Raw genomic sequence first — 144179 nt, 5'->3', positions numbered from 1 at the left:
AAATGGAAGGACCAGTAAGACTGCAGTGGTAGGTACAGATGTTGATCATAGAAATCAATGTTTTTTTGCATTATAACAATGTTTAACTAATGGGCTTGAAATTATAGCTAAGGAAGCTGTCACAGTAACTCATTGGTTTCTAAAGAGGTAAGAAGAATGAATATGAAATAGAGGACTAACTAGATAATTCAAAGTAATACAGGAGAAATTTCGGAAGAAAAGCTAATAGTGCTGCAATAATCGAAGACAAATACCCAGACCTGAAGAAACATGTAAGCCTGTAGATGAGGAAGAAGACAGCATTCATGGGAGGTAAAATTACAACCCCATATCCAGATACTTTGTGGGTGAGTTTTAAAATAGCAGTTGAAAATCTTTTAAAACCAGCAAAAAAGAAAAATCAGATCAATTATAGACTACTGAAGAGCAAGCAGGACAGTGATAATGTGTCAGCAGCAGAAACAGCTAAGACACAATAAAAGAGTATTTTCAAAATTCTAATCAGTTACTGGCAGAATATTGCACATGTGTGGAAAAACTGCCAAACTGAAGGGACTTTCTTTACCTGACAAAGGTGTGAGAAGTATCTTCTCTGTGCTTCCTTCAGGATCTAGGATTCTTAGACAATTACTGTTCTAGCAGCCCTAGCCTGTGGAGTGTAAAGAGAAAAGAAACAGGGTATAAGGAATTGGGAAGAGAGGGGGCCCACTGTCATTATTCAGAAATGAGACAATTGTTGATACAGAAAAGTCACAAAAGTTACATGTTATGATAAAGGTGGTCACAAGAGATGAACTCCTAAAGTTTTTAGAAAGTATCTAAAGAAGACATCATTCACAATAATGATAATAAATCATCAATGGGCAATGATAACAAAGGCCTTTGTGGAGATGATAATATGGTTAAAGACTTAAAAACTTTACAAATAGACCTTACAACATAAAAAAATACTACCAAGAATTTTAAGATTCCATCTAAAGGGGAGGACAATGTGCAAAGTTACTAGATAGCAAAGGATGAAAAGCATAAATAGCATCGATAGCCAAATTATATAAGAAATGCCACTCATGTACCGAATAATTACATAAAGCATTCTTACGCAAAAGACACACTCATTACTGGTCCTATAAATTGTTTCAGTGAGCTTTAACCGACACCTTGACACAACCTAGAGTCATCTGAAAAGGGATTTTGGATCAAGGGATTGTCCAGGTTAGAGTGGTCTTTGGACATGTCTGTGGGGGATTATCTTGATTGGTGATTGTTGTGGGATGGCTCAGTGCCCACTATGGGTGATGCCATCCCTAGGACTGCATAAGGAGGATAGCTGAGCAAGCCTATAAGCAATGTTCCTCCACCATTTCTACTTCAAGCTCCTGTTTTGAGTTCTTGCCTTTGCTTCCCTCTATGGTGGACTGTAACTTGTAAGATGAAATGGACCCTATCCTCCTTTAAATTGCTTTTGGCCAAAGTGTTTTAATACAGCTACAGAAAAGAAAACTGCAACAAAAATGAAAAATAATAAAGTTAAATGTCACAGGGGATGAGCCAGTGTAAAACAGCTACTGCTGGGTGTTAGTGACACCAAGAGAAGCAGAGGCACAAGGCATGTATAGCAGCAAGGACAAGCCTTTAGAACAGTCCAGAGAGATAATTCAGCAAGAATGATTCTTCATGTGGAAGATGGGAATGCATGCACAGCAATTGTCTGTGTCTTATAAGAACACACAAGAATCTAGAATCACACATTAAACAGTCAAAGTGGTTGTGAATGTCCTGATTAGCATTGTGGTGTGGATATGAGAAGTTTCCCCAAAGCACATGTGAAGAAGACTTCATTCCCCAAGTAACAGCCCTTACTTGGAGAGGCACCGTCAGATGGCGATGGAATCTTGACCCCACAACTAACAGACTGCAGGGGAGTCAGTACCTGGTGGGCTATTGGGAAGTGATAGAGTTAGAGCTTAGCTGGAAGACCTGAGTCCTTGGGAACATGTCTTAAGTTGTGCCTTGTCCATAGCATCTGGTTCTCCTCCTCCTCTTCCATCTCCTCCTCTTCCTCCTTCTCTCTCTCTCTCTCTCTCTCTCTCTCTCTCTCTCTCTCTCTCTCTGTGTGTTTACAGTTTGTGTATGTGCATGTTTATTTGCATGTGTAAGTTTATGTGTATATTTGTGTGTATATGTTTTGTCTTTGTGTGTATACATATGTGTTTGTGTTTTTATGTGAGTGCACATATATGTTTTATATGTATGCAAGTATGTGTATGCATACATGCATGTTTATATGTGTTTGTGTATTTTTTCCTTCATCTACTAGTAGGAACCTTAAGCGTAATGTTGAATAAAAGTAGTGAGAACTGACATCTTTGCCTTGTTTCAAAAATTTTTCTAATATATAAGATATATTCAGTTTCTGTAGGTGCTTTTTCTTGTGTTGAGAAAAATCTCTTCTTTCTATTTTGATGAGAATTACATTTTGAATGCTGTGTGGATTTTGTCAAATGCTTTTTTTTCTGTGTCTAGTGACCATATGACTTTTAAATTTTTTTAAAGTTTCCTCATAAAACACAACTTACACTGATTTTCAAATGTTAAGCCAATCTTACATTCCTGGAACAATATACATGGGGTCATGATGTATTATCTTTCTTATTTGTTATTTGTTGCATTTAGTGAATTTTTTTTTAGAATTTTTACATGTATGCTTGTGAGGGACACTGGTTTATAACTTAATTTCAAGGTGGTATTTTATTTTACTTTAGTATCATAATTACATTGCCTTCATGGAATTCAAGTGGAGAATATTGCCATCTCTTCATTTTTCTGCAAAGACATTGTTATAATATTTCTTCTTTAAGTTTTAATGGAAATCACCAATAAAGTTGTAAGAGCTTGAGCCCTTCATTCTCCTTCAATTTTGATTCCTTTTCTTTGCCTCATTCTTTTTTTCTCTTCTTCTTTCCTTGGGAGAAATTTTAACAATGTCTGGCAGACATGAGAGTCCCCAGAGTTCCAGAGTTCTCTGTGTAGTTCCCTCTGCATCAGTGGTCTAGCCCATCACTATAGGAACCTTGCTCTCTGTTGACTTGTAGCTCTTCTAGACTTGTAGGCTCTACTCCATGCATATCCTAGAAACTCCCAAGCAGAGAGCTCAACCAACTGCCACCTCACTGTTTCCCATCTCTCTGAGGTTATTATTCTTTATTACTTGTTGTTTACTGGTTTGGACATTGTTAAAGAATTTTGTTTGTCTCCTATGGAGGAAAATAAACCTAACCATTGTTGTTCTTTCTTGATTAGAAGTAGACATTCTTATGTAATAATATTAATTTAAAAACAATTTTTATTTATGAGATTAAAATATAATTACATAATTCCTCTCTCCCCTTCCCTTCCTCCAAACCTTTCCACATGTTTCCAAACTCTTTCAAATTCATGATTCCTTTTTATTAATTATTATTACTTTATTTATTATTATTATTTATTATTATAGTAATAATATATGTATACATATATCCTAAATATAACCTACTCAGTCTGTACAATATCACTTTTATGTAAATCCTCAGGGCTAACATTTTTCCTATTGGTGAGCTCTTCCTTGGAGAAGAACTTTCTTTCTCCCCCTCTCAGCATCCCTCAGTTGCCTGTATTTTTTTGTGGAGGATTGAGACTTCATGGGCTTTCCCCCATCTGCTTTGGCATACCTATTGGTGTCATCCTTGCTTAATTTTAAACATGTGCTTTAATAAAAAAACAGTATTAGAGACAAGTTAGCATAAAAACTAAAGAAGTTATTTTCCCAAAAATATCAAGTGTAGTATGTCAAGTCATGCTAGCATCTGACTTCTGTCACCAAAATAAATAAAAATTTAAAATCGTAAGCAACAAATAAAAATATTGAATCTCACAAACCACTGAGACATGATATAAGAACTTGTGTGAGGATGCAATGATTATCATGAAGACTATGAGGGAACTTGCACAAATCTATCATAAAACCTAACACAGAACATCCTCGGAATTTAGCACATGATTTATCAAAGAAGAAATTTTCAGGAAAAGGCTCTCAATTTCTCAGTGATCTGGGAAATGCTAATTAGCACAACTGTCTGTAATTCAGGGAGCATCTAGGACACCTGGGGTAATGACAGTTTAATCTCTCCTCTACTACAAACCCAAGTTCAGTGACAAACATGAGACAAAGCTATATATGATATTGAAGGTGCAATATATTATGTGTTTTAAGTTAGCTTGAACTTCCCCAGGCCAGTGCCATTTACTGATGGTTGCCCACTTCAAAGTTCTTTACAAAACTCAGAATACTTATGAACCAATATTGTCATGACTTTTAAGTCCCTCCAAATTCCCTTTAGAACAATGGAACAGCCCAGCTTTTTACTCAGAAATTTTATATCTACCTAAATAATAGCTTTAGTTTTGACCCTTTGATTATGGTCTAATGTCTGAACATTTAATTTGTATGACTGTCTAAATAAAAAGTGGATTTTAACAAAACTCCATTTTTTCTTAATTCATAGTTTAGTTTAAAAATTAACAATTAGATGGCAGGCTAACTCAGCTGGTAAAGTGCCTTCTGTGCAAGCATGAGGACCTAATTCTGTCCCAGAACCCACGAAAAGGCGAATATCCCGGCACATAGTTAACCTAGTGCTGGAATGCAGAGAAAGGCAGACCCCTGGGGTTACTGACTACCCTCCTAGCCAAGCCGTTGGTGAACGTTCTCAGTGAAAGACCCTGCCTCAACGAACAAGGTGGAGAGCTCCCAAACAATAACATAGGAGGTTGATTTCTGGCATGCAACTGTTTGTGTACTCCTGTGAACCCACACCTGCATTCACATGCACTGGTCCACACATGAGCACACAGGCATAATGCCTATACACACATGGCTAACACTTACAGCTAATACATTTCAGTTGTAAGGATGGTTTTCAAATTCAGCAAGAGATTTCATGTAAGAACTAAAATTTGCACTTCTAATAAAGCTAGACTTCACAGTTTACACTCTGTTTCACTGCTTTAAATATTAAACACAAATAAATACTCAAGTGGTCACATTGGATAACAGAACTGAAAAAACTCAAATTCTCTTTCTTTGCTTTCTCTGCCACTGTGCTATCCTTGTTTATTTCAAAGCTGCTGTTTAAACATGGAGTACTCAGTGCCGTGGGGATGTGGTCAGCACAGAAGGCAGAGCAAACATTCAGGCCCTGGTAAGCTTGCTTTTGAAATGAAGGTAGGTAACTGAATCAATGTGTGTTCAGGATTGATTGTGTAACTGGGCGCTCTCCAATTTAACTTTCATGTAAAATATAATTGTGTTTTTAAAACTTGTTTTTGAAGTGCCGTATATTGAGTCTAGAGCCTTGGGCATGCTAAGTAAGTGCCATACCACTGAGCTATATACCAGCCCTGGGTGTTGTCTGTTTGATGACAAGTCTGTGCTAATTTAAAGCTTCTATAAAGCACTATGAATTTGAACAATAACTGTCAATAAGTAGATTTCCTAACCTGGAGAAGAGGTTGGACATAGTTGTCCATTGCAAAACTCCCAAAGCTAGTGGCTTTAGAGTTTGTGGAGACCAGGAGTCAGGTAAACAGCTTGTCTGAGAAGGGCAGTTCTACAGACAAAATGAGCAAGCACCATAGGGCCAGCAGGCCAGCAGGCCATGAAGAACAGCAGCTGTTGACATGGTGGGAGGGGCAGCTCTGCACAGAGAGCTGGACTGTAATCAGTGCATCTGAAAATCCACTTAGGCGTCTGGTTAAATGACATCTCCAGATGAGGGAGACCAGCATTCTATTCCGAGGGACACATGTTTTAAGTGGATTAAGAAGGGAAATTATTTTAAATGTAGGAAGGTATATAATTAACCCCAAGACCCTGGCGGCAGTAAGATATCACTGAGAGAAGAACTAAAAGAGATTCAGAGCACATTAGGCATATGGTTGAATAAACAGAGCAGCCCGTCTCCATGGCAGTATTGTTCTGCAAATAAATGTCAGTCTAGGGGCCACAAAGCATTGTGAGCCTGTACCCACAGCCAGCTGTGTTCATTCAGATGAGGGCTTAATATAAGGACTGCTCATATGTACATGCACTGGAAATGACCATCTCTTGATTTAGGGTATTTGGATATAATGTTTCCTTTCCATTCAGATCCTTGAAACAGATGTCGGAGCAAGCATCATAAAAACACTGGAGGTGACCCTGAGGTCCCTAACATTAGAATGTGGAACGCAGGCCACTGTGAAGGGGAATTCTTCTTGGGAGAGAACAATACAAGAAAACTTAAAGGTTGGATCAAAGTGAGAGATAGTGGAAGAGCATGGGGATGAGCCCTAGAGAAGAGGAAGGGCATCAGGGAACAGCTGGAGACATGGATCCAGGAGTGTACACACCAGTGAGTTCAGCAAATCCTCCTGAGATCAAGTCCCAGGGCTGAGAGGCAGCTGGCTAAGGCAAAGAATACAGAATGGCCAATAGAGGGTGGAGGAGGGGCAGACAGGCAGGAGCTGAGCTGGGCCTAGGGGTGGGCTGCTGCTTCTGTTAATTGTCGTTATGGACCTTCTGACATTATCTTTCATCCTGGTGCTTCTCATATCTATTTATCTAATAAAACAGGCAGGGACTTTTATTGATTTTTGTCCCGATTATATCCTTAACACCTAATGGAGCGGTGCTTCGCATTTGTTGAATGGATAAATTAACAAATACTGTGGTTAATATGCTATCACTCAGCTGGGTGCCACTGGCCTAGTGGTGGATCAAAGGTCAGAGCTGTGATTACAAAGTCCTTGAACTCAAGTTCCTTGTGCATTCATAGGCATTTGGTTGAGAACCTTCACAAAGGCAGATAGGCACTGGGTTGAGTCCGGTCTGGGGGTAATAGGTCAGCATACCTGGCTTGCTTCTCTTCCTTCTCCAGACAGCCTCATTGTGAAAATGTGGTCTGGTCACAAACCCATGAAATAGCCTCAGGGGACAGATTTTGTGAAGAGATAAATCACTGGATGGTCCTGGGGACCTCCAGAACAGAACTCATCCAGTTTGCTTGTCTATAATCTATTTGTTAGCAGCTTTGTTCTCAAAAGTAACATTGTAGAAAAGAAGGAAACATTTCCTCCAGTGCACATGCCTCCTTTTCACCTTCAGGTAGCAGTGGACTTGGCTAGGACCAGGACCTGCTTTGAGATAAGCAATTACACCAGGTCATTTGAGATAAAATGAGACTGCAATAAATTACAGGAGGCATATTTAACTAAAATCTTAAAAAAAAAATCCCAAAGAAAAGCTCAGATGTCTACTTTGCATGTCAATGTGACTACTTTGCTGTTTTACTTTATTGGCATTTTCTGAACCAATAGATGATGTTCACGAAAAGAATGTCAGAATCAAAGCAGCACTGAGTTTAAACAACAGTGGGAAGGCTCTGTGAACACCCTATAGTTAAAATGAGGAGAGTGAAAGCTAGACACAGTGGTGAGCTTGGGAAGCTGAGAAGGGATGAGAATTCCAGACCAACCTGGGCTACATGCAAGGCCCTATTCCAAAATAAAACAAAAAGAGGATAGATGGAGCTATTAAATCATATAATACTTTTTGGAATGGAGATCAACTGTCCCAAGTCGAAGTACATGGCTCTGGACTTGGCATAATGAAGGGGCTTAATAAATAAACAAAGGCTAGTTGTCAAGGAGACAGTGTGTGCTCTACACTAACCCTGGATATATGGACACACTGTATTATTCCCAAACTAGGGCTGACTGCATCCAGCCTGGTTCAGAGAACCATGTGACATGGCTTGAGGGAGGAGGTGACTCCAGACAGGCTCTTCCAAGACCATTAGTCAGTGACTGCCCAGCATGAAGACTCGGCTCTCTAGACCATTGAACTTTTCTGAATTTTGAATAACTCCCCAACATAAAAAGTACTGGAGGGGTAAAGAGGAAAGTTGTGGGAAAGGAGAATAAATGAGGGAGACAAGAAAAGCATCTTTGAAATCACAATAAACAGGCACGAGATTCAAAGAGGAAAATTTCTACACAAAACCAAAAGCATGATATGAATTGACTGTGTCTTGTTTTCTTTCTTGTTCAATCGAAAAGTTGATCAGATCACTGCTTCTGTCTGATCAAAAACAAGATGTACACCAGAGAAAAATGAATAGCCTGCTGGTGAGTGATATGTTTTTAAATGGGAGTTTGATTTTGATTTGTTTGCCTTATTATGCTTCAAGGGGAACTTCCACATCCTCTACACAATGTCCAGCACTCCTCTCTGCTATCCGCATGTGATTAATATTTGAGGTCAGAGTCTGGCCTGTAGAAGTCTCACCCAGCTTCACATTAGCATTTCAAGACTTCAAGGCAAAAGAATACTCATGTGAACACAGGAATTATATCTCTACATGAGTCCTATAAGAATAGGGGTAGCAGAAGGAGGAAGATTGATGTTGTAACCTCAAAGTCAAGGGAATTCAAGACAAAGCCCCAAAGGGCTGTGAGGAATCAACAGAAACACAAGACACAAGACAGCCTGCCCCTTCTTCCCTTCCCTCAGGATGGTAAAACATCGTGTTTAGCACAGGCAATCTGGTGAAAATTATGCTGGAATAAGATTATTCCAGCTGATTCTTTCTAAACATACTCCACACAGGAGTCTTGTCCACCCAGGTCAGACTTGCCCAGAGAGTATCAGATCACTGGACACAGACACTTGAAAATGGAGACAGTTTTGCAGCCTCATAATTCAGGATATTGGCAAGAATAGGTACCGATTTCCCCCTTCTCTTTCAGAAAAGCAGTCCCTTTTAAACAAAGCCTCTATTAATCAGAAGTTCAGATCACACATAGCAATCAATTGAGGCTGTTTAGGGCATTTACAGTAATTGATCTGAGACAAGTTCCTCACAAGTGCAGTGCACTATCCATACACATGTACTTTTCAAAGAATTCAAAAGCCATTAGGATGTTCTCGACTCCTGTCTGATAGTCTGAGGGCCATTGACTGGATAGGATCATCAGGGATGAGCAGGGTAGCAGCAGGGGGCATCTTGATTAGATGGAAGGCAGCCTATCTAAAGGAGAGCTCTGTGAATCTTGGAGAGGAGGGTGGAGAAGGCTCAGCCAACTTTGTCCTTGTAATTATGAAAGTTTCCACAAAGTGCCAGCTATTTCACATACAGTGATTATTTCATCCTAGTACTCACACAACCAAGTACAGATTTTAATATGCTTTACTCTGAGATTGGGAAATCAAAGTAAGTGCTTTTCCCAAGGGAGAAGCATAAGTGCCAGAATTGAGATTCTCTGAGTCCCCAAACAGTATGTCCTCAAGCTCCAGGTCCCATTGCCCTGCATCTAGATTTTAGGGAATGTCCATTTTGAAGTTGAAGGCATGTGGGACAATATCTTTGGTCATATCTAGCTGTGGCCTTTAAGCTTTCTTTCTTTTTTGTTTTTTAAAAAGGGTATGAGTGTCTTTGTGCTTTTGTTGGAGGAAAGGGTCCATTAAAAAGCTGACAGAAGCTCCTTGAAAGCCAAAATCAGAGCAATGAGGAGATTGGGAAGAGGAAAGCAGTAAAAACAGTGATTACCAAAGGAAGTATCAGAGAGAAATACTACCTGGAGGGCATTATGTTCTGTGAACTCAGGGAGAAGCTATGCTGGAGGTTCAGTCACCCTATTCAGGATATCTTGGGCCAATCACATGCCCCTGCTACTGTCCCCACTATGGCTCCCTAGCTAAGAGCCATGTTTGAACTTCCTGGCTCTGCTCTAAAGTCCAGAACTAAGGTCCTGGCATCAGTCTTCACTTTGCTGCTGTCAGTTCATTTGGCTGGAAATGAGTGCATCCAGTAACCTCCTCCATTACCATACAGGGCATGGGAAACAGATCCAAATTCTGGGCATTTGATATCAGAGCCCAATACGCATCCTCCAGTATGAGAACCCTCAGGAGGTGCTGAGTTAACTGTCACAAGACTGACTCCAGGGTACCAAGCTGAATTTCACTGTCTACTTCTGCCTCAGTCTTTGAAAGATCACCAATGAAAAGCAAGCATGGAGCCAAAAATAGACCAGAGACTAAAATTTCAAACTAAGAAACTTTTAGAGAAAACGGGAGAAAAATCTTTGTAACCTTGGGCTAAGCAAAGATTCCTTAGATACAACATCAAAAGCATGACCTATGAAAGAAAACATTGACAAACTAGAATTCAAAAAAAAAAATTGAAAACTGTTCAACAGACACTGTCAACAAGATGAAAAGACAAGCCGCAAAGCAGAGAAAATATTTATAAAACACAAAGGATTTGTATCCAGAATGTATAAAACCCTTGAAACTCAATAATAACAGGACAAACTACTCAATAAACAATGGATAAATATTTTTAAAGACATTAGGATAGATGCCAGTTAAAAACCACAACTAAGATCTCACCAGACAAGTGTTGTAACAATTTGAGTTTACAAAAGAGAAAACAGAGTACCTGACCGTGTGTGGGAGGCAGGGGACCTACCTAGCACCCAGTGCGGGCACACACTGCTGGTAAAGTTATTTCAGAAAGCAGTTTTATAATTCTGATAACATTAAGCATATGTTCCCCATATGACCCAGCAACTCCATTCTTGGATACTTACCTATGGAAAATGAAAGTCTGTTTTAGCAGAAAAACTTGTATGCAAATATTTACTGCATCTATACACACTGACACCCCAAACTTGAAGCCACAAAGCATGTTTTGATAGAAGAATAGACATATACTGGCACATGCATACAGAGGTACTGTTTAGCAGTGAAGAGGAACAGATCAGTAAAAGAATCCAATGTAAATACTTTCCAATTCTAATTATAAAAATATTAGTTTATATAAGCTATGAATAATAGTTTGCAAAATTACAGCAGATTTATAGGCCCAGGTGAGGGTAGGAATTGACTGCAAAGGAATATGCCAAAATTCTTGTTGTAAGATTTCTGTGTCTTCCTATAGAAGTAGATATATATGACCCTATGCCTCTGTGAAACTACAGACCTGTAAAGCAAAAGAAAAATGTTTCTCCATGAAAATAAGGAGAAGGATGAAACCCCTCTCCTTTCCACTGCCCTTGTGGAATGTACTTTTGATTATATTTCTTCCATGTTTTCTTGCAGGGCTTTCAGGATTAAGTGATTCTTAGTCAAGCATGGCCCTGCTCTCTTGTGGATTTATATGAGGGCATATGATATAGTCTGATCCAAGAGGAGACATCAGAGAAGGACGTAGATGGGTCTATGAAGGGTTGTTCCTGAGAGGGCATAGTCAAGGTCACTGCCCTCTGCACGACTGAATATGTTTCTCTGGGAAAACAGGTTTCCCTTTATCTACAGGCTTTGCATTTTGTCTGGTTGGTTCAGTAATAAACATGTGTGTTGAAAAGAATAATTTCGATATTACACAAAAACATAAACAAAATGAAAGTATCAGGAATTTCTTTTTGCACAAAGGGTGTCCTACAACCCAAATTGGGCTAGGAAGGGCACTAGAGCCGCAAGGGAAGTTCATTTTGTTTTTATTCTAACAGAGATGGTGACTGTATCGAATCCCATTGGTGGAAGGTCAACCTCACAATATGAATTAATTGGTTAGTTCATAGTTGGTACAAAGGAAATGAAGTAAAGGGGGACGGGGTCAGCTGCTCTTGGTCATCAGATTCCTAGAATGCCTTTCTGCAAACAAAATTTTCACTAGGTGGGGTAACTAAAAGATTTGTATTAAAGTTTTACAAAGCAGAGTATATCTAAGGAATATTGGGTCATGGTAGGCTTTGATAGGAATAAGAAATAACAAAACCTCCTTTTCATAAGTTGGAAGCTTTTGTCTGAACAAAGGAGGAGGAAGAATGGAAGGTGGCAGTGACTGGTACTGGGCACAATGCCAGGTGAGGCGCTCTCTGCACAGGAGGGGCCGCTGTTGCAGGTTAGAGCTGGGGACTGTCTTGGTGATCGCTGAACCTACATACCTGCCAAGGCTGAGGCAAGGCTTTTGCTTATCTTATATCCATAGTCTTAACATATCTGAGTTGTCGGTAAAGGATAAATAGGAGCTGCACCTTGATATATCACCTCCTCCATTAATTCTGGTCATGGAGAGAGAGCCATAGGCCACAGTGCCTCCTGATATTTGCTTTATAGGTAGAATTTGGGTTTCAAGACCCATTTGGCCAGAGAGAGATATAAATGCCCATGGGGTATTTAGTCTAATTAATTTTCTATAACTTAAAGTTACTGCCTCTTACTTACCCATTCTCTATGTGAGACAAATGCCACTTCCTTTAGAGCTTTTGACTCTTCTGTTTAAAGGACTCTGCATATCCTTTCCTTTAATTGCTGAGGAAGGGGAGAAAACAGGAAGAGAGGTCTTTATACAGCTGATGGTGAAATGAACCAGGCAAAACAAACATCTCGCAGCTGCTGGGAAGGGTGCAGTTTTCTGGAAGCTGAGGTCTTCAGAGGTCAAAAGAGAAAATGTGCTATTTTTGGAGCTTGACACAAAGGTAGGCTTGGCTACAGAAGGACAGCCCATCACTGGTTTGTCATGAGCTCTGAGGTGCAATATTCGGGTATTCCTGCAAAGTAGCCCATTTGACATTCTTGGAGGAAAGACTTACACTTTCTAAAAGGCAATGTGAGTGGGAAAACTTTAGTTCCTGGATTCAGAAAGATGCAGACAAAAATCTTGGCTTGGTTCTTACATACTGAACCTTATCTGAGGTAGGCATCTTCACTTGTGGGACTGAGATGTCCATAGGATTTATGTCTCTGAACAACACTTTGCCAAGCTCAGCAGCTATTTGCAAATATTTTGTAATACCTAATTGTTTGATTCTGACTACTTATTGAAGTACATTTAGTATAAGGCTGAAAAATTACCTGAGGGATGCAGATCCATATAGCCCACCTGGTTAATCAATGTCTCCTTTGGCCTTTGGGCCTGGATGTATCTGTGTATGTATATTTAGCAAACTGTCAGACAAACAGGTCTGAGTTACCTAAGTATATGTTATCTTCTAACTTATGTTTCCAGCTTGAGTATGAAATAAAAGAAAATGTACACTGTTCTTCCAGTTTCTCAAGCCAGACTCTTTAGAAACTTCTCTAAATGCAAAGTCAAGGCAGAACAAGAAATGGGGTAGGGGGGAAGTATGTGGTCTGATTCCCATTTGAGAAAGCTTGCAGTACTATTAGCTAGTAATTATTATTCAAGACGAAAATTGAAAGAGTATTTCCCTTACAAGTTATATGTATTTTCAAAATATACATAAATAACTCATTAAGTCCTTTGCACCTACCTACTTAATAAGTGGAACTGTTAGGTATTCTCATTTGGCTCACGGGACTATGAAAAAAAACCTATTAAAACATTAATGATGTGAGGAATGGAAAGAGTCTGTGAACCTCTGCCATCAAGTTGAAAAGAAGCTGCAAAATGCCTTTACTGATAGTGTCACTGGCCATGTGCCTGCAAGGGAAGTATGAGCCAGCCAGAGGACCATGGTGCATCAGAGGTGGGAGACCTGTTTCAAAAGATCCAGGTTAAGCCTCCTCACTTTACAAGCACACATTCTAAGTCCTTGAAATGATATCCAATCCCATTTCACTTGTGTCTGGGTTGCAAAAATGAGGAACAAGGAAAAGCAGGTGTATGCGGAGAGGCAGGAACAGAGAAAACAAATCACTAACTCAGCTCAGATTCACAAAAACACACCAGCCCAAGTGGGTGGAGGGCATGGATGAAGTATTCTAGGTGGGCTAAGATGTCAAACACAGAAAGAACTGAAATCTCCACAAGAAAAGGAGAAGGGCAGGTGCAGGAGTCTGGCCGTCTGGCCTGGGAGGAGGGATGTCACTGCTATTCTTCTCCAGCCTCTGGCTCTAAGAGGCTCTTGCCTTGTTTGTTTGCTCCTCAAGGGTAGGCTGGGACATTGGTATCTCCAAAAAAACATCTCTATCTAAATTAAATCTCCCTGTCTCAAAAAAAGCAGGGCTGGGCTCTGCAGTGGGAGTGGTTTTAGCTTTATGTTTCTGCGTGCTTAGCATTAAGACAGCATCCACATCAGTGAACACAAGTAGTGGGACTGTATGAAAAGGAGAGGTGGCTGGGAGGGGACACAGGGAAGAGTTTGTGGCAAGAAAAACAAAGGGTTCAATGCCCTGGGGCAGGTTATACAGGTCAAGGGCAGCAGCTCTGCAATTTACCTAAATGTTAGAAGATGGGCTACCTGTCAGATAATGCAAACTCAATTATGTCTGAAGGGATTCTGGAGGTCAGCTGGGCTCAGGCTGGTTATCTGTTTGCAAGATACAAAGGAATGTGGAGATAAATTGCTAATGAAAGGGAGGCATGCCGAGCTCCACTTGGCTACCCAGAGACCTGTGCAGAGAAGAGGAGTGTTTAAGAAAGAGCAGAGCATGAAGGAAGCAGCCTAGTGTGGTGGACACAGCTGGATAGGGAGTTAGATGCCTTGGCCTGAGTCTTTCTCAGCTGCTAATTAGCTGTGTGACCTCTGGTAACTCACTTTGGTTTTCTAGACATTAGTTCCCCATCTGCCCACACACAGGGCCACTAAGAGACCAGGGTGACACACAAATGGGGCCATTTATCAAGCACTTCCCAAGTGCTGTTTTAAGCACTGTACACGTTTTAGCCCATTTAACCCTCACAGCCCTTACCAAAGGTACAGAGATAAGTATTGTGTGTGATCAGAGGTCCAGATGTGCAGCCTAAGTCTGGTTGGCAGAACCTGTGTCTTTTTCTCTCTAAGGTTAAAGTCAAAGCATAGGATTCTGTATGCCAGACAAAGTTGGGGGACTTAAGTATTGGTAAAGTTCTGATTTAGTGGGAATGGAATGGGACCCAAGCATTTACAGGTTTGATACATACCTGGGTCATTTTATTGTGAGTGGCCCTGTTTGAAAAACAATCAATCTTTACACTTGAGAAGTATCAATTCAATTCCCTTATCAAATCCAATATCAATTCCCTTATAAGGGAAGGTAGAGTGGCTTGTAGAGCAGAAGTGACCAAAGGCAAGTTTGCCAGGAACATCAAGACGTGTGATATCCTGGTTTTCCAGAGGCTGGCCTCAGCCGTCAGCCCTCAGCGGCTACACCTGTTGTCTAAAAATGCAATATCAGGCCACAGGCAGCTTTGTGAATGAATAGGTCTCCTGGGCAGGAAGGTCCTGTTAGGTGAAACCTGCCCACCAAACCACCTTTTGTTAATAACATCATTGCACACATTCACAAAGTTCTAAAATTTTTACTGCAATTAATTTACTCATCTCCTTCCCAACCATTCATAAAATGTGGAGGATTCTGAATATTGTAGACAAGAAAAGTCCCAAGAGGCTGAATGACCCTAGAGTTTGAATATAGTTTATCTTCACAATGACTTGTGTTGAGTGTTGAGTTTTGGCCCCTAGGTAACAGTGTTAAGAGATGTTTGGAACTTTAAGAGTGGTTTGTTCTTTTCTCCCAGTAGCCAATGCTCACTTGTATAGATTAGATTGGACACCTTTCAAGAGACTTGTTATAAAACAAGTCCAGAACCCCCATTCCATCTCTGAATAATGTGATTTTTTTATGCTTACTCACTTCCTGTGTCCACTTTTCCACTGTGAGATAAATTGCCACATGACCCTGATGAGAAATTGAGCTGATGCTGGCAGTGTGCTATTGGATCCTCTGAACTGTGAACTGAATAAGCTTCCTTTCTTTACAAGGTACCCAGCCACAACTGTTTGTTATAGTAACACAAATGACCTAAGGCAAATGTGGACACTTGGAGATCTATATTTGGTTATTTGTGGCATCTGGCTGAATCCTGGTCTTCTTTGATTAAGGTCAGCACTCTTGTATCCCATAGCTTTGTCAAAACCTAAGCATCCTATATGTATGATGGGGCATCTGGCAACTGAAGGAACAGAATGCCAAGAGAAAGCAATCAGAGATCACTGTGGAATGGTCTGGCGGACCCAAGAACAAGAATGCTGTGTGGGGAGACTTGTTTGTGATTCAGAAGCCACATAGGCTGTGCCACCTTCAGGGGTAGCATTTCTTCAGGCTGGTGTGATTCAGATCCTTCCCCTGCTCCCCTGCTCCCCTGCTCCCCTGCTCAAAGGGAAAGTCCAAACCCACCTCTCCTGTTGGGTCCACCTCACGCAGCCCCTCCATTTTCCCTGTCTCTACAGTTTTTCTTCCCTAGAATACTGGCTCCCTGCCATGCACCTCTTCCCTCTCTAGTCACCTCTCAGAGAAACTTACCCATCATGCACCTTTTCTATCTCCCATCACCTCTCAGGAAATCTTTTACCCATTTTGCACTCCTTCCCTCCTCAATCACTCCTCAGGGAATCTCTTACCCACCATGCATTCACTTTCTATTGCAATGATAAAATACCATAACAGGAAACAACTCATAAAAGAAAGAGTTTTTCTTGGCTTATGGTTCCAGAAGGAGAGTTCATAATGGTAGACGAGGCATGGCAGCATGCAGTCAGAGCAGGAAACTGACTGAAAATACTTCCATCTACATGCAAGAAGCAGAGAAAGTGAGATGCAATGAGGTGAGGCCATAACCTCTCAAAGGGCCTCACCCTACCACTACTGGCCAGCAACTTCCTCTAGCAAGCTCCACCACCTAAAGGTTCCACAACCTCCCAAAACAGAACTACCAACTGGACAACAAGTGTTCAACTTACTTGAGCCTGTGGAAACATTTCATATTCAAATCACCATACCCATCATCCTCCTTCTCCAGTCACCTCTTAGGAAATCTCTTACCCATCCTGTAGGTTCTAGTTTATTCTTATCTTCCTTAAGGATTTTCTCCTGCCTGCTTGCATTGTACTTTACTGTGCACATCCTGGGGTTTTTATTTGAAGTACTTACTATTTAATACTTACCTTCTATACTGTATTATAAGTTCCATGGGTGAAATCTGGTACCTGCTTCTTTCATTACTATACTCCAAGTACCAGGGATCAGACCATAATAGGGATTGATTGAAATATCTGTTACACAAATGAACAGACTAATGCAGTCAAGAATAGGTGGTTTGCTTAGAGAGTGACTGGTAGAAATGAGATCTGTGTTCTGGGGACACTAGCCAATATACTACACTCATTCAAGTTCAGTGGATTTTTACTGGCCCTGTGTAGGCAAAGCTAAGCAAGACCTTGTTCCTTAAATAATGCTTATAAATGGAGGAGGTGCAGAGAAAAGCTGGGGACATATGACACTTACTACTGTAAAAAATTAATATGTTTAGTTTTACCAATGTGATAGGTCAGGGTTTGGCATCTTTTGGGCCACTTCAGGACATAAAGGGAAAAGAAAGATGGTTCTTTGAAATGAAAATGAGGTGCTGTGTCCTCCATGGCCAGAGGAAAGTCTCATAGCATTCATAATAATCCAAGTTGTACAAGACTATCCTCTGAGACAAACTGCCATCATCTTCAGGAATCCAGCTAAGCCTACTCCCCAAAGGTCATCACAGCTAGGCTTGATGACTGTTGACATTCTCTCTTAGAAGGAGGGAGTAGGGAGAGTCATGGGCCCCTCACCTGAGTATTCAGCCACTCTCCATACCAGTTGTGTGTATGTAATTCTGCCCCAACTACACATGGCTTTCCTTCGAGGGGCTAGAGAATATAGGTATGGACAGATGAGAAGGGGAGGCCTCATCTACATAACCATGAGGGAGTCATCATCTATACTTGATGCAGATCTTTCAGCATGGCCGCTTTAAGTTCATCCATGCCCCTGCCTGTAACCCTTTATTCATGGCTCTGTAAGTAAACCTAATAGATTCATCGGTTTCCTCCTGTGAAGTCTGACATCTCTACACCTTTGTTTGTAATTGGGATCATAGGAGGATGTAGACATTGTTTATGTTCCCAAGGGAAGGGATTTTAGCCACACTATCATTTAGAGTATTAGGTGAAGGCCATCTATGCTGCCTGGGAACTGGGAGGTGATAATTTTCAAGCCTCATCTGCTTGGGAATTTGGGGTGGTGGGGCTAGAGCAGGCTGGTGTGAGTTCTTAAGAACAGACAGTGCCCAGTTCTTCTGGATTCCATGATCAATGAAACCACACTGGTGGCTCCAGACTGGCTGGTGTAGAAATATTTACACCACTGAAATTGGAATATGTAAATCAGATCTTATATTCCTAAAAAAGACAATTGTTGAGAAGTTAGAGGGACAGTATCTGGCCCATAGATCTGTGCTTTAACCAGCCCTCCAGGAGATCTGATAGCTTCCAGTGTTTCTCCTTAGAACTGAAGGCATCTTCATTTCAGGTCTACACCCATTTCATGAGACTGAGCCTGGATGCTTCCTGGGATTTTGTCCCAGGTTCTGATATAAGTACTGCCATGGGAATGATGCTCCTCTTCTGGAGATCTCAACCCCTACTATTCCTCTTCATGGAAGGAGGAGACCAAGAGTAACAAGTGCTTAGAGAACTGATATTTTGGATCTGACACTTAATGTCCTTAAAAAGAAGTCTGTTTTGAAAACAAAGTTTTCATCTCATGAATTTTAGCTAAAAACAGCCCCATTTTGTCTACAACAAATTGAGACTTTTTTTTCCATAGAATCCAGAGCCACTCTAGATGATAGTGATTTACCGAAATAGCCCAATCCCGATTTGTGCTTCTGTCAGCACAGTTCATATCACACACCTGTGTGCCTCAGAGAATACACTGGTGGGTGGTAATGGGAAAGGAAGAATATCCATAATAAACTAAAGTTTCTCTGAACAGTTACATCTCCTACTACTGTGGGGGTGGCTGGAAGAACTCTATCTTTAAAAAGAAATAATGCTTTACCTGCTCAATCAAGAGTATTAGCCACTGAACCAGGTATATTGGTTAATGAGGCAGGTAGTTCTCCTAACGAGTCTAGCAGATGACCTGCTGAAAACATAGGCAAGACTCAGTCATTCCTCCGGTGTGTACCATATTTTGAAGGTGAGGGTGGAAGCTGGGCCTTCTTTCCAGCCCATCTGAGAATTTCCCATTTGTGTCCTGTGATCAGAAGCAAGTACTTCATGTGTGAGGGGAAGGAGTTTGGACTTTAGCTGACCACCTATGAGAAACTTGCTGCATGTCTGCTGCTTTAAATAGAAAATTGTTGCCAAGACACAGGAAAGGGTGTTAGTGTCACTGACTTTGTGAGACCTGGAACATAGCTGATCTTTGATGAAGCTTAAATATATGGACAGTAGAGATAAATGAATGAATAAGAATAAATGAACATTCCACATGTGTCCAGCCAGTGACCTGTGGGTGGAATGTGCTCAAGCACAAATAAAGTTGCTTAAGGCTTTATGAAAGGTTTTGTGTTGTTTTTTTTTGGGGGGGAGGGGTAGCTTGATTGAGTTGTTGTCAAGTGCTAACTGTAGATGACAAAGCCATCAGATGTTCCCACATGATTTGTGGGTTCACTTGGATTCACATGTCTGACTTGGGTTTTCTGTTAATGCCGACTGTCCTTGCTGTGTTGAAGAGCTACAGAAGTTCATTGCTGACCCCTTTGTGATACCACTAGTGACTTCTTCTAATGTTTACAGTCACTAGTGTTCACCTCTCAGGCTGAGTATTTGAAATACATAAGAATGTGTTTCCCAATTATGCTCCAGCTTGAGAAGGTGGATTTGCCACTCAGCTAGCCATTCAGACCACACTGTCCCTTATAAAGGAGATCCACAGTCTCCCCTACCCTATGGCTAAGGTCAATATATGCCCGAGAAATGCTAGTCTCATGGGAAGCTGGAGCAATATGGACCATCCTGAGCATATGCCCTAAGATACATACCACACTTCCCACAAATGAGCTCATTTAATCCTCTCAACAGTCTTGTGGGTAGTAATTCCTCATCCATTCACAGGGGAGTTTGTGTGTTTGTAGGGAAGGCTGGGTAATTTGCTCAAGACCCTGTAGTTCAATAATGGTAGAATTGAGATTTACACATAGTCTAAACACACATTCTTTTTTACTTTCCAAATTGCTCTTTGGACCATGAAACTTCCAATTATAAAAAGACAAAATAACTAACATACACCTATGTCTTTACATGTGAGACAACAAACTTGTACACAGGTTTAGCTTTGTTAAGCAGCAACACATCAGGATTGTGGTGAGCATGAAACACAGATGCTGCCCAAGTGGTCTAATGAGGCATAAGAGCTTTGCTGGAAATTGGGGCTGACTGCAAGATTATGGGTGTACTTGCTGAGATGCCTGGGGTCCACCCACCAGGTTACTTTCTTCCTCAGCAACTGTAAGCACTTTTCCTCCTTCTGAATCCCGTTGTAATCCCTGCTCCACAGTCAGCATTTATCAAGAGCTCATCACCACTGTACTCTCAGGCTTGTGTACCTGCTCCCTCCCTTTGTTTTGTCTTTATCTTTGTATTAGTTATGAGCTCTTGGTGAGAAGTATATAGCAGGATTTTTTCTTTCTACCCAATATAACAATTTACCTTCTAGGCAAGATACAAGACCTTTCATATTCTTTATAAATATTGACATGGTATATTTAAATGTGTAGTCTTGCTGGTCACTTTCTGTTTGCCATTCTGGTATTTGTTGTCTTTATTCTCTTTTTCTCTGCCTTATTTTGAATTGACTGTCTACTGTATTTCCATTGTATTGCCACTCCTAATTTCTTTTAAATTTAATTTAAATTAAATATTAAATTTTTAAAATGGTATGCCGTTTTTAAACTACTTTTTAAAAAGTTGTTCCTTTGTGGTTTACAACATCTAATTTATCTCAGTCTATCTTAAAATAATATTATGTCACTGCATTTGTCAGGGTTCGCTAGAGGAACAGATCCACTAGAATATATATTAAAAGGGGATTTATTTGATTGGATTATGCCAATATAATTTTAGATGCCTCAGCAGTCCCAGTGAGGTCTAGAGGACTTTTGGATAGCTACTGGTCTTCAGTTTACTTGGAAGCCCGAAGAATCTGGGTTCTGAGCACAGCAAAGGAGTAAAGGGGTATCAGATGTTTTTGTCTGAGTCTAAAGGCTCCAAAAGATCAGTATTCTATTCTAGACAGAAGATAGGAGCAGTTCCCTTCTCCTCCGTGCTCTGAGTCTGTTCAGGTCTTTAATCAACTAGATGAGGGACACTCAGGTTAGAGAAAACAATCTGACTTACTTAGCCTCCTGATTAAAATATTAATCTTACCTCATCAAGAAATAACTTCAAATACATACCAAGAATAAAGTTTGGCCAAATGTCTGGGTGGCCCAGTCGAGTTGACATGTAAAGTTGAACATTATATCCCTCTTCTCTGTCAAGCTTCTGGTGGGGAGATCAGAGCCTACCCAGTCTATAGCTGGGATGGAGAAGGACTGTGATAGTTAAGGAACTATATCAGGGCTTGGTGGCTAAGTTCCTGGAGGACTTCTGCCAAGCCTCCTATTCTTCAGGTTTCAGTTGACTCCAAAGGCCAATTTGCAAGAAGATTCTCACAGCAGCTCTGACATTTCAAACAGTATTCTGCATGCGTACCTGATGAAGGCCAGAGGCAAAAGAGTAAGTCAATTCAGCATCTCTATATTTTCCAGTGCTTCCATAGAGTCTCGATCATAAGTCAAACCTGAGTTTTGACCTTTTTAAGTGTCATTGAGATTTGGGCTGATTCTCCTTGCACATGTGTGTGTGTGTGCTGCCAACCTCACTCCCCTAATTTGTAACGATACAAACCATAATGTGTCTCTTTCTGAATTTGACTTTCTGAGTTTTAGTTCTAGGTTTTCTTTGTGTATGTTTGGCTCTTTGACAGGTTTAAAAATTATGATTTTATAGGTTGTTTTGTTTTACTATGAGTAAAAGCCATCTTCTTGTGAGTGTCTATACTTTACAAAGATGCTGAGGTCAACAATTGTTGTATTAAGTCTCTGAATATTTTAATAATAAAATTATATAAAAAAGTTCAGACCCACTGATTGGGAATTTTATGTTTTTTGGTCTCCTATCCTTTAACTCCTTTACCTATGAGTCTGCTTCCTTCTCAACCTTTCAACAGTGGTTCTGTGATAGATCAACTCATACTAAACATGTGTTGGGACTTATTGTGTGATTTTTCCTGAGGGGACATGAACCAATGTTCATTTACCCAATAGAATACCAGTGATAGTCCAAAGAAACTACTCCACTTACATCTCGGTTAGTGATCAGTGAGCTCATTGGGGCTACTTAAAGTATCATGCATGACTCAGAGGCAGCTCTATTATGAACAGCCCAAGCATGGGTGATGACTCACAAAAGGTGAATTCCTTGAACTTCCTGCCTAACTGTTGGTCAGTTCCACTGGACAGTCTTCCTACTCCAACTATTGTTTCCTATGTTTATAACTTCAGGGAAGGTTCTGTAAATCTTGTGAGGCTTGTACATTCCATTAGCTTCCTGGATCTCTTGAGTCCCTCTGCTCACACCAGTAGGAAATGTTTCAGTTAAAAGTAAACAGCTAAAGAGCAAAACTTTACTAAAGCTTTAAGGGGTCTGTGGGAAGAAAGTCCTGTTTTGAAATTTGTCCCTGTTTGTTCTTCACCACCCCTTCCTTTGTTCCTGTTCCTGTTCTTCATTCTGGTGGGCTGAACTCTTAAAATACTTTTATTTTTCTTCTGACTCTCAGTTCTTAATTTGTACTGTTATAGTGAAAACAGATAGCTGTTACAATTAAAAGGAATTCTAGGATTAAAATAGCAGTGCTGCAAACACTTAGAAAAGTTAGTAAGATAGCTTGCATCTGGGTTTGAGATAGCAAAGCTGACTAGATATGGACAATACTTTGAGAAGACAACAGGGCCTGTCTTGGCACATTCTGATTAGCTCCCACGAGTTCCCTACCCCTTGAGAAACAAAGCACTATTGACTTTTTACATAGTCTTCCATTTAATTACAAAGGCCTCTACCTATTCTTGGGAGGAGACCACCCTAACTACCCCATAGACAGGGATCTTGATAATGATGTAACAGGAAAGCTGTAGCTTTGTCTTAGAGGTGTGGTAGGAGTCACCTCCCCATAGGTGATAAAGACAGGTATCCATGGTGAGCTTCAAGCAAGTCACATAAGTGATAGCAAAGGGAACATGGCTTAATCACTAGTATACCCATTCAAGGTTGACAGCTAGTAGACCCACAAGGTTAAAGGCTAGCATACTTAACTATGTTGAATGGCTGTCAAATCAAGGACAAGAATCTACCAGGTTGAACTCAATCCTCGGGGGAATCTTTGCCCTGGAGGAGATGGGAATGGGTGGTAGGCTGGGGGGAACGCCGGGGTGGGGGGTGGGGGGTGGGGGGTGGGAGGGGGGAGAACAAGGGAATCCATGGCTGATATGTAAAATTAAATTTAATAAATAAATTTAAAAAATGAAAAAAAAAGAAGAGAATGAATAGGGATAACCACGATGTGTGTTCACTCCTCTGCTTTGGCAAGCAGCACAAGATCTTCTCCCAGGTTGGGCTAAGAGGACATGCACAAAGCATGTGTCCCCTCCATTAGCTCAGTCCATGACATTCCTAGAAAATTAACCAAATTCAATTTGAATCATCTTAATCTTTGTCCAGTTCTTGCCACAAGTCCTATACAAGAGCCCCAGAATTATAGCTCAATGGTTTTGACTCTTTTGGGAGTCATACTTGGAAGCCTTTCCCACTTTTCCGTAATAAGCCTGCCTTTGCTTTTTTCACTTCTTTGTCCATGTTGTTATTCCTCATTGACATGAGACAATGAACTATAGAGAGCCCCTACTTGGGGCAGCTTTCATGACCATTGACTATCCAGCATTATAGACCCTTAGGTTAGGCCCACCAGAGCTGAGAGAGGCTCCATCACTCTCAAAGTGTATGCAGACTATTGTCCTGAGGAATACTATAATTCCAAGACAGACATCCTGAGATATTCAATAAAAACTACCATTTGTATATTAGTACTTGCCCTCTTAAGGAATTACCTGCATGTATTGTTGCAACATAATTTCCTTTCACTTGTATTACAAAAGTAACTAATGCAAGTTACTGAGATAGTATGCTATTGAGCTGTATCCTCAGTTCTGTTTCCACTTGAAAGTGACTTTTAGTACCATTTTAATTCTGGGGACTATACAGAAACATAGAAATTGGTCAAGAAAATAAGAAAGTTGAGAGTGAAATAGATATTTGACCAATGGCTTTGTTACATTCCATGATGTTAAAAACATTCCAGAATATTCATTTAATGTTTGTTGTTTTCCATGAAAACTACCACACACTTCCATGAATTATATAGTTCACAAATATTACCTGTGAAATAGATCCTATTATGCACTTAACATTACAAACAAGGAAACCAAGGCTCAGAAAGGCCCCATTACTTGCTCAAAGGTGTTCAGCTCATAATTAGTAGGACACACAGGACAGGTAAGGTCTAAGTCAAGAGGTTTAATGTTCATAATGGCACACAGAGTCAGGCTTTCTTGACATATCCTGTCCCAATTCTCACAACCCTGAAAGGTTGATATTTTAGCTCCTAATTGGATAACTGAGAAAGCTCAGAAGTGATATCTCTGGTTTTCTCTGGTTACATATCCAGTCAATGGAAAGGAGCCATGATAAGACCAATTTTGTATAATTGGTAAGGTTTTGCTCTTTCTGTGAGCCCTGAGCATTCTGGTTGGGTAACATTTATATAATTGGTGGTGATACTGCATAGCAGGGTAAGGACGGGGACAACTGACCACAAAATTGTGCCATGACAGGAAAGGCCAGTGACTCTGGGATGGAATCCAGACCCGTGGCTTCCAATCCCTATAGTTTATATTTTTTTCCTATGGTTCTAGTGCTCAAAATCCCTACAACCATTGCCCCCCAAAGCAATGGTCTCCATCCTTGTCTCAAAGTTAGTGTTTCTCCTTCCCTAGTGATTCTCTCCAAACAGATTGTCAGCTGATAACAGTCTTACACAGTCTTGAAAGGAACAGGAGACCAAGTAGCATGTTTAAAATAAAGTGACCCTGACCCAGACCAGAATCAGAGGCTGAGAGACAGATGTGCCTTGACTGGGGTCAGCAAAACATCTGGTGGACCTGTCCCATTGCTTCACAATTAATCTTGGTGTTGCATCTAAATACACTACGGGATTGAGAAATTGAACAATTTGATTGGACACATTTTGATAGTTTAATTTTCAATAACACATGGTCAGAGCTTGTTCACATAATTACTAAATAGATTAATATGCCAATATCTCTGACCAGCTGGAAGGGAAAGATTTAAGCTCTGAAAGCCTTTGACAGGCCTTTAAATTAAAGTTGATGTTCTGGAGAGAATGGGGGTGCAGGCCTCTAGAGAGTGTAGTCAAATGAGGGTTTATGATCAAGGCCTAGAAATCCCAGATTTTATTACCTTAAAAAGAAAGACTTTGTGAACCAGCTGTATAATCAGTTGCTCTGTAGGGCTCCCACGTCACGATGCTGTGACTACTTTTCCCAGGGCATTGGAAATGCCTAAAGTATGGTTGCATTAGAAGTCATGGGACACCACACAAATGAGCTGACAGTGCCACCCAACATGGTTTGGTAGACAACCGTTTGGCCTTGAGGTATCTTCTACCTAGCTGTTTATGTCAATCTCCTTGTGGTTACCTGCAGGAACAGAGGAAGAAACCTGGAAGTAGAGAGTATCCTCATCTGTCACCTTCAATTATAAACAGCAGCATTCAGGAGCCAGAGCTAATAGTATTTCATTTCCTGGAATGAACAGGGCCAACATTTGTCACCGAGAAGGATCAGGATAAGAACCACAGCAGGCAGAAGGAGAAAGTAAAGCTAGAAGGTATACTTTGCAATGGGACACATGGGTTGAGACCAACAGGGAAAAGCCAGTGAACAATGGTTACCCTAAGTTTTATCACCTATAAAGTAGGATGTTTTAATGACTACATTTAATGATAATTTACTTAGAGAACAAATGAAACCAGTATGTCTCAATAAACATGCAACCAGGGGTAGGTGATGGCTATGGTGGTATTTTATTTGTACTGAAATGTGATTTTAATTGTATGTTAATAAATAAAGTTGCCCGGGGGTCAGGGCTATTAGAGCCATAGCAAGAGTGTGGCAGTGGTGGCACATGCCTTTAATCCCAGCACTTGGTAGGCATAGCTCAGTAAGTCTCTGTGTGTTCAGGGATACAGCCAGCATTGGAGACATACACATTTAAGACCTGGAGGGCTGTACTTACAGGCAGTGATGAAGCAGTCACGTGTTTGGGTTTACAACCAATGAGAAGGCAGAACAGAAAGACTATCTAAAGACAAACACACAGGAAGTAGGTCTCTTTCAGAGAGGTAGGACCACCGCAGGAGGAAGGGTAAGGTTTTAGCTCTGAGCTCTGACCTCTTGGCTTTCTCTTTTACATTGGTTCTGTGTTTCTTATTTAATAAGACAGTTGGTTACATCTACAGATGGCTGTTGGTAAAGTACTTGTTATGTAAGCCCTTGGCCTGAGTTCAGTGCCCAGAACACATGTTAAAAGATAGTGGTCTAAAAAGAACTGTGGATGGGGAGACAGGGAATTCCTGGGGCTCCCAGGCCAACCAGCCTCTTCATCAAGCTCAGGCAGACCAGTGAGGCCCTGTCTTAAAAAAATAACACACACACACACACACACACACACACAAACAAACACACACCAAATCAAGGTAGTACCTGAGGAACAACAGCCAAGGATGACCTCTGGCCACATTTATGCACATACATGTATCTGTATACACACACAAACGTGCACTCAGAAAATGTATAACTAATTAATATTGTCTTAGAAGAGATGTGGGTATTATGTGGGTATTATGGGTTGAGATTAGACAAAAGTAAGTCAATAATGTGGAGGAGGAATGCATTTTAGGGATATGAAGTTGGGTAGTAGGCTTAGATAAGCAGGAAGTCATTTCAAAGAATGAGATTTTGATTTGGGGGAAAGTGTTCAGGAAGTGGGAGTCAGAGATACACACACATATACACACACACACACAGACACATACAGACACACAAACAGAGATAGATTCATACATTTACACACAGAGACACAGACACACAGCCATACACACACACACACACACACACACACACACACACACACACACACACACACAATTAGAGAGAGTGAGGCTAATCAAAGGAGTACCTTCGCCGCCCCACACCTCCCTCCTCCCTCCTGCGGCCCCTGCTCCAGCCTTCCCTTTCTCTTACAGTCTCAGTGCTTCAGAAATCAGAGTGTTGCCAGGGCCATTAATGGTGACTGTTCTGAGGGGGTGATCACGAAGCTTAAACCTGGTATTTTCGATGACTGACAGGTGGAACATTTAGCTGTCTGGGTGGGGATCTGGGAGAGGGCTGATGAAAGTCTGTGCCTGTTCTTCCATTTGTTAATTTAAAGAAAATGTTTTAAGTGAATTTTGTGGTTGGGGAAAAAGGTATGTGATTGGCAGCCCCTGGGGGACTCTCCTTAAAGAGAAGGTACAGAAGTGGGGGCTGTCACTGAAGAGCCACTCATTCCCCACCAAGCCTTTCACTTCTCTACCAGGCACTCCAGCTCTGGGCAGCCTGGTGATAATGGGGAGGGTGGTGCTCCTGTGTCTTCCCAGGAGGTTGGACAGCATGGCTTTCTGTCCCTGGGGGATGATTTATCTCATGGATTCCCACCTACCTAGGAGAGGCCAAAGTTATTTTCTTCTCCTAGCAGGGAACTCAATCTGATTCAACAAATATTTATTGATTTATTGAACACCTACTATGTGTGAGACTGGGAGCCCAGTCAATGGAGGGTCTACATCCACCCCAGGTCATGTGACCTGACCCTCAGAAAATAACATAGTGGGGAGGGAAGGGGGTAGTACCAGGCCTTGAGTCCAGAGTTGAGGGTTTGAATCCCAGCTCTGAAACTTACCACATATACTGTGAGTACCTCACTTACTTACATTTTGAAAACTTTTTATTAGCATATGTTAATTATACACAGTAACAGTTTCAGTATGACATGTTCATACATGTATACAGTTTGATCATATTCACCCCCTTACGTAGCCTCTCTTGCCCCTTTCCCACTCCTTTGACCCTCTTCCTATTCCCTTATATGTTCATTATTTCCTTCATCCTCAGCACCCTTGGGGAATCACGTGTGCTAATAGCGGCTTGGTGGAGATGACACACACTCCACGTGACATTGCTCAGGAAAGGCAGTGCTGTTACTACACACAGCATACCAGCTCACCAGTGTGCTAGCAAACCCAGCCCCCTGGTCAAAGAATGCTCCATCCCCAGAGCCTAGCAGATTTTCAGGTGCTGCCCCTGCTCACAGAGGTGGGTGACCCTGGCTCTGAGGTCCAGCACTGCTGCTCCATGAAATATTCAAGGCGATGGTATCTGTTGACAGTCATTAGCTCTGCCTCACATTCTGCTCGCCACAGAGGAGATTCATTAATATTTATTCATCTTGATTTGCTTTGTTTTTCTCGCTTTTTTTTTTCAAAGCCCATTTCAGGATTTATGGAATAATTTTGTGGAATGTGTAACTCGTGCACTGTGGATTTGGGCAGCTTGAGTCGCCTGCAGCAAAATCCTTCCAGGGATGATAGGGTCAGAGCTATTACACATCCAGCCAGCCTCTGTTTAATAAAAAGCCCGTACAAAGGCTTTTAAAAAAGTCCCTGTGAACCACTGTGCAAGCTCACAGTGGCTGTGAGAACCACCCTGCAAATGTCCAGTAGTCTCATAAGGTTTCTTCCTGGGTGCCAGGGTCCCTGCCTGTCATAGCAGGCCATCCTGTCAGCTTATATACAGCTTGATAAGAGGCCTCCTTGGCTTTGTTTGCTGTCAAGACCAGCCAGCTGGGCAGGTGCAGGCAGAGACTGGCACCAGATTCGGACAGACCGTTTGCTTTTTCTTCTAGCCTACTCAGAATCTAGCAGCTCTGAAACCACAACTGAAGCCTTCTGTGGGGCCAGCATCCTGGAGGCCAGCTTGCCACGTGGTTAAGAATCTTCCCCAGAGCTGCCCACCCCTTTCTTGGCTGAACTGCTCCTTCCCAAGAGCCAGATCTGCTACCCATTATCAAGTGGTACCCTGGCTGACTTCCAACACACTGTGGGTCTCTGGAGGTGAATGGGAAAGAGGATACATCTAGCAACAGGACATGAACCATCATCCAGTTCTTGTTCATCTTTGGGTTCTGGATGTGCTTCAGGCAGCCCAAACCAGGGTGAGGTCAGCAGAAGGAAGGTCAACTTGAGGTCCGATGGTACACACCAAAAGATGCAGTGAGGTTTCTCTAGCACTTATGGGGGCAGGGTATTGCTGACAAAAGTAAAACCTAAAGATATGTGTATCCGACATGTGATTGTTTTTGTTCGTGTTTGTTTTTGTTTTTTTTTGTTGTTGTTGTTTTTTGTTTTGTTTTGTTTTTTTAAGAAGACAGAGTTTCTCTGTGTAACCCTGGCATTCTTGGAACTCCCTTTATAGACCAGGGCTGCCTCTGCTGGGATTAAATGCTTTTATTCTCTATTCTCACATAAGAAAGGGAGACAGCTTACTCTGTGTTTTATTCAGTTTTGTTTGTTTGTTTGAGACAGGTAAATTGACAGGAAGTTTCAGACACAGTGAGACCTCCAGAATACTTGAAGCTTGAGAATGGAAAAAGAGTACAAATGGTCATCAGTCCCAGAAGTTGCAGATATTTGCACTGGGGACTTGGAAACCCAGTACCTTCCTCTGTCATTGGAGGTGAAGGTGAGAAACAAGGTTGGCTGCTGATTGACTCATGTCCACACAAGGTTTGCTTTTTAAAACAGTAGTGTCATTGCACCCTTCTAAAACATGGAAGGTCAGTCCGCAAACCCTTGTCTTGCAAACATGAATTCAATCCCTAGAGCTCACACAAAATATTAAGTTTGGTGAATACTTGAGATCCCAGTACCAGGAAGGCAGGAGGACCCTTGGGGATCACTGGCTAACCTTGCAGAATCAGGGAGTTCCAGATCAGTGACATACCCTGTCTCAAAAAACAAAGTAGATGACAGAGAGATGACCCCTAAGGTTCATTTCTGATCTCTCTGGGCACAGGCATGCTTACACACACACACACACACACACACACACACACACACACACACACACACACACACTATGCATGAGTGAGTGCATATATACATGTACAAAACCCAAAAGGATCTTGAGCCAGATGTGCCTGAAGACACTTCCTGGGAAGGGATCCTCTAACCCAAGGCAGAGATAAGCCCAGAATGAGAACTAGGATTTTCTACCCATCTTGCATTCTTGGGCCTGGCAGGTGGGCATATAGAAGGAATGTCCCAGTTCTGCTTCACAAGCAAGTTTTCATCTAGTTCTAATAAAGAATATTCAGGTCTTTATGTCTGTGGTTCCTTACTCAAGGATCTCACCAAACACAGCTTGACAGTGTCAAACAAAAGCAGCTGCATTTTCAGTGCATGTTTATAGGTGCTTTTCTTGTCACTATTCCCTGAACAATACAGTGCGACAACTACTTCATGGCATTTATGTGGTATTAGGAATTAATAGTAAAGTAGAGATGATTTAGGTGTGTGGGAGGCTGTGTGGAAGCTGCAGGCAAACAATTGCACTGTTTCATATCAGGGACTTGAGCACCTGCATGTTTTTGTATTATTCCAGGTCCCAGAACCAACTTCCTCACAGACACCAAGGGCCAACTGTGTTTCCTATTTGGTGTAAGAGTTCCCATGAAGGATCAGAGGCATGCCACAGGCTTCTTATTGTAAGAGAATTTCATGGCTCATTGAGACTACAAGGCCACCGTCAGTGAAGCAGTGAGCAATGATGGCATCTTATCACATAATACCTGAGTAAGATCTCAAGTGAGATGGGATTAGAGAGAAGCAGACCACAGAGAAGCCTGGAGTGTGCAAAAGATGCTTTGTGCCAGGGCAACGCTTGACTTCAGTCATGCAGGGCTGACCAAGGATGGAGGGAGAGGAGAAGTGTATTTAATTTCTGTCAACACGTTAGGACACTGTAAGGTGAAGATACCCTTTCATTCAATGTAGAATTTCTCAAGCTCACATGCTGATTTTCTCCTTCCTCAGGATGTTTTGCTGTTGTTGTTTGTTTTTTTAATGTATATGAATATTTTAGTGTGCCTTGTACATATGAGCCCTGAGTTCCATCCCAGCACTGCATAAACCATGCATGGTGCTGCAGACCTGTAACCCTAGCACCTAGAGTAGAGGTAGGAAGTTCAAGGTCATCCTTGACTACAAAACAAGTTTAACCTCAGGTGTCATTTCTCGGGGCTTCTATGTCCTCTGAGACTGAGTCTTGCCAATTAGCCTAGATTGGCTAGCCAACAAGTTCTAAAGTCCCTTCTATCTCTGTCTCCAGAGCTGGGATTATAGGCATGGGCTACCATGATAAGCATTTCTTAGGTGGGGCCTTGGGATCAAACTGTGGCCCTCACACTTGTGTGATAAGCACTTTACCAATTAGTCATCTCCCTGGCACCCCCCTCCCCATTCACACATGCACCACTTCTATTTTTTGCAATATCTATTATCAAACTGTAAAGTCATATCAGTTGTTCCCCATTGGCAGCTGATTAGGTGATGACAAGGGTTACATCAAGATGTGACAAGAGAAGACAAAGCAAGGTAAGATGCACCACATCAGTAGCCAAGCCCCTGGACACTAGCAAGTTCTCAACAGGGAGCAGCTGCTCCCCCACCCCGGCTCAAGTGCTTCAGGAAGCTCTGGACTCTGGCTTCAACTTGAACTGGAGGGAAATAGGACCCACTGACATCTCAGTACAGTGAAAGCTGCCATTGACATTTGTCTGGTGGGGGTGGCAAGGTAGGCTAGGTGGAGGACAGGCTGATACTCAAGGCACAGGAAGAAGTTATCAATAGAAGTTGCAGGATCCCTTAAGCCTATGTACCTGACTTTCCAGAGATGAGGCAGGAGAAAGTCAAGGACCAAGTCACAACTGCTTCTCTGCCTCTGCCACTAGACAGCAATTGTGCCCTGTAGTGGCCCAGAAAACATGACTCCTTCTCTGATATGAGGAGTCACATCCTCCAGGGACCGTATTGCGATTCCATAGAAATTGTGCTGTTTCACAGATGTCAGCAAGTCAAATCAGGGCACTGTCAGTGAGTCGTGGATTGTAAAGCACAGGCAAGGTTGTGTATCTTGTCATGGCCCACCACAGCTCCTGGGACCTCACCTTCCTATCTCACTACTCATGTGCCCTCTTGGAATACTGCAGCTCATTCTCCTTATACTTTAACCAGCCACCAAGGCAGAGGGACAGGCAGGCATGTGTCTCTGTACTCTGGGTCTCCCTCCTCCTCTCCCCCTCCTCTCTTCTTCTCTTTGCTTTTATCATACTGACTTTCAAGTCACATTCACTGATTATTTGCTTTTGACTCATTGCTTTGTTGTGTGCTTTGTTTTTATTTGTATACAAAACTATGGCATGTTCACAATATGCTAGAAATTTATGCTATATACTCATCAAATATTAACTCAAGCTTCTCCAGTAAAATGGTTACTAATATTGTTTCCATTTTACAGATCAATACTGAGGCACGGAAAGGCAAAGAAACTTGTTGGCTCTCACTAGGGACTGACAGGGATCCAACTTTGCTGCCAATGCTTGGACCTGTCTTATTTCACACACACTTTATGCTTTGGGCATTACATCAATCACACAACAGGAGTGTTATTATGGTAGAAAAATCGGGGTTTAGAGAAATGGTGACTTGCCCAAGTCACACAGCAGGAAGGGAACACAGCAAATCATAAATTTAAATATAGGTCTATTTCTCATTTTCAAGGACCTGCTCTGACCTTCTGGCTAGTCCTGCATAGAGGAGAAAGGTTGTGCTGAATAGCTGGCCTATGGCAACTGAGGCCCAGACTATCCTTCCAGAGTTGAACTCCACCTTTGGTGCCAGTGAGATGGACAGAGACTGGAGGCACAGAGAGGAGGAAGGCACCTGGAGGCCCTGCAGGGTATGTTTGCTGCTAGCTTCTAAGAATGCCTGTTTAGAGCTGACTGCTGTCCACTCTCTGATGAGAAAGACCTCCCAGGGGGTGGGGGAGACAGTCTGCAGGCCTGCTCCAGGTTTTGAGTTGAACATGTGTGCAAATCTTGGTGCTCTTTTAAATGCAAGTTCTGATGCTGTGGGTCTGAGCCAGGCATTTCTAATGAGCTGGCAGATGATGCCCTGAGGCCAGGTCATGAGACCACACTTACCAGGTCTCCTAGAATTCTACCCTTTGGGTCTTGGGCCTTTTTTTGCATAGATCAGTGGTTGTGCTCCTCAGAAGTCTCCTCTGCAGCCACATGATTGCAGTGGAATTCCAGAGGGTAGGAGGCAGGGGAATGAATAAAGCCACTGGCATTTAGGCTGCTTATTTTCTTTGACACTCCCTCCCCTTTGCTAAAGCCTAAAGGCAAGGCCCTGGCATCCTGCAAGATTGCCAGAGACACTCTCTTCCAAGCCCTCTGGACAAGGTCAAGTCCCTAAGCACCATTTCCATAGCAACACTTTGCAATTTGTCTCTCACCACCAGTTCCCTGTTTGAGCTCACATTAGGTTTATTCTTCAGTAGCCTCATGAACATATGCTCGCCCTCTCTCATGAAAAAGCAGGAGCCCTTTGCTTCTTCATCCTCATCCCTAGAGGGTACCTTGGATGCAGAGTGTACTCCAAACTTACAAGTGAAATTGTGAGTGACACAAGACCTCCTTCACATGTTTACTTCCATGGAGACTCCTTTGGACGGATGTTTGGCAATGGCTTCAAGTGTTAGGTAAACACTTTAAATTTACTTCTTAGCTCAGCAGTTAACTCCAGTGGGCAAAATTTTGGGGGAGAGGATGTAAGAAGGGCTGGCTGAACCATGTTTCTGAGGTGCAGGGAAAAGCTGGGGGGACCTATGAATTAACTTGAGGAGCAGGAGCAGGAATCTGAAGCTTGTAGCCAGGAAGGACTCCTTGGCTGTAGCTGACTCTCCCTCAGCTTCTCGCAGGTCATGTGTCAAGCTTAGCAACTTCAGAAATGTGCTGCTCCCACACCTCTTTTACTCTAAGCCTGTGATCTCAGATTCCCAACAGCATTTATCAAATCCATGGAAATATCCCCCTTCTGTCCCCTGCAGGGGAGGTTTCACTAGGGGAGGGGGAGAGCTAATAAGTTTTCTTGCTGGCTAATCAGTTGCCTGAGGCAAACACCAGCAACTCTGGGCTTGCTTGCATGAAACAGGCAGTGAATGATGCTGGAACCTGGGTGCTTTGCAAGGCAGAGCCCAGATGCAAGTGACACATTACATTCATGCTCTGCCACTGGGTGTTGTTTCTCTGGGACTCCTGGGAGCTTACATGCATCAAGCTCTGAACTTTAAAGGAACCCAAACTTCCTCTATTTCTTTAATCCTCAAACACAATCAGTTTAGGGAGTATGCTGCTCAGACTTCATCGTTTCCCTCTGTCTATCTCTTTGTAAGGTGTAGACATCTGCAGGGGTATGGGACTTTGTGTCCACTGGTCAGACTTTTCAGCTTCAACTTTGGCAACATTCTCTACTGCAATGGACACTGGGAAAATCCAGTTTCTCATGGTGGTGATGGGGCTTGGGAAACTGTCTCTTCTTTTGGAGTTGACATTTCGTAGCATGCAATGCTTGAGACCTCCAGACCATATTATAAAAAAGAGACCTTTTCAAGCTGGGCTGCATCACCTTTGCTTCCTAGGCCCCTGGTGCTATTCCTCTGGGCTTCACAGCCAGCTGCCTCCCCATCAGCAGCCTGCGTTGGATCTCTTTTGCAGGTACTCAGAAGTTCATGTGTGGCTTCTGAAGATCCCTCTGTATTTATCTCCTTCCAGATTTCCATTCTGATGAAGGCTGTGTCGGAGAGTTCTAGAGAACAGATGGGAGGCTGTCATTACACGTTACTGATGCGCAGAGCAGCTTTGGCTCCATGTGTGCCAGAGCTCACAGCCACACTCGTAATTCTTCCTCTGTTCCCTGGCCTCAGCCAGGAACACAGCCAGTTTTGGCAAGAAGAGAGAGTATGTTCTTTCTAGGGCATTTATATAAAACATGCTAGGATTGACGAGAGGCTGGGGAGCAAATCTTTTCTTCTTTTATTAGCAGAGAAAATACTATGCTTCTCCTAGTCCCTCAAGGGATCTAAAATTAGAAGTCAGTAATCCATTGGCCTACCATAAGCACCACTGTGAGCTAATCCCGGGACCTTCTGGAGATGCTTTCTTTGCTGGTCTCAGAGCTCCCCAACAGCCAAGCTTTTCAAAGAGCATCCTAGTAGCTATGGAATCAACACTAGCACAGGAGCTGGCATTAACTTCCTTTGTTTGACCTTGGACACAAATACTGGCTGAAGGGGAAAAAAAAATGACCAGCTAAGGATTACTTAGCAGGACACTGAGAGTCCAGCTCAGGTCTAGTTCAGTGTGTTTTCAGGAAAGTAGAGTAAGATTGTAAAAGGAGTAAGAGATTTTCTTTCCTAGCAGAAGGAGGTGGAGGATGGCTTTTCACATTTGATATGAAGGCCTGAAACTTTCCCTCACACCTAAGATGGCTTACTGACTTCATATTGGGGAGGGACATTGATTATGTTTATCATTTATCTTCTGGGTAGACCCCCAAATTTTTTGTTTGAACCTGATATCTGCATTAAATTTTAAAGGTCCAAAGGCCTTTAAAAAATAGAGATGGAACACCTCAGATGAACATTGGCAAGAAGCTGGGTTACTTTTCACACACTGTGGTAGAGATGTAGACACACTTTTAATGTAGAGACTTCTTTTGACCCAGGAAATCGACTATAAGGCCACAGAATGTTCAGACTGCAATACCAGGCAGTGTTCTTGAAAGAGCCGAACTATGCTCCATGACCTAGAGCAGAGCTCTCTGTGCAGTTAGCAGACCCCCACTCTTCACACATTTCCTTCAGGGGTGCTTTCTTTTTGAAATCTGAATTGAGAACAAACTGTGCCCTAGGTCGCTGTTCGGGGGATGCCTCTGTTCTAGTCTGCAGTGATGTTCCTCACAGGAGATGGATGGCTGGGGCCTCTGAGACAGTGAAGAGGAGCTTCAGGCTAGAGAAGAACCTTGAGAAGGAAATGATTGCAGGGGAAGAGCTCAGCCTGAACAGTCCTGTGGTTTGTCCACTGCGGCATGAAGAGAAAAATGGACAAACTCAACTTTAGGAAACATTGATATAAAGGGTAGTAGGAATAACAGATAATGGCTGCTGCAGCTCAGATCTGGATGAGCTGGACTGAATTTGAGTCACTGCCAGGGAAGAAGAGCTTGGAGTTAGCGGCTGATAACATCTAGGGGATTAACGAAGGTAAAATAATTGTAATGTCCAAGAGCCCCAGCCTGCTCACGGTGGATCTGTAACAGCAAAAGCAGAAAAGGGAATTCTGATGTAAGTCTGGTTCTGTTCTTAGAGTTGGTACAGCCTTCCTCCCAAGCACAGCATTCACCACCCATGGACCACCTTCCAGCCACAGCATCCACCACCTGTGGACCACCTAGTCCATCACAAGCTCAGGAAGGAGTCATCTGGCCACTTAGTACTGTGAGGTCTTTATGCATTTTTCTATGGGTTCATCTTTGGTTTCCTAGAAACAATCCACACCTAGTATGTAAACTGATGTTCAGTGTGTGTGTGTGTGTGTGTGTGTGTGTGTGTGTGTGTGTGTGTGTGTATGTATGTGTGTGTGTGTGTGTGTGTGTGTGTGTGTAGGGGGTGAGATGAGAGGGCAGGGAACATCCAAGGGCTAACAGTTGCTGTGCAAAGCACAGGAGAAAAAGAATTTGTTTCTCATGTAGAAGATCTTGGTTAATTTACATAAATGAATTTCTTAAAGTTTGAAACCTTTCTCCCCATTATTCTTATTTTCCTGTCAAATCAATGAATGCACACAAGTTTGATTTTCTATAATCAGTGTCTTGCCATAAGCATTTCTATTCTACAATTTAAAGGATTGTAAATAAACCCATTAGTTTACCCAGGGGGCAGGTGTCTAAAAGCATCTTTGGTATAAAGTTCATTGCTGACACTTAATGCATCTCTGTGTAGGATTCAACTTCCTGAAAACTCATCCTGATAAAGAGGGCTTCCCCTCAGAGTGGGGGTATGGATCCTTGTGGAAATCTAGGATAGGCCAGTCTTTGTTGTCCTAGTTCCTTGAAAACAATGAGCTCTCTCCTCACTAGTGTCTGCCAACAAAAAAATTCCACCCTCGGGTTTGCTTCAGGAACCACTTAGTCCTCCTTTTGACCTTGCCTTTCAGAAACAGGCCCTTCTTAGTCATCAAGGCCAGGCATAGAATAGCTGAGACAGTCTCACAGCAGGGTGACCCCTGAGTTGTGTCTGCTTCTAGGCAATAACCCCAGAGCTCCAGAGCCTGGAGGGTGGTGATTTAACAAATCATATGTTTAAACAATGTGATGGCACACTGCTGCTTGAGGGGCCTTTGAAGCACATTTCTAAATAATGGGGGAAATAATGAATACCCTCACAGTGAATTTAACTGACACATGGAAGGGGGGGGGATAATCTTGCATAATGAACTTTCTCCCTCTTCTTTTATCCTGTCTTTATTTTATGCTCGCAAATGGTCATTGAGGGAGAAGACCCCTGGGCTCTGTATAAACAGGAGAAAGTAGGATGGACTATTAAGCCTTTCCAGGATTCTGGAGCTGAGGCAGCTGAAGTCCTCCTTCTCCAAACCTTCCAGCTCACCAGCAACTGGAAGTGTATTGCCTTGCTTAGGACACTGCTACTTCTATTTAGGAGATAGCCTGCCAGTCTGCTCAGTGCACAATGGTTCTCTAGACTGGGGAAATACTCTATGGGAGGGAAATCTTTGCCTGCGAGGGTGAAGTGGGAGTGTAGGGTAATATACTCATGGGATGAATTTCCTGTTTGCGACAAACAGGCACAACTCCCTCATAGTCTACCCACCCCCTCCCCCAACACTCCACTGCTCCCAGACTCTGAGTTCTTCTCTTGCATCCCTAAGTTGCTGGGTTTTGGACTTGTGTTTGCTGGTCTGTAAGGAGAGTCTACTCTGCTTCTTCTGCATGGCCCAGAGATTTATTCTGCCCTGAAGCTGTCTCCCCTATCCACCGCTGTTCTGTAACTGACCTCAGCCATATTGCTTTTATGTAGCCTTCTTAAACAAACAAACAAATAAAATAAAGTAAATTTTACAACTGTGTTGGTATAAAGACTCATGGAATATAGACTAAATTCATTGCTGGGTATTTATTTGTATGATATTCATCTATTCTTCTGAAAGAAAATTAATTTTCATGGACTCCTAGAAGTGCTTGGCCTTGGCCTAAGTACTGGGTTACTAGGTCATCAGACCTAGACAAGTCTACCCTGCATCTTAGAGGTTCTCCCTGCCTTGACAGCACCTGAGACCTTTCTTATTCCTTATGTTCCATAATTTTTCTAATGCTGCCCCTTGCCTTGCAGTTCTGTCCTCCACTAACCTGAGAGCTGCTTGGAAGAAAGAGCTTTGCTTTGTCCACTGTGGAATTACACATAAGGACTCAGGGATCTAACCTATAAACAGCATGGGACAAGTTCACACTGGGGTGTGACAGAGGTGAGGGAAGCTAGTGGGAGCTTATCTTGCAAGTACAGCCATAGCAAGAAAAGCTGTTTCGGCACAATGGCACCTGTGGGGGTGTGGTGGAAGTGGGATGAAGGTCTGTCTTAGCTGTTCTTGTTAGCAGGGCTCTGACCCACCCACAGGCAGCAATAGACCTGCTATTGTGGTCAAAGTGACCTGTGGATCTGGCAGGACGAAAGGCTAAGTTACTTTCTGACCAGTGAGGCTTCTATGCCCCAAGGTAAATGCCTTTCAGAGCCCAGCAAAGCAACCTGCATGAGAGGGTCCTGTGTGACCATAGCAAACAGAGAAACAAAAACAAGGCAATCAATAAACCTGAGCAATTTCATAAGTACGGTTTGGGGTCAGTTTGGCCGGAGGGGAGAATTTAATTGCAAGGCTCCTATGTCTCAACTGCCTGAGGCTAGCAATTGGAGTGGGAAGATGGAGAGTCAATGCTGATTAAGAGCAGAAACTGAGGGCTGAGGGTGCAGGGAGGCCTGCCACCATCTGTGGTTAGAAATCTAGAGATGAAGGTACTGGAAAGTGAGTGCTTTGGATCTGGCATTTCTACTTTGAATGGCCTTGAACTCAAGCAGAGTGATGATCTGTTTTACATTCTGGGATTTGTTCCTACAAAAGTAAAAACTCAGTAGGATATTGTGCCCACAACCAATTAGAATATCATTTGGCACAGAGAGAAAAGAAGCCTAAGATATAGTTTCTAATTAAGAGCAGCTAGTCAGGTTATATGTGAATCTCCTCTGTCCAATGACAGTGTGAAGTCAAAGTCCTCCTAGAACTCTGGACTGAGGAAAAGCAAAGAATAAGAGAGGAGAAGTGGGTGTTCATGAGGGGGCTGCAGTGCTGAACTGATTCCTCCTGCTAACCCCAATGTTAGGTTGTATTGAGACTCTCATCACCCTGTGGTAATACTGGGAAGACTGGAGCTTTTATGGAGTCCTATTATGGTTTGAACATGTAATGTTCCCCCACAGGGCTTGTTACTGAAGGCTGGTGGCACTTTGCATATGTATATGATGTATATGAATGTGTATATGTGTATGTATAGGTACATCAACATATATATTATCCTTTGAAATCACAATATAATTACGTTTCCCTATTCCCTTCCCTCCCTTCAAACTCTTCCATGTACCTCTCCTTCTTGATGACATCTGTAGGAAACTGTAAGTGGGGCCTAGATAGAAGAAGTATGCCACTGGTATGTCCTTGGAAGTTGGATCTTATCCCAGGCCCATCCTCTTTTCTCCCCACCCAAAGTATAGCCTGTACCATGTGCTTCTGCCACTATGATTATCTGTGCCATCCAGAATGAATATGACAAGGGACTGAAATCTCTGGAACCAGGAGCTAAAACAATCAGCTCTTCAAGTTGTTTTATAAGGCATTCCTAATAGCAACAAAAAAAAATTTCTAGCAGGAGCCATAAGAAAGAAATTCAGAATTTCTTTTTTTTTTTTTTTTTTGGTTTTCCGAGACAGGGTTTCTCTTGTGTAGCTTTGCGCCTTTCCTGGATCTCACTTGGTAGCCCAGGCTGGCCTCGAACTCACAGAGATCCGCCTGCCTCTGCCTCCCGAGTGCTGGGATTAAAGGCGTGCGCTACCACCGCCCGGCATAAACTATCTTTTTTTTTTTTTTTTTTTTTTTTTTTTGGTTTTTCGAGACAGGGTTTCTCTGTGTAGCTTTGCGCCTTTCCTGGAGCTCACTTGGTAGCCCAGGCTGGCCTCGAACTCACAGAGATCCGGAGAGATGGCTCAGTGGTTAAGAGCACCGACTGCTCTTCCAGAGGTCCTGAGTTCAATTCCCAGCAACCACATGGTGGCTCACAACCATCTGTAATGAGATCTGGTGCCCTCTTCTGGCCTGCAGGGACACATGCAGGCAGAACACTGTATACATAATAAATAAATAAATCTTTAAAAAAAAAAAAAAAAAAAAAGAAAGAAAGAAATTCAGAAGGGAATATAGTATCTAACCCCCTGCTTCTTTTCTGTCTTTCCCTGTATCCTGTCTGCTATGAGATGATCCTCTTTGGTCCATCAGGCACCCACTGCCACAATCCTTTGCTTCACCACAGCCCAAGTGACAGGACCACCACAACCCAAGTGACAGGACCAAGTGACCCTGAACTAACACTGCTGTGGGATGGTTTGTATGTCAAATTGCTCTGATTGGTCAATAAATAAAACACTGATTGGCCAGTGGCTAGGCAGGAAATATAGGCGGGACTAACAGACAGGAGAAAAGAAAGAACAGGAAGGCAGGGGGAGTCACTGCCAGCTGCCACCATGACAAGCCGCATGTGAAGACGCCGGTAAGCCACGAGCCATGTGGCAAGGTATAGATTTATGGAAATGGATTAATTTAAGCTATAAGAACAGTTAGCAAGAAGCCTGCCACGGCCATACAGTTTGTAAGCAATATAAGTCTCTGTGTTTACTTGGTTGGGTCTGAGCAGCTGTGGGACTGGCAAGTGACAGAGATTTGCCATGACTGTGGGCAAGGCAGGAAAACTCTAGTTACATAACACCACAAACTAAAATATATCTTTCATCCTTACACATTGATTATCTCAGCTATTTTGTCACAGTGATGGAAAGCTGTTTCTGATTTGATCTCATCTGAACCAAATTTTAATTAGCCTTTGGGGATGTGCTTTTTATAACAGACTATTGTCACCCGCAAAGACCTAGTCACTTTCCCTGGCTCCTGCTACCCTCCCTCTTCTATTGTTGGCATGCTATTCTTCAATCAGAATCAGTCTTCTATCTCCCTCACTCTGCAATTAGGGGTCTTGCAATTGCTTTTCTGGCCTTTCAGGTTCTTTCCTTGTAGCCTCACTTGGGTCCAGTCACAACCTAGCTCATCCCTCTACTCAGAGTGCCATGATGGGATGGCATGCATACAGTACCTTGCTCCTCACCCACTAGTTTGATTCCATGTCATATTCTTCCTCACCATAGAAATGCTCTCCTAATACTTTCTTCGTGGAATATCTGCAACACTTGTACCATTCCCGCAAACTTCTACATATACTTTCCTGCCACAAAATGCCCACTGGCTTTTTATCACCTTCTGAAAGAGTCTTCACCCAGGCATTCAAGGAAAGTAACATAAAATGAAAGGCTTTGGTGTCACACAGACCTAATTTGAGCCCTAGTTCTAGAATTCATTAACTTCATGGTATTGCCTGAGCTATCCATTTTAACTAGCATTAAGATATGAATAGCCTTTGCAGCTACATCTAGTCATGGCTGGGAAGATAACACATGCAAGAACACAGCCCAGACACTGCCCAGGTGACTGTGAGATAGGGGATAATATCAACCCGACTATATCTATTCCTGAAGAGCCATCTGGTAGTAGTTACCCTACATACCTACATTCCTAACAAGTAGGACTCTTCACTTACCTCCTGCAGGGTGGGCTCTGAAGTTCATCTGTAGACATAGGGATGTTATCCAGTACCACTGAGGTAGCACTAGCTTGCTTCAGGCTTCTTCAGTCCTGTCGTTAATGGCCAATTGTACTTTCTTTAGCAGGAAGATGCTGCCCTGAATCGGTCAGATGGGATGACATGTACACAGTGCCTTGCTTCTTTCTGTCAATTTGCTGGAGTTTCATTTGGAATGTAGAAGGGTCATTCATACCTAAGATGATCTTACCTACTCAATTCAGAATGTGAGTCAGCACAGTAGAATGGTTAACATCGTGATGGATGGAAACATCTCAGCTTAGGTCCATTTCTGACCCCGATATGATCATGTGCATCCAATTTAACCTCTTTCTCTCCTATGGAAATGGGGTAATCCATCACATCATCATATCCCATGTCCACTTGATGATGTGCCTAATAAATATAGCATGAATTCATTGAGGAAAGCAATCAGACAGAAGGACACAAGGCAAAGGCATGAACCTAGGCAGAGAGATGCCCAACATTGGGAGGAATTAGGGAGCATGAGGTTGTGCAAGCTTCATGCACATTCCCACCAGGATCTCAAATAACATTAGGAATACAAATTAAAAGTATTTATCCATCAGCTTCTGCTACCCATTGATCAAGGGAGACTCCTACCAAGTATCAGGATGTACATATAACAAGCTGGGAGTCAAAGAAGCTCTGAGGCTAGAAATGAGAGGCACATGTCTGAGAAAGGCAAGGGGAGGTCACATGAACCGACTCTGCAGAGTGACAGGAGTAGAGATGGAGAGCAGAGGACTTGGGACACATACCTATTTTACAGAGGTATAACTTTACTTGCAGTTATGTTTGTAAAAGGCTAAGTTACATCAAGTATATAACAATCACATCATTGAAATCCTCCCATACTTCCTATCAAGTTAAACTCAAAGTCATGGTCCCTGCTTATGACCTTTTAGCCAATTCAGGATTTTGATGCCAGTTTTTTACTCTTTCTTTCTTATTCCTTCAATTATGCCATATACTACAGTCCAGACTCTAAAACTGGAAACATTCAGAGCTTCCTTGGCAGTAGGATGTTTGCATATTCTGTTTTCTCTGTTTAGGACATTCTCTCCTCTGATATTGCATGCCCCCCTATGCCCTTAATTTGAATCTGTCCAATGGGTAGCTCTTCAAAAAGGCTTTCCACAACTACTCTACTTAAAATAGAGTGTACTCCAGCACCCTGGGTGCACTCTGTCTCCTTACCAAGCCTGAATGCCATGCCATTTCTGACATTATATAACAGGTAAGTAACATTTGTGTGTTTTCCATATCTCTTTTTATAATACAGCCTCCAAGAAAGAAATATTTTGCCTGTCTTGTTCATGGTTGTTTTTAAAAATACCCACAGCAACATGTGGAGAATATACAGTAAATGCCCAACTAATGTTTGTGACATGAGTGAATAGTTCTATCACCTACCACCTGTCACTTCTACACCCCCTTCCTATCTGTACAAGTGGACAGCTGACTGTGCTCTCCTTACCCTGCTGGGTGGGCCTCTGCAGGTACTCATCCTGCATCCTCTTCCACCTACCCAGCCCCTGCCCTGCCCAAATCTGTCCTTCTCTGACTACCCGTGTTCTGGAAAACCCTTTATACCTTCACAGTTTGCTCGAACTGTAACAGGGGCCATGGATAGAAGCCTCTCCTTGCTATGCCACACAGATGTGTTGTTCTTTGGAGACAAGGCTAATTTGCAGCACCACAGCCCTCCATGCTGCTGGGCAAAAGTGACTATTATTCAATTTGTGTTTGAAAATATGTAACAATCTAAGCATAACCAAATGGTGTGCTGGCATGCTGAAACTGTGGTTCTCACACAGGAACACAAGCACACTCATTCTGCTCTCTCACCTCCTCTGCCCTTATGCCTCTCTTCTGTTCCCCATGACTCCACTGCCTGACACTGGACAGTCATTTGTTTAAAGCAAACACTGAGTGATATAATGCTGAATTCAAGAATGTTCTGGTTCTTAAAGATTGTATATGAATTCCTGACACCAAGGGCAAAATGCACACTAAGGTCAAGGTTCTCTCTTCAGCTTGGGAAGCATAGAGGGTTCCTCTCCATTTTCCTAACTATGTACTGCCATAGTGATATGACTGCCCTGTGACTATGAGCCAATGGTATTGACATACTTCAATAGTTCTGCTTATTTTAACACTTCTGATAGAATATACTGTAGAGTGTATAATAATTTCCTGTATTCTCATCCTTCATCCAATTTACTCCAAGGCAATGGTTCTCAACCTTCCTAATGCTGCAGGGTCAAATGACCCAATCACATGGGTCACCTTAGACCAATGGAAAACACAGCTATTAGATTATGATTCATAACAGTAGCAAAATTGCAATTATGAAGTAGCAACAAAAATAATTTTATGGTTGGGAGTCACTACAACATGAGGACCTATATTAAAGGGTTGTGACCTATAGGTGAGAACCATTGCCCTAAGGACTTATCTATGCTCTTAGGTTGATGATGTGGAGGTGACAGGAAGTGGGGAAGGTGGGGGCAGAGACAGAAAGGGAGGATGTGGTGGTGGTATTGGGGATTGTCCCGGCTAGCTTTGTCAACTTGACACAGTCTTGAATCATCTAAGAAGAGACCCTCAGTTAAGGAATTGCCTAGAGCACATTGACCTGTGGATATATCTGTGGAGGACTGTCTTGTTAATTGACATAGGAAAGCCCAGGCTATTATGAGCTACACAATTCCTCGGGAAGGTGGTGGTCCTGAGCTGTATAAGAAAGCTAGCTGAGTATAAGCCTGTCAGCCAGCCAGATAGCATTATCTCCATAGTTCCTGTCACATTGGCTGCAAATTGAGTTCCTTAGTTGGAGGTGATACTACATAAAATAAATAACAGGCTAGTCTTCAAGCTCCCTCAATGGTGGACTGCAACCTGGAAGTGTAAGCCAAATAAATAAACCCTTTCTTTTCTAAAGTTGCGTATGGTCGGGAATCTTTCATAGCCACAGAAATGGAATTAGAACAGAGATACAGTTGATAGTGGCACTTGGGTTAGAGTTGCCAGTGGCATTGGTGTAGAGCTGATGGTAAAGGTATTATTTTGGTATATGCAGACACCATGAATTTGCTATTGAAGGGGTGGCATCAAAGTGGAAATATCTGAGGTTTTCTTCCACTTGGTAGGTGACAGGATATTACCACTAAAGATTTCTCTATCTGCTAGAGATTTCCTGAATGGCAAGGGTGTTTGTTTGTTTTCAGTCAATGGCTTCTCAACCCTATCACTTATCTACTGTTTCTTCTAAGATGCTAATTTTAAAAAGTGTTTGAAAATGACTTTTGCTAAGTAGTATTAGTGTGTGTGTGTGTGTGTGTGTGTGTGTGTGTGTGTGTGTGTGTGTGTGTGTTGTATGTATGACTTTGTGTGCAGTGGATGGGGTCTGGGAATGCCCCTGTTGCAAGCATGTGACAGCCAGGGGAGAGTGCCAGGTGTCTTTCTCTATTGTGATCTGCTTTGCAGCCTTGAGGCAGGGTCTCTCACTGCATAATAAGTTTGCTGATTAGGCTAGGATGCCAGCAAGCTCCAGATCTCCTGTTTTTAACCCTAGAGTGCTGGGGTTGCAGCACAGCACATGCAGCTGTGTTCTCCATTTTACCCGCGTCTTCACACACAGTAAGCACTGTACCCACTGAGCATCTCTGTATGCCTGATTTTAGTTTCAATATGGGTTATGCTTGCTGTGCATACTCATGAGAAATGCAAGATTATTTTAGAAAATCTGAAGATGGAAAATCTTTAAAAAGAAAGTGAGAAAGTGAACACACAAAATAACAAGGAGCAGCTCAGAGACCACCATGTTTATTATGTTCCTGCAATCTTATGTTAGACTCTGGAGCCCACCTTCCTTCTTTCCTTTCTTACTCTTTTCTTTTCTTTTCTTTTCTTTTCTTTTCTTTTCTTTTCTTTTCTTTTCTTTTCTTTTCTTTCCTTTCCTTTTCTTCTCTCTCACTTTTTCTCTCACTTTCTTTTTTTCTTCCTTTGTCTCTCTTTCTTTTTCTTTCCCCTTACCTTCCTGCTTTCTTTCCTCCCTCCCTCTTTTCCCTATTCCTTCCTTCCCCCTGTACTTCTTCCCTGATTCCCACCTTCCTGCCTTCTTGTTTCTATTCAAATTATATATTATGAGTCATATTTCTATCAAATTTGATATAAATCTAGTTTTAGTAAGATTTTTCTTATGTCATTTGACAATCATTCAAAAGTATTTACAGCCTCAATATCCTTATATATAATAAGGATATTCCATAATGTATGTATAAGATTGAGTACAGAGGTTATTTCCAATTTATTTTTCTGATAGAAAGGTCAGTTTTCCTGGGGCCATGTGAGCAGTGGACTTGGACAGCCCATACTCTCCAAATGCTGGCTCTATGTGCTGTTATGCATATGTGATCAGAGGAGGTACAAATAGGAACCAGAGTTACTGCCTCAGGGAATTTTCTTCCAGTTTGAGAGAGAGACTGAAATGAAGTCACAACATTTATAAACTAACGTATCACCAAGAGAGAATTGTTGTGCTGTATGTGAGGCTGTATCCCACAGCTGGCACCAGGTAAGGATCAAGATCAAACCCAGAAGCTAATTCTTGGGCACCATAAAAGGATTTGAGGCTCATGGTTTATCCCATGCACACCCCGGCTAGGCACAAGTAAGTTCTGCTCCAGCAGAGGTATACAGAAAGGTGTCACTTGCAGCTAACATTTGAAGAGCAATCAAAAGCATGAATGAGCAGAGGAAAGGAGAAACCTTCCTATCAGGGGAATTGTCAAAGCTTGGGGCAAAGGAAGGTAAGGGAGAAAAAAGGTAAGGGGCTGTGGAGGCAAGAGATGTGGGAGGGGTATAAGGATAGAAGTCTTGCCTTCTGAAGGTTTTCCTAGAAGTTCTGCTGCTCTGGAGACAGGGACATCTGTGAGGAAGGTGCTGAATTAAATCGAGTATGGTTGACAGGGGCTAGCTGGAGGGTGGTAGCAGTGGAACCAGAATAGAAAAACAAGGCAAAAGAAACATCTTATCAGAAGAGAATATTCAGCATGTAAAATACATACTTGGTAATATGAAATGAAAGAAGAAAACTTGAAGCCAGCTCTACAAACTTGGGCCAGGTGGAGAGGGTGCCTGTTACTGGAAGCTACAGGAAGACATAGCCTGTTGCTGTATGGATCCTATTCATCTCACGGTTCCAGGATCTCATGAAGGAGAAAGAGGAATGACTATGCATTTAGTGTGAGGCCCCGTGGAAGAAATCCTCCCAAAGAAGGTGCACACACGCATGTGGAACACTCGTGCGCGCGCGCACACACACACACACACACACACACACACACACACACACACACACACCCCTACCTGATCTGCTCTGTTTGTCCATTCTTCTAGGACAAAGGTTGAAATTATTATTTTTTAATTGTTATTGGTGACTTCAACTTCTTATATTCCTGACCTTAAGTTAATTTGGTCTGTTGGACCCTAGGCTCACTCACTTCTGATTTCTCTCACAGTCGGTGGGTCTGATGTTTCTGACCCAGCACCATGGTGGGAGAGGTGGGGGTGGTGTGTGTGTGTGATCTGAGGACTTTCAATCCACTTTTGATTCCCCAAGCTCATCTATGATGCTGGTGATCACATTAATGACCATAATGGTGACGGATATTTCATCTTGCTCTTACAACTTTTTTTGAGAACATATTTCTTACATTCATTTCTGTTTTCAATATAAATGCAGTTCTCTACTTTGTTGAAGAAAATAGTGACTTAGAGGAAACATATTTCACCCAAGGTTTCACAACTGATAGGGGCTGAAGCAGTGATTCTCTAGTCTAGTAAGTTAATCCAATAAATATTTTTAAATTGCATTACAATTTTACCTATAAAATTGGCTTAGTCTACACAAGAGTTCCAGGGCCCCCAGAATGTAAATTTAGTGAAGTTGCTGTGACTAGTTCATCCCACAAGTATTATTTAGCTTATTCCTGAATACCTTATTCCAACAATGAAAGATTTGTGAAAATAATCTATAACTTTTTTGTCTGCCTTTCCCCTTTCGTCTGTGTCAGAGCTAGGGGCTAGACGTAGATCTTCACATTTGAGTGGTTTAGCATTTTTATAGTGGTTTTCATTTCTTAAATGGGTTGGGCCAGCTAATTGCTTTAGGAAATTCTGTCTCAATCATGCATTTTCACCATCTACAGTGTCTAATCAGCCTCCTCTCTGATATGCAAAATTATGATGACTTGGGAGACTCAAAGCACAGTGTCTGGAATCAGAATTACTTGGTGGAATGGCAAAGCAGGAGGTGAGTTCTGGGAGAGGTCTACCCCCATCTTTCCATTATTAATGAAACCTGTGTTGTCATGGTGATGATCAGAGAGGGAGTGGAACTAGAGGAAGACTTGAGAAAATACTGCAGCACTGGGAGCTATAAAATCTTTGTGACAGTGTGTCACTGTGAGGACTTTAGGACATTACATTGCTCTCTACTGTGATCTGTCTCAGACATTATGAGGTCAGCATAATACCCTAGGGTGATTTGAACCAGATGTGTCTCTGTCTCTACTAAAGTTGAATCCTCAGAGTTCACTGATAGGACAAGGACTCCTGATACCTGATATTGATAATAGCCAATACTCAGTGAATTATTCACAAAACTCAATGAAAATTTCTAGGTGGGATACTTAGGTTGTCACAGATTTACCTTTTGTTTCAGTGTTTTTTTTTTGTTTTTTTTTTTTTACAATATTATGATGTAGGAATAGTTGTTAACCTGACAGGATCTAGAATCACCTAGGAGACAAACTTCTGGGCATGTCTATGAGGGAGCTTCCAGACAGAGTTAACTGAGTTGGAAGGATCAACCTTAAATAAGGGTGATGCCATCATATAGGCTCAGGTCTCAGACTGCATTAAAAAGAGAAAGTTGGCTAACTATGGGCATTTGCCTTTCTCTGCTTTCTAAATGAGGATGCAATGTGGCCTGCCACCTCAGGCTCTGCTGCCTTTACTTATTAGTGGTGTTTGACTAGATCCTCCTACTGTGAGCCAAGTAAACCCTTCCTTCCCTATTTGCTTTTGTCAGGGACCTTGTCAGCATTTTGTCAGCATTCCTCACAGCAATGAGAAAAGTAATTGGTACAATGGAGATGCTTCTGAGAGCAGGGCAGGAAGGAGGGCCTTCATCATAGAAGGAAAAGATATGGCTAGTGTTTGGGAGTCAAAACATCTGGGAAAGATGGTGTCCAGCCTTTCTCTGAACGCACAGAAAATAGTAAGAGTTGACTAGAAATGTCTCTTATAGCCAGAGCAGTGGACCTTGTATAGAAGAAAGAAGTGGTAACTTACCTCAGTACCCAGTGGAGAACCATTCAAGGACATTTCTAGAGGAGAACAATGAACATTGCATCTTGAGGACATAATCCTAGGAGGATGACATGGACAATAAGTAGTTGACTATTGATGTTTCTCCCTGACTAAAGTGATAAAAAGATCAAAAAGTTAAATAGAAAATCAAGGGCAAAGAATACTTTAAGCCATTGATTCAATAATATAGAAGTAAACCCAAGATGGAAAATAAAGACAAAATGGCCATAAATAAAATAAAAAGTGAATTCATTAATATACCCAATAATTCCTTTGAGAAAGAGGAACTTTAAAATCTTTTGGAATTTCAAAATAAGAACAAAGCAAAAGTATCCAAAGTCTGGAATGAGAAGAAGGGTGAAAAATCAGTCAATACACAGAAAGTCTGAAAATTCAAACCTGTGGTGATGAGTCTTAGGGTCTTAGTTGACTTACTGCATAAAGTATGTATACTAAATTTGGATCAGAAAAAGATAACCCAATAACTAGCTTTAAGGATTATTCTCTCTTTCAAAATCAGTTATAAATTATTCTGCAGTTGTTTTCTGCCAATTGTTTAGTTTCCACAGTGTGTAATTGATTAGTAGTGTTCCCAGAAAAAAAGAAAAAAAAAAGAAAGAAAGAAATCTGGTTTCCTAAGAATGGGCATTAGCAGGACACCTAGGCTTGACAGAGCATCACCCCCATTAAACAAAACAAAACAGCAGAGCAGACCCTGGTGACATCTGACTTGTAAAAACTGATGAGAAAATCTAAAGGAAAAGTCTGCAAATCCCACTCCAACCTATATTAAAAGAACTGTGGTATCATACAACAAAGAACAGTTCATCAGAGAAGGACATACAATAAATGTGACAAGTGAGGGGATAGGCCTTTTCAGAGCTCATCTGAATTCTTAAGAAAGTCCTAAAGTCCCAATAGGAAGTAAGCAGCACATGAATGGACAATTCACATTTGTAAAAAAAAAAAAAAAAAAAAAAAAAAATGGCTAATAAGCATATGAAAAGTATTAACCCTGTTAGTTATCAAAGAAATGCAAACGAAGCATCACTTTCTGTAAATCAAATTAGTAAAGCTTAAAAATAAATAATGGTAATACTGAATGCCAATAAACACATGAAAATATGCCCAACCTCATTAATTCAGGAAAATGCAAATTAAAACCACAATGAAAGCCATTTAACACCCACTAGCTTGGCAACAATTGGGAACTCCAGCAATCCCAAGTATTTGAGAGGATACACAGCAATGGGGGTTTGTGGTTCTGGTAGGGTTAACAGTTGGCAGACAATTAAATATCTTTTAATACAAAGTCCTTCCTGGGTATGGGTTCTCCAGGAATAGTGGTTGACAAATATTTTCACCTGCATGCACACCAATTCTGAACATCTTTTCACTGTTCACACAATTTAAAGTTGTCCTCTAAACTTTTTATTGGAGATTTTACTATAAGTAATGAATATCTGAATATCCTTACCTGTGGATTGATTTAACAAAAAAAAAGGAAGAAAGAAAGAAAGAAAGAAAGAAAGAAAGAAAGAAAGAAAGAGAGAAAGAGAGAAAGAGAGAAAGAGAGAAAGAGAAAAAGAAAGAAAGCAAACCCACACTCAAGCTCTTCTTTAACAACTTAAGGCTTTAGTTACCCTTTTACTCTTCAAACCTACAGATTTAACTTCATAGGTAATTTCAACAGTTTTATGCTTTAAGTCTTTAATTGGTTGCTCTATCATACATCTTTAGAGAAAAATTATGTGCATAAATCGAATTCTTCAAAGAGTTTTTGTATGACCTTTTGGTTCTAAGGATGAACAATTTCTTCCTTGGGGAATGTGTCACTCAGGGTACTTTAAATCCATGTTCCAGGGTCAAGGTTGCTCATATTTGACTCCTAATAAGCTAGTTATAAAATTTTTCTAGATTGAGTTACCATTATAACCGTTAATCATATGTAACTGATCAAAACAGTATGAGAAAAGTATATATTTTTTTAGTTAATTACTAACTTGGAAAACTGAAATTTTATTGAGAAATGTATACCTTGTTGAAGTGAATAGTTATTCTCAACTTGTTTATATACCTGTGGCTAAATATTACTTAAGCCTAGAAAGAGGCAGAAGATAGCATCATTGTATTTCTGTTTATTGTTTTCATAAATGTGTGTGCTGGGAATATTGTTTACCTTAGTAAAATAGAGAACAAAAGGAGCTTTCTTTAGCAAGGGCCCTTAATTCTTTAAATTTATTCTCAGTTACATGCCACATCTCACCCTGTGATTTATGATTGATGGTTTCATCATCAGAAATTATTTTTAGCCAGGTAATGGTGGTGCAGGCCTTTGATCCCAGCACTTGAGGGGCAGAGCCAGGCAGATCTCTGTGAGTTTGAGGCCAGCCTGATCTACAGAGTGAGTTCCAGGACAGGTTCCAAAGCTACACAGAGAAACCCTGTCTCGAAAATCCAAAAAAAAAATTATTTTTAATAATCTGACCACTGAGAGCTTGGTTGTGTGACTCACAAATGACTGTCGAGTGTCTGACTTACACAATGATCTGTTCTCCACCCATTAAGGCCATTTGTTTCCTCAACAACACTATAAGGTTTGAAGCATCTCTTTGATTGTTGTCCTGGGCTTTTATATTCTAGATTCATAATGCTAGAAGGGTGGGAATCAAGATGCCTGAGAGGCTAGAGATTCACATTGGGAAGTGCATGTAGAGAAATCAATGCCTTGTAAACCTGTCCTTGGATCCTGAAAATTCCCTGGAAGCCACTGGAAAGCCTTGTGTCTCCCCAGTGTTAATTTATAACACATTAAGTTATAAATCTCTCTGGAAGAAAATCTCACTCAAGGATGTCAGGAGACAAACAGAACTTCCCCATGAACACTGGTTTAGAAATAACCCACATGCCCTTTGGGGAAGAGTGGGTAAGCCTAAATTCATTCATACAATAACATACTACATAGCAGTGAAATGAATGATTTAAAAAAACTAAGTTGCCATAAAAAACACAGTTTGATCACATATTTATGAATCTGAAAAGCAACCTACTGAAATCGTAGATTAGCTCAACCATACATAAAATTATTATTTTGCTACACAAAAACTCAATGTTGAGTTTACTTCTAGAAGAAGTGAGAATGGAGACCTGGGCCTTCTGTACTTTGGGCAGAAGCTCCCAGGGCACTTAGTACTTCAGATTTTCTTCTGTTTATGGTTCTAGTTGGCAGAGTGAACCTGGGAGAGCAGGGCCTGAAACTGAGGACTAAATTCTCACTCAATAGCCAATTTTATTCGGAGAATCAGACAATTTATGCTCTGAGGGTTAAGTAAAGACAAGTGAGTAAAGTTTTCAATCACAAGGGCAAGCTACACATGGCAAAAACATATTTTTACATAGAGGCCTGGAAATAACAGCAGCTGAGGTAAACTCACTCCTATCTGCTACTCCTGGGAGGGGCTCAAAAGCACATTCCAAGAACAATCCATGTTATGGAGGAGAAAGGTTACAGGACTCTTGTCTTGTTTACTTGGAGTTTTCTCAGAAGATCTCAGAAATCTCCTCACACAGCTTCATTTATGGACTGTGTTCTGACACTCTTCTATAACTTGTACAAAGTGTTTTGACAAGCTTCTTCCTGCTTTAAAATTTTAATAAGTTATTGTAAGGTTGTATACATGTTTGATACTTGGAAAGAATAATAGATTCCTTTGTAAATATGAAATAATTCAAAATGTAAATATGAAATAATTCAAAATGTAAAATATAAATAGAAGTGCATATAACATTGAATATTTGAAGTGGTTTTAGTGAGACCACCTTTTTTTTTTTTTACTACTTCTGGAAATAAGAATGGGTGTAGTATTTCTGGAAACTAATTTAGAACTGTTTATACAAAGTCTTAAAATGTTAATACTTTGTTACTCTATAATTCTATTTCTAGAATTGTGTCTTAAAATTAATAGAATGTTATTACAGATTAATAGTCAAGGATATTTATTGCAGTAGTGTTTATAGGGAAGAAAAATTGGAAATTATATAAATAGACTAAATAACACAAAGTGTTATTAAAAAACAGAAAGTACAGTGTGGCAAAACAATATGCTAGATCATTCAAGCATTAAATTTGTTTAAAAATAATGTTTATTTATCAGAGTAGCCTCCCCTAACCCACCAAAAACCACCTTATAGTTTACAAAGAAAATGGGGCTAGAAGGCTATTTGCAGTGGCCTGACTAAGTACTGATAAGCATGTATTCCTTTGGGAGTGTACTGGATGAGTTTATATTATTTAGTGTTACCATCCAAGAAATACCACAGTCTATAGCATCTTCTTTTACCTTGCTGCATCATGAGTTTACTCTAGGAGGATGAACAAATATCTATGCAACATTGGTAGGGCTCCAAAAACAGACCAAAGAAATTATTACTTACACACACACACACACACACACACACACACACACACACACACACACACACACGTCAAGTTTGGTAAACCAATGGATTTATCGGGACCACTCATAGGAGAGCAAGTGAGGAAGATTAGGTACAGGAACATGGATAATAATTCAATGGCAGCTGCATCACCAAAAAGTCCCACCCCAGCAAGGGTGATAACTCATGAGAGCTGCATTCCTGGAGCTCCTAGTACAACCTGTGGAAAAATCTACCAAACAGTTTCCTCTCCCAGCATAGTTTATAGGTTAGTCTAGAACCTTGAAGAGGGCCTCATGAATATCATAAGTTTCATGAACTTCCTGAGTCTTCTAAATCTCCTGACGCTAATCATGAGTGTAGCATGAATCTTAAAGGTACTTATTAATAAAATCAAACCTGAGCCAGGTTAAAGCTGGAAGATCAGAGAAGCAGAACAAGCTGGAGCTTCCTCACCTCACCAGTTCCTTAGCTGATCCTGTTTCCTCAGACCGGAAGCTTCTGAGTCCTCATCCAAATGGATCTCAGCTGAACTGCTGTTAGAATCTTAAAAGCTTAACCACCTAAAGGCTTCTAGTTTCTGGTCTTCATGCCTTATATATCTTTCTGCTTTCTGCCATCACTCCCTGGGATTAAAGGCTCACTTTCTGGGATTAAAGGCATGAGTCACCATGCTTGGCTGTATCCTTGAACACACAGAGATTCAGGTAGATCTCTGCCTCTGGAATGCTAGGATTAAAGGCATGAGTGCCACCATTTTCTAGCCTCTGTATCTAGTGGCTATTCTGTTCTCTGACCCCAGATAAGTTTATTAGGGTGCACAATATTTTGGGGAACCATGAGGGGAAAAATCTAGCCTCAGTTTCTTCTCTTGTTACTCTCTGGTGTTACTTTGCCCAGCTGTCCCTGGCTTACTCAGATTGGAAGTATGAAACCTCAGGGAGTCCCATGAAGGCTGTTCACATCTAATTATGACAATCATTATTAATAAACAAAACTTCTCTCTGCTAGGAATTATTTTACCCAGCTTCTAAGCCCATATCTGTCCCTGCTCCTCTGTGAACTGATAATTTTACTTTGTTGGGCCTATGACATTGTAGTAAGCCAGGCCCATAGGGTCAAGGAAATTGTCTCAGACCAGTAGCCAAGGCATACATATAATGTACTCTTTAAGAGCCAACCTGGAGACTGCCTGAGGGCCTAGCAACAGGAGCTGTCAGAGTTCCTAGTTGATGTCAGAGTTCCTGATCATGCTGAGTCTGCCTGAAGGCCTAGCAACAGTCACTGTCAGAGTTCCTGATCATGTCCTATGAGGGACAACCATGCAGACTGGGTGCTAGGAGGAGGGTATATAAGGCCTTCCTTGTTACTGAATAAATGAGTTCATTATTTGCCTTCAACGGACTCCCGGTGTCTGTGTCATTGATGCTGTGTCTTCTCACCCTCTCACCCAAGGGAGCCTTTAGGATCAAATAACAGTTATTTGCCATATTGCTATGACAAAATACCTAACAGAAGCCATTTAAGAAAGGAATGGGTTATTTTGGTTCACAGTTCCAGAGTGTATAGTCCACCATAGCAGGGAAGGTGTGGCAGCAAGAGCAGGTGGCTGGCTATTCACATTGTGTCAGTTCTCTTCCTCCTTTACCTCTGTCCCAGGACTCCAGCCTATGGGATGGTGACACCCACATTTCCGATGAGTCTTCTCATATCAGTTAATCTAAAATACACAATCTCTCACAAACATACCTGGGGATTTGTTTCCATGGTGATTCTAAATTTCATTGAGTCAACAATGAAAATTAACCATTACAGGTGCACCCCCCACTTTTAGCTGTAGCCCTTCTGTCCCACAAGACAAAATATTACACCCAGTTACACCACTGTTCACACATCACTTTTACTTTATCTATACTAGTATGCTTTCCTTAAAAATTATTTTCAGTTTCATGGCTATCAAAGTCCTTTTAAGAAGACAGGAAGACTATGATAACCTGCTAAGTGCTGTCAGTTAATTGATTAATAGACTGAATTTTAAAAGGTTAAATCCAGCCATCGTGTGATTTTGGCATAGGTTCAAAGCTCAAATTCTTAAGCATCACCTTTTTCTTCCCTCTCCTCATTGTTCAGTGGGCACCTGGGCAGAGAGCATTCAGGTGCTGAGAGGAGAGATGCAGAGGCAGGACGGCAGACCCTTTGATGTGCTCCTACACTGAGAGCGGCTGAAAAATGCAAATGTGCTCTTCAGCTAGTAGAAACATATCAATATTAGGAAGAACATGGAAAAGAAGAGGGAAGAAAGAATACATAACACTTAAGAAGATAATGCAGTTTGCTGTCAGGCACTTAGGAGTGTGGCTCTTAAAAGAATTACACATTTTCACAGAGGGTTTTGCTTAGCTTTTGTGTGTGATTCATGGTATTTATCTCATGCAAAAAGAAAACACCATCACATTTTTGGGGGTGTTACGATATAGAGGATGGGGTGGAGTGGGAGGGGTAGCACAGAGAAAAAACAGAAAGGATGGGTAAAGATGTCTGTTGTCATTCTAGCCCTTGATGCAAAGACCAGCCATTGAGTGATAAGCAGGCTGTCAATTAAAGATGATTCCACTCTTAGCTCTTTTTCTCAAGGGTAGTGCCAGAGAGACACTTGCCATATAATCTTTTATTCTCGTTTTGGTTGGGATTGGATTGTCAGAAGGGAGAAGAAAGAGGGAAGATTTGGGGTATACTTATGGGGTGAAAGCAAACTTGATTCTCACTAAAAAACAACCCCATATCTCCACACCCAGCAGAATGTGATAGGGACATTTTTGACTGAGAAAAATCCACTGAGATCCCTTTGCCAGTTGGCCTGTCATGGTACTTTTCTGCAAGTGTTGAAGTCTGTCTGTAAATTTTTTTGAAAAACAAATTTGGTTTACTTAATGTATATCTGAGCATCCAGGAGAACTTGGGTTGGGAAAATAGTGGGGACCAAAATACAACCATCAAAGATTGATGTTGTGCATTCACTTTTGGGGATGGACTATTCTATGCCTTTAATGCTCCTTCCAATCCTATAAGGCAGGGAGTTCACAAGGGAGGGAAGTGTTAGTGTGTGTGTTTTCTTTATCACAGGAGTTCCAGAGCTCATTATTGTTCGAAGATACATCCTGGCTCTGCAAGAGCAGTCTGATGAGAAGAGAGATGGCAGAGAGGAATCATAAAACAGAAACTGATGAGAACTGGAATTGGTGAAGAGGGGTTTGAGCTAGTACCTCGAGTAAGAGCCCCAGTGAAACCACAGGTAGACTGAAAAGAGAAATGGCTCATCTGAGATTGTGGGTCTATCCTTGCAGGAGATAGTCCACCTTGGTCAGGGCCGTGAGGCACTGGGCAGATGCCAACAGGGAGAAAAACATCACCCACATATACCGGGGGTGGAGACATTGCCCACCATAACGGGCTTCTTCTCAGATGACCTCCAAATGGAGCATCTCTCTACCCAAGAACCATTGCTGTGTAGCTGAATGGGCTTCTATTTTATTTGAGGATAATCTGGCAAAATCAAGAACAAACTCTTCTCTCATTTTCCATGTCTTTACCTAGGCTTTCTCTCCCATTGGGCCCTCAGGAAAGTTATTTCCTTGTTATTCTTTAATCGCCAGTGTTTCAAGGTAGGTTAAGTACATGGTTAATGTGAACAGCTAGACCTGGTCTCTTTGCCCACACTGTTAGGCCAGGAAAGGAGGAACAGCTTGATGAAGTTGCTGTGGAGTTCCTTCGGGCTTTGAACAAATTGCTCTAATATGAGAAGTCACCAGTCTGCTTCCCAGTGTCATTAAGGAGCCCCATGTGAAGGAAAGATATTAGTTTTCACTTAGAGAGCGAAGGCCACCAACAACTGAAGAGAGAAAGGCTGCAATGTGGTTAATGGGGCAATTTGGTGACCCAATTGGGAGCCCAGACATTTCGCCTCCTGCCAAGCTCTAGCAAATTTGTATGATACAGAAACAGAGCAGGACGAATAGATCAATGCATTTGCTCATTCTATTAAGGAGGAAAGGGAAAGACATAGTTTGGGTTTTTTTCTATCAAAACCAATTTCTTCACCTCACAAGCATGAGGATTGCATCGTACCATCTTTTGTTCAGAGAGCTGGAAAGGTTCCCAGCAGGGAAAACTCCTTTTTATGTAGTTTTATGTAAGGAAATTTGAACCAATAATCAGCCTTTCACCTCAGAGATGTCTGTTGTATTAAAAACTTAATAAATATTAATTACATGCTAAAGCAAGTCTCATTTCATTTTATAGATCTCCTGTTTTAAGTCTTCAAAAGGAGGGCCAATTTTTTCCCCAGGAAGTCCTATAACATGACTTAGCTTTCAATCTATTTTGTGTTTTCTCTCTAGTTCTGAGGTTACAACAAATTTGATTACATTTTATTTTGAACTGAATTGCATCTCTTCACTGTGGAGAATGAATGAAGGCAGACTAAGGGAGATGCAGAGAATAGAATTCAGTCCAGAGTCAGTATCTTCTTTCATTTCTTGATGGGGGATATCCCTACATCCTAATCAGTGTTCTGCCTCTCACCTCTAGTTATCCACCCTGAGACACACTTGCTCTTTCTAGACTGTGACAGGTAGTAATGACCTATTGTGGGAGCTGTTGCTTTACATACATTATATTCCATTAAAACAAAGCCATGATTTACTTAGAAATCCCATTTTTTTGTATTTAGTTCTGGTTTGGGAGATGGCGGGTCTAGCTGTGGGTCACTGACCCTGGGCTGCCTGGCTGATCCCAGCATGAAATAGTTTTGCCTGGTGGTGAACTCATCTGGAAATATGAAGGCCCTGCTCCCTATGGCCAGCACAATTCCTTACTTCAGAGCCCATGATGAATGCAGCCCAGATGGGTTCAGCAAAAATTAGTTCCAGGTATTCATATTAAAAAACTTGACTTCACTTTCTGGGAGGCTCAAAGTGGGAAGGACAAAAGCCTCTATGGGAACAAGCCATGCACATGAGGTCCTGTCAAGGCCATTCATAGAGAACAAAGCCAGTAAGTATGCAAAAAGTAGAGTCTAGGGTGGGCGGGTATGTGGTTCTGGGCTCTGTTCGCCTTTGTGAAAGAGAATCCACCCCAACCCTGGGACACTCACAGACATTCACAACAGCATGGACTTTGTGCATCTTATTTTTAAAGTGTTAGACTAGACCAAGAGGTGATTTTTTAAAAAGTTTGGTGTGCTGGATTGTTTCATAATCATTGAATGGAAATGAGGATGAAGACAATGAACTTTACATAGAAAACACCTATCTACAAGCATGAGTAAGTGTCTCAGTAACTGTTGAGGAACAACAACCCAAAGAATGCTTCAGGGCAATGTGACTTGGGGAAGCTTCCTCTTGACCAAGAAGGACATAGGAGATTCAGATTGTTGGAGAAAAAGAGGGCTGCCACAGGAGTGCCCCAGCATGATCAGTGGTAAAAGCATTGTATAGAGAAGTACATAACAAAGGGAGAGAAAGGAAAAGTAGTGTTTGGATAAGAGGTCTTTTTACTGAATGGGACCCAGTTGACAAGGTTGCTGGGTGTAGTTTGTTTTGCTTTACTATTTCGGGGGGCCCTCTACTCAGCTCCCAAATAAATACATGGAGACTTATTCTTACTTATGAATGCCCAGCCTTTTGCATGGCTTATTTCTAGCTTGTTTCTAATTTAATTTATCCTATTTTTCTTTAACTACATTTTGCCTCTGAGCTTTTACCTTTCTTACTTCTGAATATCTTACTCTCACTCTTACTCCATGACTGGCTGTGTGGCTAGGTGGCTGGCTGGCCCCTGGTGTCCTCTTCCTTTTCTTACTCCTTTCTCTTTGCTTTTATTTTTCTGGATTTCACATCCTCTTTATTCTATCTGCATGCCAGCCCCACTTATTTCTCTCTTCTGCCTAGCTATTGGCTGTGCAGCTCTTTATTAGTCCAATCAGGTCTTTTAGACAGGCAAATTAACATAGCTTCACAGAGTTAAACAAATGCAATATAAAATAATGCAACACACCTTTGCATCATTAAACAAATATTCCACAACATAAATGAATGTAACACATCTTAAACTAATATTCCACAACAACTGGGACTTTAAGGAAGAATAAGAGGCTGAAAGGTGGAACATCTTTCATCAGAAATGTTGGAGACTGGCATGGAGGAGGGGAAATATTTGTGCAGAGGGTAAAGCAAAGATCCTATTGCACAAACCTGGGTTTGCCAGTTTAGCCACTTATCTGAGGGACTGATGGATGAGGGAATGTATGAGTCTTTCGAGTCAGCCTAGCAGTCCTTAGAGGCTGACAAGACATGGGGGTAAAGAGGAGTAAAAAGCTATGTTCTTGTTTGATGGATTTGAAATGTAAGAAATAAAGGGTGAAAAATCAATTCAGAAGGAAAATCTATTAGACTTGATTTTAGAAAGTAATTTGGAGATGGAATATTTCAGTTATGTAATCATGAGTCAAGTTGGAGCTATGGGAACAAGCCATGCACCTGAGGTCCAAAACATGGACCCAGGGGATCACGGTTACAGTGTTCTTTGGCCAAACCTCTCAGAAGTGAAGACGCTAAGAAAATGATTCTCAATAGGATGTGATCTGAGTCTTAAATCTCAGAGGCACGGGGAGGAAACATGGGAAGAAGAGGACAGGGTGACCCCAGTGGAGTCTCAGGAAGGAGGATTAAGGCTGCAGTGTTTACTGAAGTTGCTCAGAAAGTTTTGCCAAAATAGAGGAGACTCAGGTGAAATGACACATCCAACACAGGTACACACTCAAGAAAAAGGGCCGTGAGATGGGATCAATTTGCTTAGAAAATGTGTTTTCTCAGGAAAAGGGTCACACACATTCAATAAAGGATTGTGTATGAGGATAAAAAAGAAACATAAATAATCAGTTTGTTCAAAATACTGCTCTCAAAATACATTTCTCCCAGTGTGCCTGTATATATGTATACAGAGATATAATTTTACAGTTCATGAACATGTATGGATATGCAGACACAAAAGCTCTAGGAAGGTGTCTCAAGCAGACAGGACACATTACTCTGATGAATGATGGCCCTTGCCCCTGGCTTGTTGCCACTGGCAGCACAATGTGTACTCAGAAGCCAGTCAGGTTTTTGTTTCTTATCTGATCACCAGAGAGGGGCTGAGAAACCTGTGGTGCCCCTCAGTCACACCCTGAGATGGCCACTGGGGCTTCAAGGAGAAGCACTTTGTATGTGCTTGGCTTCTAAGTCAGTGCTGTGGTTTCTGATGAGGGAGGGATGAAGCCCCCAGGCTGATCCTCTACGAGTTGAAGGTTGACTCCACAGATCCAAGGAGGTTAAAAACACCTGTCCATGTTCACATCCCCACTGCTGACTCACACATGGAGACTGTCAGGCTTAAAAGGATCCAGACTGAGGAGATTTTAAAAATATTTCTATGCTTTTAAAACAACCCATGCTGGTTTCAGTTCAGCCTTCTAATAGGAATGAAGCCTCTTCTACACACATCTGTTTTGCAATAGCATCCTTTGGACCTTCGACAGTGGAGTAGTCAGTGAGCTGTGAGGTATGCTGTCCTACACCTTGAATAAAAGTATTTTGTCAGAAAGAGGCTGGGTGGCCCAGTCTCATTATTGTGGCTGTCCCAGAAGCACCAATTCAAAGATTCAGGCTAAGGGAAGTGGTCCCTTTGCTTGATTTAGGTAATTCCTTGGCTGTCATCAGAGGCTATGTGATCCTGAGACCCATGGATATGCTAAGAGGACTCTTGGATTTCTGCCCAGTGCTTTAAAAGGATATGTTTTAATGTTTTGTCTGACCCCTTTTGCCAAGTCCCAACAAAATAAAAGTGAGCATAGAAAACAGAGCATTAGAAAGAAGAAAAGAGAGGTAATCAAGAAAAGAGAGAAAGAGAAAGAACTCAGAGATACAAAGAAGGAAAGGTAGAAAGAGGAAAAGTAAAGGAGGAAGGGGAAAGGAAGGAAGAAAAGAGAGGGAGGGGGAAGGAGGAGAAAGGCAGTAAAAGAAGGGGAAGGGAAAAGAGAGAGGAGGACAGAAGGTGAAGGAGGAGGGGGGGAGGAGTAGAGGGGAGTAAAGGATTTGATGAGAGAGAAACAGATGGCTGATCTGGAGGGTCAGTGCTGAAGCGGGAGGAGAGACTGTCTGCAGCAGCTCATCTGAACAAAATCCAACTTCCTGCAGGCAGCTGCCCGGAGGCCCTATCCATCATCCACATTCAGGTTCCCACGATCAATGCTACAGTCAGTCATTGGCCATCCTTGAAACACCAGAATCATTATGAACAAACACCAGAGACCCATGTATTGAACTCTTCTAACTGCTCCAGAGGCTAGCAATGCCAAACACACAGGCTACAGAAAATTGCTGTATGGGGTATGGGCTTGAGCATGGACTGGTTCACTTATTGTTGATTTAAATAAGTATTAAGACAAATGAAATAGCATTCATCTAGCTGTTCCTCTACTGAAGGGGCCTCCCCTGCATATAATGTCATGTCTATAAGCTGACCAATTTGTCCAGAAATTAGGGATTTCTGGCCCCCACAATGCTGATGGTGAGATGGAATGGTCCAGGTCCCCTGGATCCCCTCAGACCTTGTTCATCTTCTTGAACCAACCCCTGGTTCCAGTCATTCTTCTCTACCCATCCCTGGAGAGAAGGTTCTAGTGTGCTCTTCCCAATATTGCTTCCCAAGGCTCTTCTGTGTTGGGAGTTCAGTCTTTTCCATGTACTGACACACGCAGAAGTCTCAGATCCCACATTCTCCCATGGATCCCCACACATTACATTTTCTCTGATGCTCTTCTCCTGCCATGTTTTTAGTTGTCCATTTTGTCTTTGTAGGTCTAGGATCAGTCTTCTGCACACAGTTTTTCTTGTTTTTATAGCAGCCATCTCTGGTTCACCTATTCTCTCTCTCTCTCTCTCTCTCTCTCTCTCTCTCTCTCTCTCTCTCTCTCTCTGTGTGTGTGTGTGTGTGTGTGTGTATGTGTGTGTCTGTGCGCGCGCGCGCATGCATGTCCACATGCATGCAAATACATGAGTGATGTGACTGTGTTCATGTGTATGTGCAGATGCACATGCAAAGGCCAGAGGAGAACTTCTGGTTCAATAATAGGAAGATTAAATACGGCAAGACCATTTTCTTTTTCTATTGCTCTCCACTTTATTTCCTTGAGACAGGATTTCTCACTGAACTCAGAGCTTGCTGATTTTTGGCTAGGCTAGCAACTAGCAACTCCAGCAGTATCCTCTCTACACACCTAACACACATCAACACTAGGATTACAGGTGAATATGGACATGCCTGGTTTACATGGGTGCTTCGAATCCAAACTCAGGTATTTGGGCTTTTTTAAAAAGGGAATTGTGTCACATATCTGAGGGTTTAATCATACTACATCCGATGTTACCTAATCTTGTACATGGTTCAAGTAAGTCCTTGAGAAGATAATGTTAGAGAGAAATCGATCTGGATTTTGAGACCTAGCTCTACCTCACTTTAGTCATTGAACTCAGAAGCCAACATTTCAACTACTCTGTGGCATGCCTCACTTATTCCTCAGGAACAGCCTCAGTATACAGATGAGAAGAGTGGAGCTCGGAGACCCTGGGTAGCATGTCTGCACAAATACAGCAGCCAGAGTTACTTACACTTTAGCTGTCAGAACCCCAAGAAAGCTCTCAGCTATTAAGTATTGCTGAGTTTCAATAACAGGAAGATTAAATATAGCAAGTCCATTTTCAGGACAAACTCCTAATGCTCTAAAGTTTATTCTACTGGTGACCAGATCCTTCTAGAAATTCTTTTCTTATAATTGGCCTAGAATGTCAAAACAAGAGGCACCTCTGGCCCTCAGAGACTCCAGGGCTTATGGTAGTCTTATGCTCTCCTACCCCAATCTCCCTGGTTGGTTTCAAGTCATTGTAATACCCTACCCCCACTCCCAGTAAATATTTTATCTTTAACAAACAGCTGGGAGGAGAGAGGAGCACTGGCAGCAGGCTGGGTCAATCCTGTTTAAATATTGATCACAAACATGGTTAAAATAAAAGTTTATCGACTCAGCTGGCGACTCTGCAGCTTCAACACTTTGCAGAACAGCTTTCCCTGTGTGGTGACTCCGCACAACTCACTTGAGTTATGATGTTAATAAGTGAGGCACCTCCTTAGGGAATATGGTGATGTCCTGGAGGCAGCTTCAGGAAGGAAGCAGCCTTCTACAGGAGCCATTGCCAAGGCCAATGTGTCCTATCTTGGCAGAGCAACCTTGGGGGTGCTTCTCTCTCAGCTGTGGACACAGCTAGCATACTTTCTGGGGTGAGAGCCCTTGTCCTCTGACCTTGAGGACAGGATGTAAAGTGAAGAGTAGAGGGACCTGTAAGGAGTATGGCAGCAGGGGAATGAGCCATTCCCTTTTCTTTGGGCTTTTCTACAAAACATTAGCATCTATCAGAATCCTCAGATGTCCCACAACAATTCAGACCCATGGCCCACCCTGGGGTCACTGATATGAAGCTCTGTGGTGAGGTTATTTATTTAACCAGATGTATCTACCCCTGGAAAATACACTATTCCCAAGTAGTGTACAAAGTCATCTGTGAGCAAAAATCCAAACAAACAAACAAACAAAAACCCCCAAACAAACAAGAAACAACAAAAGACACACACACACACACACACACACACACACACACACACACACACACACACACACTCACAAATAGCACAGTAACCTCAGGTACTAGAGCATGTTGGATAAGCTAGGCTAGGCCCTCCACACTCCTGAAAAAGCCCCTGGCAAGTTAAATCCCACAGGAAAACTTAAGACAGGAGAGTGGTGGTCAGCTCTAGTCTAGTTACTGGAAGACAGGAGGCCTCCTGCTCCTCAGCACTGCCCTGGGCCTTTGGAAATGATGGTTTAAAGGCCATAATCCACTTTAAGTGCCTTTCCTTCATCAATATGGTAGTGAAGCCCCAACTTAGAGATGTGTCATCTATAAAGAGGCAAGGCAGAAGCCCATCCCTCCCTACAAGAGCTGCAACATCTAACAGATAATACATGGCCACTTCTTAAGGTGATGGGATGGTGCCTTTAGAAAAAAAAAAAAAAAAACTCACCTTCACCTGGTTATGAGTCCTAGAGGAGAATCTGCATCTTTGACCCCCAAGAGCTGGAGAAAGGGCATCCAGAGCTTTCCAAGCATTCTTCCCATAGGGATTAGTCTAGCCTATCAGCTGTGTCCTCTAGACAGAAAAGGCTATAAAGAAGTGTTCAAGGAAGGATTGGTGATGTAAAGACAGGGGCTTTAGGTGAAGCAGCTGACACGTTGAATTCAGCCAGGGTTGACTGGAAATGTCCCTCCACTTGTGTTAAGGCTTGTTGTAGTACCATGCTACCCATGAAGATGGACAGGTAATAATTAAAGGACTTTGTTTCCTTCACAATGGCAGAGATGCTGGAGAGGATCTCGAGAAAGCATCTAACCTGTACAGGAGGAGAAACAAATCCTGCAAGCTTACAAAGTACATTCCTGCCCCAGGGCCTTTGCCTTTCCCTTCAGTTTGTACCATTCTTCCCAGAAGTCTTTATCTTTCTTTGTTCTTCCAGTAAAATCTCTAGCTAAACATCGTCTTCCCAAAGCCTCCCTGATAAAATGGCACCCCATACTTTCTGAAGCTCCATGTCTACTATTCTTCCATTCTGTTCCTTGTAGCACTTGTCAGCACCTGACATTTTGTTCAGCTTTGTATTTTAATACATCTTAGCCTGTCTCCTGGAGGTATCCACATTCCATATAAATGGGTTTGCTTGCCATCTTCTATACTGTATCCTGAGGGTCTGATCTCTGATGTGCACACTGTGGATGCTTTGTAAAGGCTTTAGAGTGAGTGAATTCTAGAACTGTCACTGTCAATTCTGCTCTTGGAGCCCTCCAGAGAGTCTGCTTTCCAAAATGTAAAGTACTATATATATATATATATATATATATATATATATATATATATATATATATATACATATATATAGTATTAGTCTACATTGCCAAGACCTCTATATTAAAAAGTTTTTATTTCTAACTTAAAACCTTCTATGACATATTAGGTGGATTTTTTTTTATTTCCTGGAGAAAACTAAGAGTACTTTTGAAAATCTCTATATTTAGGGAATAAAATATAAATACATCAAACCAGTTCTTGTTTTCCTAAAAGAGTAGCATGTGATATCAAGTCCTTTCCCTAGGTACAGGGAAGAAGAAAGGGACCAGGTTTCCATCACGTTTGTAGAGTCACCAACTGTGGAGAAGGTCTGGCTTCATTGTATTATTACAGCCCAATGGTCCTGTGTACTCAGAAATTTCCCAGGAGGGTTTCCTAGGCCCCTCAAAGCCCTGAGACTGGCATCCTCATTTGCTGGGGAGAAGACAGATGCTACAAGTGTCAATGACTTGGCAAAGGTTGCAGAACCTGATCACTAGAAACAGAAATCGCTGAAAAGAAACAGGCATCCAGCTCAGAAGTCCAGGCTCAAGTTCAACCCTAAGTCCCTTCTAGAGAAGGCAAGGTTGGCTTCTAGAGGCAAGGCTGCAGACCAACTCTGAGGGTATGAGGCCACTCTGTAGAACTGTCTTGCTCTGGGCTATGGCCAAAGAAGAGCCCAGGTAACCCAGGCCTTCTGATGAAAAGCATTTACCACAGGCAGCTGATGCTCTCCTGGTGGATGGCACTCCTTTTAGGAAACAGCTTATCTGGTGATACCCCAAACAGCCAGCATGGTGCTTTCACTCTGCTCCTGGTATCCAATATTAATCACTCAGATGGAGCTGGGTGATGGGCCCAAGCACTGCAAGGGACTTGTAGGGTTCCAATAAAGGAAGACTAATTTACAGATGAGACTGTAGCTTGTGAAGGTAAAAATCAATGAGAAGGAAGGAGAGCAACCACCATGCCATCTGAATGAGAATCAGGGAGTGAGTAAGTCCAGCTGAGAACCTGTCACATGCCTGGGAAGACTCACTGCCCTAGGTGGGAACTGCAAACAAGGATCCACATGTCTCTGCTTATGGGAGATGACATTCTAGCTGGAATCACTAAAACCTGAATACAGCCAAAGACACCCTGGCTGAACAGTGTGATCAGTAAGTGCCAAGGGATATTTGATGTATGGATGTTTAACATACCAATTAAGCACCTGGAAAACTGGGTGGTGTCTGACCTAAGCAGAGGGTGGAGAGCATGGGGTTTTTCCAGTTCCATTTAATGTCTTCTCTACCACTCCCTACCTTATATTTTTAAATAGGTTCTGTCACTGATCCTGGAGCCCACGGACTGGGCTGGACTGGCTGGCTAGTAATCTTCTGAGACTGGCTTTTTGCATTACCCCTTACCAGGTCTAGGGTTACAGAAGTAAGCTTCCTGCCTGACTTTTGTATGGATTCTAAGGATCTGAATTGGGTACTTATGTTTCTGCTCTGCCTGTTTAGCTTTGGGAACTGACATCTGAAACCAAGTGACTTTTTCTTGTGGGATATTCTGTACACCATAGTATCCAGGCATGCTGGTTGGTCTTTGTCAACTTGGCACAAACCTACACATATCTGGGAAGAGGGAATCTCAATTGAGAAAATGTGTCCATAAGATTTTTCCAGAACCAAATTGGTGTGTGTGTGGGGGTGGTGGTGGTGGTGTTTTCTCAATTAATGATTAATGTGGGAGGGCCCAGCTCACTGCCAACCGTGGGCAGGTAGTCCTGGATTATATAAGAAAGAAGGGTGAGAAAGCCACTAAGAGCAAGCCGGTAAGCAGCTTTAGTTCCTTCCTCCAGCTTCCTGCTTTGAGTTCCTACCCTGACTTTCCTCAGTGATAGAGTGTGACCTGAAAGTTGTAAGATAAAATGCCACCCCTCAAATTGCTTTCGGCAATAGAAACCCTGAGACATACAACTTCTGCTTGCAAAGACCAAGAGCAATAGTATCTTTGCACGTGGCCAGGTGTTTCCTGAGCTACAAAAATCACCCTTAGTTGAATTAGTTGAAAACAAAGTCATAAGAAAAACAAACCAGTTGCCTAAACAAGGGTGGGCATCCCCTAAGGTTAACTGGCTAAGGAAGAGCCAGGTTATGGTAATGGCAGAAGGCCAAACAGAGGAACTTTCTAATCCCAGCTCTGGGAGTGAAACCAGAGCAGCCAGACCTCCAGTGAGGTGGACTTCTTTGGGGTTACCGTGTTTCCTAGAACTGCCCTTCATATCAGCCCCAGGCATCAACTAAGCTAAACATGCCAGGCCTTCCCCACCTACTAAGGACCTATGAATAAAAGGAGGTTGCCTACTATGGTCCTAAAAGTTTACTGGCAGAAATAACCATGGGAATTCAAGGAGTCCTGAGTTGGAGGTAAATTTTATTTTTTCTTTGGGGGAATACAAAACCATAGGCAAAACATAAAAGAATTTTTTTTAATAAAAGTTCTGAAAGGCTGGCTTCCTGTTGGTGGAAATAAACCATTTGTACTCAGTTGCCACAGAGATATCAGCATGGATTGAATCTGAAATGTCTACCACAAGTTTAGAACACTTGTTTCCAAGGTAGTGGGGCTATTTCAGGAGGCTGTGGAACCTTCTAGAAGCAGGGCCTAGCTGGTAGGCCTTTGAAGGTTATACCCAGTTCCTGTTCTTATCTGCTCTGTCTGCTTCCTGCTCTGCCATGATGTAAGCAGCCTCTTTTCCCACCACACGCAGCTTGCTCCCTTCTGAGACTATCAGCTCAAACAAGTCTTTCCTACCAGGGACTGTTTATGTCAGGTGTTGTGGTTACAGAATTGCAAAAGTGACTAACTCAGAAGTCTAGAGATTCTGAAAGTGAGAGGTGGTGATATGGTTGCTGATTTCCAGTGCAGCTCTGTGTGTTGTGTGTTGTATGCTGTACCTTGAGCTAAGGTGCTACTCTGGGCTTCGTTTTCCCATTATCTGAGGACTGAGTGATAATGAAGGCCTCATTCAGTATATGAATTCTGAGCCTGTCTCTGTGGCTATGAGATATTTTGGCCACCTCCTTTCAATTGCCTCATAGTTTTAGGCACCAATCTGCCTTGCAAGCAGAATGAACTCTTGGTGTCAATCACTGAGCGAAAGGGCAGGAATCTCCCTGTCTGTCTATCCCCTGTTAGAAATGGCAGGCAGAATGTTAACCCAGTGTTTTATACCAGCTCTGGTCCACACAGCAGCTGACAGGACGGCTGCTCACTTTCCTTCTGGCTCCCACATGTCACAGAACCTGTTGGCACATGATTCAAACCCCCATTCCCATCAAAGTTAACCATCCCCTTGAAAATGAATGCACAGTTAACAAAGTGATAAGTTGATGCTTAAACTTTAAGCAGATTGCTTCCAGCTAATCTCAGTTAAGTGGCAGATGAGATCACAGGCTTTCAACTCTACATGAGCCCTAGCACCCAAGAAAACGAGCCTGCCTCCTAAGGGAAAACACGTGTGCAGTGCTTTCTTCTCCTACAGTTGGGTGTACATGGGGTAGAGGAAAGGAAGACAGAGAAGAAAAAGGATATCCTGCTACACTGAGGGTGAGGTGCAGTTCTGGGAAATTTAGGTGGCCACTCTGAGCCAAGTTTACTATAGTGGGGATGCAGATAAGGTTATCTCTGCTGCAAGAAAGGTCTGGTTAAACAGTGCACATGCGAACAGAGGTGTTTACCCAGAGGGTCTTGATAATCAAGAGTGTGAACCACTGGGGACACAAGAGTAGAAAGAGCAAATGAAGTAAGTGCCTGTCCTCAGCTTATCACCTAGAGAAACCATGAAGTAAGGGCCACAAAGATGTGTGACCCCCAACTTGCTAGTCTGAACCACAAGAGAAGGTTTTGGGGTAGGTATAGCAATTTTTCACTGAGTTTGAAGTGCAAGCAGGAATAGCTTAGGTGAAGAGGGCAGGGTTGGGTAAAGCTTTCTAGATAGAGGGTTCAGCATGAAGGAGAGACCTGAGAAAGGGGTGATGGCACTGTTAGAAACCCAGAGATGAGCTTAAGAGCCACATGAAAAGTACTATGGAGACACCAGGGTGCCATAAATTAAGATACTGTAGAAACTTCTGGCCCAGAGGAAGACACAGGTTTGTTCCATCTTTTTATGGTGGTTTCAATTAACAAGTTAGTTGGTGTGGTCTTGGATATGGTTGAGTTGGATCCTCCAAATACTCACATATGAAAAGCCAGGTCCTCACTGCTGAACTGTTAGATGGTGGTTAGATCCTTAAGAGGAAGCCCTGATAGGAAGTCATATCAGGAGGCCATCATCCTTGAAAAGGATCAAGGGAGTTCCTGTGGGACACAGTTCTCCTCAGAGTTTACCCATAGGATACCTTTCCCTTCAGAGCTGTCCCTTCACAGCTCCAGAGGGAAAGGTATCCTGACTTGTCAGGAAGTCAGGCTATACCCACAGCTGTGAAGGGAAGTATCCTGGAAACCTACAGCTGTGAGGAGAAAGGCATCATGACTTGTTGGGAAGTCAGGATATACCTGAAGCTGGGATGTGGTGGGGGATGGCCTCCTGGCAGGATGTAACAGTACTGCTCCTTTCTGAGAGAGAGCCCTTACAGCTGAGCTCTGTCTGATCCACCGCCACCCCTTAAGGAAGCTTCCCAACAGAGGTATCTGTTTCTTTCTCTGCTCTGTTCCCCTAAAGAACATCTCAGCAGAGGTATCTATTTCTTCTCAGCCCAGGCCCAAGATGTTACTTCTTCTGCTTCCTCTGCTAAAGGGGAAACCCCTGCAGAAATGTAGCAATCTCCTTCAGCTCCAGCAAGTGCTTACTTCTTATTCTTCTTGCTCAGCTCCCCTCCCTCACTCCCCTCCCCACCTGCTCAAGGGAATGTCCCAGCAAAGATTCTGCTAGGAAAGATCTTCCTTCAAAACTCTTTTAAGAAAGAGATTTATTTGGGAAGGAGGAATTCAGGAGAGTGACTGCCTCTGCCAGGGTGGAGGACAGACCACAACTTAAAAGGCAGAGGGGCTTATATAGGGCTTCTAAGGGGTGGAGTTTTTCCAGGGAGAAGATTTTCTGCTCAGGTATTAGTTGCTCTCATCAGTCAGGGGCAGAGTTGACTCTGGTTTCATGGCCAAAATGTGTTTCTTTCACTGGCCCTTTTTAGCCTTTTGGTTCTAGTTTCAGGGCCAGGATGTATTTCTTTCACTGGCTCTGGTTACAGGGCCAAAGTGTGTTTCTTTGGCTCAGGTCTTAGGGCCAGGGTGTGTTTCTTTGGTTCTAGGTTCAGGGCCAAAGTGTTTCTTTCACTAGCTCTGGTTTCAGGGTCAGGGTGCTAGATTTCATGCTCAGGGATTGGTTGGTTTCATGTTCAGTTGGTCAAGGGCAGATTTTGCTCCGGTTTCAGGGCCAAAGAATATACTTTTCACTGGCCCCCTTTAGCCTATTGGCTCTAATTTTAGGGGCAGGGTATATTTCTTTCACTGGCTCTAGTTCCAGGGCCAAAGTGTGTTTCTTTGGCTCTGGTCTCAGGGTCAGGGTGTGTTTCTTTGGTTCTGGATTTGGGGCCAGGGTGTGTTTCTTTCACTGGCTCTGGTTTCAGGGCCAGGGTGGGTTTCTTTGGCTGGCCCTTTTGCCCTTCAGTGGCCTTAATAGAAGATCATTCAGGAGGTCATCATCCTTGAAAAGGATTGAGAAAGTCCCTGTGAGACACAGTTCTCCTCAGAGTATTACACAAAGAATAGGCTGGCCCAGCTCTCTTTCTAGCATCCTGTCTCATACCACGTGATTGTTCTCTGTCACAAACTTTGGCCATGATGCCACCCCACTATGTTTCACCAAGATGGCACCTTGCCCTTGACTTTCATAACTATAGGCTAATAAATCTCATTCCTTTACAAAACATCCTGCCTCGTGTATTTCATTGCAGTAATAGAAGACAGACTAATCCATAGCTAGTGCCAAAATCTTCCAAAAACAGAAATAGTGTCTTTCCTATTTCAAAATGGAACAGATTTGAACAGATCCAACAAAGTGCTGCGGCTTCCTCAAATCCAAGCTCATAATTCAGTGTTTGTATGATTTAGTTGTATGAACAGCTAATAAGGATCAAAGTAGGCAATAGTGCAAAAAAGTGCATCTTATTCATAACGTCTAGTCTTCTGGGTTGGTAGCAATCCCTTTAAATAGCTCAGCAGCTCTGACTTCATCAGATATAGCAGCTGTCTCCTCAGAATACAGTGTCAGAGGAAAATTGTTAACAGAAATGTTTTGGAAGTAGCTTCTTCTGCGATGCGTGCCCTGCCTGGCTCTCAGCAGACTGTCATTTTCTCTGCTGTATTTCTACAGACTTTGTTTATAGTCCTTTCAATTAAAGCATTTCCCCACTGTATTGAGCTGCCCTGTCTATTTTCATTAATTTAGTTTTTCCTTTAGAAAGTAAACTCTTGAGAACAGGGGCTTTAACTTACATCCTATACATAGAAAGTATTACTGAACTTACCTGGGGAAAAAGCAAAGGTAAATTAATAACTTTAGACTTAGGAAACCTGATTTTGTAATTTTATGCTAAGTAAGCAGTGGTGAATAGAACCAAAATATATTCTTACCAGGTTTACTTCTAATTTAAAAAATTATATGCAACTTTAAGTGTTTAACATAAGGAAATATTTCATTAAATCACCTTACATCTGTTGAATGATCAAGGGACAATTGAAGCTAATGTTCATGTGTAGTTTATGGGAACAAGAAGTATTTGTTAATATTCAAGTTTTAAAAGCATTACTAAATGTTGTAAAGAAAACATGACAATTTTGAAAAAGGAATAAACATCTACATTTAGGAGGAAAAAAAACCTAGAGTAAAAATAGGTTAAATTATAATTGTCACTTAGATAATTAATATTTAACTTCATTTTAATTGTTATATGTTTCTTATTGCCTTGTCCAGGTGGAATTCTTGTTTCAAGCACCTTTCTCTAAACTGCTTTTCTTTTTTCCTTTTATTTATAGCCAATTCTCTAAGGTCAGCGCCATTCTTGTTCTTGAATCTCATCTTTTTCATCTACTTCTCTGATGCCAGTAGCTTTCTTATAATAATTTTTTGAGCTAAAAGTACACTATAGTTCAGTTTTCCTTTAATATCTCAGTTGGTTGAGATGGAAATCATGTAAATCTAGAGGCAGAGGGTCCAAATTTGAATCTTGATGTTTATGTTGATTCCCAGATTGACTTTGCAAAAATTGACTTACTCTCTCAGTGCCTCGGTTTCATTACTTATGAAATAAAACTCTTACACCTAGACATAAGAACATACCCTTATCGCCATGGTTGGGACTACCTCAAAGGTTTGCTACAATAAAGCCATAAAACAAAGCTAAGCTAATAAGCTTATGACTTACATAGACAATGTCATATCATTGGTTATAGACATACTCACAGACATGCACTACTGTAAAACAGGTCAGTGTTCTTTGCTATGCTTGGCATAGAGCTTATATTTTAGAAACAATTATTTTTATTCACCAATTACTTACATATATATTTTTTGACTCATTTTCTGATGAACTTTTTATTGAATCTACCTGTATCATGGCCACTGTTCTGAGTTTTGCAACATAGTACAAACTAGCTTCAGCTCTCAATGAACTTAAAGTTCTGTGTCAGCAGCACTGTAGGCACAGACAAAGTAGAATATACTTGTGACCCCGTGGGGCAAGAGAGTTGTATAGGTGTGAGGTACCCGGAAGTGCATAGGTAAAACAGCTGTGAGCCTGAGGAGAAGCAAGAGGAACAAAGTGATACTGAAGCTGAGTCTGAAGAGTGATGAGGTGTTGTCCAGTGACCGGCATGAAAATGCCATCCAGTGAAGAGAAAGCAGCAAGTTCAAGGGCCCATTTTTTCCCCTCTGACACTTTATTTTGGGAGAGACAACGGTTATTTCTGGTGGAGTCTGAATTGCTGCAAAACTTAATGTTCGTGCCACTGACCCAGAAGAGAGAAGTTCAGAGATTATATGTATTTAAGATGATTTCCATTGTGAAAGTGAAGGTAATTCAAAATGCCTACATCATATATTACAGTATAAAGAAAAGTACAAAGTGAGTCTATAGAGGTGAGACTGTATGCCAGGCTGAGAGGCCTGAGTCTCTGGAGGTGAGGTGTGTGCCACACTGAGAGGCGGAAGTCCTTAGGTGAATCAGTGAGCCACCTGCGGGTCTACAGTGGAGATGGTGAGCTTTGTACTTACTATAATGTTTCCTGAATCTGAGGAGGTACCATAAAAATAGGCTGGAGCTGGAGAGATGACCACGTGCTCAAGCTAAAAGGACCCAAATTCATCTACACCAATTTGTGGGCAGAGCAAGCCCACAAGGATCTTACAGTAATGCCATGGTTTAAATACAGGTGTCCTCAAGCACTTAGCCATTGAACCCTAATTCACAGTTGAAGACATTAAAAATACTGAGACTTTAGGAAGCAATTAGAACAATGCAGCTCTACCATTATAGAGGGCCTTATCACCCTTCATACAAAGACTTCAGGGAGCATTTTTGTAATTTTCTGCTCTTTAACTCTTTCAGCCATTTGAAGATGCAGCATGAAGCCTTCATCTTGAAAACACGAAGACTAGTTCTTTTCAGATACAGAATCTCTTGGTACTTTGATCTTGGACTCTGAAGCCTCCAGAACCATAAGCAATAAGCTTCTGATAACTCAGCTTGGTGCTTCACACCTGCAATCCAAGCACCCTAGAAGCTGAGATAGGAGGCTTGGCATGAGTTTGAGACAAGCCTACTTCCAAGCTAGCCTGAGCCACAATGAGACACTGTCTCAGAAAAGTTTCTTGTGATTCACCCAGTCTTAAAACAGTAAGGCACTTCATCATAGCGGGAGGAAGAAACTAAGACAATTGTGTCAAGTATTTCCCTAGCACAACCCCCAAACAGACTGAAGGAAGGGAAACCTGAGGAGGCCTCACAGGAATCCACCAAGACCCAAGCCAAAATAGATACAGTATATGGATAGTAGTAGGAGAGGAGCTTGAGAAATAGCCCATGCCAACAGAATGGCAATGGGTTAAGTGTGTACACATGGTTAAAGAAAAGCTTTTAAAGTTCTCCTAAATATTATGCTTGAGAGGCTGAGACCAGGATGTAAGGTCATCTACGAAATATGAAGAGAAAGCAGGTTATGTTTTTGAATGTTTCAAAGTTTCCTTGAACCTGAGACTGTGTGGGTTTTTAGGCAAAGATGCAGGAAATACCAGGATATGTGGGGTTTGGAGCTTTGGAGACACAGCTAAAATGTGGGACTGTAAACATAGAAACACAAAGTCTAAGCCACATGCTCACGAAAAAACAGAGAAGACAAAATGGCTAATGAATATTGAGATTGAACATTTAATGTACCTTAGAGCTTCCTGGAAGTCTGGGGAATTGCAAGCTGTTTTTCTGTCCATGTTTTTCCATTTGTTAGTTTATGAAAAAAATACAACAGTGAGTTTGCTCAACATAATGCATTATACTTTGGAAAGAAATAGCAGAACACTAATGAAACTCTCTGAAATAGAAAGCCAGGAATTCCAGTGTAAGGATTCTGAATTTATATTGCATCTCAAGAAAGGACAAATATTTGACCCTGTCAGAAGTCACAGAGAAAAAGTATCAATATGTTGTTTAAATATCTATAAGGACTGGTTATCTTAGAATGAATCTGTGTCTTAATAATGCCTTGTCAAATAACATGTGAATGAATCCTTGTATGTCTTGGAAGATGGGTTGTTTAAAACTAACTAGAGTTAAAACCAGGTGTAACCTGGTATGGTACATAGTCAAGCACTATGCTGCCCCTCCAAAAAGTGCTTCTGTGCTAGGTGCTGAACACCATAGTCACAATTCAGGTCTAGACCCAACAAAGTGTTCTGCTCTTGACACATTTGTCCCATCTCTCAGCCGTGGATAGCTTGGGAAGATGCTTTGTTAAAGAGAAACACACACCTCAACTTTTGCTGCAGGCTTTTTATACTGCTCTGGTGGGGACAACTGTTTCCCCAGTGAAGGCAGACTTTTTTCAGTATTGTTTAGTTTTTCAAATAGAATTGGCTTGTAGCTCAAAAGAAAAAGAAAGTATCAGAAAATTGGAGTGGAGCCCAGCTCTGACAGCTGCTTGCTTGATTTCAGCTGCAAATCAAGCCCTTGAAAATCCTGATGGGTCAGGCTTTTCAGAGATATGGTCATGTGGTAGTGTGGTAGTGTGTCAGAAATGTGGTAGACACAGACAAAGTAGCATATACTTGTGACCCGGTAGGAAAAGGGAAGTTGTGTGGAGATGAGATACACTGGAGATGCATAGGTAAAACAGCTGTGAGTCTAAGGAGAAGCAAGAGGAAAAAAGTTTCTGGTGGTCTCTCCAACAGAGCATCATAGCCTCGGTGCCTGATCCATGGAGTTCATTGTCTTAGCTCAGGAGCTTTTAAGCTGAACTTCAGAGTATGTTGTGGGATATTTGTACACTGTGTAAAGATGTATTTCTGTGATTGGTGTAATAAAAAGCTGAAAGGCCAATAGCTAGGCAGGAAGTATAGGCAGGAATTCTGGGCAGACAGAGTAGGAGATGAATCTAGGTGCACTGGAGATGCCAGTGGGACTCTAAAGAAGTTGGACATATGGTAGAGATCAGAGGCAACCATGCCACACTACAGAATATATATTAAAATAAATGGGCTAATTTAAGTTATAAGAGCTAATGGGACAAGCCCAAAATAAGACTGAGCTTTCATAATAAATAAAAGTCTCCATGTCATTATTTGGGAGCTGGCTGGTTGGACAGAAAAAGACTCATTACAAGGGTAGGTGTTTCTTCTCTGGTTTCTCTGAGTGAATTCTGAAAATTTCAGTCACTCAAGATGGCTCTGTAATGAAGAATTCTATAGTCAATTCAGCACTGAAGAGATATACACAAATCCCACAATTAAAACAGCAACTACTGCCTCTTAACTTTATTGTTGTTTTTTGACTTGAGAATCTTACTAATATCACATGGAATTAATGTTCTACAGAGAACATTATGGGAAATGTTAGCTTAATGTTTCACCATTTACAAAACATATTCATAGTTATTATCTCAGATTGGTCTCTGGCGAGGCACAGTGCTTGAATGCTTTTATTTTGGAAAATCCATGGTTTACAGCAGGCTAACCACCAACCAGGACTGACTGGATAAAACCCATGAGGAGGGAGGTAGAATCTGTGCCCTTGATTCTAAGCATATCAAAATGGGAGGGATATTAGCAATCTTTCTGGAATTAATTCAAGCCAAATCTTTAGTCTTTAGACCCCACAAAAGAGGGTCAACCCCACAGCCCAGTTCTGATGCCTTGCATGCGGTATACCTCCACTCTTTCCCTGTTACTAGTTTACACTTACTTTGTAGGTTTCCTCCTCTTGTTTATCTTGGTCTTTGGGGAGAAATGCTCTGCTCCATCTACAACCTGGCTTCAACTTCACTTCGTATCGCCAGTACTCCAGGGTCGTTTCTGCACCACATATTTCACATCTTTAAGAGACTCTTCTTTATTGGCTCTCAAGAAGCGGGTGTCATTCAGAACACAACTTTCATCTCTTGGACACTGTCTGTTGCCATAGAAATCTGTCTTAAGGGGCTCTTCAGGCTGCTAGCACATGTTACGAGGGCTCACAAAAGCTCTCAGAATACTACTGGTGCTGGCCAGTCCCTGAACCATTATTCCTTGGCCTAAAAAATCCTCCTTCACTCCACCCCATCCTGATTCACACAGGCCTCTGCACAAAGGCACTGGAGAGTAAGTGCTTCCTGTGCAAGGACAGAGGCTAAGCTAAGTTGAAGAATGCAGAAAGTGCTGTGCTACCTCAGGTGCTTGGTGGGAGGGCTCCCATCACTAGGATAGGCAAATGTCTGCAGCAGAAATGGTTGTGAACATAGATTTTGTGCAGTAGAATTCATGGGAATTGCCAGATGAAATTAGACCTAACCACTCTCAGTGAGGTAGACTCAGATATAATTCTGGTAGAGAAAGACATGGCTGGTCTATTTGGTGACAATCCCACAAAACCCTAGTAGACTTGACAATAATCCATGGCTGAGAAAGGCAGGAACCCCAGCTGGAGCATGAGTATGATAGCCCAATATGCAGCCATCCATTTATGCTAGAAAGTTGAAAATACAAGTGCTGAAAAGTCCAGTCTCCAAAAGCATTGTGAGCTCAAGAGCCATAGTGGTCTGTCCAGGGAAGTATGTCTGGGGGGCTATAGAGGTGTAGACAGTGAACAATACAAGATACAGGTAGCAGCTCCCGGGGGGCCACCTGTGGAAGACGTCAGGCATGGGGGGGGATGCTAAGGAAGTGGAATGGGATGATAAGGAAAGAGGAAATGCTTTAAGGAACGTTTAGTCATAACACAACCCTGACTTCTCCCTGTCTTATTTAGCCTATGGTTGGTATATTATATTAATTTTGTGTTTTCTGCCCTTTAGCAGGCTTTCCCAACTTCAGCACTACTGACACTGTGGGCTGAATAATTCTAGGTTGAGGGAGTCATTCTCTGCATAAAGATATACTTTATTTATTTATTTATTTATTTATTTACTTATTTATTTATTTATTTATTTATTTTCAAGAAACATTGTCACTATGTAGACTGACCGGGAGCTCATTATCTCCTGCCTCTGTTTCTTGAGTGCTGGGCTAAAAGGGGTCCCATCATGCCCAGTCCCATAAGATGTTTACTGGCATCTTTGGCCTCTTGCTAACCATATGTCAGAAGGCTCCCTTGAGTCCATAAAATGAAATTATTTCCAGACATTTTCAAATGTTCCATGGGACAGGGGAAACCCTTCTTCCCTTGTTGTGAGCCACTGACCTCAGAAAAATAACTCCAGGATGGTTAGACAGAACTAATGGAGCAGGACCCTAAGCAAACACCCAGAGCAAAGGCTGAGCTCCATCTATGCTAAGATGATAGAATGTTGGAGAGAAACCTGGGCTTCTGTACCTTCATTGTGTGTAGAAAATCAATTCAGTAAGGGATTTGTGGGAGCTGCTGGACCCAGAGCTCTGTGCCTCTAGCACCACGGAAAATGGACACCAGAATTTGTGGAGTGCTGCTGGCCCCAGGGATCTGTATTTCTGGGTACTATGAACACTGAGCACCACCAATAAGATTAGGCTTTACCTGCTAACAGGACCATGACCAAACGTGGCTGGTCCTGGTCAGATTGCTGGAGAGACTGGGTCTCCTTCACACACAGCAGACACATGTTTATGACAATATTTAGAAGTCCCTGATGCTACTGCCACTTACACTTATGTGACCCATCATGCACAAAACACTGTTAGAATAACTGGATCTTTTTTGCCATCTATATCTAGTCATTTCCTGGCTTCCTTCAGATCTCTGTTTAACTTTGTTATCTGAGATGGTTTCTCTGTGTACTATGTAGCAATAATGTATCCTCTGCTGCTCTCCTATCTCTTCCCCTACATCATTGTTCTTCACAGTGCCTACTACCATCTGACATTCTCTGTGTCTTAATGGTCTATTGCTGTGAAAAGACATATGACCATAGCAACTCTTATAAAGGAAAACATTTAATTAGGGCTGGCTTATAGTTCAGAGGGCTAGTCCATTATCATCATTGCAGGAAGCATGGTGGTATGAAGGCAGACATGGTGCTGGAGAGGTAGCTGAAAGTCCTATATCCAGATAGGCAGGCAGCTGGAAGAAAGAGTGAGCCACTGGGCCTGGCTTGAACTTCTGAAACTTCAAAGCCTGAATCCAGTGACATACTTCCTCCAATAAGGCCAAACTTACTCTAACAAGGCCACAGGTCCTAATCCTTTCAAATAATGTCACTCCATATGAACCCAGGGGTCCATTTTTATCCAAACTTCCACACTCCATGTTTAATTTTAATCACCCATTTCATTACTCATGAAAATAAACTCTTCTGCACAATACTTGGTACACTGAGTGAAGGGCTGTGGGTTGAATTCTGTTGTTCACACATTTCTGTATGTCCAAACATGACTATAATTGGAGATAGGGTGTTTTTTTCTTTTCTTTTTTAAATTTTGCTCAAATGGTTCCTTTTTTTGGTTCCCCCTCTATGCTCAGAAGCTACAAAGCCCATTTCTTGTGTAGGCAGATTTTTCTTTTTTTTGCTGTTTAATTTTTAATTTTTTGAGATTATAATTGTATCATTTCCCTTTCCATTTTCTTCATCTAAACCCCGAGTCTCTTTCAAATTCCTTGGACTTTTTCTTAATTGTTGTTGTTGGTGGTGGTGGTGGTGGTGGTGTGAGTGTGTGTGTGTGTGTGTGTGTGTGTGTGTGTGTGTGTGTGTGTTCCTAAGTATATAAATACAACCTGATCAGTCCATATAGTCCTTATAGTGTTACATGCGTGCATGTTTTCAGAGCTGGCCAATTAGTATTGGATAATCTATTGGTGTGTTCTTCCTTGGGAAAGAGAAGTTTTTCTGCTCTCAGCATTACTTAGTTGCCTGTAGTTCATTGTCTAAGGTCAAGAACTCTCCCCTCATGAGCTCTTCCCCTTCCAAGTTAGCATGTCTGTAGTGTCATCCTTGTTCCTGTCATGTTTGGGCAGCCATGTTGGAGAGACTTCATGATCTGACATTTCTAGGAGGTAGAGCTTTAATAATATGTTTCAATTGAAGTCACTTAGGTGAGTGCTTCTCCAATCTGGCTGGTGACCTTTAATAAGGTGGTATCCCACAAAGGGACACCAGAGACAAATATGCCCAGAGAAATGGCCAATCCAGTGAGGACAAAGGGGAGGCTGTCATCTGTAAGCCAAAAAGAGGACTCAGGAAACATAACCCCCTTTGGTACCTTGATGCTAGGATTCTATCCTCCAGAACTATGAGAAAGTAAAACTTTTGCAAGCTCCTAGTATGTGGTGTTTAATTTTCCAGCCAGGCAAGCTAATACAGGAGCCTGCTGCAAAATAAAAATTCTGGGCCTTGTTTAAAAGGCAAGAAAATTGTTCTGTTTAAATAGTACAATATAAAGCCCATATGCTGTCTTCTCTCATCTTCTTGGTGATTTTGCTTGCTGTTTAATGTTGAACTCTATCTGGTAGTTGCATACTTGCTTGGCCAGTATAGACTTTCTCAGGATTCCAGGTGCTCATCTCTGTCTTAGGACGCTCATTACTTTTCAGTAATGAGAAGCTGATATTTGAGGTTACATTGTGTATTTGTTAATCAGCTTTATGTCACTGTAATAAAATATATGAAGTTATTCACTTAAAAAGAGGAAGGATTTCTTTTGGAGGTTTCAATCCACAGTCTTTTGGTACAAAAGCAGTGGATTCAGCCATCTTCCCAGCCTATATAGACTTTAAATTTTAGAAAAATATATTCCTGACATATGAAAACTGTGTAAGGGACCTAGAGTCTGAAATTAGCCTGGTGTCAATAGAAAAGGAGACTTCTTTGGGGCCTTCAGTGAGGCAGTGTGTCATGATGGAGAAGTGGGTAGTGAGGCAAAGGTGTTCATCTCATAGCAGCTAGGAAGGAGTGAGTTGGAGAACAGGCTGCCAGTACCTCCTTAAGGGCATGTCTCCAGTGACCAATTTCTGCTAGCTTTGCCTTATTATAGGTTCCACTGCCTCCTAGCAGCATCAAAGCTTCTGACCACACCTTTAACACATAGGCCTGACAAAGGACAGTGCAGATCCACACCATGGTATATAGGTATGAAACCTGAGGTTAGAACCAGATTCCTCTGTTGGGGATGGATGGGTAGGGGCAGGCACTCTGAGAGTTTGAAAGGAATGGGGTTTCAAACTATGAGCTCAAGTTCTTTCTCTAGCCCTTCATAACTGTAAGACAGAAGTCAGTTCCTTGTAGAATCCAGCTTGACTTGACCATAGCATCTTCATCAAAATAGCCGTTTTATTCAAGATGCATTACAAACCCAAGGACTCAGCAGAGTTCACTGTAATAGCCACTGACACCCAGACTCCCAGTTCATTTCTTAGTTGATGCCAACATGTTAATAGTCTTGGGAAAGTTCAGGGATAAGTTTCTTGCAAGTCTCCTCCTGCACTAATACCACGCTCCTGTCTTAAGTCATTAATAAATTTTTCATTGTGCAATCCTGGGTTCATCTGCCTTGCTCTACAGTCCCTTCCACACTCCCAGTTTTCAGGTACCAGGAACAGATTTTTCTGATATCTAAGGACTGTAACTCAGGCTGGGAAGACAGCTCAGTCAGTAGAGTGCTTCCATGTAAGCATGAGGACTGGAGTTTAATCTCCCAGAGTCCATGTTAAAACAGACAACAACAAAACAAAACAAGTATGTAGTAGCACACATTTGTAATCCTAGCACTGGGAGGCAGAGACAAGGGGATCCCTGGAGTTTACTGGCAGCCAGTCTAGCCAAATTAGTGAGCTCCTGGTTCAGCTAAAGACACTGACTCAAAAACTGAAGTCCAGAGTGATTGAAGAAGACCATCCATGTCTACCTCTGACCTCAGTTTTACAAGGAATATATCATACACGTGTACCCATGCCCCCAACACAAGAATACACAGACAATATGATACTTTGCACTATTCCAGGCTCTTGGTAAGCTCTAGGCAGTGGCAGTGACCCGGTCTTTGCTGAAGGTGGATGATCTATGCTGTAGTCTCTGGAGCCAAAGAACTGCATGCATCTTCCCTTGTGTTTCTTTGCTTAGCCTTGGGAAAGCCACTTTTCCTTGCCTCAAGTTCCTCATTTGTAAAAAAATAAAAAAAAAGAAAATGTCCATTTTGTCCATTTTGCAGGGGTGCTTCAGTGCCTGTAGAAGCCAATGTTTATGGGACACTTAGAGCCATACCCAGCAGAAAATTCTACTCACCAGCCCTTTTTTTTTTAAAAGCCCAGAAATTTTTGTTTTGGATCCACCATGTGGTGTACACTGTACCTATAAAAAGGTCTGCATCCAATCCTTGATGTTTCTTTGTACCTACTACTTCCTTTAGAGTAGTGGGTTTACACTGAACCTACAGCACAGTATTCTCCTCTGTTCTACTGCCCTCATACCTCAGGCACATCTTCTCTAGAGCCTGTGGTGACGTTTCATTTGTGCTGAAATGTGATATTTTATTTGTATGTTAATAAATAAAGTTTGCCTGGAGATCATTGGGAAAAGGCCAGCCATTTTGTGTAAACAAAGAAGTCAGGCAACACATGCCCTTAATCCCTTAGCAGGCAGGATCTCTGTGTGTTCAAGGCCACACTATGGAACAGAGCCAAACATGGTGACATACGCCTTTAGAGACCTGGAGGTCTGTACAAACAGACAGACAGTGACAGAGCTGTGTAGGAAGAGGAAGTGAGGTAGCTGGGCTAAGAGCCAATGAGAGGGCAGAAAGGCAAGGCATATAAGTCTGGGTAGACAGGAAGTTTCTCTCTTTTGGAAGCTGCAGAGTTGGTGAGGTGAGGTTAGCTGGTGGCTTTCTATATTTCCCTGATCTCTCTAAGGCTTTAACTGAAATTTTTGGCTCCATGTTTTTATTTAATAAGACCATTTAGAAATTCGTCTACAAGAGCCCACTCTTCCAAGCCTGTATTTGGGACACATTGAGCTAGATTCTTTCCTAAATTCTTCCAGGCTCTGAAATCCTAAATTTCTAGTCTGATTCTGGTCTCCCTGCTTCCCCATTACAGCTCTGATGACATGGGTGACCTTGGCTTCCTTAACTTCAATTTTGTGAAGGGAGAAGAGCACTTTTGGTTCTGGGAGCATTGTAGGCCTGGCCTAGCCCTATACAAAGTGCACACAAAATTAATGGGTTCCTGCTCCAGGGGAGTGCCTGGCTCTTTCCCACTGGAAGAACTGGCCGTCCCCTTGATGGCTACCTTCTCTCTGAAACGTCATCTGATTTGTAAGATCTCTTTCCCATTTTCTTAGCAGTCTCTGACCCCCCTTTCATGAACTTTATCGCTCATTGTCAGTAATCCTTCCCAGGTACTGTCCCCATGGGACCACAACATCCCCTAAATACCATGGATCTTATGCTGATTCCAACAGAGGAGGCACAGAGGGGTGGACATCCTGAGAAGGCAGCCAGGTTGAAGACTTTATCTGCTTCTTGCAGCTGCATCTTTTGTGAGCTGCATTCTCTGGCTCGTCAATACCATTTCCCATTAAATTAAATAGCTTATTGACTGGTATGGCGTGTGGAGATGGGGTTGATGGGATTCACAGAAGCTCCTCACCCCTCTCCCCTCCCTGCAACAATCACAGGTCACTGCTCAGTAAATCAGCTGGTAATGGAGTTTGAACTCTCAGAATCAGCTCTGTGTACCCTTTTTATTTGTTTTTAATTTGTATCAATGGTAATTCTGTCTGTTTCAATTTATGTGGTGGTACAAGCTGCAGAGCAGAGGAAGTGCATTTTTTTTTTTTACCCCATTAGCCACAGAGGGGTAAACCTGCTCTGGTGAACAGGGGCTGCTTTCCCTTCAAGGAAGATATCTCTTGTCTGGGCCTCACCAGTGAGCCTCCTCTTCACACCACATATAGGGATCGCCTTAGAATGTGTTTTTCAAACCAGAAAATAGCCATTGGTCCTTCTTTGCCCAAACTATAAGAATGTAGGATGGTGGGGGGTAGGGTGCTGCAAGAATCAACCTGTATTCTCTCCTCTAGGATTCTGAAGTTGCAAAGCCTGAAACCTAGCTGGTCCGAGAGTGCTTTGCACATGTCTCTTGTTGTAAGCTGCAACCTCTCCTCTAGTCTGCTCTTCTGGCTCTTTATTGGCAGGTGTATAGTGGTATTTTATTTGTACTGAAATGTGATTTTAATTGTATGTTAATAAATAAAGTTGCCTGGGGGTCAGAGCTATTAGCAAGCCATAGGAAAGCAGGGTGGTGGTGGCGTACGCTTATAATCCCAGAACTTGGTAGGCAGAGCTAGGTAAGTCTCTGTGTGTTCAGGGATACAGCCAGCATTGGAAACACACGCCTTTAAGACCTGGAGGGCTGTACTTACAGGCAGTGACGAGGCAGTCACGTGTTTGGGTTTACAACCAATGAGAAGGCAGAACAGAAAGACTATCTAAAGACAAACACACAGGAAGTAGGTCTCTTTCGGAGAGGTAGGACCACCGCAGGAGGAAGGGTAAGGTTTTAGCTCTGAGCTCTGACTTCTTGGCTTTCTTCTTTACATTGGTTCTGTGTTTCTTATTTAAAAAGATGGTTGGTTCCATCTACATTTGGCACCCCAATGGGGCACCATTTGTAGCTAGAGTTTTCCTGCCTTGCCCACAGTCAGGACAAATCTTTGTCACCCACCAGTCCCACAGCCGCTCAGATGCAACCAAGTAAACACAGAGACTTATATTGCTTACAAACTGTATGGCCATGGCAGGCTTCTTGCTAACTGTTCTTATAGCTTAAATTAATCGATTTCCATTAATCTATACCTTGCCACGTGGCTCGTGGCTTACCAGCATCTTCACATGCTTCTTGTCATGGTAGCAGCTGTGACTCCTTCTGCCTTCCTATTCTTTCTTTTCTCCTCTCTGACAAAGATTTGTCCTGACTGTGGGCAAGGCAGGAAAACTGTAGCTACACAGGTGGGTAACATTTCCAGTGCATTAGTGTCCGGAATGACTGCAAAGTAGATACAGTTTGTTGTAGTATCCTTTAGTTCCCATTGGTCATCCTCTTTTTACCACTTTGGTCTTGTAAGAAATATGAAGATACAGAAGGAAAATTAAAATGCACATAAGAATAGTTGAAATGAGATGGAGAAACAAAGCCACAGGAATGATCCATTATTGGGGAAGGGTGCTAACAGTTTCAGGTTACAAAAGGCTGTCTTGACGGGGCTTTCCCCATAAGTAGGAAGGATCATGTACCACAAGAAAGGTTACTTATGGACTGTGAGTTTCTAAAGGAACTAGGGCAAAGGGCAAGTATAAGAGAGAGGTCACCCCTGACTCTTTTCCTCTCACCTATGAAATCTTTACTACCTATACCACCCAAGTTCGTGAAGCTGATTCTGAATGTTTGTGGTATCCTAGCTGGAGACAGAGTTTCCATGTTTCTGTTAAAATTCAAAATCTCCTTTGATCCAGCCTTCCAGGCCACTGGGCAGCACTGTCCTCTGCTCCAGTGAACCTTGTCTACAACTTATTTGCTGGTCTGTGGTAATTGAAACTTTACTACTTTAAAATTTTATCATTTAATAATATCTGGTTCTTTTCATACCCAACCTCTGATCAGCTTATGGTTTCCGACTCAGAGAACTGTGCTTCCCTCAAACACCCATTCCACGGTCCAAAAAGAGTAAGAGTTCTGGTTTATGTGGGATTTAGGGATTAAGTTCCATGTCATTGGAGATAGTTTTCCACAGATGTTCCTTACCACTGAGGGATCTCACTGTAATAGAGAGTAATAAAGGAACGGGCTCATGTGGTGCTCAGCATTTCACAGGTGTCTCTCTGTCCTTTCCTGTCAAGCCTCTGAGTGGAACTGATCACAATCCCCCTTCCTTATGGAAACATGGCAGTGGTAATAGTGCTGATTTTACTGAGTTTTCAAAGATTGGAAGAAAGAATGTGTTTGCAGAAAGTTTGCAAACTTGGGGGCACTTCTTAAGTGAGAGCTGACACTCTCCTTACCCTGCCTATCAACCCCACAGGCAGCCAGTAAGTTCAAGGCCAAGGGCAAATACCGCCTTCAGTATCAGTCTCTTTTTCTGTTTCAAAGACAGGTATGGTGACACAGGAATTCTTCCCTTTGAACTGAGTTGAGAGGGTCTTACCTTAGCCCCTGAATACAAAAGTTTCAGAAGCCTCTAGTTCAGCTAACTATGTAGCCCTCAGGTAGATTGCAGACCTCCCCAGCAGAAGAGGTTGGCCGTGTTGGAAGTGGCTCAGGTTGGCCCATTTGATGCTTTTGCTTCAGACTCCTGGAAGCCTCTAGCTGCTTAATGGATTCATTTAAGTGATAATATGAGCTGATCGTATGTCAGGTTGTTAAAGTGGTGATAACATACTGCACTCACAGAGCATTATCTACGGTAACTGCATTATAATGGTCAGGGAATGTCTATGGAACTACAGCTGATATTCCCATAAACACCAGATGAATGCAGAGCGATGAAGCTTCTCAAGACACGTGTGGCTAAAACAAGAGGTAACACTTCATCTTTGAGGCCCTCGCTTCCCACATGTGCAAAAGGAGTCATGTGTGGACAAGTGCTGACACATCAAAGTGTAATAAATGCACATGTTTCCTGGCTCTAAACCCTGCCCAGAAACACATTTAATGCAGCTTCAGGGGAGTACATGAGCTGTGAACTACTAAGCAAGAGAGAGCAGACAGCAGAATTCTGGGCTGCTCTGACCACAGAAACGTAGCCTTCACATCCCCAGTGTCTAGAAGATACAAATGCACAGGGAGCCAGAAAAAAAAAAAAGTATGACCCTTCTTTGTGCACATGGAGAAATGATTCCTAAGTAAAAAAAAAAAAAAAATTCTGTTGCCTTCAGCCTCAAGTTGCAGCATTCTTTTATCTTTCAGTATGTTCCCAGTTAATCTTCTGCTGTCCCACCTCAATAAGTTATTACCCCAAAGGTATACATATTATTAAAGAAAATGCCAAAGATATGTGCATAGAGGATTTCTATAATTGTGACTGTTGGCCTCAGAATTCATGCTGGCAGTAATAATAGCTACCTTCTAACTCAGCATCTATGATGATCCAAGCAGTGTATTGATACTGCCTTATAATCACAGAAAAATCTTAGGACAGGACTTGCCATTGTCATTTTAAAGATAAAGTTATAACAGCCAGAAGAGGCAGAATCAGAGCCAAAAGTCCTGCAGTGTCCTCTGTCAGGCTAGCTTTGCTCAACAATGACTGAAATCTCTGAATCCATTTCCTTAGTGTGCATGTGTGGGTGTGTATGTGTGGGTGCCTGTGTGTGGGTGCCTGTGTGTGTGTGCATGTGTGGGTGAGTATGTGTGGGTGCCTGTGTGTGGGTGTGTGCCTGTGTGTGTGTGCATGTGTGTATGCCTGTGTGTGTGTGTGTGTGCATGTGTGGGTCCATGTGTGTGGGTGCATGTGTGTATGTAGGCGAGAGAACTATCCACTGTCCTTTAAATCCCATCCTTGTTTCTTGAGACAAGGTCTCTCACTGGCCTGGGGCTCACTGGCCTTGGCTAGGCTGGTCAGTGAGTCCCAGGACTGTGCTCATCCTCTACATCCCCAGTGCTGCAATTAAAAGGGGACGCCACCACCACATTTTTTTTTCTTTTCGAGACAGGGTTTCTCTGTGTAACAGTCCTGGCTGTCCTGGAACTCACTTTGTAGACCAGGCTGGCCTCAAACTCACAGAGATCCTCCTGCCTCTGACTCCCAAGTGCTAGGATTAAAGGCGTGTGTCACCACTGTCAGGCTGTTTTTTGTTTTGCTTTTTAACATGGGTTCTGGGAATGGAGCTCAAGTCCTCATGTCTGCATGGTAAGTGCTTCACTCACCAAGACATCTCCTCAAGCCCTTTATTACTCTTAAGTTCTAAAATATTGTACTTTTCCATAATAATTTGCTATGAAGGTCACTTTTCCCACACAACTCTAAAATTTTTAATCTTTACAGATAAAGATAAGTATTAATGCACAGTGCAGAGTCTTGCATCTGGAGTCTCAGTCTTGGCATCTTGTGATTTGTCAAATTTTGTCCATTTTCTTCCTATAAAATAGGGTTTTGCAAGCACTGCACCTTTCATGGCTGCCCACCATGTGCCCTTTGTACACAGGGTTCGTCCAGTGACCTCCACTCTCTAGCAGCTCTATAGCACAAAGCGGGAAAGGGCTTGTATAAACACGCAGGAATAATAAAGGCCACATGTGCTGTGAAAAGTGGTCTGGGAGCGCCAATGAGGCAAAGAGCCACCCTGCAGGGGAGCAGATGGACAGTGTTCTGTGGGAACTAACAGAATGAAGGAGATTGCAGAGGCAGCGTGTGTCCCAGCGTGTGGTGAACTGACCCACTTAGACGTGAGGAGGGTCAGCTCATGATCTGCCTAAAGGAAGGGGCTGCTGTCTGGAAGGATGGTGAAGACACCAGCTGGAGAATGTTTTCTGAACTGTTTTAGTCTCTCACTTTCCACAAGAGACCTTTGGGGGTGCCTGCCCCAGAGTTCTACCTTGGTCCCTGCTTCTTGGCTTTAACCTGGGCGGTTCTCCCACATCTTGTCTTGCAATGGATAAAGAACTGTGACCTGAAATTTTTGTAGGCCTGAGGCTTTCCTGTCACCTGGTGCACTGAGCCGCAGGTGATTCCCCATTGACAGGAACAGTCTTTGTTTTTCTAGAAAGCAATGCCCTAGAAAGTCTGGGGCTTAGATCCCCTTGCCCTGGGGGAGCCTGAGGCCTGGAGAGAATTCTTATATCCCCTCCAGCACTGCCATCCTCCTAGCATGACTTGGGGTCAGGCTGCTATTTTCTCAGCTTAATAGGGGAAGTCCTGCTAAAGGCTGTACATCACTGTTAAAAATGAAGCCCTGAATCACAGTGGGCCACATAGAATGAGATGGTGTGGATATGAAGTGTCCAAAGGATGTGAACACACAGAGAAAGGAGGTAAGTGGCTACTTGGAACTAACTGGGCATGGGGTTGGGGTTAGGCAGAAAAGAGCATGGGGAATGATTAACTACTTGATACAAGTGTTGCTGGCGGGCTTCTCTCCAGGTTCCACCAAGCCCCACAGCCCCACAATCCACGTATAAAATAATCACTCAGACGCTTATATTACTTATAAACTGTATGGCCGTGGAAGGCTTTTTGCTAACTGTTCTTATATCTTAAATTAACTAATTTTTATAAATCTATACCTTGCCACGTCGCTTGTGGCTTACCGGCGTCTTTACATGTTGCTTGTCCTGGCGGTGGCTGCAGTGTCTCTTCTCCTTCTTCCTGTTTCCCCAATTCTCCTCTCTCCTTGTCCCACCTATGCTTCCTGTCTGGTCACTGGCCATCAGTGTTCTATTTATATAGAGTGATATCCACAGCATACAAGGTTTATTTTCTGGGGTAATAATTGATTGGGTGACAGCTATGGACCCTGTGGTTATGTTGAAGCCACTCCATTGGTCAGTTTAAATCAATGAGTTGTATTTTGTGTGAGTTACAACTCCAAACACTTACCCACGCCAAGTTTTGAGGGGACAGGGTGGTGCTATGCAAGCATCTGTGACCTCCATGCCAGGGTCTCTGTAGATCTTGTCACTCCAGAGCATTGATATCCCCATGTTAGGGCCCCAAGCGAAGCCATTCCTCCCTGGAGACGCTCCGTCAGCTCTTCTCTCTTCACCTGATGGTTAGCTCCACCCAGTTCAAGGCAGATATTTCTCCATAAAGCCATTTCAGATGCAAAATCTAGGTTCGATTTTTATCAGGGAAAGAGGAAATGGGGAGCTGGTGATTCGGACAGATTCTGCATTCCTCAAGATGAAAAGAGGCCTAGGATGGATGAGGGTACGTGTTATAAAGCAGTGTCTATCAGTCCATAGCTCTCAATCATATAAGTAAGATGGAAAGTTTCATATGCATTTTTACCATTTTTTTTGCACCTTTCCTGGAACTGGCTTTGTAGACCAGGCTGGCCTCAAACACACAGAGATCCACATGCCTCTGCCTCCTGAGTGCTGGGATTAAAGGTGTGCACCACCATCGGCCGACTTCTACTGATTTTTTTAAAGTCCCATAACTGAGGAGATTTGATTAAATAGGTGGTATGGGGCAATAAGCAAGAGACCACAGCTTAGATCAAATGACAGCAGCATTTACCAAAGATTGAGGAGGGACAGGACAGGAAGTGGACAGAACTACAAGCAAGGGAAAAAGACAGAGAGCTATGAGTTGATGAGGGAATGAGTCCTGGAGAGGTGTTGCAGTAGGGCAACTGCAATTAACAACAATGAATTGCGTATTTCAAAGCAGCTGGAAGAGATTTTGGATGTTCTTGCCATAGGGAAATTATGCATGATTGAGGTGGTAGATGTTCTCATTGCCCTGATTTAGTCGTTTTGTAGCATATACAAAAATGGGAACATCTCAATTTACCTGAAAATTGTATGTCAATTAAGAGTCAAATAAAACATTTTAAAAACAGGGCAGGGAAGATAGTTGATAAAACAGCTTTCTGTACAAGGATAAGGCTTGAGATTAGTGCTAGGGATGCAGAGACAGGTGGATCACTGAGGCTCCCAGGACCCATTTAGTGTACTTGACAAGTTCTAGGCCAATGAGAGACTATGTCAGATCATATCCGAGGAGTGACACCTGAGTTTGACCTCTGGCCTCTATATGCAAGCAGGTACACACACACCTGCAGCCATGTAAGTCACACACACACACACACACACACACACACACACACACACACACACACACACACACCACACACACCACACCACACCATCAGCAACAGTAACAACAACAACAGTGTTGCCTACAGGTGAATCTTGAAATCAGATTCTTGATTTGGAAGAAACACTTATCCCTTTCAACCCTAGGGGTCCTGGTGTGGACACCCATGACAAACTATGTATAGTTGGAATTTTCTTTGGGCTGCCAACTAGCACCCAAATAAAGACACAGAGACTTAATATTAATTATGGATTCTCGGCCTTAGCTTAGGCTTGTTCTGCTAGCTCTTTCAACTTAATTTATCCTGTTTCTAGTCATCTATGTTTTGCCTCAGGGCTTTTTACCTTTCTTTTATTCTATTTATCCTACTTTTCCTGCTTCCTCTGTGTCTGTCTGGCCCATGGTATATCCCTTTTGTCTCATTTTCTTCTTTTCTTGAGCCTAAATTCCTCCTCCTACTTACTCTTCCTGCCCAAAAGTCTGTCCTGCCTATATCTCTTCCCTCACTATTGCCCATTCAACTTTTTATTAGACTAATCAGATGCCTTAGGCAAGCAAGGTAAAACAGCAATACATCTTTACATGATTAAACAAATGCAACACATTTTTACATAGTTAAAATATTCCACAACATAAAAAAATGCAATGCATTTTTACATAGTTAAACAAATGCAACACATCTTTGCATAGTTAAACAAATATTCCACAACAACTATGCTCTTTCCCCTTTACAAAACCACCTTCAATGCAAGGTATCCTGGAGAATGAGCAAGACTATGGAGCCAAGTTCAACCTAGATACCTCCTTCTAGCCTGGAATGCTCTGTTCAATTCACTATGGTCTCTCTTTCTCTCTCTCTCTCTCTCTTTCTTTCTCCTTTTTTTTCTTTTGGTTTTTTGAGACAGAGTTCCTCTGTGTAGCTGTGGCTGTTCTAGAACTTGCTTTGTAGATAAGATTGACCTAGAAGTCACAGAAATCTGCCTACCTCTGTTTCCCAAGTGCGGAAGTGCTGTGGGGTGTCTTTCTGTACACTGTAAATATGTGTGGCTCCCATTAGATAATAAATAAAGCTGTTTTGGCCTATGGCAAGAAAGCTTACAGCCAGGTGGGAAATCCAAGCAGAGAGACAGAGAGAAGGGCAAAGTTGAGAGAGACACCAGCCGCTGCCTAAGGAGCAACAAGATGCCAGCAGACCGGTAACAGCATGGCCATGTGGCAACATATATATGAATAGGAATGGGTTAATTTAAGATGAAAGAGCTAGCTAGCAAGAAGCTGAAGCTATAGGCCATACAGTTTGTAATTAATATAAGCCTCTGAGTGATTATTTCATAAGTGATTGCAGGACTGCAGGACCAGGTGGGACTTGAGAAACTTCCAACTATACTGGGATTAAAGGCATGCACCACCAGGCCCAGCATTTTTCTGTTTTTCAATTAAAATTATCATTACAGCCCACTCCAACCCCCTACTCCAGTGTTTCTACATGCACACACTTACCTATACAAGGCAGAATCTTTGAGATCATCTTGGATTTTTCTATCTCCTTCCAACCAAGCATTCAAAACCTGTTCATTCTAAGCCCAGGATGCCTCAGATTCACATGATCTACTACATTTGTCCTACACTGCCCAGTCTGGGCAGCATGATTGTTCCAGGCCACTCTGCTCTTGTCTCTGCTTTCTACCAGCTAATTCTTCAAGCACAGCCAGCCCTAGCCTTTCAGAGACTACTCAGGTTAAGTCACCCTGAGATGAAGAAGCCATCTCAGCCAGAACAAACTCTTTCTGTGTCCTGCAATGCTCTGTGTGAGCTACCTGCTCTGTCCTCACATCACCATGTCATCTTCTTCTTGGCTTGCCATATGTGCTGACCATTTCTCACTTGTTACAGGTTCAAGGCTTCTTTAATGACTATTTACCCTTCAGTTCTCAGCTTAAATCTTACTTCTGCTGAATGAGCGTTAATTACTTGACTCGTTATTCATTTATTCAATGACTGGCTAACACATTCTTGTCAGGCACAGAACTAGGCTTTGGGCCTCTCTCCCCATTCAGTCAAAGACCTCTGCTGTATTCATTCCTGATACAGTGTTCTATTTTTTTTCATGGCACTGTGCACAATTTGTCATAGTTTTCTTATTTTTAAAACTTGTCTCTCTTCCTATATAATGTTAAGGTCTTTGGTGGCAGGAACTGTTCAACTCACCACAGTATCATTCTCACAAATAATAGTTATTCAATAAATATTTGTTGAATGAATAAACCTTTAAATGGAGACATTTGCTTCTGATGGCTGAGAAAGTTTGCTGCTTACCTTGTCTGCTCCACTTACTTATGTCATAAAATAACAGCATACTCTGCTGAGGTTGGCTAAGCATGAGGCAGGCTCATGGCTCTTCCTAGTGATAGCCAGCTTTGATTAAGAGAGGACAACAGAGCCGGGTGTGGGTGGTGCACGCCTTTAATCCCAGCACTCGGGAGGCAGAGGCAGGCGGATCTCTGTGAGTTCGAGGCCAGCCTGGGCTACCAAGTGAGCTCCAGGAAAGGCGCAAAGCTACACAGAGAAACCCTGTCTCAAAAAAAAAAAAAAAAAAAAAAAAAAAAAAAAAGAGAGAGGACAACAATGATGACAAATTTTAGAATGGTGTTTTACAATTTACGAAACATTTTCCACATGCATTATCTTCTTCAATTTAATAAAAATTTAATAAAAACAATCTAGCCCTTGGCTATTCTATAAAAATTAAATTAAAAAAGAAAGGCTTAAGGACAACAGGGATTAGGCTGTTATATATTTAAAGTCTATTAGTAAAAGATTGGTGAGATAGCAAAAGAATTAAGACCTCTCCAGTCTGTTTTTTGTTTGTTTGTTTGTTTGTTTGTTTATTACAAATTTCTTGAGAATTTCCTATGCTTGTAGAAACAAAGGAGCATCTGGTTAGGTCCTTTGTACCTGTACCTGATAGACTCTAAGACTGCTCATTGGGAGTGATTAGATCTTACAGTGCAACAGACATGGCATGATGGATACCAGCCCCCTTTTCCAACATCATGAGAAGGCTCAAAGACAAAGAAGAGAGTCTGCAAGTAAGCCTTGACTACTTTTCACTCAGAGTTGAACTTTTCATTGAATCAAACATTCTACTTCTAGAGAGGTTTGTTCCCTTCTCCATGCTTTCTTTTCTTCACACTGGACCTGGGGTAGGTCTTCAGAAGTCCAAAACCCTTGATAAATATTACAAGCAGAAGTAAGACCCACACAAATGACTATGTACAGACAGAGGCAGAAGCCACCCACACAGATACCTTTTGCAGCTTAGCAACTGCTCCATGCAGTAGCATCTCAAGGTCTTTAATTGTGAGCAAAGAGGTTCTGATGTTTCCTGCCATCAGCACAATGTGGACAGCATGACTATCTTCTCTCCTTGGTGATGATCCTCTGTTGTTGTGATTCATCAAAGCCAGCCTGAAGCTCTGGGGATGAGGTAAAAGAAAAAGTAACCTACTTCCTTGAGTGCACTCCAGCTCTGCCAATACAAAGATTGGCCAGAGTCAGTTCTGTTTTATGGTTAGATGGAGACATTGTACCAGGCACTGTAGACTGAGGTACCACATACTGTTAAGAAGCTATAACTTTAATCAAGTCCCTCTCTTTTCTTCCCTACCCCCATAAGAATGCACCATAGTCTCTGGAGTCTTTTTGGTCTAAATTTTTATGATCCTAATTCTCACTGATTCATTCTATAAGATCTCAAAGAGACAAAAAAATGAGTCAGAGGCTAAAGACAAAGAATAAAAACAAACAGTACAAGATACCTATTAATCTTGGCACCTAACAAGTGAAAGAGCTTGTGAAGGAGCATGCTAAATTGAGGGAACAGTAAAAAGTATGCAGGAGAGAGATGAAAGGGAGAAAAAGACAAAGAGAAGTAGCCATAGACAAATGTGGTGAAATTATGGAGAAGAGAAGCAACAACAGCAGGAAATCTACTTTACTAGAAGATAGGTACAGTCATTGAAGTGTCCTTATGCTGTTCATCATGTAGTGCCCTACTTTTCAGCCCTTGGGAGATGCCCACCATTCTGGGTGAAAGTTGAGATTTGAGCTTTTGTCTTAGGATGACTTGGGAAAGGATGAATGCTGATGGAAATGGAAGGAGGTGAGGGAAGCTCCACAAGGGGGTAGCAGGGTCTCTTATTCCCCAAAGTTTCAGACTAAAGAACTAAAAAGTTCCCCATACTTGGATAATGTATTGATATAGGACAAGAATGTGTCATAGGACCAAGACTGATTGGCACTCCCAGCTATGGCCATGGAGTCAGAGTCTCTCTATTACACTTACCCAAGACATGGCAATAACATGTTAAGATCTGCTTGGGAGAAAAGTCAAGAGCAAGCATAGCAACTGCTGGAAGCTGGGGTTCCTTCTGTCCCCACAGGAGCATGTAGCACCTAGCCACAGACAGACTGAAGCTCAAAACTTACAGGACTGTGGTGATATTTTATTTGTACTCTAACAAATAAAGCTTGCCTGGGGATCAGAGGGAAAAGCCAGCCACTATATTAGAGGTCAGGCAGTGGTAGCACATGCCTTTAATCCTAGCATTCAGGAGGCAGAGATTCATCTGGATCTCTGTGAGTTCAAGGCCACACTGGGAACAAAGGCATGATGGTACACACCTTTAATCCCAGCATTAGTTACCATAGAAGCCTGGAGGTCTGTACAGACAGACAGGAGTGATAGAGCTGGGCAGAAAGAGAAAGTAATATAGCTGGGTGGCAAAAGGAAGTAAGATGGGAGGGCACAGAAAGCTGTATAAGGTGTGAGCATACAGGAAGTAGCTCTCTCTTGGCTGAGGATTTCCTAGTGGTAAGAGCTTTTGGCTGGCTTGTTCTATTCTTCTGATCTCTCAGCTTTCACCCCAATATCTAGCGCCAGGTTTTTTTTTGTTTGTTTGTTTTTATTAATAAGACCGGTTTAGCAATTTGTGTTACACAGGACAGTTTAGCAAGCTCTTTAGCTGGCATATTCCCATTTCAAATGACCCTTAAAAGTCTTCTGTTTCAGTTATACCCACAGGATTAGCTCATCTGTCTACATATGTAGGTATGTAACTTTGTCAGAAGCTTTAATAAACACAGTTGATTCTCATGACTTTCAGACGTTCTGGACTATAACATCACTGCAGGCATTAGATTAGTGAGCCACTGAAGCATTGCTCCTGGGGGAAAATGGGATTGGGTTCCTGTGAGCCTCTTCATGACATCTTGATTAACTGATCAATATATAACCTTGCTTCATGTGTGTTTCTATTCACAGATACCTTATTGCTATGTATTGTTGATTTAGTGATGTTCAACTCTTAGCTAACAATACTAAAATTCACACCTGAATGAAACGAACATGGTAACCCCTCTGTGACACTCAGCACAGCACAGTAGACAGTGCTTTGGCTCTGTGCTTGGGTACTCCAAGTAAAGAGCACATCACTGTGAAAAATGTTGTGGGGAAAAAAGAAACAACTGGATAACAATATGACATTTGTTTACAGAATACAAGCTAAAAACACAAAGTTAGATAGAACATTGCCTCTTCTGCCTTGGGTAGTAAGGGGCATATTAAACAGTTCAAAAGCTTCTCCACTCTCCACTCCATGCTATGAATGATAAGGAAACACCATGGGTTTTATATACAGGGATAAATGAATTAGAAGTAGTAGACAGATTCACAAACACAGGATTGCAGATGAGTAGGATTAACTGTTTATGCACAATAGAGAGATGGACAGAGGAAACTGGACATGTTCAGGGTGATATGACCATAGAATTAATTTTTTAAAGGTATTTTTTTTCCTGAGGAAGAGTCTCATGTATTCCAGGCTGGTCTCAAACTCAGTATGTAGCCAAAGATGATCTTGAACTTCTGATCTTCTTGTCTCTACCTCTCAAGTACTGAGATTTTAGGCAATGCTATTGATTGAAGCTAGAGCTTTGTGTATACAAGACAAACTATCAACTGAGTTACAACTGATGGGTGATGATGGATGCATAGAAAGACATAGATGATGGATGGAGGGAAAGATAGATTGGTAGAGAAAATACAGAGATATAGAGAAATAAATGGATAGATAGATGATAGACATACAACAGGATAATAAATAGATGATAGAAAGATCATCTGTAAATAAATGATAGATAATAGATAAACGATAGGTGAGTAGACGGATACGTAGACAGATCAATAGGTGTGGCAATATGAATATAAACATGTAGATACTTGACAAGTTCCTTAATTCCTTAAGCTTCAATTTACCTGACCATAAGAAAGAATTTATACAACTCAGTGGCCATGTTTTGAGAGCTGCCTGAGGTGAACCATGGAAAGCCATTGCAGATACACAACTAGTTTACTGTGCTGAAGGGAAAGTCCCCTTTTTGTTTGCCAGCAGACCATCAGAAAACCATTATGTCAATTCTAACCCATCACACCTCGTGTGTCTTCATTTAATGCCTGCTTCTTTTTCTCAGATCATCTCTTCGCATGTTTACTGGAAAGTGAAACCCATCCATGCCTATTCCAACAGCCCTTTTGCATCCTGGCCAGGTGCACCTGGGGCTTGAACGCCATTGCTTTCCCTTCTGTTTTGTTTTTTTATTTTGTTTCTGTTCTCACTTGATCAATCCTTTCCTGCCCGAGAAGCCAAACATCCTCTCTGCTCACTTTTCTGTCTGCCAATTCTGACTCAGGGGAACGTGCAGGGTGGAAAAGAGGGTCAGAGTCTATATTTAGCACCAAGATAATTTTCTTTCCCCAGCATGTCCAGCAGCTCCAGAGAGAATTTGACATTTGAGGGGACTGAGTAACAAGAGTTCTTACTTATCTGACTGTTGGAAAGCGGGGAATTGGGAGCAACAAGTCAGCTGCATGGGCAGTGAGTCTGGGATTTAGGAGGAGAAGTAATTACTCACAGAAAACCCCCAGAACTGCTTCCTTAAATGCTGTGCTAATCACTTTGTAGAGGATTGCAACAACCTCAGAGAAGGACAGGTAGAACAGATAAGGACAGTGACCATTCTCCCAGCTGCACAGTACTCTTGAGTTCTATATCAAAATTATCCACACTTTGATATATACATAAATCACTATTTTTTTAAATTCTAATTTTATATGCATGGGTGTTTTGCCTACATGTATGTTTGTGTACCATGTGTGTGCCATGCCCATGGATGCCAGAATGGCCTTGATCATTTGGGACTGAGTTATAGGCAGCTTTGAGCCATGGTATGAGTGCTGGAATTTAGCTTGGGTCCTAACAGCTGAGATATCTTTCTAGCTCCTGTAAATCACTGTTGGTATTAATGCAATGTAGGCACTAACCTAGTAGATCTTGGTGGGTCCCAAGACTTTTACATTTTTGCTGATCTTCCAGATTAATCTAGTGTTGTCCAAGTCTGTAGATTTACTTTGATTGTCAAGGCTCCACTACAGTACTTTGAGACACCACAGAAAAAGAAATAGAAAGGGAGGGGGGAATCTGACTCCCACTTCTGGATGCAGCTCTTGATGATATTTATTTGCTTTGTATTTTGGGACACGCTCTTACTTTCTAAGTCATGATGGCCTGGAACCCCCTTCATTGTCCAAGTTTTCCTCAGACTTGCAGAGGTCTTCTTGCTTCTGCTCCTGGAGTGCTGAGATGGTGGTGTACAGCATCTACTCCAACACATCATTAGATAGCTGTAAGGGGATGTGGCTACGATGCCTGTTGTTTATTGTCCTGAACAGAGTCAGCTGATCTGTCTGGCTAGCAATTGCTACCTTCTTCCCTCAGTGATCTGTATATGTCCTCAAAGCTGTGGAATAAGACCCCTTCTACAATAAGGAGGACCATTCTAGAACCTCCAAACAGACTAAAAACCCCATTTTACATTAGCCTTCCTATGTGTCTTCCTTCTCTAATCTCGCTGTACTTGGAGAACATGGGTGGAGTTCTGTGAGTCTTTGCATATAAGGCTTTGCCCAAAGTAGGCATTTCACAAGCATTAATATTGTCCTAAATACATCTTTGTTTTTCCAGGAGGCTTTTCCAGTCATTCTGCACCTACAGACTTAGTATCTGTATCATTCATTTGGCAATTAATCTCACACAATATAGTGGCAGCTTTGTATAGTTGTGGGGGATTGTTATATATCTTTTGAATTGCTATTATTTTTTTAGCCCCTTTATGTATTGACTTTGCTGCTAGATTGTAAATAAATTCTTTGAGGTGAGGGACTGTATTTTTATTCATTCATCAATCACTTAACTTGTACCTACCTTCTATAAGGCAATGTGCTAGGGTCTGGGTATACACAGATTGATGAGGGAGGGTGGCCATCCAGGCATACTCAGTGTAGGGCAAAAGGCTCATCTCTCAGAGGCAGAGAGAGGGAGGAGAGCCTGCATCCCAGATGCATTGCCTCCTACCTGTGCAATCTTAAAGGAACAATGTAACACACTGTATTTTCTACCTTCTGAGATATAAAATGAGATAGAAATGCCAATCTTACAGAATTTTGGTGAGATTCACTGTAATGACAGACAGCTGTTATCATCAAAGTCTACTGGGCAGTGAGAGAAATAGACCCCTGCCCTTCAAATATCACTACCAACTAACTTAGGAAAAACCCAATGACAACACAAGTAGCCAAAGTACTGGGGACACTGTTCTGGTGGAGCCTTTTCTTTGTAGCTTCCGGAGGAATAGCCAGGAAGGACTTTAAAAACCCACTATTTTGGGGCTAGAGAGACAGCACAGTGGTCAAGAGGACTTGGTATTCTTCCAGAGGATCGAAGTTAAGTTACTAGCACCCACATGGTCGCTCACAATTAACCATACTCCAGTTCTGGCAACCAAATGCCTGCCCTCTTCTTGCCTCCAGAGTAACCAGGCATGCACATGGTGCACATCATACATGCAGATAAAATACTCATACATACAAAATAAAATAAATAAATCTAAAAAAAAAAAATCTGCTGCTTGGATGGTACCAATACCCTTGTCTCCATAGAGGCACTTTGGAAGAGTTCATTGGACTCAGGCCAAACTACTAATTTCAATCTAACTTTCAGAGACCCTTGCTTCCTGTGGGCAGCCATGGGCAAGCGGTAGTATGTCAGTACCCCTGATATAGCAGTCCTTTTTACTCTCATATATGAAATTTGCCCACAAACACTGTACTTAAAGCATCTTGACCTAAACAAGAGCTCCTTGTACAAATGTAAAGCAAACAAGAGCAGGAGAAGGGAGAGCTATGTCTTCTGACTTTCTGATAGAAGCTATGGTGATGGAAAACTGGGCAGCCAAGCAGTAGGAACTGAGTAACCATGCAGGTGAAGGGCAGGTTAGGAGTCCTTGAAAGAAAGGCGGACTTCATAAGCCACACCCTGTAGCCATTTCCTACACTTTGAAAGAGTAGCAAGTGACACGGTACCCCAAAGTGTCCCAGTTCCCACAAGTGGTCAGCTCATCTGTTCTGACCCTTGCTATGCAGGACAATCTGTCCTTTGGTCCAAGTGAACAGCCAGAGTCAGGGTCAAGAGGGGTAGCTTCCTATGTGGAGAGAAGCATTCCTTCTCCCTCCATCCCCACATCCCTATGTCTTCAGGCTAGAGGACCTACATTGACTCCTTGGTCCTGAGTAAACTAAATAGTAAAGGAAGGAATCTCACCAAATCTTCTCATTTAAACTCTGTCTTATAGGGAAGAAGCAGAGTTGAGGTGGGGCGGACATAGTAATTTAAAGTCCACACCAAAGAGAGGGTGAGGGCAGGCTGCAAGTCCCCCTCAACACTCTGCACAGGAGGGATCTGCTTTGTGAGTAGAATGACTTCAGCCCCTGAGGAGGCTGGTTGAGCAGTTAGAAACATAAAAATTAGAGCTAGGAAAGCCTTCTGATTAAAACAGGCAGCCAGGTGACCTGAGTGTGGCATCGGTTGAAAAATTCATACCAAGACCAAGCCGATTAAGGACCAAGGGTGGGAATTAACCTCATTTAGCACAATGATTAAGCGTCTGTCAATAGAGCCCTTTCCCACTAGTGCTAAAAACGTACTGATTTTTCTTTTCTTTAATTGCATTAAAATGAAGGGAACCCAAGACCTTAGGAGGAAAGAAAGCCAAGCAGTAACCATAGTCCTTAGGAGCTCCCCAATCTGCCAGTTATGTAGCTCCAGGTAGAATGTGTTGTGTATGCCTCCAATGCCTAGATGGGGCTTTAATTACTGGGAAGCAAATTGCTAGGACAGGCCCAGAGATGGGTGATTTGGGGGTATAACTAGCTAGAAAAGCTCGGAAGAATGGTGACGTGTTCACCAGCCCATAGGCAGTTTTTTATTTGTTGCTCTCTGACCTGCTAGGAAAGTTTGGCTAGAGATAAGCATCCAGCTGTCTTCCCAGTCATTTGATTTTATATCAGTTTTCTAGTGTATCTTTCTGGTGTTTACAGTAAGATCCATAGTTTGCTTTATTTCTTGACCTAAAATGAATGAGAATTATTAATAACCAACAAGGGATCATGAGTGCCCTGAGTTGGAAGGCCAGGGTCAGTGCAAACTTATAGTCTATATAAATCTGGTAAAGGTGAATTTTGGGGTCAAGTGACCACATAGAACATTTGCACAGAGAGCCCTAATGATGTCTGGCTTGATAGTGGAGTTGAGGCTGGGCCTTCGTGTTCCCTGGCCACCTGAGTGGGCTGCACTGGAGTAGCCAGTATCAGTATGCTTGGGAAAAAGCCAGGAGGCAGAGTGGTGTGCCTGAAGCCAGGAATTGGACTGTGGAGGAAGTAACTATTTTGTCAAGTTCTTTGCAGAGTCTCAAGGACACTGCTAAGTCTGGCCTCTACTAAACAAATATCAGGAGAAAATAGGAACACAGAACTCTTGGACTGACATGAAACAGAAGCTTCAGACCAGAAATTGGTATGGAGAGAATTGGTCTCTGCCTTCCAGATACAGGTCCAATCAGGTCAGTTCATCTTTCACTGTGCATTAACCCCTCCAACTTTCCCAGCACCAACATGCTGGAGTGGTTGGCACTCAAACTCGCCCTATAGGAGAAATCATAACTTGCTCTGGGGTGGTGCTGAGCACCTAAACACTGTAACTTTCTTTGAAGCCATATCTAATCTTTTGGTTTCCGGCTACAATAGATCTAAAGGGGTTAGAGAGGAATATGTAGAAGGAAACATTATCCCAATGAAAGAGTTGAATGCTTAATAGGAATTCCAGAACTAGGAAATAACCACAGTGCAGAGGAAATCCAATCTATTGAGTGTTACCCTTAATTAAATGGGAGACAGTGTTTTCTCTCTTTTCTTCCTCCTTTTCAAGTGTTGCTTCTAGAAACTGTTTATCTCTTCATAAGTATCATTCCTTCCTAAATACTGTTCCTTCTTTAATATTCTAATGATGCTTTGCATGTAGGTAGGTTTCAGCCTTCTTTTACCAGTGTTCACATGGATATGCTCTCTCAATGGTAGGTTCCACAGCTTGCATTTCTGTGCTTGAACCTCATGGGTGGGTCTTCAGGGATCCTTGTAATTTCAGTGACGAATGGATCTTTGGGGAGTCTTAAGCCCTCCCTTGAAACTGGAAGAGTCCCCTTTCCTTGTTCCTACAACACATCCCAGAGGCTAGAGGAGGAGTGAAGTCTGCAATCAGCTTCCATTTGTTGGTGATGCATGCCACCTCTGGGAGGCAGGAGCTAGGGCTGGTGCAGTCTTCCACAGACGCTCTATTGGCCCTGAGGCACACAGCTAAGAGATAATAAAAACTTTCTTCTATTCTCTTCCCTTTTGTTATCAGTAAACGAAGCAGATCCGCTGCCAGGGTTACAGAGAGAGGGATGGCACACACACACTGACAAGGTGACTGAATCTGTATTTTTCTGAACTATGAAGAATTTTTTTTAGCTGAGTCAGTATCCTGACCACTGCTTCACATTGACACTTTTATTATCTGTAGCTCAATTTCATGGAACAGATTTGGTTTTCTTTTCCAATTGTGAGATTCTTTTCAAAACAAATCAGCCTCGCTCTCTGGTGGTGCCTTTGTCTTGTCCCTTTTCCTAGGAGGATGTTTCTTGACTGAATCCATGTAACTTTGTGAGACACAAAAGCACACATTTTCTCCAAGAAGCTCTTGTCTCACCCCAGTAGTCTCCAAAGAAGCAATATGGACAATGAGAATAGTGATGATAATGAAAGATAATGTTTATTGAATCCTGACTCTGTAAGAGGCACCTTCCATTTAGCTCCACTCCTTTATGGCTTTTATTTATTGCAACAGCTCCATGGAGCAAGTGCTAAGATCACCCCATATTACAGAGGAAGACAGGCAGGTGCAAAGAGGCTTGGGAAGTAACTTACTCAAGACCACAGAGTCCTAAGCTGCAGGTGCAGGTCTTGGCCTCGGTTCTACTCTGACTGCAGAGTAGAACTTAACTATCACCCCGAAGAGATATTCTGGACATAACCAGGGATATCATATCTGCATACATGCCTCAGTTTCTGGATACTGAAAGTGGATGATGCAGAAGAAGGCAGAGGGAAAGTGTCCTGGAAATTACTTAGTTCTTACTCTCCTGAGAAATAATGATAGAAGGAACAGGGGTGAACATAGAGTGAAAGTACCACATGCAGCCCTGAGTGGACATGCTACAGCTCTTGCCTGAGGATGGGGTGGGGCAGTACTGCGTTGTTATTACTACTAAACTAATAGAATGTGGTGGCTCTAGCCCCACAGGTCCATCCAGCTAAGATGAAAATGTGAGTTTGATAAACATTTCAAGTCTTTTGGCCACATATTCTTGGGGATGGCTCATCAAGAAAAGGAACATTTTGATCAACTCAAAGATATTCATTTTCAAAGAATGTGTGATCAATTAATGGTGAGTTTTTACTTGGAATTAAAAGCTGAAATATCAAAGCAAGAGGTAAATTAAAGACACGGCATACAACATTTCCTGTAAGTAGCCAAGGATGCAGTGTCCTTGAGGGAGTCTTCTCCCTTCCTCATCTCCTCTTCTTTATCAAGCTGAGCCTGGGAATTGCTTGCCTAACCTTGCTACATGAGCTCATTGCAGAAGGAGCTTGGCTGTCCTCTGTGATGTGGAGTTTGTTTGATCATTAAATCAGAAAAGGCAGGAGAGAAAGAGGCACAAAAGTACCTAAGAACTGCCTGAGATGCTTCTCAGCTCTACCACAATACCAGCCACCCCCTCCTCTTTCTCTTTATCTAAAGTTCTCATTTATTCATTTATTCCTAATTCATTCACTCGGCCTTTTCATTCATGCTTAATTCACATAGCTTTCCTGTTTATTCAGTCACTCCTCATTCATTTCCCCTTTCACTCAGTTCTCTTTCATTCCTCATTTGCTCATCCTCATCCACTCAGGAACTCACCAAACATTTATTCAAGTGATAAACATAGGCCGAGCATGTAATATAGGCCAGGTATCATGCTAGAGATACAAAGCAGGTAACAAGTAGTCCTTGACACTAACATTCACAAGTGGAGGGGCACACTGTAAAATAGCTCTGGAACCTTGTTGTGGATTAGAACACAGAGTTGACTTTAGGATTTTCAGGTAAAGTTAACAGGAATTATTTATCCAAAAAACATACAAATATCTGAAAATAACTCCTTATTTTTGTAGTTCAAATAGTGTGTAAGTTAATCTTTGCACCCCATGCCCTGCTGCTGGTAACTAGCCATACTGTCCTAAACAAGGGAAAAATGTGTTGATTCAAGTTTTCTTCTTCCAGCAGCACTCCCAAATAATCACTCAGAAACTTAATATTAATTATAAATGCTTGGTTGATAGATCAGGCTTATTACAAACTATCTCTTACAATTTAAAAATTAACCCTTTCTATTTACCTATGTGCTGCCACATGGGTTATGGCTTTACCTGTCCAACACATCTTCCTCCCTTTGTGTATCCTGGTGACTCCTCTGAATCTGCCTCTCTTCTTCCCAGAATTCTCTGTGCCTGGCTGTCCTGCCTCTACTTCCTGTCTACCTACTAACCAGTTAGCTTTTAATTAAACCAATTTGAGTGACAAATCTTTACAGTGTACATAAGGATTATTCCACAGCATTTCTCCCTTTTTGTCTAAAAAAGAAGGTTTTAAATTTAACATAGTAATATTATACACCATAAAAACAGTTGTTAAGTAAGAATTACAGTTATAATATCCAGGCCAGTTGTATTTGGCAAAATTAGAGAAAATACTCTATTATCTGCCTTATCTTTGTGAGTCTAAAGTTTTATACCCAAATTTCCTTTTATCATTACTAAGGAAATCTTACACTATGACTATCTAGTCTTCAATGACATCAAAGACCCCAGAAGGATGAAATATTGCCTAATGACAGGGACATCTGGCTGCCTGGACAGTCACCCTAGGTTCTTCTGTAACACTGTGGAATCCAGCTTTGGCTTATAGGCCTAGTGTATCTGACAGACGTTTCTGAGAAGCAGGGAAATTTGAAGGACTGTCCTACCTTGTCTTGGCAAAGTTTGGCAGTCACCTGTTTTGCATCTTGCTGATCCAGTTTGGACAGTATACTGTCAGCAATTGAGGCAAGGGAAGATTCTTTGCACAAATGGATAGCTTTTTCCATAAAGAGAACAAACTCCATATGGAGTTTCTTCAATGCCCATTATCTTCTATGAAGTAGATTGGTACTGTCAGAAGCAGACTTGTCTTACTGTCATGAAAAGCTTTAGGTTGTTAAACATATTAAATGCTAGTGTTTGAAGACCATTTATCTACTTAAATATTTCTGTGTATGACCTTGAAAACATACATAACATGACTAAAAGTTTGACTACAATAGATCACTATTAATCTGTATTTCTTAATTATATATTACATTTTTAAATGAATAGTATAAGCACAATACCCAAAACTAGAGTAGAAACATACATATAGTATAATAAAATAAATCTTAAATTTGTATCAATAAACCAAAATCTATACCATTGTAAAATATTTTGAGATTAATAATTGTTTTTGAATTCAAGTAGATTCAATAATCAATTCTTTTATATCATCATTCCTATATCATATCCCCCCTTTTTTCCTTTAGAAAGATATCTTTGGTCTCTTTGGTTTAGCTTTTTTCCTGTATATGACCAATAACAACTCATAACCAACCCCTTTAAATGATAACAAACATCCATAACCAATATTTTGGGAAAGTGGGTGTTGTTTTCTCTAGACCGCTTCTTGTTGTCTGGAGGTGCTGGCATCTTTAGGAAGCCTTGAGAAATTTAGAATAGCAATGAAGTCCTGGGTGAAATAATCCCTGAGGTTGGACCATCTCAGTCAGTAGCCTTGAAGCTGTTCTAGATGCAGAACTCACAGAGGTATTCTGAGTTGTTGCATCATTTGGGCCATCTGTTTTCATTGATGTTTGGTCCCCTTGTTCTGAAAACACATACATTTCAAAGGTAACATACATTACAAGTATGAAATATGTGGTGTGCACAAGTCAGTTAAGGATTTTTTGTTTCCTATTTGAGCAGGTAAAATATACATTATGTGTTTTGTAGTTTTCCTAGGTTTATTTCTTTCTGTCTGTAGTCAGAATTTTCAGGGGGCTCTTCTTTGATCAAACCTGATTTTCTTTTACTTGGAATAAATCCACAGCCTCTCATTTCCTGTGGAAATAAAAGCATAACCTAACTTCTCCTCCAAAGTCAATACCTTTTGACTTAAATTTTGAGATCAAGTTTTTTTTGGGTGTATGTGTGTTTATTTTTTTATTTTATTATTTTATTTTATTTTACAATACCATTCAGTTCTACATAACAGCCACAGATTCCCTTGTTCTCCCCCTTCCTGCCCCCTCCCCTTCCCCCTAGCCCACCCCCGATTCCCACCTCCTCCAGGGCAAAGCCTCCCGTGAGGACTGAGATCGACCTGATAGACTCAGTCCAGGCAGGTCCAGTCCCCTCCTCCCAGATTGAGCCAAGCGTCCCTGCATAAGTCCCAGGTTTCAAACAGCTAACTCATGCAATGAGCCCAGGACCTGGTACCACTGCCTAGATGCCTCCCAAACAGATCAAGCCAATCAACTGTCTTACCTATTCAGAGGGCCTGAGCCAGTTGGGGGCCCCTCAGCCTTTGGTTCATAGTTCATGTGTTTCCATTCATTTGGCTATTTGTCCCTGTGCTTTATCCAATCTTGGTTTCAACAATTCTCGCTCATATAAACCCTCCTCTTTCTCGCTAATTAGACTCCCGGAGTTCCACCCGGGGCCTAGCCGTGGATGTCTGCATCCAGATTCCTCAGTCCTTGGATGGAGTTTCTGGCACAACTATTAGGGTGTTTGGCCATCCCATCACCAGAGTAGGTCAGTCCCAGCTGTCTCTCGACCATTGCCAGCAGTCTTTTGTGGGGTTATCTTTGTGGATTTCTGTGGGCCTCTTTAGCACTTTGTTTCTTCCTTTTCTCATGTGGTCTTCATTTACCATGGTCTCTTATTCCTTGTTCTCCCTCTCTGTTCTTGATCCAGCTGCGATCTCCCGCTCTCTTTCCTTCGACCCTCGCCCTTCATTGCTCCCACTCATGACCAGGTTGTTCATGTAGATCTCAGCCATTTTTCCGTCATTGGGCCATCCACCTGGAAACAACCTAGATGCCCTTCAACTGAAGAATGGATAATAAATTGTGGCACATATACACAATGGAATACTACTCAGCAGAGAAAAACAATGACATCATGAGGTTTGCAGGCAAATGGATGGATCTAGAAAAAACCATCCTGAGTGAGGTAACCCAGACTCAGAAAGACAAATATGGTATGTACTCACTCATAGGAAGATACTAGATGTGGAACAAGGATGACTGGACTGCTACTCACATCACCAGTGAGGCTACCTGGAGATCATGATATTTTTAAAATACATAGTTTGATTTAATTTAGCATCTTTCATAATCAAATATCTCTTAGCAATTATCATTTGCTCATTAGCAGTCAAAAGATCTAAAGACAACACAATAACATATAGGATCCAGACTCTCCATGTATTTTCCATCTTTACTGGCCTTTTCCTTTTATATTACTTTACTCCCTTTCAAGGACTTTATTATTTTAAAACTATTTTTATATACCCTTTCTCTTCTCTCTCCAAAGCCTATGTACATTTTTAAACACACATTTAAAGGGTTTTTTTTCTGGGCTGGATCTATCTTTACTGTATATCTGTAACCTTTTCTGTCTACATGAGCAAAACCCCAAACTTGCCACTCAGCAACTGGTGGCTTGGCTCATGCTGATGGTTCAAGCCCAGAGGCAACTGCAGCCCATGTAAGAGATTGTGGGAATCCGTCATGTGGCTTAGCTCGTGGCCTGCTATGTGGCTTGCACAGGCAGCTGCTGGTGTCTCTGTATTGCAGCTGTCATCAGAGACATTAAACTAGGAAGTTGAATTTAGCTTTGTCCTTGTGTGTTTTTAGAACTTTTTTTCAAGCCTTGTCAGGGTTCTCATGGAAATTCTGGCCCCACATTGGGTGCCATTTGTTGATGGAGTTTTTCTCTCTTGGCAGCACTCCCAAATAATCACCCAGAGACTTAATATTAATTATAAATGCTCAGCCAATATCTCAGGCTTATTACTAACTACCTCTTACAACTTAAATTAACCCATTTCTATTCATCTATGTGCTACCACATGGCTCATGGCTTTACCTGTCCTCCAGCCTGTCTTGCTCCCCCTGTGTCTCCTGGTGACTCCTCTGACTCTCTGCCTTTCTTCTTTCCAGAATTTTATCTGACTGTCCTGTCTCTACTTCCTGTCTTGTCTAGCTACTGGGCAGTCAGCTTTTTATTAAACAAATTCAAGCAACAAAACTTTATAGTATATAAAAGGACTATTCCACAGCAAAAAAAAAAATGTTTTTTTGAGTTTCCACAGATGATTTCCCACTTGAGCAAGTAATCTAAGAGGCATAGCACATTTTGCATTTAAAGTTTATCGTATGAATATATGATTACTAGAGCTTCTGAAGTTGTCCTTCAATAAATAGACAGGTGAGGAAAACTGCAGCATGGTCAACAGAGGACCATGTTATCACTGTCCTGCTGAGATAATCAACCTGGATCAATTCATAAAGATGCAATGAATTATTTCCTTATTAACTAGCCTGAAATGATTGCTGAACCAAATGTGAAAAATTACATTTACCTCAATCCATTATTACATTATTCCTGCTTTTGTACATTGTAAAGACATAGATGTCTTCCCACACTCTACCAAGGCTACAACCCTCTATGTCCTAATGAAATCTGCTTCAAACATCACTTCCCTTAACCCAAATCACTGTGTTCCTCCCTGTCCCTCATATCTGACTCTATACTCATTTTGCACAGCATGGTCACATTCTCCCTGGCATCATGACTGCTTTTGTGCTCCATTCCATCCTTTTTCTGGACGGGAAGCTTTTAGTGTAGGTACTATGCCTTATGCCTCTTTTCAGAGCCTGCAGCCCTTTTCAGTTTCTAACCCCAGCAAGTACTTAGTGAGTACTTGATAAACAGATGTCATGGAAGGAGATCAAGAGCGAAATGAGATTTAAACAAGCTAGAGTCTGTTTTCTAGAGCTGGTAAAGGGAGACCAAGATAGACAGAGAAAGTCTCTGATACCAGGTCATGAAGAGCTGCAATATTTGTGAAGCACTGCTTGCTTGGCAGGTTCTGGTCAGGGCTGGTGACACAAGGTGAGATGAGAGTCTATAGCTGAGGATAAGAAACTTGGAAGCTAAAAAGTTGCAAATGCAGAGATAATCTATGCATTTAATCTTATAGCTCACCCAAATAATGTCTTTACATCTTAATAATAAAGAAAAGAGAGTCTGACTCTCAAACCAGGAATGGTCAGTCTTCACAGGAGGTACTGTTGGCTCATGAAATGATTGCTGGCTTGAATTAGTCAGGTTTGGGGCCTTATATCACCACCTCACAGCAGCTGCTTGGACCCCAGAAAGCCTGCCAGTTGAAGCTAAAGTAACTCAAAATCCAAGAGTGTGTGGGAGCTTCAAAGAAACTGGTGGTATATACTTGCAACTGAGCAAATTTCAGAGCTTCTTGTGACATTCAAGAATAAGGGAGTGGGCCAAACATGTCCGATAGGTAGGTGTGGAAGATACTGCCTGTGCAATCTGAGCTAGAAGTGAAAAGATGAGGAAGTGAGAAGTTCAAGTTTTATTTTGGGTGGAGAAATGAGAAAGTGAAACTTCAAATTCTAGGTCTAGAAATGTACGAGACATCAGGGTGTTAGTACCAAGCTACTTTTGTCTAGTTGACTGGGTCTGTCCTTTTTCTTCTTTCACTGTGAGAAATAGAGTTAACTCACACCCTTCCTCTTTGTTTCTGTCTTTTCCTCCTTCGTTTCCTTTTTATCTTCCTTTCTGAGAAGTAAGAGTTCTACATCCATGAAATAAAGTGGATGGTGCCTTCAAGTTGATGACTTGCTACTCCACTAATTTATGTTTCAGAAGAAAGTGCAAGTTCAGCTTATGGGCAGAGAGACCTAGGTGGTGTCCCAGAAGTATACTGGGAGCATCTGCTTCTCAGGTAAGAACTTAGACCTCACCTGAAGTAATTGTCACAATTTATGCTCTCTGCTTCTGTGATGCATCTCGCTTTTGATAGCACATTTCTTTGTCTCTGCTCAACTGATGGGCATGCATATAAAAAGATGATGTAAGACCACAGGAAACAATTTCTAGGGAACATACTAGGAAAAAAGTAATGGCTTTGAGTATTTCTAAAAAAGACCTGGGTGAAAGCCCTTCCTGTTGTGTACACTGCACAGGAATGCATGTCTAGCCGGCTTCCAGTCTTAAAAGTACATCCATGTTCTTACCCTGAGTACCTCTTCAGAGGTTTTTCCAGCCTACAGTGATATTGGACTGAATGATGCTCAATGGCTCTCCTAGTCATTCTGTTTCCAACTGCATTTATAGACTAGTGAGCAAGGACGAGTGTTGGCACCACTGGAGCCTTGATAGGCATGCTGGTTTGATTCTCATAGGTCCTGAAGTTGATGTGTGAGAACCCACAGTTCCCTGACATTTTGAACCACAAAGAAGTGCACTGATGACTCTGGACCTAGACTGAGGTCAAAGGCCATCTGGATCTCTTATGAAGAGTTGAGTTTTGCCAATAGGCAGGCATAAATGGTGATGCTACATGAAATTAGCCTGATGCTGATTCCCTCATGTGGAAAGTACATCAGTCAGAAGTAATACCTCAAAACAGTTAGTATTCTGACATTGTGAGATGCCTTTGTTTGTTGTTTGTTTCATGTGTGTGCATGCATATATGTGTGTATAAATGCTCATGGAGACCAAAGGCTAACTTTGCTGTTGTTTCTCAGAAGCTTCCCACCTTGATTTTTCAGACAGGATCTCTCATTAGGTCTGGAGTTAGCAGATTCACCTAGACTGACAGGCCAGCAAGCTCCAAGTATTACTTGTGTCTTTTTTTCCCCACCAGTATTGGGATTACAGGCATATACCACAGGTTCCAGCTTTTGTACCTGGGTGCTGAGGGTTTAAATCAGGTCTTCATGCTGTACAGCAAGCACCTCACTGACTGAGCTGTATCTTTAGCCCTTAAACTACAAATTTTTCTGCTATATGTTTAGAAAACTGGCACTTCCCTCTAGGAGCCTTGTTCTGTAGTCTCCTTTTCCTGTTTTTGCTGTGTCTAGGAAATGCTATAGTCCCACTCTGCTTCCTCTCCTTTCCACTCATGTTCCAGCCCACCCTTCTATTTTTCTTAAATCCTGGGCCTCCCAAGTTCCACAGAGATGGATCTTGATGGATCTCAGAGGAGTGTTGCTCATTCACTTCATTCCAGCTCTCATTAGGCCTGCTGTCTGATTTTATAATGTTCTGGGTTTGTGAGCCAGTACTGTTTTATGACCGTATTTTGTTTTTGTTTTACATGGAACTCACACAAACACCAAGCAATTCATGTTATGCTTGTTTTAAGCACTGATGTAAACCCACAACTAAAACCAACAGTAGCCTTAAGCATGAGCCATGGCACTGACTCAGCTCTGTGAAGTATTTTGGAAGGTAGTTGCTAGGCTTCTATCATCTGTAGAAGCACTCCAGTCTCTTCAGGGTCCTGAGTCAGAACCCCACAACCAAGCACTGTCACCTGAACATGACTCATATGAACCCAGAATTCATCAGATGCAGCTGCCTCCTGTCCCGGGTTAAAGAGCAAAGAAGTGAAATGACACCCAGTGTCCCATGGCATCCCAACCTGCAAAGCACTTTCACACAGGCAGTTCATGGAGGCATGCATTTCCCCCTGTGCATGTGGATGGACTACCCACATCTGTGGGTGAGAAAACAGGGCCACAAAGGTCAATTCATTTTCCAAGGTTTCTTACTTATTAAATGGTGAACTCAGATCTGAAGTCTATGTTTGTTTTTGCAGAGGTTGGGAAATTTCCACAGTAAGTAAACAATGTCCATGGTAAAGAAATACCAAACTTAGGATTGGTAAATATTATAACTGGATTTATTAGGCTAAGTAGAATCTCTTGGGGACTTGGTGATCTAAGAAGTCCACATACTGAGATTGAGAATACCAGGCTACAAAATATGATAATTATTGCTTTAATCATTTATTCATTCAAAAATGTCTAAAATACTCATTGAGTTGTCTTTGTACACACACAAACATACACATTCACACACTCATATAGACTGGTATGTGGCACTGTTGACTCTCCATCTCTACTCTGCCTCTGACTTAGCTAAGTCCCCTAGAGCTCTGGCCTTTGTCAAACCTTTCTACATCTGCCTAAAGAACTCTGCTATAGGTGATTGTGAAATAGTGGACGGGCTTCTCCCATCATGCCTGAGCCATAGCACTCAAAGGAGACAAAGAGTAGATGGTACCAGCACCTTCCCAAGGAAGCCTAGGCCCCCTCAGCCCTCTCCATAAAACACTATTCCTACATCTCACTATCTACAAACAAGAAAAAAAGTCTTTGCTCACTATGCAACCTGCATGGTCATTCAAAGATGTTTTCTGAGCTACGGTGCTAGTCAAACCTGGGTGCCAGGCAGCTAGCCAGCTCTATGCCTTGCTCTTGTGAGGAAGTGAGAAGGAGGCCTGGAGCAGGAAAGCTCTTGAAGGAGACCCAGTGAGGTGTGTGTGTGTGTGTGTGTGTGTGTGTGTGTGTGTGTGTGTGTGTGTACCAGGCTGGCCAGTTTGGCTTTGTGCCACAAGAAAAGAAGAAGACAGAGCCATTGTGTTTGTTCAATGCCTTTCTTTTGGTTTTGTTCTTTTTTTCCAATGTCTGGCGACGCGTGGGCACAGTCTGGCTTTATTGTCTGGGTTCTCTCTTCTCTCCGTGTTGTCAACGGCACCCATCTACAAACAGACGGACATGTAATAGTTTGTTTGTTTAAAAAAAAAAAGTAAAAAGGAAAATTCTTTTGTTTCTGTCAGGTTCTTTGCAACTAGGAAACAGCCCTCACAAAGAGGAATTTTTTTTTTTAAAAAAGAAATACTGCATAATTCAAACATCCATTTATCTCTGGCCCCATTAGCTTTCTCATCTGAGTTTCTTTGCTGGTGCAACTAGCCCACTACCACTGAGAACCATGGGAAACTGAGGTTCTATAAAAGCCATAGCCAGACCCCCTAATAACCTGGGCCGTTGCCCAGTACCACTATAATTTATTTATTGATTATAATGGGTGGAAACTTGGGTTATTTACAGCTGACTTTTTTGACTATTTATTGATGCTGCTAATTCTTGGCAGCCAGAAGGAAGAGCTGGCAGGTTCAGCAATGCAGGGAGAGGTGCTGTGAAGTTCTGTGCTTAGAATAGCTCCAGAGAAGCAAATGATTTGTGAGACTCAGAAGCAGTTGTGAATATTCAACTAGTTTGTAGTTTAGATTGAGGCTATTTCACAAACAAATCTCTGTAGCAGAGTTCTGAGGAGCAGGCAGTAAGGCCAGGTGTTGCTAAGCAATGTTCAGCTCAGCTCAGAGACCAGATCAGGTCCATGTGACCCCAAGAAAGCAGAAAGGGGTAGAATGAGAGGCTGAGTATAGGTCAGTTAAAGTGTGGCAAATTTCATATTTGGATACCAAATCAGATTTCCAAGACATTGTCTGCTTGATCTCTTCTAGTGTATGATTTTCACACTTAAAAAATTAAGAAACAAATTATTAGCACGCAACAGATGCATTGGGAGTGGCATTTATCCAAGATGATGTATTGGCCATAGCTAAGCCATGTGTTGGACTCTAGCACCTTCAGGTCAAGTTGGAGACTGGAGCTCATTGGGGACCACCTACTCTGCCACACAGTCGGTGTGTTCATTTAACAGTTATTTAGCGTCTCTGAGTGCCCAGCTATGTTTGTAACTTTTCTCATTGCAATAACAAAATACCTGACAAGCAGTAATGAAGGAAGAAGGGTTTGTGTCCTGGTTTGATGGAATGCATGCCATCATGTTTGCAGGTGGCTCCATGGTCGCCACAGTATGCAGACAGGGCTCCCCACACCCTCTCACAGTGGTGGAACAGAAATCACAGAGAGGACAAGTGAGATTGAGCTATAAAACTTCTGTGCCCACCTCTAATGGCTCTCTGAGACATTCCACGACCTCCCAAAATAGTGCCACCATCTAGAAATCAAATGTTCAACCTCTTAAGCCTGTGGGGGATATTTTACATTCAAACCACATCACCAGTGTTGCTCTAGGCTCTGAGAATACATTCATAAGTACAAATGGATTTCCTGGTTTTTTGTTTGTTTGGTTTTTTTTTTTTTTTTCGAGACAAGGTTTCTCCATATAGTTTTGGTTCCTATCCTGGATCTCACTCTGTAGACCAGGTTGGCCTCCAACCCACAGAGATCTGCCTGGCTCTGCCTTCCCAGTGCTGGAATTAAAGGCGAGCACCACCGCCCAGCCTATTTCCTGTTCTTATGGCCAGGAAATATACAGGTAATACATTAATAAAAACAGTATAAAGGCCATGTAAGACCCTGGTACATGTGAAAGGAGTTCTGTGAGGTCAAGGGTAGAATCGGTTTGTTTGTGATAGCAAGAGAAGACCTGACATTTGAGCTAAGACCAGAAAATAGAAGTGTGAGCCATACGGAAGTCTATAGAAAGGTCACTTTAGGATATCAGGTACAAAGAAGCAAGGTAGGCATTTATCTTCAATCCATGATGCTACTGTAACATAATGCCATAGACTGGGTAATTTATGTTGGGCAGAAGTTTATTTCTCACAGTTCTGGAGACTGGGAAATACAAGACAGTGATGCTGGGAGGTTCAGTGTCTGACTAGATGCTTAAGACAGAGGAGCAAAAAGAACAAACTTCCTTCCTTTAGCCCTTTAAAGGTCATCTAATCCTGCCAACAAAGGAGAAGCTCTCATTACCAATCCATAGCTTTAAGGCACTCTCTTACTACTATCGCACTGGGACAACTTAATTTTGCAGGGGACTCATCTAGACCATAGTAGAATCCAATTAAATACTTGGAAAGCAGAGAGAATGTTGGTGATGTTGAAGAGAGATCAGGAAGCATCACATAAGACAGGATAGGAGAAATACATAGAGGTCAAATTAGGATTAGAGACTGAATTTTCAGTGTCCCAGGAAACGACCAGGGGAGTTGAAGAAAGCAGCAAAGTAGTGTGGAGTGCTACAGAAACGTTCTGGCTGTGCTGGAGCACATGAGCAAGGGGGACCAGTGAGAGGCTGATCAGTCCCAGTGGAAGGTGCTGGTGGAGTTAGTTATGGTGATGGTGGATATGGGAGGGAGAGGCTGGTATTGACAAGGCCACGATGCTGAGAAAGTACAAATAGAATTGTAGCATTTATCACCGTGTTACACTTTGGAGTTATAAAAACGATTTTCAGCCTAAATATTTACAGTAAGTACTTGTCAATAGACTCAACTGTCTCAGGCCAACCTTCCCATTTAGACATTCCCATTTTTTTCTGAGTAGCAGATATTCTATATCATTTGAATATTGATGAATTTAAAATTATCAAATAGGCTGATTATCAAGTATGGGCTTTTGTCTGTTAGTAGCCTTGGAGTGTTTGACAGATTATTAATTTTCCTGAATTTAATTCTTTACACTGAAATGGGCGGTAATAAGAGTAACTGCCCTAAACTGGGCATGGTGACTCATGCCTTTAATCCCAGCATTCAGGGGGCAGAAGTAATGGATTTCTGAGTTCAAGGCCAGTCTGGATTACCTAGTGAGTTCCAGGATAGCTAGAGCTACACAGAGAAACCCTGTATCAAAAAACAAAACAAACAAATTAAAAGAGTAACTACTCTGTGATTGTTTCAAGGCTTGACTAACATAGAATCTGGCAGACACATGACAAATTTCCAAAGTATGTCAGCCAAAGTTCTTCCTAATTATCCCTACAGATGGAGATAGATGTTATATACCCACAGCTCAATACTTAAAACTTAGGAATATCCTGGCCAACTTAAATATTTACAAAGAAATTTTCAAAAATATAGCTTTTAATATTTTCTCATTTTTAATTGGGATATAAGCAATATATAAGAAACTATATATATATTTGATAATCTGAATTTTTACCCAAGTGTATAACTATGAAACTCTCACCACAATCAATCAAGGTAATGAGCTTATCTATTATGCCCCAAAGTTCCTTGTGTTCTTTTGTGTCTGTGTTATCTGTCTCCCTGCATCCCTGGACCCTCCAATCAGTTTCCAGACAGCCAACAGGCTCCTATGTCACTATAGATTGGTTGGAAATTTCTAGAATTTTATATGAATGAAAATGCATAGTCCATACTGTTGTTCTAGCTTCATGAACTCAACAAATCCTGTATTATTTGAGCTCTTGCAGCAGAATACCTGATACTGGATAATTTACAAATAACAACAATGTATTATAGTCTGGAGGTTGGGACTCTAAAGTTAAAATATTTATATCTGGCAAGGGCTTCTTTCTGCTTCCAAGATGACACCGTGAATGCTGCATCCTCTGGGGGGAGGGGAATCTGTATCCTTAAACAAGATAAGGTAGACTGATAAAAGAGCAAACTCCTTCCACCAAGCCCTTTAATAATGCCATCAACCCTCCCATAAGGTCAGAGTAGTCATGACCTAAACTAAACATGTCCTCAAAAGCAAGTTTAGGCCATGTTTCTAATGTGTAGATTTGGGGGATACACTTAGACATAACATGTAGACATTTGTATTTCCTTGTCTTGGACAAACACCAACCAGGAAGTTCAGCAGCTGGCTTAAGTATATGATTAACTTTTAAAGCAATGCCTAAAACTTTTTCTTAAAGCAGTTTTATCATTCATACTTCTGCCAGCAGCATTAGGAGGCTCAACTTCTTAGCACTTTGTATAGTCTAGGACTTGGTTAAGTTTCTAGATTTTAGCTATTCTAGTTGGTATGCAGTACTTTTTTACTGGGCTTTTAATCTGTTGTCTTGTAATGACTAATGGTGTTAATTTAACATCTTTTTTGTGTACTTACTTCTTCTTTCTCTGAACTCTTAAAATAATTAATTGCTTTAAATAATTCATTAACTTTTCAATGCTTTCATAAACACATACATAGATGATAGGTGAGCAGATGGGTAGATGGATGGGTAGATGAGTAGGTCATTGGATGGATGGATGGATGGATGGATGGATGGATGGATGGATGGGATAAATGGATGGATGAAATGGACAGGCAGACAAAAGACATTTAAGTCCTATCATAGGACATGCATGCTTTTAGGATCTAGACTAGAGTAGGGAGTAAGTCAGTGACCCTGGCCTCATGAAACATTCCAACCACAAATGAAAAACCAACAGACAATAGACATTGTAATGCACTGTGTGGTATATATAGTTACTATAGAGATAAAGTAACTTGTCAATAAAAGGATTGGGGTTTAGTAGATAACACTTTAAGATGACCTCATGTTGTCACAGTTTTATTTTCCACTGTATTATGAGATCCGCATAGTCCTTCCTCTCTTTTTTCCTTTTACTTTCCATAATATTTTTACAGCATGGCTTGTGATCAATACATATTTGCTAATCAATTATTCTGATCTATCTTCTCCACACAAAGGTATGGGCTTAGTCTGTTTAGCACATTATAACAAAATATTACAAGCTGTATAGATTTAAACTACAGAAGTTTATTTCTCACAGTATCAGAGGCTGGCAAGTTTCCAAACAAGGTGCCAGCTTGTCCTTTATGGTTAAGAGTCAGCACTTTTTAGCTTGTCTTCAGGTGGTAAAAAGTGAACTTACTTTCTTTAAGCCCCTGTAGCCAGACTTCTCCCAATTCTCCTACCTTCCAATACTATTAATAAAGACGTGGACTAAATTTCAGCATATGAATTATAGGAATACAGACTATAGTGATGAGTTTTTCTGACCTACCTTGGATCACGTCCAGGAAAGGTGTGTGTTTAATATCCATCAATTCAGAGCATGGATGGCTGGAAAAATGATCAGCATGTAAAACTTGTGATCTACAGTGAGAACTTATGTCAGCAGAGGCAAAACACTGGACTGATGGTGCAATCAAGTTCCTTAGGCCTCCTTCTCTGGACAGGCAACTGTGCCTGACTTGCCCAGACTTCTGTGGCCACCTTTTCTGGGAGCTGATGGCATGCAGGTGCCCTTTCATAAACCTTGACTCCACAAGGGAGTTACTTAGCTCTGGATAAAATCATTGGCTCCCAACTTCTCTGGTGGCCTTATATAGCAAAGGTGACATTCTGTGGTTACAGATGTAAGAATTGTGCTCTAACCCAGACTGGCCTTGAACTCAGAATCCTACTATCTCACCCTCTTCAGTGTTTGAATTACAGGCATGCACCACCATACCTGGCAAGAAATCTGCTTCCTGTGAGAGAAAGAAAGCCTGGTATGTCCATGTGGTCCTCTCATCCCCACCATCCCACCAGGGACTCAACAGCTCAGTAAGTACTTATTGTATAAAATTGAATCCCAAGTCCCTCTAAATGTTTCAAGATTCCAGTGAGATATCTTTCATCAATTCACAAGGATAGGAAGTAGCACTTTTCCCTGAAAGCCAAAGTGATTAAAGTCGATTTGAGGAAACTTTTGTTTTCGGTCATATAAGTTGTTAAAATAAATCCACACACAACTTTATAGTTGGCAATTCAGTAACCATTTTTAGCCTGAGATGGTTTGGAATTGATCTGAAGAAGAGGCAGGGGTATAGATGAGATGACCTTTAAAAGTTGATGGAATATGTTACACTGTGTCATTTGGTCTTATCTATGAGTAACAACTCAATACTCTGCAGCTTCAATCCCTAGAGCTGTGCACCTCACATCCTCTGAAGCCTGTGAGACTCACAGATCCTGCCTTGTACCAGGAGCTCCCACTGCTTCAAAGTTCAATAATGGCAGACCTCACATGGACAGGGAGGCATCCAGAAAACAGGCTGGCTGGTACACCATTGCTCCCTTGAGGAGCCAAGTAAAGCTACCAGCCAAGGCATGTTGTTGCCATCCCGACCTGTGCTGCACAGCATGGAAAAGGTTTATGGTGGCCCTGTCCCCAAGCCATAAAGTTTATTCCTGCAATTAGCCAGCCCATTGTCCCTTGCCCCAGCACCTCTTTCATCTTTAGTGGACTTGTCAGGATGCACTTTAAACACAGACTGACTAGAGCAGGACAGAGCTGGCAGGTGGGGCTTCCTGTCCATCAGCACCATAATATAGGTAGTTAGTTGGTAGCCACTACACCCACTGTGTCTCAGTCATTGTCTCCTGGGCTGCAGGCATGAATACTATCAGATCCCCAACACAGAAGAGAGATGGCCTAGTCATAGATGGGATAACTACAGACCCATTCAGTAGGCCATGGATTAAAGGATGAATTGTCTCTGTCACATTCTTCTAGGAAGCTGCATTCCTTCCTATGTCTTCATTCTTCAGTCCAAGGGACAAACATATTTTTAATAAACTTGAGGAATGAGAGAGTGGGGATGGAGGAGGATGGGTGGTATGATATTCTCATCTGTATATGGGGATAAAATGCCTTCTGCTTTATGTATATTTTGAATATTAGGTGAGAAAACCCACACAAAGAGCCCAGTAGAGACCAGCACCTATAAATTGATCAATGGATGTTATAAAAAAATTACTTACTGTGATTGTTAAGTCTGACTTTCTTGGAAGTCCACTGGGCATGGGAAGAGAGGAAAATGAAAGTAGAAGTCAAAGTAAGGGGGAAAGGCCATATTCTTTGCAGCGAACTCACATAAAGTGGACAGAAACATGGACATTGAGTGAACTGAGTGCTACTGGATAAGCCTGAAGTAATGGGTATTCCAGTTTCATCAGTTGCTATGATGAAACATTCTGACCAAAAGCAACTCATGGAAGGAAAGGTTTATTTGACTTATACTTCAATGTCACAGTCTATTATTGAGGGGAGTTGAGACAGGAACTCAAGGCAGGAACCAGGAAGCAGGAACCATGGAGGAACGGTGTTTGTTGGTATGCTCACAGGCACATGTTTTGCTAGCTTTCTTATCCCTGTCTAAGGATAATGCTCACAGTGGTATGGACCATCCTATATTAGCTAACAATCAAGACAATGTCCTATAGACAATTCCTCAACTGAGGCTTCCTCATCCTAGATTGGCAATAAAAACTAAACAGGACATATAGAAATGAAAATTTATCAAGAGCCCCATGGGGGACATACTGCTTCCTCCTTTTTCTCTCACTGACTTGTTCCCAACAGGAAAGACTTCCTGCCTGAACCTACATCCAGATCCATTTACAGCTAGATTAAAATACCACTGATGAACACTGTTTAGAATTCTAGTTAGAACCATCCTGCTTTCTAGTCCTGGTGTGGCTATTTATGAAGCATGGAGCCTCTGACAATGGGCATATGACAATCACACAGACTCTTATATTCTTCAGGGAGGGATAGAGATATGAACCCCTGCACCAGAGGTCCATTAGGACAGTCATCTAAAATAACACATAGCCTACAGTGGCCCTCAATGATGTTATTAGCAGATTCTCCTAAATATAGACCAGTTGCAGATACAACTGCTAACACAATTACATTGGGTAGCACTTACAAATTTTTTTTGCAGAGAAAAGACAAATGGTTTACATTATCCAAATGGTGAGGGTGAGCAATTAATAATAATAATAAGAGATGTGTCCACCTCAATGAAAGAGGGCATTCAGCTTTGCCATATCCTGCAAAGGCCAGTCTCTCCATTTCCAGAAATCTTTGAATGCCTCTTAGGAAATAAAAATAAAATCTCTACCCACTGATTGTATTATATTATAACTTCTGCATGGCTTGCCTCTGCTGCTTTTTGAACTCTGGGGAGATGCTGCACCCCACTTTAACACACGTGGCCCTTACTCTAGGTCATCAGGTCCTTCTATCATCAATACCAGCCACCCACATGGGAGAGTCTAAAGGCTTAAGAGATGTATTAACCTCACTCTGGGTCACCAGGTTCCTCTCTCATCAGCACCAGCCACCCACGGGAGAGACTGAGGGCTCCAGAGACATGTTAACCTCTGCCTTTATTGGACTGAGATTTAACACAGAGCCTCTGTTTTGCAGATTGAAAAACTCTAAGCTTGTGTGTTAGAAATGAGTAGGTCAGAGCTCTAATGAGAAAATAACACAGGAAGACAGGATGTTTCTGGTTTTCAGACTAAGGTAGGTTTTGTTTTTCATTCAAGTTATGAGGAGTTGATATTTATTGTCCTAAGATACACAACAATCCCAACATAAAAGATCTGGGTGCAAATGTCAGCCACCAACACCCACAAAGCCTACCTCACCCCAGAAACAATGTGATTGCCAAAATTGCCTTGTTGTGCTCTAGCCAAACAACAGGTTTTTACAAAATTTTAGAATTGAAATTGTATGGTATTCCAGCCCTTATCAACCCATACTGAATAAGCTCATGAATGCACAGGACACAGGTAGATATAAGATGCTTTCCAAAGGGTAGTGATCAATTCCAGAAGAGCCACATACTGCAGTCAGCTCTAATCCAATGTCTTCCTTTGTCCGGTTGAAGAGCCCAGACTTACTGACCAGTTTCCATGTTTGCTTGCTCTTGGTTCGCATGGCATGGCAGTCTGGCTCACATGGCATAGCGGTCTGGTGCTGGTTGTTCTACCTCACTCCCAGCACCCACATGCGCTTTCTGCTTCCCTTGCTGCTCCCATGACTTGGACCTTTCTGGTGTCCCAGAACTATTCTTCCCTGCCCTTGCTTTCTGCCCCTTGCAAAGAACATCTCTGTTCTGTGTCCATCCCCCTATACTCCTGGCTGAGAAGCTCAGACACCCATGTACTTTTCATACCCTTCCATTGCCCATAAGATGCAACCACAGGAAGAAAGTAAGAGTTTTATCTACAATTTATGAATAACTTAACTAAATTGCAAAGCAATGAGGTATTTGGGTCAATCAATTAAGATCACTTTGAAAACTGTGCCCATTTGCCCTGCTATCTACAGGCTTAAACATTTCAGAGGATCTAGCATAGAAGGTGAGACACAAGCATGAAAAACCATAGGTAAGTTTGGGGCATCCTCAGCCCTCTGGTAGAGAGCAGGAATGGGAAGATTTTGTGTGTGTGTGTGTGTGTGTGTGTGTGTGTGTGTGTGTGTGTGTGTGTGAGAGAGAGAGAGAGAGAGAGAGAGAGAGAGAGAGAGAGAGAGTGAGAGAGAGACAGAGACAGAGACAGAGAGACAGAGACACACAAACAGAGACAGAGAGACAGAGACAGAGACAGAGAGACAGACACACACACACAGAGACAGAGACAGAGAGAAACAGACAGAGAGAGAATATTGGGAGAGATGCTATTTTCATTCTCTAGAATTTCCATCACAAATTATCATGAACTAGGCAGCTTGAGGAAACAAATGCATTGCTTAACAGTTCAGGAAGATAAAAGTCCCAATCATGGTGTCCAAAGGGCCCCCCCCCCCGTTTAGCAAGCTATGCATGTTGCACTCTTACTCCCACCCAAGTCCTTACTATGACTACTGTTTAACAAGTCCCTTCTTCTCTACAAATCTCTCTTTCATTTTCATGTCTACCTGAATCACTGAACACCACTGGAGCCTGGGGGCTTGGCAGTAGTGTCTTAGTTAGGGTTTCTATCGTCATGGTAAAACACCATGCAAAGCAACTTGGGGGAAAAAAGGTTTGTTTCATCTTACAATTCTCAGATCATACTCCATCACTGAGGGAAGTCAGGGCAGAAACAATGGAGACAGGAACTGAAGCAGAGACCATGAAGGAGTGCATTGTAGCTTACTGACTTGTTCCTCATGGCTTTGTCAGCACGCTTTCTTACAGCACTTAGGACCACTAATCCAGGAGTGGTACCACTACAGTGAACTGGGCCCTCTTACACCAATCATCAGTCAATAAAACAAACCAAAATCAATCTAGTGGGGGCATCTTCTTAACTGAGTTTCAGCCATCCAGAATGATGCCAACCTGTGTCAATTTGACATTAAGCTGGCCAGCACAAGTGGTTACACACCTGGGGACAATGGTAATCCCTTTGTCAGACTCTATCAATAGCCAACAGTCCAACATTAAGGCTAGGGACCTGTGAGCTTCTCTCCCTTCCATGACTGATTATTAACAAAGCCGGTCCTGTTCAGGCCAGTGTAGATAAACGCAATTATATGAGCTCCTGATTACAATGGGTACATCCAGTCTAGAGAATGGCATTTTACAGCCCTTCTTCCTATCTTCTGGATCTTATCTCCTTATATCCCCATTTTCCCTAGTGCTCTCAGAGCCTTAGAGAAGGTAGTCTGAATGTCTATAGACAGATGTCAACTGTCATTTACTCTTGGCATGTTGGGCAGTCATAAGTCTCTGCATGCACTGCAAAGAGAGACTTCTCTGATTAAGGCTGAGAGTTGCTTTTGTCTGTGGATATAAACAGAGATATTTAGAAGTTCCACACTTGGGGAACCTCCAAGGCATGGGTTGTTGACTTGGCTTGGAGTTCTAGGCATAAGCTCCCACCCAAGAAGCAAATCCAACTAGAGGTAGTATCTTCTTTTTCCCTTCCTATCTTTTTACAAGGGCACCATTATATTGGATTGAGAGCCCACTTTAGTTCACTATGACCTTCTCTTGACTAATTACATCTTCAGTGAACCTATTTCTAAAGAAGATCACATTTTTAATTATGCAGGCTTAGAATTTCAACAAGTCATTTTTACTGGGGGGGGGATACAATTCAACCTATAGCAACTACTCATGTTAACTTGAGTACCCAGCTTGATGTGGTTGTGCACACCTATAATCCTAGTATTTGGAGGTAGATGCAGGAGAATTAGTAGTTAAAGGCCACCTTCAGCTACATAGTGATTTTGAGGCAAGCCCAGGTAATAAGAAACTCCATCTGAAAAATCAAATCAAAACAAAATAGCCTACATTTCCTGCAGGAATTGTGGTGCTCCAAGGGCTGGAGAGCCACATAGATCAGTGGTTCTCAACCTGTGAATCACGACCCCTTTGGCAAACATCTGTCTCCAAAAATATTTACATTATAATTCCTAACAGTAGGAAAATACAGTTAGGAAGTAGCAATGAAAATAATTTTATGTTTGGGGGGTCACCACAACATGAGAAACTGTACTAAAGGGTCACAGCATTAGAAATATTGAGAACTACTGACATAGATGGAAAGATGACTTCTCTACAAATAGGTTTCTCAGGTTCCCACCAGGAAGCATATATCCTATCTCCTGGGTGGTCCCCTTCCTCCAAGCAGGGCAGGTTCACAGGCAATGGTTTCCTCTGGAGTCCTTGATGATTCATGACAATGAGGTTTCCTCAGCACATGAGGAAATAAGAAACACAGGTGTTTCATTTGCCCCTTTGCATTCAGAACGGTTCTTGATGCTCAACTAAGTCTTATTCTTGCTACAATTTGGAGGTGAAAAATCAGGTTAAGAGCTTAGGTCTCTCACTGCTGGGAATAAAGTTTGAGCTTATGAAAGGCTCCCGGACCTGAGTTGAATGTGAGGTAATGTCATCATTACCTAGTGTACAGAAGGCTTATTGCAATCCTTACACTGGTTTCTTTGATCATTCCAACAACAGAGGCCTCACATCTTATTTCCTTATTGGTCAGTCAGCTTTAATTCCTAGAGAATTCCCATGTATTGACCTAGACTTTTACCTCTGACTTCAGGCCCACTTTGGTTTCAACTTTTTGTGCACATGAACTAAACAAAATTGAGCTCAGAGTTTCTGCGGATCCTTTTGCACTTGTCTGTGATGAAGAGGAAGGAGTTTACTCTGTCTTCTGGACCATTTTGCTTCAATATGAGAACCTCTCTTTCTCCTTATTGTTCCATTCATTTTTACATCTGTGTTACATTATTATTTTCTAGGAGTCTCTATCAAAAAAGAAAATAATACTACCCAAGACCCATTTGTCTCCTTAAGTAATGGTTCTTCAAGCATTTGAGAGCAGCCATTATTTTCATTCCCCAATCCTTCACACTCTCCTTTAGAATAAATTTCCTTGGCTCTTTTAGCTGAAACTATAGTTTGATTTTCAAATCCTTCAGCTTCTCCAGTCTGCATAAAGAATATACTCACCTGGATATCTGTTCTCAGCATAATAAATGTGATTACACTTCAACTAAAAGGCAGTTTAGGAATTAGGTAATTAATTTTCTCATTTGTTTGTGATCTTGAGAAAGAGGGCTTAACTCTATAGAGGTCAATTCTTGCCTAAAATGCCCTATTGTATTGAGTCCTAATCCCCTCAGAAGTGATTATAGAAAAGGATTTTCTGATTTTAAATGCTTTTCTTCATCTGACATTTTACCTAATCCCAACTTTTATTTTACATCAGCTACTTTTATGTCACTCTGACCAAGTGTGTCATAGAAAATGCTTAAAGGAGGAAATATTTATTTTGGAACACAGTTTTAGAGGGTTCAGTCCATTATGGCTGGGAAGAAAAAGCAAGTCCATGCCTATAGGCAAGTGTGGTGGAAGCTGTTCACATCGTAGCTGACCAGAAAGCAGAGAGGGCATGAGAGAGCATGGAAAGAAGCTGGGACCAAGCATAACCTTCAATGACTCACCCAAATGACCTGCTTCCTCCAACTAGGCCACACTTCCTGTAGGTTCCATAGACTCCCCAAATATCACCACTAGCTGAGGATCAGGCATGTAAGACATAGGCCTGTGAGGGACATTTCAGAGTCAAACTATATCAGGGTTGCTGGGAGTGATCCTTTTCCCATTGTATCTTTGGTGGTGTTGGTGGATTCTGGTATATTTTCCATCCATCCAAATTGTATTACAATGTCAGGGTAACATCTGACTTTGCTTTGTAATAGTCTGGATATGAGGGACCTTGGGAAATGCTGAGCACCTGAGAATAACAGAAGAAATACTGTTGATGATCAGAGAGTGAATGGATAAATCAGTACAGGTAAAGTCTGATAACACACATGGACTGGCATCTATGTTTCTACCCATGATTTCAATTTGGAATACTCTCCTACAATGTGGAAGGAAGTATCACTTATTCACTCAGTGCATATTACAGACCACTTAAGCAAGATTGGGGCTTGTGGCTACAAAGCCTCTGTTGTCAGTACCTGAAATATGAGATATGCCAGCAGGATGGACTGAGGGATAAAGATGTCATACTGTCTTAGATGTAAGAATGAGCATGCTATATTTCTGGAGTAAACTGAGAAGAATAAAGATGTATTTGAGATTTGAGGTTTATGTTCTGTTCCTTCCAGCCGGTCCCATAGTCAGTGCGCAGGTCAAGAAAATGCTTCACATAGATTTGATGCCACACACATTTTTTATGAGCTCTGATGACTTGGGTTGCATCTTTAAATTGAAAGAGTCAAGGTTTATTTAATGATTTTTAATTAATTTTAATTACTTACATTTTGAATGGTGGCTTAAATGAATCCCAGCCCCCTAGATTACTCTGGGATACCTGCCAATTTCCTCATGACATGCTCACTTTCCTAACACACTATTTGATAATGAAAGACTTTAAAGCAAACTTCCAAAATATTCAGTCTATGATAGAGAACCCTTGGGATGTAGGAGTGGATTATAGTATGAAGTATGAATAATATAGCTCATTGCAACCAAACTTATGAACAGATTCTTTTACCCAGGGAATGTCTGCCTTTGGTAGCAGTGAAGAATTTCTCCCTTCACACAGGTCCTAACCCTAAGACAACCTTTGTGAATGCCCAGAGTAATGAGATAGAATAACTATTGTCCCAAGGGGATTAAATGATATTTGTCTTAAATTTGGAGTACAAATGTTAAGGCTTTATTGAAAATAAATCAGAGGAGAAAGAGACAGGGATGTTACTTATTCTTCAATAGAGAGCATGGAGATGAGATGCATTTGTGTTTAGATGGTAAGACACCTACTAGGTTCCCAAGCAAGACTGAAATCTCCCTTAGGACAGAGGCTCTCGAATTAGAAAGTAGCTAGACTTTAACATGCTACCATTCAGTTTCCAGACAGAGACTTTTCAAATGTGAGATCAGGGCGAATTATTCAGCCCCAGAAATCAGGCTCTTTAACTTCTACCACTACACCTGTTTCATTAGCCAGCACAAAAATTAATTATATCATGTGGCATATATTATATACTCACAATATTAATCTCTCTTCTCCCTTTTTAAAACTTGAAAAAGACACACACACACACACACACACACACACACACACACACACACACACACGAAAGCTCTTATAAATAAAATGATCCATAGAATTATGTACAGTGCTGGAATACTATGAGGCTGTGATTTTTGGACAGACATGATTGGTCTTTTACTCACTGTTATCTATTCTTACATTCTATGCTGAGAAGAGCAAAAGTGGGATACAGAGCTCTGTGGTAAACACTGTCCCATAGGTGGTAACTTACAGTCCTACTTTCCTAGGGATCCTGAAAATAGAAAAAAAAATGGTTCAAAGCCAAGCACTGTGATACATCCCTATAGTACTTGGAAAGCTGAGGGAGGAAGATCATGAGTTTGAAGTCAGTCTGGGTTATATAGTGAGACCAAGTCTCAAAAACAAATAAGTGCACAAAACAAATCTTGCCCAGAATGTTCTTGTGAATAACCTGGCCTGAACTAGCTGTCTAATCTTGGATATCATTGGTTTGTTCAAGATAAGTGATGCAGACTGTAGCCTACTTCTGGCTACTGCTGGAATCCTCAGTGATTTCAGAGATGATAGAGAAATGAAGCCAGACTCCAGTATTTCTATTGAATATTTCTCAAAAGTAGCATATTACTGAGGTGTAGCGCCCAGGTTTATTCAAAGTATTAGAAATAATTTATGCGGTGACAGTTCCATTTTGTGCCAACTCCAGATACTTATCAAAGACACCACTGGCCTTCATGTAAGGAATTTCCATTCCTCTCTCTTTATCTGCTTTTCTAAATGGGCTGGTTTTCCATTTTCCATATTTTCCCTTGGTTAACAACAACTAGAATTTGCAATGCGAAGTCTCTGCCAGGAGTTCTGAAATGGAAATTAGTTTAGGTAATTTGAAATTGGTATCAAGGGAAAAGAATTTAGAGAATTTTATGAGTTCACCAAAGTCAAAGATGTTTGATCTTAACAGACCTCTTTTCCTGGACCTTCCCCCCAAAGCCTGAAGCATCTGTGATGGAGGGCCTGCCAGGCTGAGGAAAGTGAAGGTGAGTGTGGCAGAGGTGAGTCCAGTGGGAAGTGGCCTCTTTTCTGTCCACAGGCCCTACATAATTCATAGCAGAGAGATTATATACAATCTCTTATTCATGAATCTTTACCGAGACTGGTTATTTCTGCTGGCCAACTGAAAGTAGATGGTTCCCTCTACATTGTCATCTTCCTCCTCCAAACTCAAGGACACAGAGAGAAGCAAAGACTCTCAGAGCCTTAAAAATGAAAGTCCTTCTTTCTCTTCTAAGTTCCTCCAGAGTCCTTAATTCTGAACTCCCATGAGGCTATTGCCAATCCACTCAGCCAAGAACCTCTCATCCTGAAGTCTTCACTGTTGACAGAGGCTGATACATGCATCACTCTCGGAATTTGGAGTACCAAAAAGGAGCCCTGAAGAGGCAATGGGAAGTACACTGACTAGAAGAGAAGGGTGCAATTGAAGGAGTGAAGTTTCTTTATTTTCTCCCTCTTGGCAGTTGAAATTAAATAAAAATTGAGCCAGCAGCCCTGCTTTAAATGGGTTTCAATTCTCTTTCCCCCTCTTAGTCCTATTTCCCCTGTGTCCTCATCCACATCAGAAGGAAGCCCAAGTGTCTGGAGTCTTGAGACAAATCATAATTGGTAGTTGAAGTAAGGGCTTAAAGTACTTCCTCCACTTCTGTGTCTCTTACACAGCCAGTGAGATGTGAGGCTGGGAGGGGGAATCTGAGAGCAGAGTGCAGTGTGCCGCAGTTCTGTTGAATGCGAGTTCCCACTGCAGTGGCGTTCACTGGCCCCAGAGTTCCCACAGAGGTCAGTGGTGGGCACTGACAATTAGCTACTTTCTTTTCCTAATGATGGAGCAGGACAGCAAAATTTTGGCAAGGCTGAATGCAACTCCTTCTCACTTTACCTTCCCAAAGACTCCACCTGGAAGTGTCTGTGTTAGAGTTGTAGAGCAAAAGCTAAAGAGGGGTTCTTCCTGCCCTTGCAGTTCGCTGGATTTTTCTGAGGGTTCCATCTCTGACAGTTACTTAGAGTCCCTCTTACTAACATGCTGGAACTAAAGCCAGCCAGAAGAGAATTGCACTTCTCTGAAATTTAGAGCAAGTTTTTTACAGCTTTGGCTCCTGTTTGCTCCGCAGAGCCTGTGTGTGATATGTGTTGGGCAGCTTCTGCGCCTTGTCAGTGTCTGGGAGTTTTTGATGTATTGACACTGTCTCTTTCCAGCCCCAGGGAGTTGCTTTTGTTTCTTCGTCTACTGAATTTGTTTCTTTCTTCTCTTTTTCTTTCACCCAAATTAAAAAAAAATACATAGTAAAAGGTATTGTAAATGAGTGAGACACAGAGTTGTGGCTTCCATACCTTGGTGAGCTGGGATGGAATTGAAATGTTTTTGAATGTTCCATCCAAGGACCTCCCAGGACCACAGCAGGGAAGAAAGGAGTGAAAATCAGGGGAGCATGGGCAGAACTGTGTTCATAGAATCCCTGACACCCCTTTCTTTTTCTATGCAACATCCCAGGGACTGGAGGAGCTGGGATAAAAGAGCCTTTCACAGAATGAAAAGCTGAGAAAGCCATACAATAGCAAGTGTCCAGGTGAAAACAAGGATGGAGTCTGATGCTGCTAATTAAGTAACAAGGACTGTGGTGATGAGCTATGATGATGAGCTACTCCTGACTTGGGTTGCTTTGCCATCTTTAGAGGCAAGTGAGAGTTCAGGCCCCTCAACCCTGGTCCAATAACTATGCTGTCAGTCTCTCCCATCAGGGGTTTCTCAAGCTCTGCTTTGAGGCATAATGGAAAGCCACCTGCTGGCCACCTGTCCCTAAGGCTGACAGAGCTCTTTGTCAAGGCTCTTCTCTCCAGTGTGCCAAAGCAGAATAGTACAGGATGGGGAGTTCCCCATTAGTTCCAACCAGTCATCTTTCTAGCTATAATATGGGTTCTTATGTCAGAGGGCTGCTGAAGGGACCCAGTGACATCACTATGTGTGTTTTATATACTGAAAGATAAACTATCATTACACTGTGACTATTCCTAACTACAAAGAAGAGCAGGCTAAAGATCATGAGAGCAAGGCAGATATCCCAGGCAGGGGGAGTGAGTTGAGAATATCTTAAAATCCCAACTTTTTATTTATAACATCAAGTGGCACACACTGTCTTACAAACAAGCCCTTGTTGTTTGTCTCTTCGTCCTTTCAACTCTGTTTTGTTTTCTCTAGCATTAGCTATACAGCTTCCTAGAGGAACATTAAATCACAAGAGAAAAATTATTTGGCAGTAAAGTTTCACAGCCACAGGTGTACAGAGTTAAACATACAGTCCAGGTTGAAGACCTAGCAAAAGCTTCCTAGGTGAGGCTGCAGTATCACCTCATGATTGTTTTTTCTATCCTAATCTGAGAGGTGGTCTGCCTGGCAGGAACTCTTAAGTCCTCTCATGACTTCTGGCTTAGCTGGCATTCCATTGGAGTTTCTGGATTTGTCTGAACACAGCGAGTTGGTCTCTCAGAGTTCTTTGGTTATATCTGCTTTTCCCCACAAAGTCATTCTCAATTTATCTCACCATCCACACCTCTAGATTAATAATTTAATAATTCCCTCCTTCTTCTTGACCATGCCCTTCTGTGTCAGAATTGTTCAGTGAGTTTTGCATTCCTGGCCTTGGCAGCCTCTGAAAGCCTTCATTTATCTCTCCTAATTTTCTCCTCTCAGAGGCGTTCAAACCTTACAAAGATGTTATAAACTTACAAAACAATCTGAGAAAATCTAACCAAGCTTCATTAAAAACCTAGATCAGGATTTCAGAGGCTACCCAATGTGTCCTCTTATGTAAAAAGATGAATTACACTGAAACAGTCAATGCTATCTGGTATCTCTACAGAAGTAGTCAGAGGAAATGACTTTTCTATATGGGAATGCAAGCTTGGCAGGGAGGACATGCGTACTAATTTACATAGGACTCATAGGTGATGCTGGAACATGTTTCAGCCAAAACACATGAAGTGTCCTTTAAAATTCCCCTCTAAATACATGGGACTGGAGCCATCATTCTTCAGCTTTTCTCACCAGATCTAGAAATACAAATTTCTTATACATTGTGGTTGTATACTGAATTGTTCAATCATATTCCCAAAATCAGAGCATGATGCTTACCCTTATTCTCTCAAGAGGTTTCTATATTGTTCCACAGAGCTCTGATCTGTTTTGGTAATTTTACTGGGTTAAGTAGTAAACTAAAGGCATATCTACCCAGAACTTCAGAATTTACTTGGAAATAAAAGTAGTAATAGTTCATTTTATATATCAACTGTGTTATAGGATGCCCATATAGCTGGTAAACATTATTTCTGGTTGTATCTATAAGAGTTTTTGGTAGAGATTACACTGAATAGAATTTACCCTCACCAGTGTAGGTATAAACCCTTGAATATATCCAGTTTCAGACAGTTCTCAAGCCAAGGAAAAATGAATTCACTGTGGGGCTGGAGTCTCTGTCATCTTCTGGCCAGACTGTTGTATGGATTCATTGATTCAAACTCATAAAGAAACTGGTATCATCAACCTCTGATACTCAGATATTTTATCAAAACCAACCTGAATTACAGCAGTTACTTCTGCTTCTCCAGACTGAAACTTCTCAGGCTCAATCACATGAACCTATTCTTATAGTGTGAATGCACTAGTGTTGTGTATACATTCTAGAGCTGGTAATCAGAACCTTTTTGCTTCCTTCATTGGTACTAGCATGTTGAGCTTCTACCTGCTGTTTGTCATGGTCCCCTCTGACCACAAGGCATCATCTAGCCAGCATGTCAGGATCGCTCACCAGCACTGTGCTGTGGTGCTCACCCAGATTGGGCTCTATTGTAGTTAGATAACCTTTTGGGCCTAACTGTCTTCTTACTAAGTGAAGCAAAAAAAAAAAAAAAAAAAATCAGCACTCACATTTCTTTACATCTTGTTGTTCATGCAGAAGGCATCGTGTGACTCCTGCTTCTTCCTCCTATTCCTTCTATTTACTACCCATTCCCTTTCTGTCTGGCAGTTGGCACAATGTAGATTCTTAAATGTGCTGGCAAAGATCCTGTCCTGCTATGGGAGCTTCTTTTGTTCTTTTATCCTGTTGATTTTCTCCCCTTTTCTTTCTTCTGAAAATGAAAACAAAGGAATTTTAAATGAGCCAAACCATTGCTTAAAAAATGGTCTTAGCCATATCTTGGTAATTAGTAGCATCAGAATCCTACTTGAATACAATTGATGTTGCCTTCTGTCCCACCGCATACAACCAAAGAAATATAATCTCCAAAATCAGAGGAAGAAGATACATTGTTTTTTCTTAATGAACAAATTGTTTTATGTATATGTGTTCATGTACATATATGTGAGGAGGGAGAGAGAGAGAGAGGGAAGGAGAGAGAGAATAAAGGAGGGAAAGAGGAAGGAGGGAAAGAGAGGAAGAGCAAGGAGAGAAGAAAGGAAAGACAGTACAGACAAAGGGAAGGAGAGAGGAGGCAAGAAAAAGAAAGAGAAGAGAGATTTGGGATGAGTAGGGGAGGAAGAGAGAAAGGGAGACTGTCCCATGGATATAGGCAGCAGCTGGGTGAGTATCACATATATCTTCAATGAAAAAAAAGATGAAAGATACAGAAAACCACTATCTTTGGTATCTTTTCATGGTGGAAGAAAGGATAGATTGCTTAGGGGTTACTGAATTTACAGAATGTGGCTTAGCATTTACAGCCTGATTTATTCATATACTTATGAATCAGTTCAGATATCTGGATTCCATGCTAGTTCATCTCATATTCAGTGGTATATCAAATCACTAAATAGAGATAGAGGCCCGTCTTACAGATGAGGAAATAGACCCCAGAGAGGCTATCCAATCCATGATCCATAGCAGTGAAAGGTGGTCACTCACATATAGAAATATATTTTATGTGTGAAATCCCAGTCCAGGCATCTGGGGACTAAAAGGCATGTTGGTGAAGCCACCTTTCCATCAGTGTGATAGAAGAGCTGCAGGATTGCTGATCATTTAGGGCTTGCACTAACTAGATCTCAGTTTCCTAGTAATATGTTGCATCTAGGTTTGTCCTAGGACCATTTGTGTCTTCTAAGCCCCAATGTCCAATGTTCTGTGTGATAGATACCTCCTCCTACATGTCTTTGACTTTGTAGATGATGACATGTCTCCTGCATGTAATAAAGAGATACTTTATTATTTGCCAACAATTGATGATTGCTAGCTACACTCTTCCCATGGTGCACCAGGAACTGTCTGAGTACCTACCATAGCCTTCTCTCTCTGCTGATGACTACCATGCACATGGATTCATGAGAGTGTCAGTAATCCTCACCTTTCTCACTTCTTCCTTTACTATGCTTCTAGCTTCCCTCCTGGTTCTGCCTATGAGCCACGGACAGTAATTCACTTTCATATTAATCATTAGCCCAGGGCTTGCTTCTAGAGGCTGACACAAAGCACATTTTCTGTTTTGTTCAGAGCTCCTGGAAACCTGAGAGAAAGCTTTACAGATGGAAAACAAAAGTTTGGGAGATGGAGTTGTATTCTCCTCTGGCTTTTCTGACAGCTGGATCTGGCTCAGGTTCAGCATCTTAACAATAAAGGTGACTCACATTGGTATTTGGGACCCAAAGCTTCTGTCAAATTCTCCAATAACCCCCTCTGACTCCATTAGAGAACCCAGCCACTTTCCCAGGCCTTTGCAGTTCCTTCTCTGATTCTGCATTCTGGAATTCCACTAGCCTTCAACCCTAAAAATACTGAGAAAGGGTTTAGAAATTAAATGGTAATTGATAAATACATTTAACTCAAATTGGTCAAAACACAAACCACATGAAACAAATTCTTGGACCCTATGGTCAGGTGACTCATGCCTTTGATATGTAGTACATGATCCATGGACTAACACTATAGCCATCAATGTGATCCATGGATTAGCAACTTAGCCATCATCCCAGAACTGGCCAGACATGTGTGATCTCAGTGCCTACCCAGATCAGAAGCTGTACTTTAACAAAATCTCTTAGGATACTTTCCAGACTTGGACTTTAAGCACAAGGGTGTAAGGCCTGATCTTTCCACACTCCTATGAATTAATTAAGCCATCTAAAATCCATGTTATTCCATTCACACAGCTCCCTCCATGACAGGCACTCATGGATTTCCATTTAGCTAGGGTTCTTTCATTTGTGTCCATTCACCTGATTCTTTCATCACTTAGGGCCAAGAACTTCTGCCTTCTTCTCACATCAACCTCCCTCTGAATTGAATTACAGTGATTTATCCTGAACTAAAATTGAGCCCTTATTCTGGATAGGGCTATTTGCCCAAAAGACAAATAGACTCCCATACTTTTAACACAGAGGATGCATGCTTCAAAAGAAGGTACAGTAGAACATTCACAAGTGCTTCTGAACTACAGCTTGAATGGAAGATACCTTGTGCCTTGACTAGGGGCATCCATTCTAAGTAAGCACCATAAATCAAGAGCATCTCTGAGAAATCATCTGTACAAAGTGGGTCCTTGAAGCTTGGCATACTGAAGGCACAGGATGCTGCACCAAGCTGTTCTTTATGAACATTCCCAAAGAAGAATCTGATTAGAAACATAGGCCTGCTCTGTGGGAAAGGGTGAGAAGTTCGAGGAAAACAAAGAAGCAAAACAAACAAACAAACAAACAAACACCCTACTCCATGGGTTTCTTTTACACTCTAACAAATAGTTTTATTAAAAAGCCTTCCAGCCACAATAGGTTGTGTGTAATGTTTACTGAGAGAAGAAATAATTTTGTAAATTATGAGTTCAATGTTCAAGGCACAACTATTGTAGCTACAAGGAGATCAGAAGGTATAGAGATTATGTCAGGTCTTCTTATGGAAAAGTCCTAGTGGGTGTGACTTCTATCCATAGTCAACAGTTCCTTCAACACCAGTGGAAGTCCAGCATTGCTCATATTTCCAGTCATTCAGTGTTTTGTGGTTCACAGAATGTTCTTCTTGAAATTCTATTAGTCCTAAGATGACAAAAAGGAGAAATTTCCACTGCTTATAGAAGGAAAGCAGTTTTTAAACTCTAATAAATCAAAAAGAGGTAGGTTGACCAGCTGGCACAGTGCATTGTCTATCTTTTGAAGCTATTGTCTAGAGCAGAGCTCCATAGAATGGTTTCTATAAAGAGTCAGAAAGTAAATAACTAGTTCAGTGGGCCATATGGTCTTTGTGACAAGTCTTTATTGTTCCCATTCAAGCGAAAGCAGCCATATGTAATGTGGAACTGGCTGATACTAGTTCAGTAAAACAGAGGGCGATTTTGACCAAGTTCTGGTCCAGAGAGACTGTAGAGTCCAATTGATCATGTCTCCATCCTGGACCGAGCTACCTTTTTTCTTGAGAACATAACTAGGTTTTTGTGGTTAGTGTCCTGCTTCCATTTTTGCCATGGTTTAATCCATTCTTACCACAGCAAGATGAACTTTAAAACAAAATATATCACCCCCCATTCAAACCCTCTACTAAGTTTCCATCTCAAAAAGCTCTGTGTATTCTTTCCTCACAATCCACCCTGCCTATCCCCTCCCTTAATCTGCAGCCTTCATCCATGGCCTTGCCATCCCTTATGTGCCCCCCTTCTCTAATTCAGGACTTCACATACGCATGGTTCTTCATGAAAGTCTGTTCTCTTTCTTTTGTCCTCCTTTAGGTCACAGGCTTGATATCATGTCACCAGATTGATATCAAACCTAATTTTTGACAAATACTTCATACTATTTGTCATTATAATTATATTTCAGTCCATTTTTTAAAAGGCTTGTGTCCACCAACAAAATTAAATGTATGACTACAAAAACTTCTCAGTTTATGGCCATACCCTCAATGTTGGACCACTGTCACACAGAGTAGGCAATGCTTAGAATTTGGATAAATGAACAGGCAGGTAAATATGTAAACTAAAAGATTTTTTGTAGGAAAGAGACTCTATGGATAGAAAAATGTTGGGTGAAAAGTCAACAGTAGACCAGTTGATAACATTTTGGGGGAAAAAGAATAAGTCAGCAATGAGATCCAAATAAAGACTCAGGTAGGACCTGGGTGAGAACAGAGGAATCAGTGAGGAGTAATACATCTGAGTGCAATGGAGAGTTACTTACATGTCTGTAAAATTTCTGTGTTGAAATCTTAATCCCAAAGATGTAAGAGTGAGGAGAAAGTGCACCAGGAGATGATTAGGTAACAAGGGATATCTCCTGAGTGATGTTGGTGGCCTATAAAAAAGACACAGTAGAGGGATCCTATAGCCTTCTCTCCTCACCTTTTAAAGATGTGACTACCTGTAAGCCAATGGGAAAAATGTCAGCAAGTACTCAGGTCAGGTAGTGCACTGCCCCCAGACTTGCAGAATTAAACAAAGTTTAAGCTACCCAGCTTTCAGGATCTTATTGTATCTGAAAAGATGAGATAGCAATCAGTGAAAGAGTCTGCCCAAAGACATTAATGTCTTTGCTTCTTTTCATGGCCTCCTGTGAGAAAGCCACTTGATAAATCCAAATGGAAACCTAGTGAGTAAAATATTGTTGATTGAAGGGTAGGAGGTTAGGAAGTGCTTTGAGGCTTCTAGTAAAAATATAACATTAAAATATAAACAAATTAGGAATGAGGGAACTCTATTTGGTTAATGACTAGGAACACTAGAACCAGTGGGGGGTGAGGGGATAAATGGTACCTGATTCTCTCTTTCTGGAGGGTGACAGAAAGAGAGCTTTCACTGGTATAATGGTGTAGAAGAGAGAAGAGAGAATTTTTTTCTTTCAACTTCCCTTTCCCATTTTTCCTTTTAGTAATAGAATCTGTGATGGTTAATTGTGATTGCCAACTTGATTGGATTCCAAAGCATTTAGGAGACTGGTAAAGCAAACCTCTTCTAGTTTCATTTCTTTCACCATGATAAAATAGTCCTACAAAAGCAACTTAGGGAATAAAGCCCAATATTTCAGCTTACAACTCTCCAGGTTACAATCCACTGTTGTGTGGAAGTCAAGGCAGGAACTTCAAACTGCTAGTCACATCACATCCATAGTCAAGAACAGATAGAAATTAATACATACAAACTCACTCTTGTGCTCAGCTAGATTTTCCTACTCGTATACAGTCCAGGGTCCAAGACCAGGAAACAGTGCTGCCCACAATGGGCTGGGTCAAATGTCAATTAATTAACTAAAACAATCCCCCAGAGACATAGCCATGGGCCAATCTATTGTAGACAATCCCTCATTGAGACTGTCTTCCCAGTGATTGTCTAGGTTGTATAAAACTGACAGTTAAGGCTAACAATCACAAGACCTCTGGATGTGTATGTGAAGGCTTTTTACAGAGGATGAATTAAAGATGGAGGCAACCTCCCCACTCCTGGCTGCTATGACGCAAGCTGCTCTACCATGCCTTCCCTGCTACAATGATCATAAACCTCTGACACTGTGTGCAAAAATAAACAGTTCTTCCTTTCAAGTTTCTTCCATGGGTATTTGTGATAGTGACAGAGTCCCACTACCATCAATTCCTGTTTTATTTGGGAGGATGAACTCCCTTGACCTGGCCTGTGATTTCTAGTCTCCTTTGAAGGTGGATGTCTGCTGTGGGATGTTCTGTATGGCAAATGTGTTGCTCTGATTGTTTAGTAAATAAAACACTGATTGGCCAGTAGTCAGGCAGGAGGAAGTATAGGCGGGACAAGGAGGAGAAGAATTCTGGGGAGTGGAAGGCTAAGTCAGAGACACTGCCAGCCTCCACCATGACAAGCCTCATGTGAAGATGCTGGTAAGCCACGAGCCACGTGGCAAGATATAGTTTTATAGAAATGGGTTAAGATATAAGAACAGTTAGCAAGAAGCCTGGTACAACCATACAGTTTGTAAGCAATATAAGTTTCTGTGTTTACTTGGTTGGATCTGAGCGGCTGTGGGACTGGCGGGTGAGAGAGGTTTGTCCTGACTGTGGGCCAGGTAGGAAAACTCTAGCTACAGATGTCCTATGTCTCTACATATAATACCAATTTGAACTAGGAGTTTTTCACGTGACTTTTCCTCTGTCCTTTTTCCCTCTGCTCCACTCCTAAGACATGGTAGTATCAGGTTACCTTAGAGACTAACTTGCAAGGCCCATGTTGATGATCAAAAAACACCCAGCAACCAGCCTAGATCCCTCATAACTCTTTGGAGCATAGCTGCTTGCCCACTCAATGCCACCTACTTAACTGATGCCCTAATAAGTTAACCCAATGAATTTAAGACTGGAGAAGATAATCAGATTTTCCAACCAAAGCAACGTAATAGAACCAGAAAACCAACAGCCTTTGCAGGAACCAGGCAACAAGTTGCTGCGGTCTAGGGAAGACTGAATCTTGTGGGTTCAGCCCCATGTGTCTCTGTCCAGCTGACAATGTAGTTACATGAGTGGGTACAATTTGTAGTTTTATAAGTGATCAGACCATTTCCAACTCAGTCTTTTACTCTAAAAAGCTCATCAAATTGTATTAGTCTCATGGTTGACTCATTCTATTCCCTAGTAGGAAGCAGAGTCAGGAGTGGGCTGATTGTGAAGTGATGGTACAGGACAGATTCTTCAGTGCCTGTGAAGGGTGATCCTAATTAGTCTTAACAATTAAAACCAGGAGTCAGATATCAGGGTAAAGCTGAAAGATCAGAGAAGCAAAGGAGCAGCCACAATCACTTCTTACCTCTCTGAATCCTCAGACCAAAAAGGGGGGCCAAGATCCTGTCTATACTTTCTGAGTACTGGGACTAAAAGGGTGAGTCTCCCAAGTGTTGAGATTAAAGGTATGCACCACCACTGCCTGGTTTCTATGGTTAACTAGTGGCTAACTTTGCCCTCTGATCTCCAGGCAAGTTTTATTTGTCAGAAACACAAACAAAATATCACACAACATGCTAGAGATCATCAGTAACCTGATACATATGAATTATTATGAAGTGTGTCTTTTGTCTGCTCATTTATATTCTGAAATTTGGGGGTATATTTAGGTCATGTTTACATTTCTGTCTTTTGTGTTATAGAGTTCAGGGCTCTGCAATTGGTAAATGTTCAGCAAAAAAAAAAAACATTTTAGTTGAATAATTAACCTAAGTTCTTCAATTCTATCAGAAATACTTCCTTAGTTCTAGGCTAACTCCATCCCTCTTTTCAAAAATTTTTTTTAACATAGTAACTCAAAAAGTAGCAAAGATTAACAGTCAGTTTGTTCAGGAGATCCCAGGAATTTCCTACATGCTAAAAGTTAATGTAGACTAGGGGAGGTCTTGAACTCCAAGGTTTTAGAAATTGGAATGGGTTGAATTTGCCTCTGTATATTCCCTGTGGCTCCTTCTTAAGAAAAGATGGAAAGAAAATGAGCTGAGTTACCGAGACCAAAAGATAGAGAGAGGGAGAGGGAGAGGGAGTCGGAGACGGAGACGGAGGGGGGGCCGCCGTGGGGGAGAGAGAGAGAGAGAGAGAGAGAGAGAGAGAGAGAGAGAGAGAGAGAGAGAGAGAGAGAGAGAGAAGCAGGCAAGGCAGTGTGCTCCAGATCCCCTCACCAGAGCTGTCAATCCACACCCCCATCCTCCATCACATTCTCTTCCAATTTTCCCTCTTAAATTGCAATCCAAAATACACTGCAGATGTGATATCATTTTCCTGATAACTGGACCTTCCGAGTTAATGACTTTCCTTCCTTCCAGCGGGGAAACAATTTCGTTTGCTTAATATAATAATCTATTGTAGTCTTTGCTGTTCGCCCCTTGACCCCAGGCCCAGCCTCAGAAATCCAGACCTGCCCCGTCCAGCTGCACATAGTGTATTGTGCTCCACTGTGAATTGTACAGTAATAACCTCCAAATCCCTAATCATGCTAGTGACTCTGGCCCCCTCCCCATTGACAGTCCCAGAAGGGGAAGAAGACAAGACTGTTCACCTCAAAGGAGAGGTGTAGGACAGAAACTGGTTTTTGTTTGTTTGTTTGTTTTCTGTTTTAATGGAGCCCACCTGGTCTGGGGTAGCAACTGGGAAACTGGAAATGTTTGTTCTTGTCATTTGCCATTCTCTGTCCTGCAAGTGGGCTCTGGGACCCCAGTCTCTACATGTATCTGTGCTTCTAAGCAGCAGCTTTCATGAAGATGTGGGCTACAGCAGCCTGGAGGTGATTGGAATGCAGTCACATGAGTTGAAGGGTCTGCTCTGTCAGGATGTGGGGGATCCTGTGACGAGCTTCCCGAAGCCAGAGGCAGCCTGCTAAGCTCATTCACTGCTGAGTCAGGCAAAGGCTGAGGCCTTCACCACACAGTTGACTAACGAGAGCAAGGCTAATTTGGTATCATTTGTTTCCCATTTCCAAACCCTCATTAAAATAATCTGCTCTGATTGTCTAGGGAAGTTATTTTTTGCGCTTCCTTTCCCTTCGCTGTATCAGTACAATTTCACAGGCAGCAGATTTCCATGCGGAGGGTCCTGGCATCCCTGTAGAGAGATGGGGGAGGGAAGGAGGACTTATACATACATTTGCTGGGAGCACAGCCAGACCTCTTGGCAGCCAGCAGGGTGGGAATCCCAGACCCTCCACTGTCCCCTGGACTAGGTCCCTGAAAAGCATTGGGTTCCTAGTGCTGAAGGAATCTGCCTCCCTGGGAAAGGCTTTGAAGAGAGTAAATACGACAGATTTCTTGGTCTGGGGTAGTAAATGGAAGGCTTCTCCAGTGAGGAAATGAAGAAGTCCAAAGTAGAATTCAGGACAGTGATTCTCTTAGATGCCCATGCATGTAAGATCTGGCTTTTATTTATTTATTTATTTATTTATTTATTTATTTATTTATTTACTTACTTACTTACTTACTTTATTTTTATTTTAAATTTTTTTAGAGCCAGATATCATTGAGACAATGGAAATAATGACTGTCTGCTGGTTGTAGTTTATTATGATGATGATTACTACTTGTAAATTTTGTTTTATTTTAAGACAATGTCTCCCTATGTGGCCCAGTGTGGCCTATACAGATTAATCTGAAACTCAGTCATCCTGCTTCAGCCACTTGAATAACATATGTGTGCAATGACACCTAGCTAGACTATTTTTTCACTGTAAATTTCTACCAACTGTATGCCAGGCAGGCAGTATGCTGGGCCATGAAAATAGAACACTCAAGACAGAGCACTTCTTTCAAGGAATCTACCAAAAAAAAAAAAAAAAAGAAAGAAAGAAAGAAAGAAAGAAAGAAAGAAAGAAAGAAGAAAGAAAGAAAGAAAGAAAGAAAGAAAAAAGAAAAAAGAAACCCCCAAATCATAAAATCCAAGATAGAAAAAAGCACTTAGAATAGATCTTCTAGTCCCCGGTTGCCCTGGAAGAGCTCTTCACTGCAGGTAGGCTGAGTGGAAACACCTTCTCCCCAGACCTTCTTATTCTGTGTCTTAACCTCACAGACACACCCTACTTCCTTTCCCCTTCCACCCACAGCCAGCTTCCTCTTCTCCCAAAGCAGAGTGCCTTTGCACTCAGGTGTATCTGCCAGGCTATCAGGCTTCTCATGTTTCTGCAGCCAACAGACTTAAGTCTTGGGAAGGACTTTAATTGGTTGAAATGCTGATTGCTATAACTGGCTAATGGGCCGCCTGGGAACATGTGTAATATTTATTTATGAATTAGACGGTCATGCACTGTGAAGTCTTATTTCCTCACAAGGACAGCATACAGCCGCCACCTTTGGAGAGTGTGTTCTCTGCAGGCAGTTTATCAGTGGGTCCCCCAGAGGCCAGAGAAGGAAGCCAATGTTCTATTCCAGGGCAGGTGTGCAGTGATGGCAAGGAGAACAGAGCAGTCCCAGGCACTGGGCAGGAGAGCTCAGGGGGGGCAAGGGAAAGGACAGGGTTCCAAGACCCAACCCCCCTCTTACTCTGCACTTGAAGTCAGTACTTCTAGCAGGAATTTATAGGTCAAAGGAATTTGTTCTTCATGAATTTAACTGAAGTTCCCAGTTTTCAGTGTGTTGAAAGATCAGATTTTATAGACTGAAAACACGGGGAAATAGTCTTTGTCATTTAGGAGAGAGTTCTGGCAGCTGGTTTCAATCTTGCTTCTAGGCAGGTGCCAGTCACCGTGATTTTCAAGACAATGGCTGACATCAGAGGGTCTGTTTCAGACATAGCCCTTTCTGTATACACACACACACACACACACACACACACACACACACACACACATACACACACACACACACACACACTCACACTCAGTGACAAGACCAGAGCCCACACTCACTGGCCTACACCCAAATTGAGGTTTTGAAGATTCCACACTTTGATCTCAGTTCACTCCTATAAATGTTATAACATTTCACAGATGGTTGAATCATAAGGCTAGCATGTCCACACACCCATACAGATATACACTCACATGGACACATACCCACACAGACACATACCCTCATGTCCTTATCTGCCAGGGAACTATTCCAAGGTAAAGTCACCAAGTGAAAGACTCAACCTCCTGGCTTGGTCCCAGGAGGCCTTCAATGGACTAACACTAAAGGTTGATGATATCCATTGAATGACACTTTTTTATTGTTTGTTTTTAATTTTTAAAGCAATGAAAGTAAATCAAGTCCAAAATGCCAAGTTGCTTTGTTGTTGTAAATGGAATTGGAAAGTATAATGCAGCTTCCTAAGAGTGAACAACAGA

This window comes from Peromyscus maniculatus, chromosome 11, assembly GCF_049852395.1.
Source record: "Peromyscus maniculatus bairdii isolate BWxNUB_F1_BW_parent chromosome 11, HU_Pman_BW_mat_3.1, whole genome shotgun sequence".
NCBI lineage: Eukaryota > Metazoa > Chordata > Mammalia > Rodentia > Cricetidae > Peromyscus > Peromyscus maniculatus.
This window is presented reverse-complemented; position numbering follows the sequence as displayed.